Raw genomic sequence first — 144,179 nt, 5'->3', positions numbered from 1 at the left:
GGCCTAGTGCATAAAAGCCAAATTGCTCCTTTATTATTAGGTGAGCTCCCTCATGTGGTAGCAAAATGATGCCCCCCTCCATGCATACGATGACTCTCTCTGCTGAGAACTTGGGTTGATACATATAAACATTCCTGCTCATGGGGGTGGGGTGGGGTGGGGCAAAGGGGGTAGTTGCCCCAGGGCGTCAGCTACCACCACTGCTGCTTGGGCAGCAGCTGGAGCTCCAGGCTCCTTTGAGGTGCCATGGCAGCACTTCCTTACCACTTCTCCAGGGCCTGAGGGAGGGAAAGTGCCATGGCCTGAGAGGTGCTAAAGGCTAACTACCTTTGGCCCTGCCCCTTCTGCCCTTGGCCACACCCCTTCCAGGGCACAGAGCCAGGCCCCCTCCCATCTCATTCCAGGGCCCACAATGGCTGTTGGTTCCACTGCAAACAAACATGTATTTTTGTAAGAACAACATCCCCCTGCTTTCCTGTCCCTGGAACTGTATTGCAGCTGCAGGTGAAACTTGTTCAAGCTTGCTCACTTTCTGAAATTTTGTTTCTCCAATAAGTCAAGGGAAGATGATGTTCTCATTTCAGGTGGGAACAATTACACTTACTCAAACCAGAGAAAGTTTTTGGCTCTCTCTTTCCTGGATCTGGTGCCGGCCTGTAGCTTCTACCCACACCTTCGTGATTATCACGGATTTTATGTTGGCCTTTTAGTTTGATTGGCAAATGGATGTTGCTCATAGGCTGGGTCTACACTTGCCCCCAACTTTGAAGGGGGTATAGTAATCAGGGCAGAGAGAGATTACTAATGAAGTGCTGCGGTGAATACGCAGCACTTCATTAGGCTAATTCTCCACCACAGCAACTTCGAAGCATCAAACTTCGAAGTGCTGGCATGCATGTAGTAAAGGGACTTGGAAATAGTGCGGGCGATTCAAAATGCCTGTGGCCACACGCATGCTAGTGCTTCGAAGTTGCCGCAGGGGAGAATTAGCCTAATGAAGTGCTGCGTATTCACCTCAGCACTTCATTAGGAATCTCCCATCGCCCTGATTACCATGCCCCCTTTGAAGTTGGGGGCAAGTGTAGACAAGCCTATAGTGATTACAGTGTGTTCTGACATTCACAGAGTTCCTTTAGTTATCAGAGGATGCTCTGATTATTAATTGGAGGGTGAAGGAGTTGACAGCTGTAGATAGCTATTAACACGATAGCAGCGTCTCACTCCTGTCACCATTTTAGCAATACAGTACACCCTCGAGAAGTGTGATTTCAATCTGCCCTTAACTCACACATTAATGGGAGTTAAGGGCAAATCAAACCCTCCTTCCCCCCTGCAAGCCTATGGATGCCCCAGCTAGGAGAGCCCGACAGGCACAGACAAGAAACCTGCAAGAAAAATGCAAAAGAGGAAGACCTTGGACAATCTAGAGAAGATCTACTGAGATTGAAGGACAACAACTGGGGTACTCCTGGAGCCAGCTAGAAGTTTTGGCTTTAGGCTCATCTAGCTGCCTGCCGCTGTGAGCGGCTAGGGAGGCTAAAACCCTTCTCCCTACCTTCCTAGGACGGGGGCCACTGTCATCTTGACAGCAGTGCTGCTCTGGGAAGTGGGTTTTGGCCCGTCTGTCTGCCCACAGCGGCAGGTAGCTAGGTGAGCTAAAAGCCTTCCCCCTACCTTCCCAAAGAGGTGCCTAACATCATTCTGGGAAGGCAGGAGGATGGGGCTCTCAGCCTGCCTAGCTGCCTGCAGCTGCGGGAAGCTAGGCAGGCTGACAGGCATGCATCTTAAAAGTTGTGTGAAACTTGTGTTAAATCGAGTTTTGTGCAACCTGAAGACATGTACAGTGAGGGTTTACTGTACTGGGTTATACCATTAAGTGATAACTAGAAGAGAACTGGGGTGTTGTGCTGAATGGGATGGTGGGAGGTTCTGGGTGCTGGGAGGATGGCGTTCAGCTGAAGTGAACCTCAGTTTAGATCTTTGCTTTGGATTTGACAGAAACAAGCCATGCGTTAATTGTGATTTTGGCAAGACATCATTCTTAGTAACCCCCACTATCCCCCACCAGGAAAATGGGTAAACTTGAAAGTGAAAAAGGAGAAGCTTCAATCAGCCTGTCAGTGGCTGTTAAAAACTGAGGCTTATCTGAGACATTCTATGTGAACAGTAGTGTTGCTTTGTCCTTCTAGCGGAATTGCATCACTACCAGTCAGGCAACGTTCATTTCTAGTAAAGGAAGCAGTTTTACCTAGTGCAGAGGTCGGCAACCCCCTGACATGGGTGCCAAGAGTAGCACATAAGCTGATTTTAATTAGCACGCAAGGCAAGAGCTCAGCCCCACTCCTCCACTCCCATGCATTTTGGAGTGTCCTCAAAGCCATGCCGCCTGTGCATTAACAGAAGACCAGCTAATACTACCAACCACTACCTAAACGGTAAACTTCTGCATCTTAATTTATTAATGAAACTGTTGTAAGTAGGACTATGAATGACTTTAAAAGTATTGCCAGCACTTGGGCCATACATAGATATCAAAAGGTCAAATTTTGGCAGTCTGCCCTGGAAAGATTGCTGACCCTGGTGTAGTGCACCAGGCACAGGGTTAGAGCTCAGGAGATCTGGGTTCAGTTTCTGGCTCTGCCCCCATCCTGCTGAGCGACTTTGGGCAAGTTACTTTCCCTCTGCTTGCCTAACTTTCCACCATATTATTGTACAATAGGGATGGTGATGCTGATTCTTTTGAAAAAATAAGAGCTAGGTGTTACTTTTTATTATTAAAGCACCTCATCCAGAACAGTCAGAGTTTTCTTGCAGCTTGTGAGCTGCTGGCAGGGATAGATTGAAGAAAGAAAAAAAAAGTCTAGGCTGCTACAGCTCTATATATAGAACTGTCATGCTACTAGACTATCTTTCTACAGTCAAATGGCCACTTAGTATAGAATCAGTGACCTTAAGCTAAAGGTGGATCTAAACATTTTAGTGCAAAGTCAGAAGAGATTGATTTTACAAGCGTGTTTAAGGAAGGATTAAAAACTACAAGTCCATTGTTAGCACAATGTCCAAAATATGCAGAAATGTGAGAAATGTCCTCATTTTTAGCCTGAATTTCTCTAGCGTCATCTTCCAACCACTGGATTACATTGTATGTTTGTTTGAGGAAATATGGGATTTTTGACCGTAAGAGTAATTGACCACTGGAATAATTTGGCGAGGATTCTCTGTCACTAGAAATTTTAAAATCACAATTGGATTTTCTCTTCAAAATATCTGCTCTAGTTCAAACAGGAATAATTTTGGAGACTTTTTTTGGCCTGTGTTATACAGCAGGTCAGATGATATAATTGCTTGGTCCTTCCTGGCATTGGAAAAGCATGAGAAATGTTCAAACTCTTTATGTAACAATTACAAGGATAAACTGCAAAACAGAAGAAGAAAGGAAAGACAAGCAAGAACAGTAGTATATGGACAGAACAGTGGAGGGAAAACTTTATTTGATTGGGGCCAATGACCCAAAGAAAAAGCAGTCTGGGTGAGGGGCCACATGGAAGCAAAACAAAAACAAAAGCCCTCACTATTCACCTACTCCCAAATGACAAGTAAAAACAAAACAAACTACAACCAAAAAAAAACATTATATAAAAACCCTCCGTACTCACCTGCTGCCATGGTGGGAAGGAGAGAGGGGGAAAAAAATCACATACCTCATCTCGAACTTAACCAAGGCCTCAGGGCTTCCAGCCTGAAGCACAGATTTGTCATGGAATGGACCAAATTTAGCCAGGGCTAGATGCATTCAACAGGTTCCTCACCCTTGCCATAGAGAAACTTGTCGTTTGATCAGAAGTGGACGATAATTGGACTAATGGACATCAACCAATGTGTGAAAGCTCTGTGTGAGCCCTAGATGTAGCGTATGGAGTTTGTCTCTTTATACGTTTTGAACTTCTAGAGCTGTCACACCAGTGAAGTCTTGTGAACGTGTACAGTGCTTCAAAGCTGATGACTGCTCAGTGCTATTGTGACTCCCAGCAGAACAGGACACAGAGACATTATAAATATAATATTTTCTGTTTACATATTTTCAAATCAGGTGAAGTGGAATCCAAATTGTTCTTATCTGTTTTTATACAATGATTTATATTTATACTGATACCACCAGTTTGCCACTCAGTGTACCGTGTGTACCAGGAGGAGTCCGAAACAACCCAGATTTGGGAGCAAGTCATGCTATTCCTTTATTCTTCTCTAGATGGTGCACTCCGACCAAAAATTTAACGAAGGCTTATGTATTACAAAACATTAATTGGGTGTGTGTTTATAAGGAGAGAGGCTTTTATTTGTTACACACTGAGGAGTGGAAATGACATTATATTGCAAACTTCCTCATTAAAATGTGAGCTAGATTTTGTATCTTTTGAACCAACATTTCTTACAATGGAATGCACTACACCGCATTTAACCCTTTCATACCCATCAATCTCCTCTTGTGATTTATTTTTCCCTTCAAAAGTTTGAATGCTCAGAATCTCTCCCACAGTTTTAGAAACTATCTGGAGGACTGGTTGGAAAACATTACAAATATGAAGGATTTTTTTTTAAACAAAGCTGGATCTAGTTTCCAGGTAAAAATAGCTTTTGAACCAAATCAAGCACAGATTTCGATTTTCACCAGTTTTTCTTGTTAACCCCCCGCCCCCATTCTATCTTTACTTAGAAAAACGTTTATCAAGCTGCAAAATTACAAACGTGAAAAGTGACCAAACAGTCCACAGGAAGTCCTTATGAACTAAAACTTTTTTTTTTGCAAAATTCAAACCAGGATTTACATTTTGTTGTGAAAAGTAGGTTATGCAATTGCAGAGTGCATTAGGCAGTAGCCACAGATTGCTAGGTATATTCAGAGATCCCACTGGTCTGTCATACCAGAAATAATCAAGAGGTTGTTTCATCTCTGGACTAGTATATGCTGTTGCTCCAAACACAGTTGTTTGGGAATGAACATGAAGCAGACAACTAGGAGAAACTGGGGCTGATGGTATCACTGAGAATCAAAAACACAGACATCTCTGAAGAAATAAAGGGAGAGATAATGGCTGTGCCAATGGAGATAGGTTGGATAAATCAGAAATTTACTTCCAACTTGCTTATACAGTTTGAATTTAGATGCTACTAAACTCCGATCTGGCATATTTCTAATTCTCCTTTTAAATGCTAGATGTTGATATTTTTACTTTGACTCTGTGATGATCCACTAGGAGGAGTTAGAGGCTCATCATACGGTAGGGCATGTATTAAGTTTAATGATGAATTATTCAATGGAGGGTCATGAGAATTAGCCTACATCTACGCGACAGCCTGGCTCCACACACTGAGATCAAACCACTGGTGGCTGACTTAGCGGGTCTAGTTAAGACCTGCCAAATTGACTGAAGATTGCTCTCCTGTCAACCCTGCTACTCTAGTCCAAATGAGAGGAGTAAGGGAAGTCAATGGGAGAGTTTCTTGCATTGACCTCGTCCCCCTTCGTCTCTGCTTAACAGTGTAGACCCTGCAGTAACTTAACGTATGTTGACTCCAGCTACATTATTCACGTAGCTGGAGTAGCTTAGCCATAGCTGATTTACTGTTGTAACATAGATGTAGCCCAAGGTTCCATTACCAGGACTGCTGCAAAATTTCTGTTGTTTAACTTGTGCACCTTGGTTTCCCCGTTTATAGTATGTGCCTCATAAGGGCACTGTACAGCTGAAATAGATAACAGTGATTTGAGATCCATGGATGGAATGTGAGGTCTTAGCATGAATGAAAATGAAAATTAAGTGGAAGTAAAGTTCCAGATGTTTGGCTTCAACAGAATTAAGCCCATATATATCAGTTAACCAACTTACCCAATGGGAGTGCCTCAGAACACCTGGTGAGCTCTGTTGCTGAGGATATTCTTTGATTAAGCACCTAAAAATATTTTAACTCCTTGTAAATGTGATGCTATGCCAAGCAAAAAAAGTGTTCTTTTCTTGACCTTCCAGTGCCCTTAGCCTAGATCTCTTCCACCTATCTCCATCCTGGAAGGGACATGGTGAGAGGAGTTACTTTTCCAAAGTATCTGGGAGTCCCTTCAGGTCAGGAAATGCAGTAGCCAAGCATATGGTTGTACTTTTTCAATAGACCATAGACTTCAAATCCAGTGGATTTAGAAGTCTGCTATCAGAAGTGAAAGGCTGCTTTTAAAAATGGATAAGCAGAGGCACTCAGCTCTGTGTGCCATCATCCATAATTCACCTGTGCTCATTTTTGAAAGAAGATGTGATATTTTTACAAGGTAAATGTAGTTTAGGTCCGTTCTTCAGTTTGCAGAGAATATGCAATTCTCTGAGCTTCCCAGTAATAGAGGGTCGGCAGGGAGAGCTCCCTCAGACAGAAACTGAGGAGGTTTTTGTAGTTTAAACAAGGATGAGCAAAATTTACCATGTTTGGCCCCATAGTTTAGCTATATATTTTGTAGACCTATCAGTCAATTAAAAAAATCAATTGTGATTTATTGTGCAATTAAAAAATTAACCTGGATTAATTGTGCTTTTAAAATAATAGGAATACCATTTATTTAAATATTTGTGGATGTTTTCTACAATATCAAATATATTATTTTCAATTACAACACAGAATACAAAGTGAATACATTTTAAATTCCCCATTATCAGTACTGTAGTGCAATCTATTTATAATGGAAGATGAACTTACAAATGTAGAATTAGGTGCAAAAGCTGCATTTAAAAACTCAAAATAACGTAAAATTTCCACTGTACAAGTCCACTGAGTCCTACTTCTCACATAGCCAGTTGCTCAGACAAACAAATTTGTTTACATTTGCAGAAAAAAATGCTGCTAATTCTCATTTACAGCGCCATTTGAAAGTGAGAACAAGTGTTCACATGAAACTATTCTAGCAAGCATTGAAAGATATTTACATGCTAGATGATCTTAAGATTCATAGAGGTGTTCATGTTTCAACCACAATTCAGAGGATGTGTGTCCATGTTGATGGCAGGTTCTGCTCAATAAAAATCCAATGCAGTGCAGACAGATAAATGTTCATTTTCATCATCTGAGTCAGATGCCACCAACAGGAGGCTGATATCCTTTTCTGGATGTTCAGATGCTGTAGTTTGCATCAGACTGTTCTTCTAAAACTTCTCAAGGCATGCCCAACGCTTCCTCTCAGATTTTCGAAGGCAATTCTTAAACCTTGGGTGGAGTGCTGTACCTCTCTGTAGAGATCTCTCATTGGTACGTTCTTTGCATTTGTTAAATCTTCAGTGAAAGTGTTGTTAAAATGAACATGTGCTGCATCATCATCCAAGACTACTATAACATGAAATATATTGCAGACTTCAGTTAAAACACAATGGAAGATGAACACTTCTTCCCCAAGGAGTTCACTCCCATATTTAATTAATGACTATTTTTTTAAATGAGCATCAGCATAGAAGCATGTCACCTGGAATGGTGGCCAAAACATAAGTATTTACGTGCCAGATATAGTAAATATTCATATGAAGGGGCAGGGTCAATTCATAGGAAGGGGTATGTGAATATTTACCATACCTGGCACGTAAATACTTTGCAATGCTGGTTACAGAAATGCCATGCAAATGCCTGTACTCACTTTCAGGTAATACTGCAAATAAGAAGCAGACAAAATTATCTCCTGTAAATGTAAAAAAATATTATCTTAGTGGGTTGGCTGAACAAGACATGTGACTGAGTGGACTTGCAGGCTGTGAAGTTTTCCATTGTTTTGTTTTGGAATGCAGTTGTATAACATTTGTAAGTTACCCTTTCATGATAAAGAGTTTGCACCATTGCAGTTGTGTGAAGTATATTGAAAAATACTTTTTACACTGTAAAAATGATAAATATTTGTAATAAAAAACAAAGTAAACACTATACTTTGTATTTGGTGTTGTAACTGAAATCAATATAGCTGAACATGTATAAAAACATGTAATAACCAGTGCACCTAAAACTGCAATTGTGGCTTTTTTAAAATTGCAATTAATTTTTGAATTAATTAGCTAAGATAACAGTGATTAATAGGCAGCCCTAATATTTTGTACTCACATAACAATTTTCCTCCCAGGATCCAAGGGCGCATCAGGAAGTGGATGGGTGGGTGGGATTCTAAATCTCATTTTATAGGTTGACCGGGGAGGTGGCTTGTGGAGAGGGTGATGAGCAGGGGTATGACCAACATATGTTGGTGTCCTAGCCCAAAGTATGGCCAATCTGAATGTTGCTCTAACATGCACTAAGGGTCAAACTAGCCCCAGCAACTGACAACATAGTGGCAGCATGAAATACAGTACCCTTGGTCCCAGGGCTGGGCTCAGCTCTGAATTAACTCCCCCTCAGTCTCTGTGAATGCGTCTTCAGTCACTGCAGAGAGTTAACTTGGCCTTTTACATGGGTGTTGCCCCTTGACAGACTTTCACCCCTCTTCCACACACAAATCCCTCATCTGAGTTTACTCATGTTTTCAACCCACCTACTGGCCTGGATGAGGCTAAAATCCAAGTGAGCTTTCACTCATGTCAGTAACGTGCCTACATGGGCTACTTCACTGGGGTACAGATAGTCCACTGGTGTGTCCCTATAATTCCTCATGCACCAAGGATAGAAAAGTTTTCCCACAGATCACTGGGAAGGAATCATAGTTCATCTTACTGAAGAACAAAATATGTTCAGGATATCCTCCAAAATCCTAGTGACACACATGGGAATGCAGGACCAATAAGATGGCTATAATATGGGTAGAACATTGCAGGGGGCTGCTCACACTCAGGCTATGCCAACTTGGGTATCCAGACTGGGGCTGGTCACTTGAGTGAACTCAGCAGCGAAGACATACCCTGATTTACCCAAAGCCACCATCAGTAGCAGTCAGGAGCCATGACATGAGCCCCACTGGAAGTGTTCTAAACCTTGTCACATCACACCCACCTCGCAGACCATCTACCTTGGGAACGGCGTGTGAGTGGAAGTGTAGGGTCAATCATGTGGGCAAGTGGTCAATCCCTTTGCTGTCGCCCATGCCTTGGAGCTCAGCTCCCAGAATGCTAATTTCTTTCTTGGGCTGGGCATGAACCCTAATGTGATGTTTCAGTGCTGATGTCAGCACAGTTATGACTAGGTCTTCTGAACTCAGTCCTGTAATGTGAAGCCTGGCTGATAGTGAACACCATTCTATGTGCCTACATTCATAAAGGAACACTGCTGGAAAACGTGGAGCATTTCCTGTTCCTTGGAAGTCATTTTCCAACAAAGTCAACAATAGCATGGAAATGCACCATAATCTGAGCTGTGTAAGCTCTTCTTTTGCCCACCCAAGACAAAAGGTTTCCGAGAACCAGGACACCTATGCCAAGACAAAGCTCCTTATATACTGTGCAGTGGTTATTTTAATGCTACTGTATGGATGTGAAACCTGGATGGCATACAAGCATCATTTGAAGGCCCTTGGAACAATGTTAACACTGTCTCAGGAGAACCCTAAAAACCTCTTGGGAGGGTAGATGCATGAAAACAAGCATCCTGGAAGAGATGAACACGACCAGCACTGAAGCCATTATCGTTCACCAACAACTTTGTTGGACTGGTCACATAATCTGGATGTCTGAACAGTTCCTCCCAAAACAGATTGTTTTCCAAGCTCAAGGAAGGATGGAGGAGTATTGGGGGAGCCAGAGGAAGCGATATAAGGACATGCTGAAGGCACACATGGAAAGGTGCAGCGTTGGTATTGACACTTGGGAGAATCTTGCTTAGGACCGTCCCCAGCGAAGAACAGTAATCTGTGAGGGGGTGGCCCTTTTTGAGAGGTCCCGCCACAGCACAGACGAGGAGAGGTGGAGAAGGAGAAAAAAGTGGCAAAAACTGCTCTGCGCCCCTCCAACAGCTGCCAATACCTGCCCCTTCTGTGGTAAAACCTGTGGGCTGGTCAGCCATCAATGGGCTCACAAATAGGAGGGTGACAGGAAGATGTCCTACTGATTATCTAGTGATTGCCAAGAAAGGTTTACAGGGGTTATAAACTTAGGGAAATCTTCATCCGTCCATCCATGGAACGTTGCCACTGCTGTGGAGTTTGTATTCTGGTTTGGCTGAGTCCAGGAAAACAAGTGTGATTAATATGTCCAAGGACCCAGACTGTACATCCCTTTATTCAGATTGGTGCCTGAACTTAAGATGCCATGCTGGAAAGCCAAGAGAGAGTTCTCAGCCCCTCATACTCCCCTACTGAAACTTACAGTGCCAGCTACAATCAAAACCTCCTCTTTGTTTGGGAGGTGCTGATGGGTGTGAACACTTCTCAGTGCAAAGGAGGACAATTGGAGGCATCGCGTGTGAAAAAGCTGGTTCCAGTTAAACCTCCAAACCAGAAGCTGTTCTTTGTCAGTTCTGCTCATTTTTGCCCCATCCTTTAGATGTTGGCTAGAGCTTAATGACGAAAGCAAGCTTTGCTTCCCCACCGCCCCCCAAAGTATCAAATGCTTGTGGCCAGTTTTCAAGCTTGATTGATGTTTATATTTATTAATTGTTTTCCTGATTTCCTACTGATATCACAGAACGATCCAAAGAAAAAAGCCTTTGATGGAGAGCAGCATATTTCAAAGGATGATATACCACAGCAAAAGTCTGTGGATAAATAGAAGATCTAACGTATCTGGCTGGGGGATGGTGTTTGTTTTCCTTTCAGATATCAGAAAAGATAGGGGGTTTCTTTAACATGCATTTTAAAGTGTCTGAATACAAGCATGCCTCTCCTGTCTTTTGTTCTCAGGCTCTCTTCAAGTCTTGTGGGTGCTGCTGACCTTGGCTTTAATTAACTTCAATTTTCAGACTAGCCAACGTCACAATTCTTAACATTTCACATAGTGCTTTTCAGCTACAGTGCACTGCCCCAGCTTTAACTAATCATTTCTCCCCATTCCCTGGTATGCACGTATTGCAAGCATAATCCCCATTCCATCAATACGGAAACTGAGGTATAGCAGTTAAATGACAATGCTAGAGATGGTTTAGGTGAGAGTTCTGGCAACAGAACTCACAGATGCATAGATTCCAAGGCCAAAAGAGCATAGTGTGATCACCTAGTCCCACCTCTGAGTAGTACAAGCCATAGAATTCCCCCAAAATAATTTCTAGAGCATATTTTTAGACAAAATACCCAACCTTGATTTTAAAAAGGGATCAGTGATGGAGAATCCAACACACCCTGTAGTAAGTTATCCCAAAAGGCAATTGCTTTCACTTTTAGAAATGATAAGCCATCCTGTGGCATCTTAGAAATGAACAAATTTATTAGGTCATGAGCTTTCCTGAGTAAAACCAACTTACCCATCTGATGAAGTGGGGTTTTACCCACAGAAGCTTATGACCTAATAACTGCTTGTTGTTTTTGAAGTTACAGTCTAACACAGGTACCTCTGTGAGATACTTAAAATGTACCCTTAATTCTAGCCTGATTTTGTCTCACTTCAACTTGCAACCATTGTACCATGTTACACCTGCCTCAGCTGGACTGAAAAGTCCATTATCAAATATTGTTCTCCATGTACCTACTTAGACTACATGTTCCCGATGTACATACTACTACAGTCAAGTCATCCCTTAACCATCCCTTTCTTAAACTAAACTGATCAAGCTCCATGAGTCTCTAAATTTAAGGCAGGTTTTCTAATCATTTAATTATTCTTATGGCTCTTTTCTGAACCCACTCCAATTTATCAGCATCTCTTCAGAATTGTAGACACCAGAACTGGAGATGCTGTCTTCCAGCAGGAGTTGCACCAGTGTGAAACACAGAGGTAAAATAACCTTTCTACTGCTATCAGAGAGAGAGCCATACTAGTCTGCATCCCCAAAAACAACAAGGAGCACCTTGACGACCAAGAGATTTATTTGGGCATAAGCTTTTGTGGATGAAGACCCAGTTCATCACTTGACAAAGAGGGCCTTTACCCCGAAAGCTTATGCCTAATTAGATCTATTAGGCTACATCTACACTGGGACACTGCATCGAAATAGCTTATTTCGACATAGCGAAATCCAAATAAGCTATTTCAACGCGTAGCGTCCACACATCCTCCAGGGCTGGTGCCATTGACATTCGACGTCAACGTAGGAAAGCACTAAATCGAAATAGGCCCCACAGGGGAGCGTCTACATACAAAAGCAGCCCCAATCAGAATAAGAGGGCTAGAAAAGCCTGTGGATAGAGTCACAGGGCAGACTAGCCCTTCCGGGGCAACAGCAAGCCGCACCCTTAAAGGACCCCTCCCAGGCAGACTCTGCCTGCACAGCACAGGTCTGCAGAGCCCACAACCACTCGCAGACACCGTGCATGCAGCATGGACCCCCAGCAGCAGCAGCAGCCAGAAGCCCACACAGCCACCCCAGGAGCAGTGGTCACCTTGCTCGGTGCCAGGGAGGAGGCTGCCCAGCATCTCCTAGAAGGAGATAAGTTGTCCTCCTCGGGGGATGAAGAAGCCACCCCAGACCCTGTAGTCCTCCCGGCCTCCCCCCACTGGACGTGCTGCTGGCTGTGGAGGTACCCCACCAGCACAAAGTGGTGGGGGTGGCAGGTGCTTGGGGAGCGGGACAACGACCGCTGGCTCTGGAATTTCCGGATGAGCCAGCAGACGTTCCTCGAGCTCGGCCAGTGGCTCACCTCTGCCCTGCGGCACCAGGACACCCTCATGCGATGTGCCCTCACTGTCGAGAAACAGGTTGGCATCACTGTCTGGAAGCTGGCCACTCCAGACAGCTACCGATCCATAGGACAGCAGTTCAGTGTGGGCAAGGCCACCATCGGGGCTGTCGTCATGGAGGTAAGGGGACTCCAGGGCAAGGGGGGAGGGCCAGGTACACCCTGCACACACCTCATGGGTGCTCATGTCCTTCCCTCGCAGGTGGTCCACACACTGAACACCCTGCTGGCTCCACAGGCTCATGCAGCTTGGCGACCTGGATGTGGCCATTCTGGGGTTTGCCAGCATGGGGTTCCCTAATTGCTTCGGTGCACTGGATGGGAAGGGCTACCGTTTGGTGGTCCTCCAGGCCATGGTGGACAGCCGGGGCCACTCTTGGACATATATATTGGCTGGCCTGCAGCACCCATGACACCCAGGTGTTTAGGAACTCAGGCCTGTGCCACCGGCTGGAGGTGGGGACCTACATCCCCAGGGGGAGATCCCTCTGAGGGACACCACCATGCCCCTCTGCCTCGTCACAAATACGGCGTATCCCCTCCAGCCCTGGCTCATGCGCCCCTACACAGGCCCCCTCAGTGCCAGCCAGGAGCGGCTCAACACCCTCCCGAACCATGCACACCAGGTGGTCAAGAGGACTTTTGGCTGCCTCAAAGGCCACTGGAGGTGACTCCTCACCCGCCTGGACGCGGGGGCTCCCCAATATCCCCCAGGTTGTGGGTGCGTGCTGCATACTCCACAACCTGGTGGAAAGCAAGGGGCAGGCATTTGTGCAGAGCTGGGCTGTGGAGGCTGGCATGGCCTACCCCCAGCCACCTGCCACACCGAGTCGCCAAGCCAACCACAAGGGGATCCGGGTCTGGGAGGCCTGGAGGGCACATTTTGACCAGGCTGCAGGGTGAACGCTGGCAGGGCCAGCCTAGTGAGCTACACCCCCCCCACACTGCCCACAACACACTACCTGCCCCCACACCCACACCACTGCGCACTGAAGAGCACACACCACCGTACATTTGTTTTGTTTTAAATAAACCAAACCTTCTTGAAAAAAAACGATGAAGTTTTACATTAAAATGAGGAAATATGTACATCGGGTGGGGAAACTACTAAAGGCGGGTGGGACAAAGCAACTATGTACAATAATGGGGGGGAATATGTACAAAGGGGGGCCTGGGGGGCCCAGTCCTTGGCCTCCCTTCACCCCTACTGTCCAGTGCTCGGCGTAGGGGGGCGTGACCCACGTCTGGGCCAGAGGCCCCGTCGAGGCTGGGTGCGGGGACGGGAGAACTGGCAGGTTTGGCTGGGCTGGCTCCTGACCGCTGCGGTCCCCCTCCTCGGCAGGCTCCAGGGCAGGTGGAGGGCGGCTGAGAGGGACGGCGGCCGGAGCAGTGGGGAAGTGGGGGGGAGGGTGCCATCTGCTCGGCGATCCGCTTGAAAGTCCTCATGAAGAGCCCCCACGCCTCCTGGCACCAGGCCGGCGCTCTTTCCTGCAAGTGGAGCTGGTGCTCCTCCACTTGCAGGCGGTGCTCTGAAACCTCCACCTAACACTGGAGGGTGGCGAGGAGCTGGGGGTCAGCGGTCACCTGTGGCTGGCTCCGGCGGTGGTGGGCTCATCCCGGGGCAGTCCCTGCTCTGCTGCTGGGCTGCCCCAATGGGCTGTCCAGCACAACGGACACAGTGCCCGTGCTGTCGATGGCTTCAGATTGCGTGGCTGCGGAATAGAGAGGGAAAGAGCGGAGACAGCTGGTAGTCTGGGCCCTGACCCGTGGTCCATGTCCCGCCACCCCTCCACTGCTGTTCCCCATCCCCTGTCCCCCAGAGATGATGATGGGTGTGGTGTCCCCCACCGGGGTGACCCCCTTCTGGGGTTCTGCTCACCCCATCCCCAGGGGTGGGCCATGGCTCTGTCCTGGGGGGCAGGTGCTGACAGGCTCTGAGAGACATGCCACTGCTGTCCTCAGGGCCGTGGTCTGGCTGGGCCATGGTGGGCTGGGGTCAGCTGGGTGTGTGGAGGGCCTTGGTCATGTCCCTTGTCCCCGCCCCTTAACTCGGGGGTGTGCACCTGGGGTACATACCTGATGGTCTGCTCTCACAACTGGGGGACACCCGTCAGGCAGATTCCCTGCTGGAGCTGTAGGAGGGGAGGTCAATGAGGAGCCCCCCCATCACTGGAGCCCTCCTCCTCCTCCTCCGCTGTCCCAGGGGTGGGCTTCTCTGAGGGCCCCTGGGGTGCAAGGCTGGCCTCTGGGCCAGATCCCACCTCTGGGACCTGCTGGGACTCACTGGCAAAGGTGTCAAGGGTGGCCAGAGAGGAGGAGGTGTACCGGGGACCCAGGATCTCCCTGAGCTCCCTGTAAAAGTGGCAAGCAGCGGGGGTGGCCCCAGACTGGCTGGCCATGTCCCAGACCCAGGAGTAACCCTGCCACAGCTCCTTGACCTTACTCCTGACATGGTCAGGAGTGCGGACAGGGTGACCCTGGGCAGCCAGGCCCTCGGCCAGCTGGGAGAACGTATCTGCATTCCACCGCTTGCTCCCCATTGCCTGGAGCACCTCCTCCTCACCCCAAAGCCCCAGCAGGTCCCGGATCTCGGTGTCCGACCAGGAGGGGCCCCACCACCTCTTCCCCCTGGCTGGATGGTTGGGAGCCCTGGGTCCCCTTGAGGGGGTGCCCTGTGGGTGCTTGGGGGGGCTGGCTGGCTGCCATGGGCACTGGGTGGGGGATTGGGGCATCTGGAGGATGTGCAGGTTGTGCACGTGTCTGTGCTGCTGCCTGCACGCTCTCAGCTTCCTGCCACAGGAAATAAGGGGGTGTGGAGCTTTAAGGGGCTGCTGCACACAGCGACCATAGAGCTCAGGGGCTGGACAGAGTGTCTCTCAACCCCTCAGCTGATGGCCGCCATGGAGGACCCTGCTATTTCAATGTAGCGGGACGCAGATCGTCTACACATGCCCTACTTCAATGTTGGACGTTGAAGTAGGGCGCTATTCCCATCTTCTGATGGGGATAGCGATTTCAACATTTCTCCGCCTTACATCGGCTTCAACTTCGAAATAGTGCTCGGCACGTGTAGGTGCGACAGGCGCTATTTTGAGGTTGGCCCAGCTATTTTGAAATAGCCGGCTAGTGTAGACACGGCTTTAATGTTTAAGATGCTACAGCGTTTCTCATAGTTTTCACTGGAGATTCCCTGGCTTATGTGTCCCAGGATCATGATGACTATCTTGATTTCAAGTCAGCCTGGAAGTTCAGGTTCAGCCGGTATGCACCATGACCTTAAAAACTCAGGAGTTCCTGGCTCCCAGTCCAATGCTCAGAGATGCTCATTCCCAGTCAGTCTGGTTCCATTCAAGGTATCAGCAAGACAGTTTAGGAAACAAGAATTTTCAGTATTGTATAGGTTGGTATAAGCACCTGCATTTCCAACAAATAGTTACTTGCCACATCATGTATATCATTCAAGAGACCCACATAAGTGTTTGCATTTTCTTAAAAAAAAAATTTGGAGGTACTGATCACCATTGTGCTGATCACTGAAAAATTTCTTTTTCTTCCTTTGCTTTCCTGGCATGTCTGCCTTATTCTGAGGTCCCAGTGCCCACAAAATAGCATTTTCCAGTTAGTTTTATGTGCAGCAATTTAAGACATTTCTATTTCCTTTCTCTTGCCTCTCTTTCTTACTCCCTTCTGGCAACATTCTGTCCTACTTATGGATAAAGCTCTGTTTAACTCAGTTGGAGAGAGTGTCTCTCACACAGGCTATTTAAATGAAAACTTAGGTAGTCTTGCTTTTGTTCAAATTTATGCCACATTCTCCATTACCATCAGACTCCTGCTAAGTCAAGAAAAAGCAAATGAGAGATGCTCTCCTGTAATCTTAATTAGAAAAGTGATTTAAACTGCACTATCCTCTCCTCATGCCTTTGCTTAAAAAAGAAAAATCTTGTTCCAAACTCCTCCCCTTGTGACAAGCTCCACCCACACACGTATCCATGTGGAGAATATATCTGGACAAATGTCAGCAAGGGTGGAATTTCATCCGGCATATACCATAGGACTACATGTAAGATCTGGCCCAAACCTTTTAACATACTATTGGACAGAGTGGCTGCTTCTCTTCACAGACTTCTAGATCCAGTTATGTCTCTCAGCGGCCAGTTAGGGATGCACTAAATCGAACGTACAGGGCATCCTGTTGGTGTGGGTACTCCTGCCCCTTGTAAGGAGCAAGGGAAGTTGACAGGAGTGGACTGCAGTGGAGACAGCGCAGAAGCCCGAATTAACGCATGTCAACTCCAGCTATATCTTAGTTCAACTTTCCCTTTAATGTAGTCCTGGCCTATGATTTTCTTGACCTTAGTAAGACTCAAGTGTTACACTATATCCCCATCTAAAGCCAACTCTACACTAGACCTGAAAGTCAATCCTAGATACACAATTCCAACTACGATAGTTGCTTAACTGGAATTGATATATATAAGATCGACTTACTGGTCCATCCTCATAGGGAGAGGTCAATGGGAGAGCTTCTCCCATTGACCTCCTTTATGCCTCACAATAACGAGGAGTACTGGGGTCGATGGTCAAGCCCTGATAGGTTGATTTTGTGGGTCCCCACTTGGTGTACAAACTTGAACCCCTGAAGATCGCTCCTGACTTGGTCACTTTCCTAGTAAATATAGATGTTTGCTAAGCTATATGTCTTTTCAGCATCTGGAAGAAGACAATTTCAGTTTGGCCTTTGTTCATTGTAGCACCTAAGACCATTGTGATAAACAAAACTTTACTTGTTAAATATCAGGAAGCAGAAGGACCTTTCCTTTGACATTTCTGAGAGGATGAATGAGCTTGCAAATTTTGTGTGTATAGTAAGAAAAGTCTCACTTGAATAAAAGCACAGTTTACATTTTTCCTCTTTTTTGTACATAAGCTACTCCACTAAGCACTGCAGCTAGTATTCTGGTTAAGCACTTACATGATAAATACTGCTCTTCAGGCTTCTTTTACCCAGGTATCTCACCGGGTCTGAATACCTCGTGGCTCTCAGTTAGGCAGGCCTTTATCATGCACAGCACTGGTGAACACGTGAGGCCCATCAAGGCTCTACATGCGCTACCCCCTTGGCGCCTTCTCTGTGGGCCTCTCATGCATTGCAGTCCCCACACTTACCCAGTCATCCCCCTCTCTCCCAGCACTTCTAGAGCACTGTAAATCAGCTGACATGCACCTTATCCCAGCTCCTCCCGAAGGAGGCATTAACACGTGACAGGGTGTTGCACCTTATCCCCTTCCCTTCCAGGGCTCGCATGCAACAAAACAGCTCATTTTCAGCATTCAAGCTCTGGGAGAGAGGGGAGGAGCAGGGACAGGGTGCAAGTCAGTGGATGTGCTTGGGGAGGGGGCAGGGAAGAGTCCCATTGGGGGTTCGAGGGGAGGCCTAGGATGGGGGCAGGGCCTGGAGTGGACGGGAGGGTTGAGCTGCCCCTCAAAAATGAGAAGAGATGTGCATTTAAAGCAAGGGCTCACGTGAGGTGAACGCTGATTGCGCACAACACTGTGGGAGTCGTGCTCCCTCCACTTCTTTACATGTAACTTTTCCCAGCAATTTAAATCTGCCCCTAATAATGGATCACTATGTTGAAAAGGTCCAATAAAGAAGAAGAATCAAGTGCAATGTATTTCACCTTATTCTTCATGCCCATTTTCCCTCATGGCCCACTGAGATAGAGGACAGCCACTCATGCACCCCACTCACTACCCTGGGTTGCTGGTGTACAGTTGGTCATGCCAAATCTTGTTTTGTCTGCTTTTAGTTTGAATGAGTATTTGGTTTTCTTTTCACATTTATGTTTCAAAAAATGTCCAGGAATAAGGAATTATTGGACAATTTTTACTGAGGAAACTGCACTGTGAAGTTGTTTTCCATTGAGATCCTGACTTCTGGAGAGCTGGAGACAGGTCTTCAGCTGGTACATATTATCCTTGTGACACTGAAGACCAGGACTGACCACTCAGTTTCTCTGGCAAAATGAAACTTTCTAACACAAAGGTAGAGCTTGGCAGTATAGGAGACAGAGCCTTCTTGGGGGGTCAACCTATGGAATGAACTTGTATAGGTACTAAGGACGACTACTCCATGTCAGCTACCTGTTTGTGTCCCTGTCTTATCCAGTATAAATGCAGAGCAATGTGCATACTGCAAAAAGTCCCACATATCAAAATCTCACCAAAATAAAACATCCACTGCATCGATAATTCTCCCCCTGGGAAGAGGATAAGAGAATGAGCCACACAAGACAGATGTTACTCACACCACTTAACACTTTACCGGAAGGTGCTCAAGACACAGCGGTGATGAGGAAGTAGAAGAACCTGAAGAGAAGAGAAAAAAAAAAACTTGCTGAGCAGAACTAGATGAAATTTTCCATTTGAAGATATAAATTGTAACAACTTGGGGCACTTTATGAAACTAAAACATGTTTGTAAATCATCTTGATATTTTCTGTTTTTGATTAAAAACTTTCTTACTTCTTGTTGGCTATTTTGACTATTGATTTTCATTCTTCATTTTTATTTTGGAGTTATGCTTCTAGAGGTGGTTTGTTGCCAGACGAGTCGTTTAGTGACAGGACAGGATTGAGCAAAATCACGCCCCCCACCCCCCCGGCCACACACACTTTTTTTTTAAAAGATAAAAATAGATTTTAGAATTACAGGTGTTGGGAAGTCCATGTGTACCACTGAGCTCCCACTGCAAATCCTCCATGTATCTGCCACATCTTAAACAGGATGTGGAGACTTGGATTGTTTTCCATATACTTAACTGATCTTTCCAACATTCCCTCCTATCTACCCTGTTTCAATCCTATGTCTCCACCTGTTCTCCCAGCTCTATATTTTCCATACTGGAGCTCGGGTGAGAGGTGAATTAAAATTGCCAGTTAAAGAGGCAGTCAACAGCATAAGTCAAGGTCTTGCCCTCACAGCTGAGGGCGGGGGTTGCTGATACTGATTTGCACAGCTTTGGGGTCCATCATTTTTTCCATAAGAGTGTAAAACTGTGTATTTCCCCCGCCCATCTATAAACACTGCACAAATTACCACAGCAAGGCATGGGATGACTGTATCATGACCACCCTTATGTTCATCTTTGTTCATGCTGAAATTAAAATTGGCCTCTTTCTCCACAGTAGAATACTGATCTGATTTATTTCCATGTCTGAAAGGACCCAATTTGGAGCTCTAGGCACCAGTCATTATGAAGACATCCAATTATCAGTGCATCATTTTAGTCTTGATTAAATACTGGCAATGATGAATAGCCCTATTTATATTGTTTCCTAGACCTTTTTGTCATCTACTTTGAGGTCCTCAGATGGAAAGCGCTACAAAAAAGGTAAAATGTAACAGAAAAATCACAGCTAATGGTCACGAGAGCAGCAATAGGTTTTAGGGTTTGACCCAAAGCCTTGTGAAGCCAATGGGTTTTGGCTCAGTCTTCACATTTGAAGGGTCAAAGACTGCAGCTTTAATAGTTTGCTTTTCCAATCACAATGCTTGCAGATACAGTGAGCTCAAACACATACATATTCAAATCAGACGACACCATCAGGGGAGACAGAAAAATTATCATCATACCCAGTTTTGCTGTTGCATTTGTCCTTTAGGAGCTAAAACAAGATTTCTAATATATTTATTATGAATATTTGCATCTGCTTTGCCATTTTTGCATAACAAGCACAGTCCTGATACTTAAAAATTAGCTTGTTCGCTTCCTCGCCATGAGATAGACAAAACGAAGCATGCTGTTATTCATGTATTTATTTATTCATTCATTATTTTTGTACTTGGAACATACTGGGATATACATCTACTTCCTAGGAAAACCCCAAGGGACAAGAAAAGATTTGGCATTCAGTTGAAAACTCAATTACCACACTTCTTATCCCATAAATTAGAACACATTTTCAAAGCAAGGAGGAAATAGAACTCCCAGTTTCTTAAGGGTTATAAATTCTGCCTGAGAGAGAACAAAAAAACAACCTTAAGGATGGCAGCTTTGTGAAACACAACAGGGGGAATATAGGAAGAGCCCCCTTTATCATTGCTACATCAAGATGAGTTGCTGGCTAGGGGCAGTTCCAGACACGCTTTGCTCTGTCATGACTGGTTACATCAAGCTGAGATCAGCATGGCAGCAATAAGCTGGCTTGACATAGATCAACATCGGCACTAATATCTGGGGCACAAATACAATCCTAGCATGTTAGGAAAATAACTTGGCTCGCTCTTGAGAGATCACAAAGTTATCACCTTTATTTTTTTTCTAGTCAGCACAAAAACGTACCCCAAAGATGTCATTCTAACATGTAATTAAAATGATAAAATGCCGTGAGGAGAGGCCAAAGAGACTGGGACTTTTCAGTTTAGAAAAGAGGAGATTGAGGGGCGATGCGATAGAGGTATATAAAATTATGACAGGTGTGGAGAGGGTGAATAAGGAGAAGTTATTTACTTGTGCCCATAATACAAGAATGAGAATACTGTAATAAATATGTAGTAGCCTGTTAGTTGGTCCGTATTCTCTCTCCAGGCTACACAAAACTCGATGCCCTACTTTTCCTCTGACTTCTTGGCCTCATTGCTTGATGCCTATTTTATTTATTCTCACCTGTTGCAACCCTTTCAACCCTATACAAATAGCTCAAGGGTTATTCTTCTGCCTGTAACTATAGAAACACAAGAGCAAATAAAATACTGTCACAACCATTGACCCTTTTAATTTTCAATATGCTAGTTTGAAATGTGTCTTCTCAAGGCTCAGGCAAGAACTTCATCCTCACAGTCATTGAGGGCTGGATCCAAAGACCTCTGAAGTCAATGGGAAGTTTTCTATTAGCTTCAGTGGGCATTGAACTGTAGGATGGTCTCATCAGTGGTTGTGGAGATCCTGCTGGAGCTGAACTGGGACCATTCTGATTCACAAGTGCAGGGTAGCTCATGGTCATGCCAGGCCCCTGGGCAAGGTGGCGGGAGGGGCTCCATGGTCCCAAAATAGACATGGCCAAGGACAGCCAGCCCTCAGCACCTTCTCGTCCACGGCACTCTGGAGCCCTTTGTGGAGCACAATGTGGGTGATGCCCCTGCCTCCTCAGGCAGCCCTGAGAGCCACACAGAGTGCCGCAGTGGCATTCCAGCAGCGATTTCAAGGGCTTGGCGGGGCAGCAGCCAGACCCAGGTCCCCTTAAATCACTGGGCCCCAGGGCAATTGCCGCCTTTGGCATTCCCTGTCGGCAGGCCTGCACAAAAGGGGTGGTGGAATTTGGAAGGGCCATGGAGGCGAAGTTCACACCCTGTCTTTCATGGAAGTGTGCAGTGCCTCAGGGCGCAGTGGTCATTTGGGAGTGGGCCAAATAAGGACTTGTGAGAAACAGTCACCATACAGATCCCTCGGTCCCGTTTCCAACCGCTGCCCCATGCAGAATGAATTTAGGCTGCTGTTGGTCATCTCTAAGGCCTGTAGGTGATGGACTTTCCCTTTCACCATCTATGGGTAGCCTAAAGGTTGCATTAACTTATGCCACCCCTTAGTAATGTTACAAGATCCTTAAGGCAGATCAGACACATGCTACCCTCAACTCCTTTTTCCATGGCTGTCCTCCCACCTCCTGTGCTACACCCTGAGGAAAGAATGTGGCAGAGGAGTCTCTCTGGCAGCTTCACGTCACTCAATGATCTTTTGAGGCTGGAATAATCTTACTGAGGTGCACTGCAGCTTCAGGCCAGCTTTGCAGTTCAGCAGCCCAAAGCTTTGTGGTGGTTTCCTGTGGTCTGTCAGGATTGCCAGGCCAAAGGCACAAATTCATTCCAGTAGTGCTCACAGCCTCTGTATGATAGAGAAGACAGGCCCATTCCATGCTATTCTTAATGCAAACGGACATACTTTGCTGGCGATGTGGAACACATGGTAATGCTGTCATTCTTTCTGGGTCGTTAGGCTATTCTGTGTGGTGTCATAAATCCTGGCCTCATCATCATCATCATCAACCACCATGGGGTCAGCGCTTGTTGGTGTCTGATACCTCTCTCTCACTATTTCCTTTCCATCCTTCCCTGTCCAGTGCAGAGTGGCTTAGTTTCTGTAGATTAGCTCTGCACCAATCTACTATATCATCTGCCCATTCTCTGTGGGGTCTGCCTCTCCTATTCAAACCGTCCGTTATGCTGAATACCAGGGTCTTGTGTTTTTGTTTGTCATTCATTCTCTAAATATGCCCAAATAGCTGTAACTTGCTCTGTATAACCTTCTGCAGAAGGTTCTCTTTTGGCTGTATCTTCCTAGATAATTCCTCATTGGTGACCTTCTGCATCCATCCTATTCTCAGGATCTTCCTATAACTACTCCTCTTGAATGCCAATATTTTTCTCTTTGAATCTTTCCTTATCACCCATGTCTCACATCTGTACAACTTGCTGCTAAATACACACATTTTCAAGATGCTCGGCTTTGAAATTCTGGCCTGAATAAATCATTTATGGAATACACGGATCATTTGACCAGATACATTTCTGATGCACCCAGTGCTAATCAGACTTACCTAACCCCTGTGTTACGTGTAAGCTGAGTGCTTGAGTGGCTGCCCAGGAGAGAGAGAGGTGCTGCACAGCTAATTAACGGAGTGCCACAGCAATGGGCATCATTTGTTTCTATTGGTGGTGCATACCACACATGCCTTGGTGTGCATAACAAAATTTATTCAGCCCATGGATGAAAATAAGTAGAGGAAATATTGCCTACCCAGTGAGATTCTGAGAGGTTCACTCTATGAATGGCAAGTTCTTTGAGGATTCCTAACTAGAAGGTGGAAACATTATTATATATACACTTTCCCTCCTATATGGGAGATCTAATCAACTTGCCCGAGAGTGACTTCCTTTGCATAAAGAACCAAGATACAGAAATGTTATAATAAATTTCTCCTAATTGCAATTGGCATTCTTTACACAAAGCTGCAATTACAATGCCAGGGCCCTGGGTGCCTTGACTTATAAATAATAAATTTAGGAAAGCTTATTCAGACTAAAAAAAAAATCCTTCAGAAATGGCAATGGAAATGAAGCAAACAGGAGGATAAATATCCAAAGATACAGAAAAGAAGGAGAAAATCTTTAAGCATATAACTAAGAAGCCCACGATCATTCATCTGCAAAGGGGCAGTCAAGGAGGAAATTGAGCCTAATTTTCCTTCCATAAAATTGCCATTGAGTTTACTGATTAAGAAAAAGGGCCATCTATATGGCAATTGGTACAAACTTCGCTCTATGGCTGACTGCAATTATCCAAGTAGCAAAAGACTCTGGGGAGCAAGGATAAGACTTCAGCTAACCAACCCTTCACACTCAAGGAGGACTAAAGAAAACACTGCTCACAAGGAAGACTGTTCCCAGTTCTGGGAAGAATATTTCCTAAAGCAATCTCTGCCCAAAACCATATGTTTATTTTTTTGGATTTTGTGCAGTGGGGCTACAGCTAGAGAAACACGACCACAAAACTTAACACCTTGGTATTCCATATTTATTCTGCAGCAATGATTTGCCTATCAAATTTGCTCAATTCACAAGTCAAAACAAGATTCATTCCCAACTGCCTGGGCTCAGTGAGAGATCAGGACAGCAAGGTGTATTTCTGGTCCGGACATGAGCCTGTGATAAGGATTCTAGCATGAGCCTGTCGTACTAGTTTTCATAATCTGCACAAGTTTTCACTGATATAGCTCTTCTGTGGTGTCAACAGATATAGCATGCACTTTTTGACCACTATGGACTATTCATCCTTTCAACTGTGCTCATAAGCCTGAGAAGATGCTCACAGAGTGTAGGTAAGTGATACATAGGAGACTTTTTCAAACAACCAGGTGCTTCACAGAACTGTACCTGTGTAGAGAGCTTGCTCCACTTCAACAGATATGCAGCCATCTCTAGAAAGAGATGCAGCAACCATTAGAACAGCACCGGTTAGGGTGTTCTGAGCTTTTAAATTTCCTGGCTTATTTGTGGTAGCAGGTTACCTTGAATAGGACTACTGCTTCTCTGAATTTCTAAGCTACATTAAAGTTGTTAGGTACTTGGGGAGGCAACATTTTTAGCATTTCAATAAATCTAACCAAAGAACTCTCTTATCTAGCTAGACTGGAGGGGGACTTTAAGTACACCTAGTAGTTCTGTCTTCACTGGCGTGTGATGAAGACACCAACAGAAGTCAAACTCCCAGATCACAACAGTGATAGACTCAGAATCCTGGAGCTGGAAGAGACCTCAGGAGGTCAAAGTCCAGCCCTTTATCCAAAACAGAATCAATCCTAACAAAATCATCCCAGCCAGGACTTTGTCAAGCCAGGACTTAAAAACCTCTAGGGATGGAGATCCCACCACCTCAGGGGTTTTAAAATCAGATCAGATGCTCGAAAAATTTTCCCAGAGCATCAGTCCACTCCAATAGGAACCTGCATCCAGCCCTGAGGTTTTGAGTTTGGGTCTATCTGTAGCCAAGACCCCGCACTGGCTGTCAATTCTGTTCTTGTGCTCAGTGTAATTGGAACTTGGCTGCCCACAGCTCATCAAGGTTTAAGTAATAAGGCTTGGCTGAAAGACAGCCCTTCTAGCAGTCTGCTGATCTGTAAGCACAAATGTTCCCAAATGCTTTCCTAACTTGGAATACATTTGAATACAAATGCCGTCTTGTAAGTCCACCTTCCCCCCCAGTCACTAACATTCATGGAGCAAATAACATGAATGGAAAACAGGAAAATATTTAACATGTTAATGCCATTCAGCAATTGAAAATAAGGCAGAACCAGTAAAATACATGACCGCCCAGCTCTGAGGACAAGAGGCAGACCCCAGACCGGTTTCTCAAGCTGCTCCATTTGTTAAATATTGGAGGGAAGAGTGACAATGACTGAATCAACACCAGCAATTCCTGCTTACACATTGATTTTCCCAGGAGGCCTTCTAACCAAGTCCTGACCAGGTCTGACCCAGCTTAGTTCTTTAGGTCTTTTGACCTATCAGAACAAATTGCTTGTAATTTTGCCCCACAGTTCCCAGAGCACTGGATGGGTGTCTGAGAGAAATATAGAGACAAATAGTTAATTCAGTCTGACAAGTCCACAGCGTGAAGTACTATGGCTGCAGGCCATTCATGTGCCCCTCTTACAGGCACCTTTCTGTATGTAAAAATACTTCCAAGTAGATCTAGCAGCATCTAATAGGCATAACATGGAAGACCCTGATGCTAATGTGCTCTGCGCTGCTGAATTGTTTCAGTTTGCATTTGAAAACAAGTTTGTTTAGAGACTTTGTTTGGGTCTGGGTAGCAAGCAAGTGCACTGGCAGGAGAGTTCATGGACTGTGAAATTTAAGGTAACATTGGAAAAGTATCATGGGAAGTGTGTTAGTCCTGGAACGCAAATGCAAATAATTTCACTTATTCAGGCCCCAATTCAGCAAGTTCCTTAGCATGTGGCTAACTTCGACTCAAGTGAGGTATCCCAATATTATCAGATGAGGGCTCAACATACAAGGAAGACTCCAATCACAACAGCAAGAATGCTTATGGTTCTTTTTTGACACTCCTCTTTCTGTTCATCTCTTGCATGAGATGAGTCTGACTTGAGCTCAGCTCCTGGCTGTTCATCCAAGTGGAGATTGGGAAATCAATCTTCCAAGTTACCTCTCATTCCCAGAGTGTTTATTTCCTACAACATGAAACACTTTGTGCAGTTATTACAAGGTAAACGCCTCAAAGATCTTAGTTACCCCATGTGCTACTCAGTGCGGACCAGCTCGATGGGATGCAACAAAAAACTTTATTTGCTCTAGAACAATTTACTTCCCAATTTTCTTTGACATACCTCTCTCATAGAACTGGAAGTGACTGAGAGTCCAGTACCCTGCACTCACAGCAGGACCTATCACCATCCTGGACAGTTTTATTAATCTATTTGCCCAGATCCCTAAACTGCTCCCTCCAGGACTGAACTCAAAAGCCTGGGTTTAGCAGTCTCTGGTCATATCTTGATTACTCAAAAGGCAGCATCATTATTGCAGACTGTTGGGTAAATTTGCAATTAGGCAGTTTTAAAGCCATGTTATTTATCTGATCAATATTTACTGTGAATATCAAGTAAATTTTTGCTGATGATTCCCTGTTCTGTTTACTCCCTCTGGGGCATCTGGTCCTGACTACTGTTGGAAGGCAGGATAGTGGGCTAGATGGAGCTTTGGTTTGACTAGAAATGGTTGGTCTTATGTTCTTAACCTGTTATGTCCCTGATTGACTGTAGCAGCATCTACAGGTGCATTCTGCATACATCTTGTGACACAAACTACATACAATATTTGGAATAAAACTACATTCATGCACTTTTTCTGTAGTGGATATTTGGCCTGATAGCTATGTAGGATACCAGAAGATGTTCTGCTCTATCATGTTAATCCTCCTGAGTTTACAGATTATTGACCTAATCTATAATGACAGCCCCTTCAGTGCTATTGCATTAATCTGGCTGCCACACACATTGGTAAGGTGAACAGCCTCCATACAGCGAGCGAGTGAGAGAGAGAGAGAAACGTCATCAGCATTAACAGCAGGTACACAAGGCCTCCTGGAATGAAACCCATCCTGTGCAAAAGAACAGCACAAGGCCTGTGTGCCAGTTATGTCCCCAAAATAGACTTTAAATAGGATTTAAGTAGTTCATAGACCTTATGCTGGCTCTCTGCATGTGGGCAGATTTCACCGCAACACAGCAAATCCCTTTGTCTGAATGGGGAAAAAAATCCTTTTGTATTTTCAGTGTTGAGAGACAGACCCTGAATCTAGGCTCATCTGCTTTGTACCACCAGAAAAGAAGCAGAGTTGTCTAACAGGCTGTTCTCTGCTACCTGAGGGACTGCGTTGGGGCCTCAGTATCAGGGAAACACCTCCCTCTCCCAGGTGCAGATACCATAAATTAAGTTAAAACAAGGCAAGTTAATAATTTGAAGGTTTTCCTCATAGATACCTAGAAGAAGCAAAATGAGAATTAACACAGGCTAAAATTCTAGTTCCTAGCCTGAGCACATGGACTTGAGCTTCTTGTAAGGCATGAGCTGAAGAACTCAGCAGAAGCCCATTACAATTAATTAGCAAGTGTCTTGCCACTGATTTCAATGTGCTTTAGCTCAAGACATGAGGGCCCTCAATTCCTATTGAAACAAGCTGAGGGTGCTCAGCAACTTGCTGGATTCTAGCTGAGGTATTTATCTGTCCTCTGATACCAGAGTATTTGAATATCACAATTTTTAATGTAATTAGCCTCACAAGGCCCTTAGCAGGCAGGAGAACACTGCTACACCCATTTGATACAGAGATAAGGCATAAATTGATTAAATGACTGGCCAAAAAGCAGAAAATCGGTAGGGAACTGAATTGTGGTCTCTCAAGTCTCAGCCAACCCACCTGCCTGTTAGCTAACATTTCTTTCAATTACCTGATTGACATATGTATCCTAAAGAAGTAATATTATGTTGAAGCAGAAGGGAAGTACTTCTGGCTTTAGTAAATGCAATAGCTTTGGAAATGAAGCCCTCCTCATCCACACCCTCTTACTGTTTTGTTTTTAAATTACAGGAAGGCTAAAAATCACAGAACTATAGCATTGGCCCCCTATGATCATAGCCTAGGGTCAAAATGGAGGGAGGGAAATAGACTAATAAGTGGGAAGCCCACTGAAATATAGCAGAGAAAGATGGGCTAGTCTATATACTATCAAAACAAAAGAGCAATAAAGTAGCACTTTAAAGACTAACAATCTAATTTATTAGGTGAGCTTTCATGGGACAGACCCACTTCTTCAGACCATAGCCATACCAGAACAGACTCAATATTTAAGTAATAGAGAACCAAAAATAGTTATCAGGGTTGACAAATCAGAAAAAAAAATGATCAAGGTGAGAAAATCAGAGGACAAATCAGAAAAAAGTTACTAAGGTGAGTAAATCAGAGTTATTTAAATTTGACACTAACATGTGGCTTGAACTGGGATACAAGTTTTCTGGGTCATTCTAGCTCTTTTGCAAACTTAGCTTAATCTAATTCTTGACTCTCCCCCCACACCCCTCTGCTCTGATCTGCTCACCCTGATAATTTTTTTTTCTGATTTATCAACCTTAATTACTATTTTTGGTTCTCTATACTTTAAACATGGAGTGTGTTCTGGTATGGCTATGGTCTGAAAAAGGGGGTTTGTCCCACAAAAGCTCACCTAAAGTTATTTTGTTAGTCTTTAAAGTGCTACCTTACTGCTTTTTTTGTTTTGAAATATAGCAGTGAGTGTTGGCTTAAGATAGGACAGGATGTAAGAGAGGAAAGCTGTTTAACTAATAGACCCCTACCTGCTTCTTAAGATGATAAAACCTGCCTGTATAGATCCCCCCCTGCTTTTTGATTAAAAAAACTTTTACTTGAAGCCCTTAACTAGACTCTACCAGCTTACAGAACTACAGTGAGCTCTTAGTTACAGCATGTTTTCAGAAAGAAGAGACCTCAGTTATGCTAATTTCCTAGGATTAACTAATTCTGGAGACATACTAATCTCAACAAGCTAAAAATCATCTTTTGCAGGAGCAGCATAGACTTCTAAGCCACCTGAACTCCTAGTCTAGAGAAACCCATCTAAGCTAGAACAGTACCCTAACCAGTACACTGTCATTCAAACCACTAATGTCCCTGTAGAGCAAGCTTTATAGTCTGTCAGCCCCTGGTTCCAGCCAATGGGATTTCTTCCTCTCACTCAAAATGGACTCCTCTAGCTAACAACAAGCCCTGAAGTTTTCTACCAGGAAAAGGCTATCAGTGCATTGTCTAAATTTGTTGTTTCAGCATAGAGACAATAAAGAAAAGGGCAATAATAAAATAACAATCATAAGTACTGCAGGGTGCACTGTATGGCTGTACCCATTCAAAGATTTGAATATACAAAGGCATATTCCAGCTTCAAGGAGAGGAGGTAGGAAGCTTTCTTTAGCTTGCCCATTTTGAAGATATTGGTACTTTGCTTGGGAAGAACAAGGACTGCTTTCTGTATGCACTCCTGGGCTTGCTCCAAAGGGCACGCAAGGAAGGGGTGGGGCTATGGTTCTGTTACAACTTCTGCATCAGTCTATGAAGCTAGCCTAGCACACAAGAGAAAGTAGTAGCATTGTGTAAGGGGAACTGGGGAATCAAAGAAGCATAGTGGTTCTGGGACCCACATTACCTCCCAGAGCTTTCCTCAGGGCAGTAACCAGCTACCTACCCCTACATTCAGAACTGTGGCTAAATATTACCATTGCTCCACTGCAGCAAAGTTGCTGCATAATTTCAACATGCATTACCCATCCGTTGCCTGCTCTAACACAACCCTCTCTATAGACCTTCAAAATGTGATCACAGATTATGCATCTACTTCCTGGATATTTAGTTAGTGCATATTTGTCCTTTGAAATAAATTTGCCCTTAAAATGAATCCATTGAGACGCTCTGGCTACACATTTGCCATATCTTTATTGCACTTTTACCACATTGCAAACGATTCCACAAAAAATGCTGCAAAAGTAAGCCTAGAAGCTGCTGAAAGCAGCTTTACCCATATATGTATATATTTACACAAAACTATCAAAAGCAAAGTTGGAAAAGTAACAGCCCTACTACGACAGTCTAGAAAGATCAGAGCTGCTACTTTCTTATGGATAAATAGTACAACTTGTCATTTTACATCACTCTGTAAAACCAACATTCAAGTATTCTTGTCAATGCACAATTATCAAAATCCCCTGCCAGCTAATCACTGTACTTATTGTTGTTGCTGTTATTTTTGCTTTTAAAGGTTCAACGTGTCTTAACCCTTTAAATGCTGAGTAGCTGAAAAATGAAGCATTCAGTTTAAATTAGGTACAGTGGAAGAGAGCACTTAAAGGGTTAACACAAAAAACCAAGTGGACTGTCACCAAGACTAAATTGTGAGTCCCAAAACGATGCTGCCCCTCTTTCATTACATTTGGTAGGTAGGTCTGTGGTTTTCATAGATATATCATATATAAATACAAAATATTAAATAAAGGCCTCCTGTCTATACAAAAAGAGCAGGAAGTGTTTTGCCACCAAACGAGATTCGCCTGTCAGTGAGATCTCAATATATTCCAAACCTTTTCATATTCTGATTTAAGAACTATTTAAAAGCATCACATTAGACATATTTTTCTTAATGAACTATTCCTTCACAGATTCTACACTTTACCTACTTTGGGAACAATTATATCTCATTTTTGAATTCACTGAATTCACAAAGTTGCATACACAGTCTTCTGCAAGACTTTTTATCTTCTTTACTTAGCTAGTAAAAATACAGTCATGTGATTTCACTACCTCTTGGTTGTAACAGTGTTAACATCAGTGTCAAAGTCATTTTCAACCACATTATCATAACCATCTTTTTCTATACAGTCACTAACAGCTTTGAGAACAATCCGCAACCTTCGGTCCATTGCTTCTAGGTGTAGCTGGTAAAGGATGGGTGCAACTTTATCTTTTAGTAACGATTCCTCCATTAAGTGACTTAGTTTGTATTCTTCCTTGGCTAATAACTGTAATCGCAGATAGCTAGACTTCCTTATTCTGGGAATGAAGAAAAAAGAGGAAATCAGTATTGATGTGGCATTTTATTACATGGGGCATAAAAGACAGAATTGGATTAGTCCTTCTCAGGATAATGTGGAAGACACTGATATAAGACAGCATGGTACGCGTGTATTATGTCAGGCCGATATTCTTAATGAATGAGCAATGTTTTAAAAACCATTAGTGGTGTTAGATGGGTCAATTTTTAAATGTCATCCAAAGATATATTAAAAAGGCCTGATTTTCAGAAAGTGCTAAGCACTCACCATCAGCAAATTAGTTCCCTTTGAAGCTTCTCAGGTTGGGCACATAAAAATGAAGGCATCAGATACCACTAGTCACATCTGAAATTCCTGGCAATTGACATTGAGGATAAAAATTTCAACAATGTCTAAGCAAGTTAGGAACCTATGTCCCATTTTTCAAAAGTTAATTAGGTTGATGTTTTGTGATTGTCAAGTTTCTCTGAAGAAATCAGAAGTTTTCTCTGGAAATAGCTGAAATAGTTTTGCTGAAAGTCTCCTTTAAAAGTGCAAATTAAGCGTGTACATGAAAGTCTTTAAGTAGCATGTATAAGCGCTTAAATGACTTAAGAGCCAAGTCTCATTTTCGAAATGGACTTAGGTGCTGAACTCTCTCTAAGATCAGGGGGATTTATGTTCCCAAGTGCCCAAAGTGCATCAGTGCAGAACTGTTTAAACAAGAATATACTGTCAATAGTTTGTTAGTGAAATTACATGGAAGACAAAAAAACAATATTTAGAAATGATTTCTGTGTCCAATCAGCAAGAATGCAAACTACAACAGACACAGCATTTCAGCTGGAGAGTTCACCATGGGGCACATCTAGACTGGAAATACGTGTATTAAAAAAGCTCTGTTGCATCTGTTTTACTACATTGGACTGTTGTCACCTCCTCAGTTTTGCAAGCACCAATTAAACTGGGGTGGGCAATAATATTTGATGGGGAGCCACTCCAAGAATTTGGTAAGTGGTCAAGGATTACACTCTTCTATGACATTAATGGAGGAGGTGCAGGGTCTGAGATGGAGGCTGGGTGCATAAGGGACTGGGGTGTAAGAAGGGATGTGGAGTCTGGCAAGGAATTTGGGTGAAGGAAGGGATGTATGGTCCAGGTTGAAGTATGGGTGCAGGAGAGGATTCTGACCTTGGGGAAGAAGGTAGGAGAAGGTGCAGGGTCTGAGAGAGAGAGAGTTGTGACTATAGGCAGGGATGCTGGAGGGGGTACAGAGGATTTAGGTTGAGACCTGGGGCAGAGTTGTACGACAGAACTGTGACCAAAGGCAGAGGTGCAGAGGTTTTGGGTTGTGACCTGGAGTAGGGGTGCAGGATGTTGTTGTGATGAGGGACAGAGGTGCAGGAGAGATGCAGAGGAATTGTGGGGGAGACCTCAGACAGGGAGTTGGGGTGTGGGAGGTAATGGGGTGCTAGGTGCAGGCTCTGGCTAGGAGGTGCTTTCCTCGGCAGCTCATGGCCAGCAGCCTCACGGGACTCTCAAGCAGGTTCCTAGCCTGCTGCACCCCCATGTGCCACTCAAAGCCACATACCCTTTGTGAGGGAGGGGGCTTGGTATGCTGCAGGCATTGCAAGCATGGCCCAGGCAGCTCCCATTGGTTGGTTTCTGGCCAATGGGAGCTGTGAGGAGTGTGCGGGGGACAGTACATGGAGAGCCTCCCCCCAAGGCACACATGCTGGAGAGATGCACATGGCCTCAGCACTCAGCCACTCTGAGCCGTGCGTGGGGTGTGGCAAACAGCGAGCCTGTCCAAGGTGTCTCAGACATTGGCATCCCAAAGGATCATGGCCAGCCAGATCAGAAGCAGGCTTAATCTAGCCTGCTGACCATATTTAGCTCACACCTAATTTAAACATACAGAGTGTGTTGGCCAACAATACATGACCAACAATATACGGGACACTTTAAATGAGTGGCTTATGCAGCACATGCCTCATTCTTAAGGATGTCAGTCCTGTCATCTGAAAAAAGAAGAAAAAACAGGGCTCATTACAGATTAGGAATAAATATCAAAATAAGACACACCTGCAGCACTGGTTTAAAGGCACCAATATGGAGAGCTCATCGTGGGAATATTTTCCAAACCTATTGAAAAACAAAGGAGAAAACCACAAAGGATATCTTAGTGTATAATTCACACCAACAACTTTTCATTCTAGAAAATCAAAAAGCTGTTTAAGAACCTGGGGCCTCATCAGTTAAGAAAATGGGAGCTTTACCTTTGGGTGTGTGATCAAGCCCAAGGCTAACGAGAAGGAGAAAAGGGATGCCAAGCGGACCAAGTCCCTGAGCTTAGCTCCCCACCCACTGTAACTGAAGGGAAATGCCAGAGTAAGTGGTGGGGGGCGGGGGCTGTGAAAATTATGTTCCAGGGCCTCAAATTTCTCTCAGGAGGCCTTTTCAAGCCAAAGAACAAAACAAAGACTTTGTCTTAAATTAATGGGGCTTTGTTATGTTGAGTGAAAAATGAATGTAGGTAAATTATATCACCAGAGGCCAAGAATGGTTTCATGCTTAATGAACAGGACTAAGGCTCAGGACCTCCAGGTTCAGTCCCAGTCCCACCTTTACTGCAGCTTTTGCTAGTCAGCTCAGGTAATTCACATAAACACTCTTGGTTTTAGTTCCCCATCTGTGAAAGGGAAATAATAATACTTCCTTTCTCACACTCCAGCTGTGGCCACACTAGCCCCTTCTTTTGGAGGGGGCACAGTAATGAGCCAGTTCAGCAGATCCTAATACGCGCTGCTATGCATATGCAGTGCCTCATTAGCATAATAGTGGGTGCACATGCTTTGAAAGTGCTGGTTTCGAAACGCATGCCGCCCGTGTAGTCAGGGGCCTTTTGACATGACCCCCTGATTTCAAAAGCCCCTTCTTCCCGAAACCAAAAGGGAAAAAGGGGTTTTCAAAATCAGGGGGTCGTTTCGAAAGGCCCCCAACTACACAGGCTGCGTGCATTTTGGAACCAGCACTTTTGAAGCACACGCAGCTGCCATTATGCTAATGAGGCACTGCATATTCACAGCAGTGCTTATTAGCATCTGCTGAACTGGCTCATTACTGTGCCCCCTCCGAAAGGAGGGGCTAGTGCGGCCACAGCCTCTTTCTTAGTCTTATCTATTTATAGCAAAAGCTTTCAAGCTGGAGCAGTTTCATATCTATGTTTATACATCATCTAATTAGGGCCTCTAGACATGGCTCTAATACTAATAAATACTAGTAATTAATCATGTGTATATTGATATGTATAAAGTATCTCCATAGCTGTGATGTCAAGAAGTTTGTCTGGCAAAAATTATTCCACTGATGCATAAAATTATTGATATATTTACCCTCTTCCATTATCTAAGTGGATAATAAATGTTTCGTTTCCAAATTTTTCGAAGGTTTCATAGTGATGTCGATCCATGTTTCCTAGAGAATAATAATAATAATGAATATAATGATGATAGACCAAAACAATACAAAAAAAAATCTACATTCTTATTTCTAAAGTTTTCTTGCTGGGAATGCAAATAGGAAAACATCCAGAAGCTGTTTATTTCACCCATGATCAGAATATTTCATGTTCTCCTAGTTATTGATGAAAAAGTTAACCATTATTTGCTATGAAAAATGCTAAAGATGTGGCAATTACAGAAATATATTTGTGTTCAATACTTGTTAGCTTGAGTTTATAACATCTTCCAACTGATCACTTTGCACATTAATTGGGAACATTTTAATATAACTAGCTTTCACATGGTAGCTTGTATAGAATTTACAATATACATTCTCATATAAAGATAATATAATAACAGACAACATATGTCTCATACCATTTTATGGACTAAATTATGGTTTGCTCTCTGTAAGTATCAGCCCATAGTTACTCTAAGAATCATGATTTGGTTCCTAGGCCTCTCCCTCCTGACAGCCCTATCTCTAGTACAGGTAATTTTGCTTAGTATTCTGGCTGACTGGCACATTGAGGCTTGTCTCTGTGCACTCCCACCCCTGTCTATCCATTCCCTGTCCATGTGTGTGGGCACAGAAAATAGCAGCTCTAAAGTCCTCTCTCATCTGCATGCAGGAACTCCCCAGGCATGTACCCCAAAGGGATAAGAGTTTTTTGTGCTCCCTTATTATTCGCTTTGCAAGTATATTGAGCAAGCTACAATCTTGCCCTAAATATTAACCTCCCAGCAAATTCTATGACATCCCTAGTATCCCCCTCATAATTCCTTGTCTTCAAAAGGCTCAGGCTGCATCTAGACTGCTGTTTAGCACAGTGCTGCTGCTGGCAATGCTATGCTAGTGACAGGTCACAAAAGTGCAAATTTTTTCAGGCATAAGGCACTGGTGACAGAGGGGGGCTTAGCCACCAGATGCACGTCCACCCGGCCTCTGTACTGCAGGCACACCCCCTGCCAACAGTAAAATCTCATGTGGCTACGCTAAATAGCTGCATGAGTTTGCAAATGGTTCTCTATTTGCAATTTCATGACCTGTCATTAGTATAGTGCTGCCAGCAGCAGCAGTGTGCTAAAAGGCAGTCTAGACACAGACTCAGAGAAAAGGCTTTTCTACCCCTTTTTGATTAACATACCCTCACTGAGAATGCCTGGACAGCTGCCCTGACACCCACCCTACCTCAGTTAAAATGAGGGGCTCAACAGTTTCACAAGGAGACAGACCATCTCTGCAGTGCCCAGATCCTAAACCAGTAAGAGTTTTTACAGTCAAAATCAACACTGAAGCCTTCTCTACAAAAACACGGGCATTGACCTGAACTATGCAACTTCAGCTGTGTGAACAACCTAGCCAAAGTTTGAAGTATGGTGCCTTCACAGCTAGAAGTCAACAGCTGACACTCTCTCATCAACTCTGATTACTCCTCTCATTTTGATGGAGTATGGGAGTCAACAGCAGATTGCTTGATGGTCAATTTATTGCATCCATACTAGATGCGATAAATTGACACCTGATGGACTGATCGCTGTCTGTCAATCCAGTCCATAGTGAAGACATGCCCTGACCCTCCACCTGTAAGTAGCCAGTCAGTTCACAAAGCACCAATATCATATTCTTTTGGTGTGAATTGTGTGAAGCTCTACTGAAGTAGCCTGTGTTTACACTTGGCAAAATGTAGACTGTTAAACAAGTCATTAACTACCATGACTTAACTAACATGATGCTAAACATGTCTTAGTGTTCAGGATTATAATTTAAAATGATCTGGACAAACTGGAGAAATGGTCTGAGGTAAAAAGGATGAAATTCAACAAGGACAGAGGCAAAGCACTCCACTTAGGAAGAAGCAATCAGTTTCACACGTACAAAATGGTAAATGACTGTCTAGGAAGGAGTTCTGTGGAAAGAGATCTCAGGGTCATAGTGGATGAAAAAAAAAGCAAACATCATTCTGGGATGTAATAACAGGGGTGTTGTAAGCTAGACATAAGAAGTAATTCTTCTGCTCTATTCCACTCTGATTGGGCCTCTACTGGAGTACTGTGTCCACTTCTGGGCACCACATTTCAAGAAAGATGGGGACAAATGGGAGAAGATCCAGAGAAGAGCAACAAAAATGATTAAGAGTGTAGAAAACATGACCTATGAGGGACAATTGAAAGAACTGGGTTTGTTTAGTCTAGAAGAGAAAAGACTGATAGGGCTATGACAATAGCTTTCAAGTGTATAAAAGATTGTCACAAAGAAGAGGGAGAAAAATTATTCTCCTTAACCTCTGAGGGTAGAACAAGAAGCAATGGGCTTAAATTGCTGTAAGGGAGGTGGAGGCTGGACAAAAGGAAAAACTTTCTAACAATCAGACTGGTTAAATACTGGAATAAATTGCCTCAAGACATTACTCAATGGAGATTTTTAAGAGCAGGCTAGACAAACACCTGTCGGGAATGGTCTAGAGATGTTGCTTGGTTCTGTCATGATTGCAAGGGGCTGGACTAGATGAACTTTCCAGGTTCTCTCTAGTTCTTGTATTCTATGATTCTATGATTAACCATTGCCACCTACCCTGAGTGCCCTTATCTAGTGTAAGAATGAAATAATATTTAATAGCATGCTAGTTAAATGTTACTCAGCACGTTTCCTAACATATTGCTCTCAGTGGGCGGCTGCAGTTTTACACTTGCTTCAGTTTCCATGTGGTCTCAAGCTACAGCATCATGTTACTTTGGTCTTGAGTCTATAGCTTCTTATTTTAGTTCTACATGGGTTGCACATAAAAATATCATTTGCGGTGAGTTCTGCATCTTTCCTGATTACTATCCAATAGCCCCCTTTTTATGTGCCATACCTTATGGGCAAGCACATGAGTGTACACAGCTGACCCCAGGGCCACCCAATCAGCTGTTGCTGGGACCAGCTGCAGTGATTGCTGCACAGACATTCTTGGGCAAGCAATGGCCAGTGTAACTGGACCTGGGAACTGCCTGAGCGGTGGCCTGGGGTGGCTAGAGCATCACAGTGCAGGGTTGGCTAGGGCAGCCACTGTTGGTTGAGCCTCTCAGTGGACCCTTGACAGTTGCTCCCACTGGCTTTTGACTCTCCCCTAACAGCAGTGCTCCCTATGGGGTATCCCTACTCAGAAACAACCCGACCTTAAGATTTAGTTGGCGTATTTATAGTGTAAGTCATACACAGGCCTTGAATTTTTGTTTACTGCCCTTGACCATGACTTTTGCTATAAATGCCCATGACTAAATCGTAGTTTTACTAATAATGTATAATCTGGACATGTACACTAGAAAACATCCAATTACAATGGAGGGACATTCACTGTAAACTACACTGTAGAGACTCTGAATTCCCATGAAGAACATTCCAAGAACATAACAAGAAGAGCATTTATTGCTAAGCTTATTTACCATACAGTTCTATAAATCTTTATTCTTCTAATCTGCACTGACACGAATATATGTCCAAATAAGTGTGTAATTTTCAGCTACCCAAACTGCATACACAGTGCTTGCAATTTTAATTGTGAATCAGAAAAGTGCTGAATGACATAACACACTGTATACAGAACTGATTCTTATGACAATTAAACATTGCATGTAATCTTAAAAGACCACAAACATACCCATTAGAAAATCAAAAATTGTCATATCCATTATATCCAAAATTCTGGTCCCAGTGTCATAAGGTGGTGTTTGTTTAACTTCCTCACAATAATCTGGATCAACTTCCCATCTGGAAAAGATATATTGTAGATAGCTTACATTAGCTGAGATTTAGTTGTCCTGCAGTGGGTTATGTTTAGCACATGTACAATCAACTTAACAGGCTGTTTCAAGCAATACAAATTCTGGTAAAGATTGCCTCTGATTAATTAATTTTCTAGAAGTTCTGGAAGGATCATGAGTTTAAGGAGAATATGTGGCTCCCAGCTCCAAAAACTAAGAGATCAGGTGTGCGTTGAAGTAATTACATGATCAGATATCAAAACTATTCAACATTTGTTTAAGACTGACTGCATCTCTACTGGACAAAGGTATCAGCCAGTTCTGTTGTACCCAAAACCTGCTACAGGCCTTGATCCTGACAAGACTTATGCAAGTACTTATCTTTAGACACAGGCTACATGTGCACGCTACATCGAAATAGCTTATTTCGATGTAGCGACATTGAAATAGTCTATTTCGATGAATAACATCTACACATCCTCCAGGGCTGGCAATGTCGACGTTCAACTTCGACGTTGGGTAGCACCACATCGAAATAGGCACTGCGAGGGAACGTCTACACGCCATAGTAGCACACATCGAAATAAGGGTGCCAGGAACAGCTGCAGACAGGGTCACAGGGTGGACTCAACAGCAAGCCGCTCCCTTAAAGGGCCCCTCCCAGACACAGTTGCACTAAACAACACAAGATCCACAGAGCCGACAACTGGTTGCAGACCCTGTGCATGCAGCATGGATCCCCAGCTGCCGCAGCAGCAGGCAGAAGCCCTGGGCTAAGGGCTGCTGCCCACGGTGACCATAGAGCCCCGCAGGGGCTGAAGAGAGAGCGTCTCTCAACCCCTGAGCTGATGGCCGCCATGGCGGACCCTGCTATTTCGATGTTGCGGGACGCGGATCGTCTACATGTGCCCTATTTCGACGTTCAACTAATGAGGGGTTAGCGACTTCGACGTCTCGCTGCCTAACGTCGATTTCAACTTCGAAATAGCGCCCAACACGTGTAGCCGTGACGGGCGCTATTTCGAAGTTAGTGCCGCTACTTCGAAGTAGCGTGCACGTGTAGACGCGGCCATAGTGGCATAATTCCTTGAAAGTCCCATCAAGGATCAGGTGTTTCTTCCAGATTCTAAGTATTTATATTGTTCCAAGTACACCACTGTCTAGGGGCCTGATTTAATGCCCACTGAAGGCAATAAAATGCCCCCTACTGACTTCCATGGACTTTTTTAGACCCCTGCATAATTTGTGGGGTATTTTTACATTAATCACTGCTCATATTTGACCAGCAATACATCAGCTCTGCTGCCGGAAAGCCTTTTGGTCTCAAGTACTCACTCTGCTTTCTTGCGTTTATGGTAAGAGCGCCGCCACGGATTTCTCCAGGTTTTCCTTTTGGCTAAAGACAGGTCAGGTAGGAAAGCTGCAAGGGAACCTTCAATCTGATCTGGTTTCCCACAAAGAGCGTGCTCGGTTGAGCAGTAGTAGGAGCACTCGCCATAGAAACAGATGTTGTTTGCTGTCAAAGAAAGTGAAACATTTGAAAACTTTCTCTTTTATTCGTGTTTTAGAACATGTAAAATGAATAAAAATATGCAAACACCTATGGACAAATATATGATCCTGCCTCAAAGCCCACAGAGGCCTGTGATAGTCTTTCCATCACCTGCAAGGAGCTGTTTATGAGTTTGATCTCATGTCTACTGAAGTAAATGGAAAAGTTGCTATTGATTTCAGGGGGGTTGTGAATATTTCCAGTGTACGTATTCTCAAATAAAATGTAAAAGAACTCGCTCTACACTTTTCCATCTTCAGTGTATCTTTTTTAAGCTATAATAGCTATTTTCTACAGACACTAAGGTTAAGCTCTAGAGTTAACATAGCCCCCCCGCCCGTCAAATGCAATACTTGAACACTAGACAATGCCCAATATCATGAAGCATTTGCACAGAATTTTCTGTAAATTGGGCCCTGTGATATGTCTCAGGTTGGGAACCCAAAAATTAAAGTACACAAAATCAAGTCATTTTTTAGAATTTTGTTGCTCTTTTTTTTTTTTTTTGAGCTCTGACAGGATTTTCTGGGTATAAGGTATTTTAATTTTTACAAGGGAGAATTGTTTATGATACAGACTGAATTATCCAGGGAATCATAGAGCTAGCTCTGGCAGTAGATATCTTACAAACAAATTTCCTCTCCGAATGCTGTATTATTCCATCAGCCAACAAACACAAAGCCTCAACAGCCACTTATCATATTTTATAGGGTCTAGTATTTTAAAATCTTGCAACTATCCTAATATATTTGAGTGGTAATAGCAATGCTAGGCTGTTTTACTGGCCATAATCCACTGCCCAAGTGAATACACTAAAAGGCTGAAGGATGAATATTTTATCCCAGTAAAGAAATCAGGTTATTAACACGAAATGGAGAATGATGTTCCTGTTATTGTGGTTTTGCAACAGGGCTTTAAATATTTGCTTCGCACCAATGTGTAAAATATAAGTTGTGCAAGATCATGTCCTCTCCTTATGCTACTGTGCCAGAGGGATACAGCGTAAAAAGCTGCACTGCAAAGGAACAGATTTCCTGTTCCTAGGTAACAACTCACAGAAAATGTAGCAAGAGGGGGTGAAGCATGTTTAAAGAGGACACTTTGGCCATGTCTACATGGCCCCGGAACATAGCTAATGAGGTTTCTAGAAATTGCAAATGGGCAAGTTCCCATTTGCATAGTCATTCAGCTAATTAGCATAGCTGCATGAAACTTTACCCTCGGCAGAGAGAGCTGCCAGCAGTAAAGAGGCTGTGTGGACATACCTCTCCTGGCTAAACCAGCCCCCTCTCCCCCGTCGCCAGTCTCTTATCCCTCCAGGGCCATGTAGACATGGCCTTCCACAGATGGATGCAGAAACTACAGTAGGTGCTGATATGGCCTTTTGTAAAGTGAGATTGAACATTTAAAATGCAGGAGAATATGAAAGTGCAGTAAGCTACGATGATGCTTTTGCTGATTGGAATTGCTCAGGTCTATTATTTAAAGAAAAAAACTGATTACCATGAAATTGTCTCAAACAATCAGAGGGCAGGTTTGATGGATTATCACTCAAGAGTTTTTCCTAGTTATTCATTTCCATGCACTTTGGTAGTAGGCATCTGATTTGTGCATTATCCCTATGGTTATTATTCAGTGGCCACATATTATGCCAATCCCTGTGCTCTGAAAGGCTAGCAGCCATTATTAGCTAATAAGGGTACAAGAACAACTGCCATTCTAATTGTCACATATTAGCATCCACAATGCTTACTTATACTAAGTCCATTTTTGATTTAGTTCCCAAATACAATATAAACAAATATATATATTTGTTTATGTTGTATTTTGCATATATATATTTTGCATATATATATATATATGCTTTTATCCTGAGGGCAAGTGCCCTTTTGACTAGCAGAGAGAATGACCAACAAACAACCTATCAACAAAAGAAAAATATGAAGAGGAGAATAATAACGGGGGGAAGAAGCACCAAAAATATTTTTTGAACTTTAAACTTTAAATAAAAAAAAAAACTTATGGTATTTGAGCATGTGCTTTTTTTTAAAAAAAGTTTCCTTTAACTTAAAATGTGAGCATTGCTTTAATTTCAGGATAATAATAATAATATCAGGAGATTTCCCGTAACACAGAAATAGCCACATCCTTGGCCAATAAATGGCTTGGGTTGATCATTTCCTAAATTTTCTTCAGCCTTCAATCTTGCTGTGTGTTCAACGAAAGATATGATTATTCGGTTTTAAACAGGAAACACACATGATTTATCTTTTAAATAACTCGAAACATTCCTGTAACTCTTACATATATACTAGCACCTTTGGAAAATATCTTTCAAATTGCATAGAAAAGTAGCTTTATCTATGTATCTGCAATTTAGCTTAACAATAAATTACACTTTAACCTCCTTAATCCAGGAATCTGTGATTCAGCAACACTCATGGTTCAGACCCCTGCATAGCTGGGGCACCATAATGATAATAAATACAAATTAAATTTAAATTAAATGCAACAAAACAAAAAGTATATCTACATATACATACTGTATTGTCTAGCATAAATTTAACTTGTAAACATGAGAAATGTCAGAGCACTATACTGTACAATTAGTGATTTTCTGATTAATTATTTTCATCTACTCTACATTTTCTAGAGTTTGTCTGTTTATCTGTCTGTTTGATCAAGAACTCCTCCTAAATATTAAGAGCTACGGCCATCAAATTCGGGATACAGCATCCTCTTTTCCTAACTTAAAGCAACATAAGGGTTTGGTGGTGCCAGGTAAGTGGGATATGCCTGGAAAGAGACTGCTTCTCATAAAACCAAACAGAAAAGAGACAGAATCAGCAAATCAAGTACAGTCCTGAAAACTGATAAAACTGAGCAAATATTGAAAGAGACTGAACCATCATGAGCCATAAAAATAGGATAAACTTGGAATACAATTGCCTCTGAATAAGCCTTACAGAAAAGATTTAAAACAGATACATTTGGGAGTAGTGTGTTTTGGCACAGCAAAATCAATGCTTAAAGTTTGAAAACTAGAAGAAAATGTTATTGGAAGCCAAATTGACAAAAAGCCCATTTTATTAAAACATAGTGAATGATGAGCATTTATAGGGATGAAAAGAAATACGCTCGATGGAACTTCCATTTAAAAAATCAGTAAAAAAATTAAATGGACAAATTTTAGCAATCCTTTCTTATGAAACACAAAATAAAAGTTAGCTTAATAAAAATAGCAGTGTATTTTTGGAAAATACAGTCGCTTAAATTAAGCATGTACCTTTTCCTTTTATTTTCCAAAAAGACCCCCAACAACCTTAGTTGAGTGAAAGACTCAAGCAACACTAAGTAAATCTGGTAGTACGATAATAAAAACAAAATAACAGTATAAATATAGTGCATTGAAGATTTATATTATGACATCATGTACAGTCCTCTATAATGGCTTGTACATAACAAAAGCTTTAATGACAGACTTTAATCCTTCATTCTAGCAAACACTCCTGCTCTGGAAAAGTTCATAATCCAACATAATCTATTTCTAAGATTGCCAGAGTAAAGAGGTTCAAGTGTACTAGAGTCCATAAAACCAGGACTCCCCAGTCTAAGGCCAGGTTGACACTAGAGGGAAAAAAATAGATTTAAGATACACAACTCCAGGTCTAAGAATGACATAAATGGAGTCGACATAGCTTACGTCGATTTTTCCCATTATCTCCAAAGCAAGAGGTCAGTTAAGACCAGGAAAAACTCTCCATAGACTTCCCTCACTCCTCACAACTGCAAGGAGTACTGGGGTCAATGACGGTGCTCTGATCATTTGATTTAGCGTGGCCCCACTAGGGCTGTTTCTACACAGGCCGCTTCCTTCAGAAGTGGCATGCTAATACACAGAGCAAAAGATGCTAATGAGGGGCGGATGCAAATTCCATGTGCCTCATTAGCATAACGTCACGTGATTTGGAGTCCAGAAGACTCCAAAATGCTGTGTAGAAGCACAGCCCTGGGGGGGACTTCCAGAAGGAAGTCCTCCTTCTGGACGATCCTTCTTCCCAAAAATTTTCCACCTGTGTAGCAACGGCCTAGGTGTGCTAAATCAAACTCCAGAAGACCAACTGCCAGAAGATATGTGCCCTAAAACATTTAGGAACTTTTATCCCCTCTCTTAAGGTTCTCCTCCAATCTGATTCTATAGCCCTAGCATGGCTGCCATTTCCCATAAGCCCATACATGAACTGAAGCTTTTGAGCTCTGCCTTTGATATGACTGTTAACTCAGGAGGGTTTCATGCCTCCATCTGAACTTTTGTCACAGTCCATAATGAAAAGGGGACGTGGGCTGCACTTTGGCTGAATGCTGTCGCAAGCTGCAGTTTATCATGAAATTGGATCATTGCATTGTACTAGGCAGTGATACTATTAGCAAACAACTCCCAGGGAGAAAACATTTGACACTATGCCTTTGAAAAAAATAAAGCTAGACAAAATATCACAATAAATTCCAGGCTGAACACAAAGGAACACTTCTACAGAATGACATGCAGGATCAGATTGCAATCCTTGCTGGGGATGTAAAACAAGGGAGGGAAGAAAAAGAGAGGGAGCAGTGGAGTGGAAAGAGCAGACTCTTCTAGCAAATTCTCCCCATCCTGTACAGGTGGGCATGGAGCGGTCAGAGGCAGAGCCTTGGCACAGCTGACTTCCCCTGGGGAAGTCAGAACTGGGCCTGTGCTGGGCATAACTGCACTAAGCGGTTGCTTAGGGCCCCAAGCAGATTAAGGGGGCCCTGCTATAATATTAACCCCCCCACCACCAATAGCTTTCATTTAATGTGGACTTTTTAACAAGCATATTTGTATATGTTGTGATGATATATTTAGTGGTTTGTGGAAATAATACAATTATTCTTATGGTGGATAAGGCCCCCCCTTCCAAAAATTCCTGCTTAGCACGGTGCTGTGCTCCTGGGTCAGCATAGTATGCGTGGCCCCACATTTGGGGCAGATTGTAAGACTGCCACCTAGCCCATATTTTCACTGAGGCCAGGTCTACACTAGACCTAAAGCCACGTGTAAGTATGCAATTCCAGCTGCGGCAATAGCGTGGCTGGAATCACCTGACCTACAATTGACTTATCTGGACGTCCTCACTGAAGGAGGTCAACAGGAGAAACTCTCCTGTCGATCTCCCTTAGTCCTCATGATAATGAGTAGAGGGGTCAACTGTAGACTCCTGATAGTTTGATTTCACACGTCCCCACTAGGTGTGGGAAATTGAACCCCAAAAGATCGACCTTGACCAGATCAATTTTCCAGGTAGTGAAGACATACCCTGAGTCAAGTACAGTTATTGCCTGCTCATTTGTGGAGGCGGGTGAGCCACTGCTATTTGTCGTGACAGTTCAAGACACTTTGTCTTTGAAGTCTATGAATCTACTTTCACCCGGTGGGAGGACATTATCCTGATCTAGAACTGTTCTGTAAAGAGCAAAAGGCACAATGGCATTTTCCTTCTTTCTCATCCATGGTACATTTGACCTTTTTTGAGAAAGGAATTACATTAAATACAGCATTTTGTGCTGCAGGATGAGGGAGAGCATTAGTTTGCTTCTGTCCTGGAATCAACAGAACACTGTCAGTGGCTTTCCATATTATTAATGAAAACAACTGGAGGTCATAATTTGGCATTCATCACATAGTATCTAAATAAATCCAAAGCAAAGTTTATGGCATATCGCTACAATCACATCAACTGCTGCATGTGACAGCAGAGCTAACATGATGTGCTGGCTGCCCTGTGCTTTCCATTGTTCTTATTGGGACCTATCCAGCTATTGATTTTTACACAGCACTCCCATTGACTTCAGTAGTCACCCCACGCTTTGAAGGATGGTCGGATATGTCCTGTTGTTAGGACAACAAATCTGAAGCAAACCCACAAGAGTATTTCTTGGTGATACATTAGTCAATAATAAGGCCTTTAGTGTTGCCAACTGCATGGTCTGTTGGCCTAGGCTTGTGGCCCGTGGTCTCACTGGCTTCAAGAAGATACCACAGGAGATAGCATGAGTCAGGCTCCATAGCTCATTGTAGCACCATTGAAATGAGAGACATGCATTGTGCAAATATTTTATTAATGAGTGCTTGGCCATTAAAAATATTGCTACCTTTTCCTGCATGTACAGATTGATTTGAGATTGTATTAGTGTGGGGGTAGATCTCTCTGCATAGCATTCTCCAAAGGGATTTCTTAGCCAAAATTCACAACCACCAATGCCTCATATTTGCAATAATCCAGAAACCCAGGTAAAATAAATTCAGTTTCCAAAAGTCCCTTTTAAATGAAAGTATATCTTCTGCCTTTCCCCAATGCATAAGAATGGATGCATCTCACCTCCATAGACTTATACAGAGCATGAACAAGAGCCTCAGGTGGGGGCCCAGGGTGGTAATTGGTGGTTTAATATATTACTTCCCCTTTTTATACACAAAGGGCCAATTCTTTATGTGGGGATGCAGGCACATGAGAGCACAACACATGTGCAAAGGAAGCAACCCTGGTTTAAGCTATTTGCACTCTCCTCGTGCAATTGGTGGTAAGGCACATTGGCACTATTGGCAGCATTGGCACAGGAATGTTTTGGATGGGCAGATGCACTTGTGCTGTGTCATGTATCAATGTGGAAACTTCCATTTCATAAAGAAAAAACACGAGCAGTGATGTTTAGAATGTCCTGTGATACTGCAGACATTTGCCCTATATTAAAGGCATTTGAATATGAATTGACAAGATTTGTGGGTTTTGACAAAATGTCTTGCAATTATAATCAAGTGACAGAAAAATAGGAATATTAAATTCCGACCTGATTATTTTAATTAAAATACAAAATGCATCTGGATCTATCCATTTCTCTCTGTGGCTTCACAATGCTAGCAGAATAATAATTCAGCTCAGGTAGAAAAGGGACATTTCAAGATGCTTTAAAATCAAATTACTTTGCAGTATCGCTAGCTCACTGAAAGTAGTGTTACTTTTAATACTCTACTTTTAGCTACCCTTTTGCAATCACAAGTTTAGAGAGAGGATATAATCCTGAATGCTTACACAATCAGCACAGAAAAAGATCATTAGTCTACCTGCTCAGAATAATAGCAGACTCAGATTTGTTATTGTTTGCTGGGGAAAAAATCCACAATCTCCTGGAATTGGTTACTCTGAATGAAAACGCTAGTGCTTAATAGCAGTGCAACATGGATTTCTTTAATCTTCTGCCTCAATTACTCCTAAACCTACTGCTGATATCATTAATATATCTCTTTTTGCTTCCTGAAGAGCTCTTTATAAGCTTGAAAGTTTGCATGTCTCACCAGCAGACAAGGTCCAATCAAAGATATTACCTCAGTCAGCCTCACTCTTTCTGCTAGTAAATTACTATTCATTTGTAAGAGCACTAGTTTCCACAGCCTCCCCTACTGCAAAGGATGTAAAATTAATTCAAAGGAGTACTCGCCTATTTGCATGGCTCATGTTCAGTCCAAACTGCCCACAAGTGCACTCTTTTGCAGTGTGGTTTCTCTCGGAATGAAGCACACCATATTGACTAGCCCTATCGCTGTCCAGTTTCAGGGTTTTACACTGCTCAGCATAAGAATGAATGCTCCTCTGATGTTTAGTTCTGCACAAGAGGAGCCTGACAGTTCTTGGAGGATGAAGACAGCATTCTCTGTAAGCTGAGTGCTTGGGCAGCCACCCAGGTGATTTCAGGTGCCACCCAAATGATTAGCAGAGCACCCACAGCCTCCCGTTGCGGGCAGCATATGTTTCTACTGGTGGCACACCTCGGCACATACCCTGGTGCACATAACATTTTCTTTGAAGAATAAAAATATTCTGCCTGTGGATGGAAAAAATTAGAGGGAACCCTGTACGAGGACCAGACAGCCCTGTCCCCTGGGACAACACTCACATATAGAAGCTCTGGGAGGTTTTTTCCCCAAATTATGCCATTGGAGGGATTAAGGCGTGCACACACCACACATCATACAAGATGAGGATTTAGCCCAAACACCTCTTGCAGTGCTCATTAGATGCACAAGGCCATTTGAGGCTATGTGGCTTCCTCCACATCCTTACAGCTGGCTTCAAGTGTGGGTCCTTTGGATCCATGCAGCCTGGGAATCCCCTTTTAAGGGTTAGTTTCCTGGTCTGGTGGGAGCTCTGTGCAAAACTAATACCATTTGCTGCCATTTGCTAATGCCATTTGCTGCTGTATTGCCTTTAAGGGCTGTGTGTGTGGAGTTAGGTTTGTGCAGGAGACAGTATGTTTCTCCACAGCCCATGCCCTGGGATGGAGCTGCAGAAGCGACATATTCTCTCCAACATTCAGCTACAGGGGGAATCCCATGGAGATCCTGAAGGCTCAATGTGACCCAGAGATGTGAAGTATTCTCTGGTTCCTTATTATTCTGGTTTCTATATATTGAATCTAGTCAGTTTAGCAAAAATGTGGCAGGGGAGAATCTTCTAGAAGTAAATCAAGCTTCCCTCTTGCTTCTGTAGCAGTTAACACCTGATAGCAGAGTAGAGGAATTTCTAATTGGGTAAACTGAAGGCTGGCTGGGGTTTACCACATCATGCATCTTGCAGAAGGAGCATATCAGAGCGACAGAGACTCCGGCCGCTACCGCCTTGGCTGATATCTGGGGATTTCCAGTTGTGAAGACAGCACTTAAAACTGTCATATTAAACAGGAACCCTTTAATCAGCTATTTGGACTGGGTGTTAGGTCCCTGGATTTATCCAATGGTGGTTGATTTAGGACCATTATTACTTCTGGACTCCATACTAATTAATTAATGCCTTTTAAGGTCAGTATGAGTTACAAGATGCAGGCTGTTCTTAAAGTAATGTGAGTCTGGCTAATTAAACAAGGAATCTGCAGGGAATGGCTTTGCATTTCACCAACAACTTATAAGAACAGTATATTGATTTAGAAAGTCTATAATGTAAAAGCACAGAGGTTAAGCATTTTATTCTCCAGCAAAGCCTGATTCAAAGTTAATCAAATATTTTAATTGGATTTATCTGAATCACATAACAGATGTGGATAAAGGATTATGCTTGCACCTTCCTTTGAATGTCTAACATTGTATCGTGATGAGATAAAGATCTTTATTTTAACTCACAGTCATATCTCTGAATTTCATTGCTTCCATTGCTTTAAATTGCTCAGATACTTTAGTGTTGTTTTATGATTCTACTTCCAGAAATGATTAAAAGTTTCCCTTAAAACCTTGATATGTATATTGGAAAATCCAAAAAAAAAAAGGACGATACTCTTCCAAACTTGTTCAAAAACATGGGAATACAGTGTTTAACACATCAACAAAGCAATGCAAACTACATTAACTTACATTAATCCACTAGATTTTTCAGTCTGGGTCTTGTCTTTAAATTTTGCCCACAGTATTTGAACCCATCATTTCTTACAGTGATTGTGCACATATTTTGCTCACAAAAAATCGCATTTGTCACTCAAGTGCTTGTCTAGAGTCCTATTTGCATGCATGAAATGGCGCCATACATTGTTTTGTGAGCACAGTTGTTTAGTTGTATATCTAAAATTGGACACTCAAACCCTTGAGGGCAGATTTAACTTCTTGTAGTTAAGCAATTTATTTTACAAGTAAACTTACCGCTATAAATAACAGCATGTGAAAAATGTGCATATGACAATGTGGAAAATATACATGCTCTCCAAAAGTAGACATCACAAATGACTCTATTGGTGATTTTATGTGTAGAAGTGTGACACATACTAAACAGCTATTTTTGTAATGAAAGCCCAAAATGGAAAATTAAGTTTTCCATCTGATGCAGATATGTAATAACTTTATGTTCATGGAAATCAAGAGGAAGGATTGTTTCGTGATTTGGAACTGGGACTCAAGGGCTACGTCTACACGTGCAGCCAACATCGAAATAGTGTATTTCGATGAATAACGTCTACACGTCCTCCAGGGCCAGCAACGTCGATGTTCAACTTCAACGTTGCTCAGCCCAACATCGAAATAGGCGCAGCGAGGGAACGTCTACACGTCAAAGTAGCACACATCGAAATAGGGATGCCAGGCACAGCTGCAGACAGGGTCACAGGGCGGACTCAACAGCAAGCCGCTCCCTTAAAGGGCCCCTCCCAGACACAGTTGCACTAAACAACACAAGATACACAGAGCTGACAACTGGTTGCAGACCCTGTGCCTGCAGCATAGATCCCCAGCTGCCGCAGAAGCAGCCAGAAGCCCCGGGCTAAGGGCTGCTGCCCACGGTGACCATAGAGCCCCGCAGGGGCTGGAGAGAGAGCATCTCTCAACCCCCCAGCTGATGGCCGCCATGGAGGACCCAGCAATTTCGACGTTGCGGGACGCGGATCGTCTACACAGTCCCTACTTCGACGTTGAACGTCGAAGTAGGGCGCTATTCCTATCTCCTCATGAGGTTAGCGACTTCGACGTCTCGCCGCCTAACGTCGAAGTTGGTGCCGCTACTTCGAAGTAGCGTGCACGTGTAGACGCAGCTAAGAAATCTAGGTTCATTTCTCGTCTCCTTCACAGAGTTCCTAAATGACCATAGGCAGTCCACATAGACCCAGTTCAGGAAAACTCTTGATCACACCAAAGATCATGTAATATAACCAGGCGAATCAACAGCCTTGCTGGGCCTTTGGGCAAGGTCAGGGGGATTGGGAGTTCTGGCTCTGGACTCCAAGAAGAGGACAGGGGAGTCCGCACTCAGCAGCACTCCCTGGACCATGCCGCTTCCCCTCTCCCTGCACTATAAGGAACACGCTGCTCAGGTCTCCTGCCACTGCCACATTAGCAGTGGTCGGGAGCCTTAGGCCTCTTTGAATCATTAATTGCCCCCTTGCCCCTCCCACCCTTGTCAGTGGGCCTGAAAATAACTTAATGATAAAGTCAGTTGGAATTAATCACATGCTTTTTTACTAGGTGTTTGCACAGAGAGCTGCCTTAGGAGGTGTGTGGATTATGAAGTGCTTAAGCATGAACCTTTGAAAATTCAAACAGTACATTTTATGAGGAAACTACAGCTGGGCAAATCTTGAACAGACTCATACTTTGAATAACACCCACGGATTCATTGCAATGGTATTCACAACCCCTGGGACTGGGACTAGCTATTCTGAACACGCAATTTTATTATCTATAAAAATATTTATGGAGGTTAATATTCGTTGTGGTCCTGAGGGCCAGAACAAGGGCTGTGCATCAGCTATGTCACAAATAAACCCTATCCTGAGGGTATAAATGGGACTTAAGTGCTTGCATAGGCCTTGTGTTAGCATCTGGAAGGTGTATACTTCATACATATTTGCTCAAGCATCACACTGCCTTGTTATGGATACTGATGTAAGTGTGTGTCCATGAGAACAGTTGGGACTGAGATGATTCATCTAGTTTCCCTCCCATTTATAAGAGATTCAGTCATCCCATCTGGGAGCAGAAACAATAGCAAAACCTGTAGGATTGATCAGTCAGATAGCTCCAGTCGCCAAGCATAAGGAGTGACGTGCTAAGTGATGGCTGTTTTGAATGATCTGCAAGTACTAATGAAACTGCTTCACAGAAAACACTTGGGCAGTGCCTACGCTAGCCCTCTCCTTTCAGAAGGGGCATAATAATGAGCAAGTTGGGAAGATGCTAATGAGGCACGGCCATGAATATGCAATGCCTCATTAGTATAATGGCAGCCACATGTGACTCGAAAGCACCGCTTTCAAATTGTGCACCGCCCATATAGATGGGGGCCTTTTGAAAGGACCCTCCGGACTTCAAAAGCCCCTTCTTCCTTAAACCAAATAGGAATAAAGGGCTTTAGATGTCTTGTGGGGGTCCTTTCAAAAGGCCCCCGTCTATATGGATGGCACGCGATTTGAAAGTGGTGCTTTTGAATCACATGTGGCCGCCATTATGCTAATGAGGCACTGCGTATTCATGGCAGTGCCTCATTAGCATCTTCCCAACTCACTCATTACCATGGCCTTTTCGAAAGGAAGGGGCTATTGTAGACATAGCCTTGTTGAATAATTCACATTAAAAACACACAGAATAACTTGTGAATGGCAAAAGGGACAGGGTGGGTGAAGTCATATCCTTTACTGGGCAGCTTCTATTGTTAGAAGGCACAAGCTTTCAGGGTCAGCATGAAGAGACGCATGTGCGCCCTCAGAGCTGTTGAGGGAGGGGCAAGGGGCCAGCAGCTGGTGGATAGAGAGGTCCCATCCTTTGTGGGGTGCTGTGAAGACCAGGGGAGTTGCTCCCCTACAATATCCACTGGTGGGGGGAAGCAGAGTGGCCCATCTGCAGCCTGCTCTACTCCCCGGTCTCCTAGCTGCATTGCTGGGGGAGGGGAGCTCAGGGGGAGGGGTGGAACCACCCCCCCCAGGCACCGGCAGGGGGAAGCCGAGCAACGCAGCAAGGGGAGCAGAGTGGAGTGGGGCCAGGGTTAGGTGACTCTGTCTTCCGCTGCCGGTGAGTGCGACCATGGGCCTGACCTCTTCTGCTGGTACCAGATTCCCCACTATGCCTCTTGGCTGCACCATTGGGGGAAGGGAACTTGGAGGAAGAGGTGAAGTGGAGGCAGGGCAGGGGAGGAGCAGATGGGAAGAGGCAGGGATGGAGACAGGGAAGCAGGTTGGTGTTCCCCTTATGTCCCTCTCCAGCAGTCACCACTCTGCCATAAGGCCATTGGGCCCAGAGTATTTATTGATGAAAATAACTTCTATAGCATATGTTTCATGAATACTGGAGGCATATTCCCTGCCAAAAGGAGTTTATAATGAACAAAAGATAGAGCATGGAACAATGGGGAGAATAAAAAGTAGAACCAATTGTTGGGAAAAGTGGAGTTTAAGGAAGGACTTTTAAGAAAGGAGAAAGAAGCAGAGCAGAGATCCCAGTGTGAGTAACATTACACATATGACCCTGGAAGGTGTGCTTTGCTCTTTGAACAGAAAGTGGTATGGTTTATGTTGGTTCCTAGATCCATCAGGAGCTTGTTCCACAGTCTTTGACTGGCTCCTGACAAACCATTCCCTCCTTCTCAAGTGGGGAAGGAAGCCAAGGCCCAAAGAAGAGCTCTTTATAGTTTGAAAGATTGTACCTTCCACCTACAGAAGCTGGTCCAATAACAGATATTACCTCACCCGCCTGGTGTCTTTCATATCCTGGGACCAACTTGGCTACAACAACACTGAACAAAGGAACTCGTTTCAAAACAGTAAATTATTTGCTGTCCATAGAGCATGACCTGGTCCAGCAACTCCGTGGAAAGACCACATTGGTTTTTACGTAAAAGTATATATTGTTGAGAGTTCATATTACAATTAAACAGCAGGTGTCTTTCTTGTCACCTAGGAAGAGGGCAATGTAATGCATAAAACTACCTGGTGAAATGAAAAATGTCCTCCACAGTTTCTTGTCACGAGTAACATCCCTAATTTCTCTGGTCATATTAACCAATCTACCAGCAACAGGAGGAACACGACGAAAATCTAGGATCCTGGAAATGAAATAAAATGGGTAGTATACTTTTAAGTTTCTTTAAACAACAACAGCAGCAGCAGCAGCAAAACCTCTGATACTTCCTATTCCTAAAAACATAATTGTGATGCAAACAAAAGAAGTACATTATATCTGGAAAGCAGCAACTAAATTTATCTGTGACCTTTATATTTCAAAGAGCCTGATCGAGTTTAAACCAGATAATTTATGCTAAATACATAATTTTCAAATGCAAGTCCCAACTTAGCTTTGTTGTATAAAGCAGAATCAGTACATGATAAAAACATGGGCATACAATGTTTGATGAACAAAATTAAGCAGTGTAAAATTCCAGAAATCTGAGACACAAGAGACCTGCTTCTTAATCCAGTTCAACTCCTCAGCCATGCAGGGTTTTTCCTTAAAGGCTGTGTCTGCACTGGCTCAAATCTTTGAAATAGCCATGCTAATGGCCATTTCGAAGATTACTAATGAGGCGCTGAACTGAATATTCAGCGCCTCATTAGCATTAGGACGTTTCCAGCTGTGGCGCTTCAAAAGCACCACTTTCGAAAGCGCGCGGCTCGGCGTGGCTACACGGGGGTCTTTTCAAAAGGACTCCACACATTTTGAAATCCCCTTATTCCATTCAGCTGAGCGGAATAAGGGGATTTTGAAATGTGTGGGGTCCTTTCGAAAAGGACCCCCATGTAGCCACGCTGAGCCAAAGGTGTTTGAAAGCGTCGCTTTCGAAGCGCTGTGGCCGGAAGCATCTTAACGCTAATAAGGCACTGAATATTCAATTCAGTGCCTCATTAGTAATCTTCGAAATGGCCATTAGTATGGCTATTTAGAAGATTTGTGCCAGTGTAGACACAGGCAAAGTGTGCTAGGCATTGCTTTTTCCTTCCTAGGACATGGGGTTTCAATGTCCTCTATTGCTAACCTATTAACCCCATCCCAGGATACCCAGAGAAACCAACCCGTATCCCGAGCATGGGAGCAAAGTCTCCACCTATGCCTTGAAGCCATGTTGGACATAAAAATACCTCTAGCCTAAGAGTCCCCAAAGTTCTCAACCCTAACTGCTGGCTGGGTATTTCTAAGGGCTCCAAACCTAACCCTAAGCAAGGAGCCCTACAGGCTCCGTGCTTTACACTACCCTGGGGATCCCTAAGTGCCCCCAACTTAACATTAAAAGAAGAGTCTCATGGGCACCAATCCAAATACTAAATTAACTAGTCTTATGTAGGTCTACACTACAGCTTGAAGCAAGCTTCTCAGCTCTTGTAGACAGACTTGTGTTAGCAGGGCTCTTGCTAGTGCACTAAAAATAACTGTGTGGTTCCTGCAGCGCTGTTGAAGGCTCAGGTTAGCCACCTGTGCTCAGATCCAGGGTTCAAGGTGAGCTTGAGCTTGGGTGAACAACGCAAGCCAGTCTTAGGGATACATCATTCCCACTGTTACTTTTAGCTTGCTGTTGTGAGCACTGCTAGTGCATATTTCTTGATTGGATTGAGATTTGCTCCCAGATGCAGGATAGACACATGCCTTTGGCATAGGCGGTGGGTGAAGCTGCTGTTTGGGGAGGCAACCTCCCCAACGCGTGGCCCCATCCATACTCCACCCCTGCACTGTCCCCTGACTCCACCTGCTCTTTCCCCTGTGTCTCCCTCTTCTCTATGATCACTCAGGCCTCAACTAGATTATTGTGTCCAGTTTGTGGTTCTACATTTCAAAAAAGATGTGGAGAAACTGGAGAAGGTCCAGAGAAGAGCAACAAAAATGACCAAAGGACTAGAAAGCATGATCTATGGTGGATGATTGAAAAAATTAATTTTGTTTAGTTTAGGAGAACAGAAGACTGAAAGGAGACATGAAAACAGCTTTCAAATACCGAAAAGGGTGTCACAAAGAAGGAGAAAAATTATTCTCCTTAACATCTGAGGGTAGAACAAGGGGCTTAAATGGCAGCAAGGGAGGTTTGGGTTGGATATTAGAAATAATTTCGCAACTGTCAGGATAGTTAAGCACTGGTATAAATTGTCTAGGGAGCCTGTGGAATCTCTTTCACTGGAAATATTTAAAAGCAGGGCAGATAAACATCTGTCAGGGATGATCTCGCTGGTGGTTGGTCCTGACATGAGTGCAGGGGACTGTCTCTTCCAGTTCTTGTATTTTCTGAGTCTGTGATTCCAGACAAATCTCAGAACCCAAGGGCTTGTCTACACTTGCCCCCAACTACTACTTCGAAGTGCCTATGGCTACATGCATGCTGGCACTTCAAAGTTTGACACTTTGAAGTTGTCGTGGGGGAGAATTAGTCTACTGAAGGGCTGCACATTCACCACAACACTACATTAATAATCTCCCATCACCCTGATTACCATGCCCCCTTTGAAGTTGGGGGCAACTGTAGACAAGCCCCAAATGTAGCACGAGTTACATTTGGGAAAAAACCCTCACTCTTTTAATTCCCTTTTAAAGAAAATGGGGAAAAAACCCTCACTCTTTTAATTCTCTTTTAAAGAAAATAGAGTATGTTTTCCACTGTATGCTGGCTTGTGAAGACTGGATGTGAAAAAGTCACTTAACAAAAATCCTAAATTTGACAATAAAAAATGTCAATTGTTGTTTTTTTGATGTACTTTGAATTTTGTACGATATCTATTTCCAAAACTTCATAGTAAGGACAAGTCAGTTGTCCAGCTGAATGTAAGATTAAATATTATGGAAAACGTGATGAAGTATTTCATGGTCTTAAATTTTCTACAACACTATTTCTAAGCTGATTTTATATCTTAAATATACTCTTAAGCATTCATAAAGTAATCATTCCAGATTATTACATATTTAAACTCACAGAAATAAAGACATTATTTTCAAAGTAATCAGAGCAGTTTAGTGAATTCACAACAAAGTTCATTTCTTTTACAAAAAGGGAATGCTATTTTGTGTAATTTTTCTAACAATACATGGTTATAAAATGTCATTATATATTTATATTAAAATATATTTCCAAAGATTTTAAGCATATCAAAAGATTTTCTCCTAAAACTAGTTCGCCAAATAGCCAGAAGTAAAAGGCAAACATTTGTCCAGCTATGTGGAAAAGAAAGAATATTGTGTCTTTAAGCATTCTCTTTAATGGTGGGGGGTGGGTGGGTGAAAGGAGAGTACGGATGGATACAAAGGACAGGAAGATTTTGGAAACAAGTTTTTGTACTATAGTAATTAAAATTAAAATGTGTATTTCAGAAAAGGGTAGTCTTTTGAAAAATTTATTTAAAACACTATGGTTGTGTCTGGACAGCATTCCCCTTCTGGAAGAGGAATGCAAATAAGCGAGAGCGAAAATTCAAATGAAGCACGGATTTACACATCTTGTGCCTCATTTGCATATTCTTATGCGATCACTTTTCCGGAAGCAAGTTTTCTGGAAACAAAAGCAGCTGTGTACACAGGGTTCCCTCAGAAGAACAACCCATTTCCAGAAGAACCCTTATTCCTAATTTTTTTCAGGAATAAGGGTTCTTCTGGAAATGGGGTGCTCTTCCAAGGGAACCCTGTCTACACAACTATTTTTGTTTCCTGAAAAGTCTCTTTCGGAAACGCGACCATGCAAGAATATGCAAATGAGGTCTCAGATACATCAATTCATGCTGTATTTGAATTTTTGCTCTCGTTCATTTGTATTCCTCCTTCAGAAGGAGAATGCTGTCTACATGCGGCCTACAGCTGAAGATCTAAGCATTTAGGCTAAAATAGAATACTGAGATTGTGGATCTAAATATCTATGCAAGGATTTTTTAAGATATGTGATTTTAAAGAAAATTTTAAACTAAGGTCCTGTAGACAGATTAATACACAGCTGATTTTGTCAGTAAATTCCGGATTAGTTAAATGGTTTCATTACCATTTAATGGCTCCTTCACAGGTTCAAAGTTATGCTAATAGGGCTGGTAAGCTGGAATGCTTTTCACTTTGAAGTTAACAGATCCACTTGGTGGTGAGGTGAGGAAGAGTCACCAGTCTGTAAACTGCAGCAGCCCTCAGAAATGGTCAGAACAGGGATAGGACGAGGGGAGAGTTTGACTGCTAAGACTCAGGGGAGTCATTAACTCCCTTTGCCTTTTATACCCACCAGCCATGACCTTGTGGCCCCAACCTAATCTTAGCTAGGGTGCCAAATGGATCTCAATTCTGTCCTCACTGCATGGAGTCCTAGGGACTCCAACTCTAATTTTAGGCTGGGAAGCCCTGGGGTCCCAATGCATACCCAAGGTTGGGAAGCAAAATGAGCCCCAACCTTTATGATAGGTCAGGGAGCTGTATCAGCTCCAACCATTACTGAGGCTGGGTAGTCCAGCAGATCCAACCCAAGACCTAGGTCTCAGAGCCCTATGGATTCCAACCCTGTTCCTTTTTGGAGAAGCTGTAGAACCCTAACTGTAGGCCTGGAAGCCTAATTGCAACCCTAACTCGAGGATGGACAGCCTTGCCAGCCCCAGCTCTAATACTCTACTAGTCCTGACCCAAACCCTCGGTCGGGAAGCCCTACAGGTCCTGGTCCTGACTCCAGGGTGGGTGCCATACGGTCTTCAACTGTAGCCGTAACTCTAGAATTTTGGAACTCTAGAATGGGCCCTAATCCAACTCTGTATGAGGCTGGAAGCTCAAGAGAACTCTTAACATTAATCTAGAAGTCCAATTGCTGCCCTAATTTGGGATGTCTGATGACTCTCCACCTCCCCCCCAAACCAACGTAAAATCACAATATCCAATGGTCTCAAAAGGTCATCTTATTATGATTGTCACACAGACCTGAACTTTAACTCTAGTCTGGTGTGTCTCATTTGATCCAACTGTAACCCCTTCTTAAGATTTCCTATGGATCTCTACTCTAACACTATCATGAATTACCAAGTGCCTCCAACTCTACCCCTAGCCAAGGATGTTTCATTAACTTCAGCTCTGGCCCGAACCCAGAATGTGCAATAAACTGGAACATTAACCCAGAAAAATTCCACAGTCCCTAATTTTACTCCTAGATTCCCAGTAAACCTACCCATAATCTCTGCACTGGAGGGTAAATGGACTCCATTCCAAAGGCTATGCTGGACACACAGGGCCTATCAGGCTCCAGATCTAAGCGTGTCCTCTCCCAACCGACGGGCCCCATTCCTCGTGGTAACTGTGAGCCTACCTCTAAACATTGTGCACAGTGGCTTTCGCCCCACAGTCCCAACACCACCCCTATGAAACCTCTATCTCTTCTCCCCTCTCTATTATTTTTATTTTACTCTTCTCTGAGTGTTTTCCTGTGTATCAATATCTAACTCATATTCCTGTGCCCAGAAATAATTATAGCAGGACAGGTTCAGCCAGACCAATACCCTATGGGATCTATGGCAGCAGATCTTCCCATATGCAGCTCAAGATCACATTGTCATGCATAGCTTTAGAAACTTGATCGTTTGGTTCTTCAGCCCTTGTATACATTACATCTATCATGTTGAATAGTAACAGAGAGATAGCGTGCTACTCTACGTATGATGAAAGCAAAAAAGCAGTCCAGTAGCACTTTAAAGACTAACAAAATAATTTATTAGGTGATGAGCTTTCGTGGGACAGACCCACTTCTTCAGATCACAGCCATACCAGAACAGACTCAACATTTAAGGCACAGAGAGCCAAAAATAGTAATCATGGTTGACAAATCAGAAATATTATCAAGGTAAGCAAATCAGAGAGCAGAGGGGCAGAAGTGGGGTGGGGAGTCAAGAATTAGATAAAGCAAAGTGTGTAAAAGAGTTCCTATAACGGGCTAGAAAATTGTCATCCCGGTTCAAACCATGTGTTAATGTGTCGAATTTGAATATAAAAAAGAGTTCAGCAGCCTCTCTTTCTAAATGGCTATGAAAATTCCTTTTCAGTAAAACACAGACCTTAATGACCTGAAAGTCTGTGTTTTACTGAAAAGGAATTTTCACAGCCGTTTAGAAAGAGAGGCTGCTGAACTCTCTTTTATATTCAAATTCAGTACATTACCACGTGGTTTGAACCGTGATGACAATTTTCTAGCTCGTTATAGGGCCTCTTTTACATGCTTTACTTTATCTAATTCTTGACTCTCCCCCCAACTTCTGCCACTCTGCTCTCTGATTTGCTCACCTTGATAATATTTTATTGATTTGTCAACCTTGATTACTATTTTTGGTTCTCTGTGCCTTAAATATTGAGTCTGTTCTGGTATGGCTATGGTCTGAAAAAGTGGGCATATTCCATGAAAGCTCATCACCTAATAAATTATTTTGTTAGTCTTTGAAGTGCTACTGGACTGCTTTTTTGTTTGCATATATCACTACATCTCCTATTCTTTTATCCTGCCCTTTCTTCTCCCTGTGCCCTTATTCTCTCTAATTCCTTTTGACTGTTACTTCCTTTCAGGTAGATCTTCCTCCCAAAATAAACCTTTGTTTCTAATTGTTAGTCTCCAGTTTCATTCTGCTGCATTCATTTGTTCATGTAGATTGCTCCCCGTTTGATAATATTTTCTATTTTTAAAGTAACTCACTATTTGCAGGGGAGTTGGGTTTAGAATAAAATCCACACAACTTTTATTTTTTTAATTTTAAATATCATTTCATTTTACCTACCTGTCCAAATGAAACGCGGCTATTTCAGCATTATGCCTTTCATAGTCTGAGAAATAAAAGAAGTCAGGTGGGGTTTCCTGTTCTCTGGTTTGCCTGTGAAGAAAAACAGACATGACAAGTAAAGCTTTGTATTTATAAGGAGCAATGCTCAAAAATCAAGACCCTTATTAGTTCAGCATTGGCTGCTTAATCAAAGGGCCTTATAATACTGTGTGTGAATTATTCACCATGCATTAATTTTATCTTTCTTATTTTTGTAATAAAATTCTGAATTTTAAGCCCATCCTCAAGCATGAAGGAGCTGTCTCAAGTGCAGTTCCATTCAAGATGCTCGCTCTGTTTAATAAGATCTGTGTTATCACTCAAACATTTCATAAGTTATAGCAGTGAAGAAAATGTCATTTCATTAAATTACCATTAACTGTAATTATAAAATATTCAAATGTAATAAAATTTCTCTTTCCTCTTTGGCAATTGTGGAGCACCTATTTAGAAAAATGACTCTTCTTTTGTATTACTTGGCTCTAAAAATGACATGTTTTCTTCATTTCAGAAGAAATGGAACCATTGCAGTCTGACTGCAATGACATATGTCACATATCAAAGAACATTAACAAGACTGTGCTCCAGAGAAGTGTCAATAATTTGTTGTTCCTACTTTTTAAGCACACATAAAACTGGGGTTTCTAAATAGAAAGCTAAAGCTCAAACATTACACTCTGCTAAAAATGGAAAGATTTTACATGTAACATAGGGGCAATCTATGTAAAGATAATGGGAGTTTTGCATTAACTTCAGTGTGCCCAGGAATTGACCTTGGGAAGAAATTTGCACTGTGCAGTTGCTGAGCACAAGACCCAAGCCTCACTTAAGTTCCATGCATATCCTTTCCTGAGGACTTACGTGTTGTATAGATTTTCTGTTGGTCATAAGTTTGGGTTGAATCTCATTCCGAGAAAACTTCCCTGTTTCTAGGTGCTGCTTTTCATTCTACACTATTTGCAGAGTACAAAGTGGTCCAGGCCTTAAATGAAGTATAGCTGCAGATAGAGACTATCAACATTATTTATTTTCTTGTCACATGCACTTCAAATTGTGGCTATTTGGAGGCCCTCAGCAAACCTACTGAGGGTACAATACTTAGCACGGCAATTGTAATTTTCACACATGCAGTCCCCTGCTCAGTGGAAGTGTTGTGGTGTAGCAATCAAATAAGCAATCACTGCTCTCCATTTGCTCCTGTTGTTGCTAAAAGGCTACAGATATAGGATAGAAGCTAGACGTGAAATTAGGACAAAATGAAACACATGTTTTTCCAGGCAGTAACAAGGGACAATGTGGATTAGTCACAGTGATGGACAAAGTTGTGTCAGCTTATGGAATAGTAAGCAATAAAGAGAAAACAGCTCAGTTAGCTGCCTCATTCTACAGTTTCAGGAGAAATGAGTGGTGTAACGTCAGAACTAGAGAAAGGAGTTTTGACTGTAAGTTCCAGGAGAAAGAAATTAACATTTCTATTGGACAGACGAGGACTTCCTTCCACCCCAGATTTTAATAAATTTCGGTAACTAATTCCAAGAGAAAAATATGTCCTGTATTTTGCACCATTCACTGAATGCAGCTCACAAGTGTCAGAAAATATTATTAATTAGCTAATCAGTGCCATCTGCTTTTTATGTTCTAGAGAGTTTAAACATATTATGGTTGTTCTTGCCAAAAAAAAAGAGCATCTAGATAAGAGAAAATAAATCCTGTACAAGAGGTAGATCTTGAAAATGCAATGATTCATAGAGTGTAGTCATAGTTTCTTACTACAGGTTGAACCTCTCTGATCCAGCACCCTCGGGACCAGGCTGGTGCTGAACAAGAGAATTTGCCAGACAACGGGAGGTCAATACTGTCTAGCACATTGCCAACATTTCCACTGCTTCTTGGGCTTTTAGAAGACATTGGCTACATCTACACTAGCCCCAAATTTCGAAATGGCCACGCAAATGGCCATTTTGAAGTTTACTAATGAAGCGCTGAAATACATATTCGGGCTTATATATGAAATACATATGCGGGCGGCTGCGGCACTTTGAAATTGACGCGCCTCGCGGCTTGTCCCAACGGGCCTCCTTTTCGAAAGGACCCCGCCTACTTCGAAGTCCCTTTATTCCCATCTGCTCATGGGAATAAGGGGACTTCGAAGTAGGCAGGGTCCTTTCGAAAAGCAGCCCCGTCGAGACGAGCAGCGCGGTGATGAGGCGCGTCAATTTCGAAGAGTGGCCGCCTGCATGCTAATGAAGTGCTGAATATGTATTTCAGCACTTCATTAGTAAACTTTGAAATGGCCATTTGCGTGGCCATTTTCAAGTTTGGGGCTAGTGCAGACACAGCCATTTGTGGGGTAAATTACAGCTAAATAACAGCAAAGAACACAGAGAGCCAGGACTGATGGCTGGAATCAAACTTTAAGGGACTAGGAAACACGAATGACAAGTGGTCATCCAGTTAACTATAATCATGTTGGATTACAGATGTTGTCGGACAAGAAAGTTCTGGATTAGAGAGATTCAAGCTTTACTGCATACCTGACATATGGGGAAATCAATTCAGTACATAGCTTTAGGTACTGTATATTCTCAACAATTTCATCCTTTTTATAAGTTCCCTGAAGGTCCAAGAAAAGGTCAGGGAGCCTATTAATTGTAGAATCATTCCTTTTTTTTCCTGAAGGCTTAACCTTGTTTCTATGGTTTGCTGTCCTGTTACGATGTATTTTCACATGGCAAAGCACCATGATCTTGATTATGCAGAAAAAGGAAGACACTCTCAGAAATGCTCAAAAGAATAACAGTTAAATCTTGACTTGATGGGAAAAATAAACTACAGATGCCAATTATTTGAAGTCTCATTGATAGTCCAGCTCACCCACTCTGCTCCAGAAAGAAACATCTCATCAGTACAAGTCATCATATTCTCTTCCTGTATTTCCACAGATGTAAACATTGGATGATTTTGAATTGTGTCCTGACTCAATATAAACCCCAGAATTTCTGCTGAGCTAGCCAGAGCCAGGGTTGAGGGCAAATTAGGGATGTTAATGGTTAGCTGGTTAATAGGGTGAGGCTTACTGGGTTCCAGTTAACAGGTAGGGGCTGAAGCAGCCCCTCAGGGCCACCATGGGTGGGGGGGCACTCCAGTGCAGCTGATGCAGCCCCTGTCTGCAGCAGCCCAGGTGGGAAGACTAGAGAGGTCTCTTGAGCCCAGCCAGGCTGGAGTGGCCACCCTGCCATGGACAGGGACTACTCCAGCTGGTTTGGAGCAGCCCCCCCGCCCTCCAACCCTTGTGGTGCTGGGGACCAAGTCTGCTCCAGCCCAGCCGGAGCATCCTTGCCTGTGGATGGCGGCTGCTCCAGCCCAGCAGGGGGCATCCCCACCCCCCAACCCACAGTGCGCCCAGGCTCTGGGAACTGGGGCTGCTCCAGCCACTCTGGAGTGCCCCACCCCAGCAGCAACCCAGTGAGCAGGGAAGCTCCAGCTAACTGAAGTGCTCTCTAGCGACTAAAAGATTTGTTGACAACTCCTCAGCCAGCAGTGAGCTGAATGCCACTCTAGAAGCTTGTCTACACTTACTGTCGATGTTCCAGAGTTTGATCTTCTGGGGTTCAATTTAGTGGGTCTAGTAAGGACTTTCTAACTCAAATGCTGACGGTATCCCCAGTCAGCCTGGTATTCCTCACAGTCAACAGGGGAAACTCTCTCGTTGACCTTCTGCTGTGGGAATGGTGCAGAAAATCAATGTAAAGTATATTGACTCCAGCTATGCAATACACATAGCTGGAGTTGTGTATCTTACATTGCGCTTCTCTCCTCATGTAGGCCTAGCCTATATCTCCAGAGGAACGTGTAAGAGATCATGATATGCATGACACTAGATAAACTACAATTTAAAAACCACCTGGAACTGGTAGTTTTCTGACAAAAATAAACAAGAGACCACAAATTTCAATATTTTCTTTATCCAAGTTTTTATTTATTTCGATTTGAATTTATTTTACCAACAACTCAAACTCAAAACAGTGTGACTAGTATCTGGTGCGTGGAGTCCAACTGCTTGCCACCCTGGTTAGATAAGAACTCTCTGGGCCAAATTCTATTTGGATTATACAAGTGTAGAATCAAAGGATCAAATTCACGTTTCAGTTGCACTGATGAGACCCCATTTAGCTCCATGGATTGACTGTGGCTTTAGATAATTATAAACAAGAATGTAATTTGTTGCCCAATCTCTATCTGAAGTATTGGGAAAGGAGCCCTGATTTCTGAATCCATTCCAGAACAATTACAATATTACATGAAACCACACTTGACTTAATCCCTCCTGTAGCACATCTGAAAGCAGAGTTGTGTTTTAAAAAAAGCCTATTATTTCTGGTTGATTAAGTTATAGTTATTAAACAAAGACCAGCTAGCTAATAAAATGCCTAAAACAATTAGATATTTGAGCAATCAGACCAATAAGGAAAAAGCTCTGCAGAAATTTAGATCTCTGGCTGATAATAAATTAAGAAAAATGCTAGAAGGTGGCCAGTGCCAGCAACAAAATCACACGCCATCCATTTTTTTCAGGATCTGCTGGTTGCAGAAAGTGGGAGAGAATTTCCAGCTGGTTTTCCTCTTTTGCAAACAGTTGGAATTCAGTATTCCTCTCTTTGGAGGAAGATCTGGCAGATTTCTATAATGACAGAATGGGAAGCTATGGAGGGGAGACAGATGGAGTTCTGCTCATACCACATATAGTAACAATTTGTTTAATGGCAATACAGCAGACAAATTACAACACAAGTAGAAGACATATCAGAACCAGCAACATCTGTAATGGAGAAACAAGAACTATCTTGAAAAACCAAGCCACTAAAAATCCTGAACATAACTGGGAAAAAAATTAGAGCAAGCTAAGAGTGGAATTTTAAATTAATAGAAATGCATATGGGTTTATGTAAGATGAGTTCTATCCAAGGTCTGACTTTCTGATATAAAAGCAATTCACACTGAAGAAAGGAATGACTAAAACTACTCAAACTAATGAATGCTTTCTGGGATAATCATGGAGAGCTGACTCCTTTTTTTATTATTACCACACCATTTGCTGTTCAAGAATATTTTGACATTAGACTTGATAATTTATGTTTAAAATATTTGCTAATCCCCCCCAAATTTCTAAAACATGAGCATGCTCCTTTTTGGTCCATAATTTTGTACCTTAACTGCAGTATTCATTGTTTCCTGTTCATTCCTGGCAACTAATGAATCTCGTCCACACATTAAGATCATAAAGCTATCTCCAGCTAGTTGGCATAGAACTTAGAGCAGTGGAGTCCAATAATAATTCCAGGATCACCACATTTGTGGTTATGATCCTTGCAAATTTGCCACATCCCGCCCCCAAATGAAAGCCCTCCCCTCAACTGTATATTCCGGTGACTCACCTGAACTGCCACCACTGTGGCTGGGGCCATGGGGGTCACAGGAGTTGCACTGCGACTGCCCGCGGCTGCGCCAGGGCAGGAGAAGTTGTACAAGCCTGAAACAGGAGAAACCAGGCCAGCCCATGGCCACGCCATGGCAGCAGAAGCCACAGGAGCCATGCCAGGGCCAAAGGAGCTGGGTGACTCCAAGCAGGGGTAGCACAGCTGTACCATGGCAGAAAGAGCTGTGCCAGGGAATCTGCTGAGGGGTTGCCTCCACCACGGCCGCCATGTACACGTCCCACCAAACTGCATTGGTGCCCCAATGAGCTGCATTCCCTCATACCCTGGTGCCCCATTTCGCCACATGTGGCAAATGAGGAGCATATGGGACACCGCGGACTTAGAGTAGTTCAGAGAATCCTGCTACAGAAACCAAGCCTTTAGCCAGCAAAGTAAGGGCCTAGTGGGGCTGTGCTAAATTGAACCACCAGGGCTCTACCATTGCCCTGGTACTTTTCACAGTTGCAAGGAGTAAGGGAAGTCGATGGGAGAGTTTCTCCCATCAACCTCTCACCGAGGGAATGGCAGGAAAAATCAATTTATTAAGATACACCAACTCCAGCTATGCAATCCACGTAGGTGAAGTTGCGTATCTTAAACTGAATTTTTCCCATAGTATACACCTGACCTAAGGTTACCTTCCAGAACCATTTCCAACATTTGCCTGTTGCCAGTAGAACTAAAATGTAGCATGCCATAGGGTCCCACTTGTTATTCAATAGACTTCTATCTAGATATCATACTTCTTCATTACAGACTGCTGTAAGTTTCAGATCATATGCTTAGCAGTCCATAAGTAAAAACAAAACAGTAGAAATATAGCACTTTAACAAAATGATTTTTTTTTAGTCTTTAAAGTGCTACATTTCTACTGTTTTGTTTTGACTGAATACAGACTAACACAGCTACCTCTCTGTTACTAGTCCACAATAAGTTAGACATGGATAGGCGGACATGTAATGCTGACAGACCCAGGTTGCTGACCCCAGCGATAGAACCTGCAAGCATAGGGTCTAAAGCCCTGCACTTTACCACATGAGCTAAAGGCCAGCTGGCTCTCAGCCATGGCTGTTGAACAGAGACTTCACTCACCCCAGATGAGGTCTCAGTACCTCTGGGTCCTACCTGTTTCCCTAGGCTGAGGAAGCATGTCCTGAGCTTCTGAGACAACAGTTCTTCCCAGGCAACACACCAGTTGTAACACTGACCAACCCAGGTTTGCCAGCCCCAGGTATAGAACCTGTGAGCATAAGGGCTACAAGCCCTATGCTCTGTCACATGAGCTAAAGGCCAGCTGGCTATCAGCCAAGGCTGCAGAGTAGAGACTTCACTCACCCCGCATGAGGTCTCAATGCCTCTGGGTACTACAGATAGACAGATAGATGCGGTTTGCTGGTAACCCAGAGACATTCCAGAACCCAAGCAACTGTACTTTAACTAGTCAAATGGCTCACAGGACTTGCCATTGGCTTATTACTGTGGATTCAGAGGGTATTTCTTTTTTAAGTAGGCCATGCTTCCTACTTTTTTGATTTTAAGGAATAGTCAGATGGAATCAGCAGAACCAACTAAAAGGATTACAGGGATGGGTGGATTACAACGGTGTGCATCCACAGCGTTTCAGTATGGCTGAGTGGATGTGTACACCAAACAGGTGGCAATCTCCTTTTGTGTGTCCCATTCTGGTTTCAGAGGAGAAGCTGAATCCAGGGCAGTGTCTACGTCTAGCTGTTGTACATCATCTAACACAATGAGGCGTTGGTCCTGATTGGTCATTATCACAATACAAATGCCAACAGTAAGTATTTTGGGAGCACAGAATAGGATTGTTTGGTGTGGAGAAGTTGTATTAATTCTATACCAGCAGGACCTGTGAGAGATTTTATAGGCCAATGAACTTTAACAAGAAAGTAGTTTGGTCTTTCTCACAGATAACTGGAGATTATCAGGGTACTTGTTATTTTTCTCAGTTTAAAAAGCAATATTCCTCTATATCTATTCTCAACCTCTGGGAGACATTTACGGTGCTTAAATCTTGTTCCCTCTTGGCTACACTTTGGCATAACATAAATACAGTTAATAAAATACTAAAATGAGCCACTGAGTGCTATCTTATTCAGCTGAAGAAGTGGGTCTGTCCCACGAAAGCTCATCACCGAATAAATTATATTTTTAGTCTTTAAAGTGCTACAGGACTGCTTTTTTGCTTTTTATTAAATTTTATACTCCTTTCTGATTGCAAGGAGATGAGGTTTGCTCTTCCTATTTGCCACCTAAAGCCCAGAGAGCCTTACAACCCATGGATGTATGTGAAATATTATTTTTCGTGAACTTACTCTTCTTACTAGCTGAAGAAACAGAATGGAAGTTCAGTTATGGCTTGCAATTTATTTGCAGGGGGGGTTATATCAAATTGGATTGTATAGTGCTGTAATCTAAAGTGCCCCGAGATAATCTAAAGCTTACTATTTTAAGTGAAGTAGGCAGCCGACAGAAAAAACGAATGTCTCTGAGGCAGCTGAAGTCCTTAGCAGAGCACTTACATTTTGCATGAAGAGTCATATCACTAGGGATATCAGCATTCAACATCAGCTGAAGCAGGTGGGAAAAAATGCCATTTAATTTTATAAAACATTTTTAGGGGCTTAGCATGTCTTTAGGAAGATAAATGATGTTGCTAATGCATTGACATCTACAGTAGCAAAGATATCTGGCGCCTATTTCCAGCTCCTTATGGAATCTTGGCAGCTGATAGTTCTGGCTTTATCAAAGCATTCCGTTACATAGAGCACTCCTAGGGACTATCTGAGCTGTTTACAAGAACAGAATATGGTCCAGAAAATGAGCTGCCAATCCAGGAATGCACAGACATGCAATTTAACGTGGTACAGAAAGAATGTTAGGTCCATTCCGTTGCTCTCATCCCAATGACAATATGGAATTTGGCAAGACATTTGGGACTATCTCTTCTCACTACAACTTTATGATAAGATAATGGAAGAATATCTACCATGGCAGAAAGGCAGCAATTCACGCAGGTATGCAACAATACAGGAGTAAATAACAAACTGCTAAAAGGATAAATACCAAGACCATGCTCCTGCATACTGGGCCTCTTTCTTTTTCTTTTAAGGCACACAGAAAAAGAAGTTTGACCACAGCACATACTCAAAGACTAGCTAACTTAACATGATAGTAGAATAACGATCAGATGAATTGTGTCCAGCTAAGGTGAAAAGAGAAAATTATATACAGAGTTCTTTCTTATCCACATCCACCCTGACTGAATGAGGTCTGATGTAACACTTCCATCTCGGTATCCTTACTGTCCATTTTTTTTTGTTTCCCTTAATGCATCTGATCAAGTAAATTGCAACTCAGGAAAGCTTATCCCGTAATAAAATTGTTAGTCTTTAAGGTGCCACTGAACTCCTTGTTGTTTTCCTGAAAACAGACTAGCATGGCTCTGAAAGCAGAATTCCTATTGTTATAGGCAGAAGAAAAACTTCCAAAAGAAGGTCTTTAAACAGCCTAGTACATGAAGCGTTCTAGTTAAGGCCCAGGTGTTGTCTTCTTGTGTATTGTGCTCCACAATATTTGCACTTGATCTTTCAAGTTGCAGGAAGTAGGAAAATAAGAAGTGCTGCAGGACCGCCCAGATTTTGCACCCCATGCCACGATCCTGTGCTCCAACCCACAGCTGATGGCCCTGGTGCTGCCTGGAGTTCCAGCCACCAGCCCCGTGGGCTCTGCTGTCAGTCCAGGGGTCTCAGCTGCTGGGGATTCCACTGCTGCCTGGGGTCCCAGCAGCTCTGCCTTGGGGCCCTGACTGTCAGCCCTACACCTGGGGTTCTACGGCTGCCTCCAGCCTGTGTCAGAGAGGGAAGCAGGTGAGGTAACTGGGGCAGGGGACACAGCACACCACCTCAGCCCTAGAAATTGCTCTAGCGCTACTATGCTGAGCAACATCAGCTCAACACCTTGCAGACTGCAAACATTTCAGACCAGGAGCCCCATCACAATGACTCTGCTATTGTGGAGATCTGTGCAGCCTGGGTGGCCTCTATACATACTAGCCCATGAGGTGCTTTGCTCATTATGACATTACAAAATATATTAGAAATGGGGCAAAGCCAGGACTATTTCTTTTAACCCTTCCTTCTCTCAGAACTTTAGTGGTTTGGATAATGTGGAATCCAGCCGGAAGCAAACCCTGACTTGGGTTTACCAGACCAAAACTCATCCCAGGAGATTTTGAAATAGCTATACCTTCTTGGGCACAAGCACTGAGTCTGTGCTCAGCAGCCCCCAACAGCCCCATTGATCAGCTCCTCCCCCTTCTCCTCAGTGGCTCCTGCCTCCTGGTGGGTCCCAGTCAGCTCCTCCTTCTCCCCTCCCCTCCAGTGCTTTCTGCCCACTGGTGATCAGCTGATTATCAGTGCACAGGAGGTGCTAGGGTGGAAGGGGAGAAGTGGGGGCAGGACACACAAAGGGGAGAGGACAGAATGAGATGGAAAGAGGTGGGGCCGAGGCAAGAAGAAGCAGGATGGGGTAGGAGCTTGGGGAAAGGGGAGGAGTAGGTCCTAGGACAGAGCGGGAGATAAGCATCTCCCCCCAGGAAATCACAGTCAGTCCGAGGCCGCGTCTACACGTGCACGCTACTTCGAAGTAGCGGCACTAACTTCGAAATAGAGCCCGTCACGGCTACACGTGTTGGGCGCTATTTCAAAGTTGAAATCGATGTTAGGCGGCGAGATGTCGAAGTCGTTAACCCCATGAGGGGATGGGAATAGCGCCCTACTTCGAAGTTGAACATCGAAGTAGGGCACGTGTAGACGATCCACGTCCCGCAACATCAAAATAGCGGGGTCCGCCATGGTGGCCATCAGCTGAGGGGTTGAGACACGCTCTCTCTCCAGCCCCTGCGGGGCTCTATGGTCACCATGTGCAGCAGCCCTTAGCCCAGGGCATGCACAGGGTCTGCAACCAGTTGTCGGCTCTGTGGATCTTGTGTTGTTTAGTTCAACTGTGTCTGGGAGGGGCCCTTTAAGGGAGCGGCTTGCTGTTGAGCCCACCCTGTGACCCTGTCTGCAGCTGTTCCTGGCACCCTTATTTCGATGTGTGCTACTTTGGCGTGTAGACATTCCCTTGCAGTGCCTATTTCAATGTGGTGCTGCCCAACGTCGAAGTTGAACGTCGATGTTGCCAGCCCTGGAGGACGTGTAGACGTTATTCATCGAAATAGACTATTTTGATGTCGCTATTTTGATGTCGAAATAAGCTATTTCGATGTAGCGTGCACGTGTAGACGTAGCCCTTGTGTCCTCAGGCCAATGGTAGTAAAATGTTACTCAAATCTTACCCAACAGGGCTGCAAAGAGCGAAAAAAGAATGCAAATACTGTTAACCAGCACTTGGGACAGTTGTCAGAGGGCTGGCTTCCCAGTTGGGGCCAGCTGCCACAGGGCAGCCCCCCAGTCAGCACCGGCAGAGCGGGGTGGCTCCTCCGGCCAAGGCTGGCAGAGCCAGGCTGGTTTCCTGGCCAAGACCAGCTGCAGCTGGAGTAGCAGAGAGGGGGCCACATGAACTTCTGGGGTTGTCAGCAATGGGGCACCCCATCCCCAGCAGCACTGCTCAGCTAACTGGCCAATTTGATTATGCAGCAACTCCTGTTCCCCAGAGGTGCTGGATATTCAACCTTCTACGGTATCATGCTGAACAGAACTCTGATTGTAAAACCCCATAAAATGTAACGGCAGGTACAGTCAGAGTTTTAAACATTTTCAATGTTAGAAAAACAATGCAATGTTACATACGTATCTCCAATAAATCATTGAAAAAATGAAGATGAACATTTTCCAGCCAAGAGAGTCTTATTTTTTCATGCAATGGTCTCAGTCAGGCACCCAATCTTTCCTTAATTTATATCCCGGGCATTCCATCGACTTTATGAGATTGTGCAGGGTATAAAATCAGAGCCCAAATATGGCATACCATCTTTAGCGTAAAACTCTCTATAATTTATCAACAACAAAAAAAGGTCATTAGAGCAGACAATAATTCTGTGAGACTGGGCAGTTTTTCCAGTCAATCTGCACTGCTTTCAAATACACTGGCCAAGAAAGGAATTTTGGATCAGATTAAGAAGTGTGATGTTTGACCAGTTTTGAAAACGCACTTTTATTTCAAGATCTGCCAAACAAATAGCTGCACTTCCTCCTGGAAAAAGCAATGACAAAATATTACAGGTTGAACCTCTCTAGTCCGGCACCCTCAGGACCTGACTGGTGCTGAACCAGAGAATTTGCTGGACCAGAGGAGGTCAATATTTCTAGCAGCATTATCAACATATCCTCTGCTTATTGGACTCTTAAAAGACATTTGGGGTAAATTACAGCTAAGTAACAGCACAGAATACTGAGAGTCAGGACCGGTGGCTGTCAACAACTTTATGGGACTGCAGTAAACTTAGTATGCAGAAAAGAGTGTGCTCTTGTTTGCATGCGAGACCTGGCATACTAAAAAGTCTGCAAATCACATGTTACAGACATTCATAAATATATGCCTGAGGCACATCCTACACAACAAATGGCAAGATTTGGTCACAAACAAGGAGCTCTGGAACAGAGCAGGACAAGAACCACTTGACTTTCAAATCAAGAGAAGAAAGTGGGGATGGCCAGGCCACCTGAGGTGGAGGAGACTTGTAGATGATCTATGCGCCACATGGAGTACAAGGGTTTAATAATGAAATAATAATAATAATGAGTAAACTTAGTTGGATGTCCACTTATCTTGGGGGTTGTGAACTGAAATCGTCGTGGACCAGAGAATGCCAAACTAGAGAGGTTAAACTTGTAGTATTAGTCTATATTCATTAATAAAGATGTTTAACATACACTTTTTGGCATGAATTTGCCAATAGCCCACTCCTATTCTTTCTGGAATCCATCTGATACACCAATGCCACACCAGCAAGATCCAAAACTAAAAGTTGAGTTGATGGAAAATATGATAGGCTAGTGAGATTTTAAATTCATGGGTTTTTTTTCTTTTCTTTTCTTTTTTTTTTTAAGATTGAGAAACTAACTAAAAAGGATACAAAATGAAATGTGGATGCAAACCACCTTGACCATACTAAGGGTATTTCAACAATAATGGCTGCTATTTCGAGTGTCTATACAACACAACCGCTGATAAGCAGATGACTTATTTTGAAACCTCATGCCACAAAGAATAGCACAAGGAAGCCCTGTTTAGATAGGGAATAGGGGCTATTTAGAAATAAGCTATAGTGTGTTCAATGGCTCTGTTTCAAAATGGTCTCTGTTGAATGTGGATGCTCTACTTTGAAATAGCTGAGTGCTATTTCTACATGCATTTTTTGTGTAGATGCTTTATTTCTGCATAAGCTATTCCAGAATATTTCTTCAGCTGTGGCCACACTACCCTTCCCTTTTGGAAGGGGCATGTAAATTACATCTGTTTGAAAACGCAAATGAGGCACTACCATGCATATGCAGTGTCTCATTACAATAATGGTCGCCACGTGAATTTCAAAGCTGCTAACTTTGAAGTGCTGACTGCCGGTCTAGCTGCGGTTGCTTCCAAATATGTGCTCAACTTCGAAATGTCCTTACTCCCAAAACAAATTGGGAGTAAGGGAATTTTGAAGTTGGATGCATATTTGGAAGCACCTGTAGCTAGACTGCAGGTCTGCGCTTCAAAGTTAGCAGCTTTGAAATTCACGCGTGGTAAATCTGAGGCACTATCCCAAACTGAGGTGTCAATGTAAGAGGTGTTGGAATAAATTAAGCAGTAATAAATAATCAGGACAGACTATATTCAGCCATGAATTCTGCAGGAACTCAAATGTGAAATTGCAGAACTACTAACTGTGGTAAAAAGTCTCAGACTTAATTCAGCTTCCATAACAGATAATCTGAGGATAGCTAATGTGATGCCAATTTTTTAAAAAGGTTCCAGAGGGGATTCTGTCTATTACAGACTGGTAAACTTTAGTAGCTGAAAAATGGTTGAAACTATAGTAAAAAACAGACTTATCAGACATGTGCATTAACATGATTTGTTGGGTAAGGGTCAACAGAGCTTTCGTAAAGGAAAATCATGTCTCACCAGTTTATTACAATTCTTTGAGAGGGTCAACAAGCATGTAGACAACAGAGATCCAATGGATATAGTGTACTTGGCTTTACAGAATGATGAGGTCCCTCACAAAAGCCCTTAAGCAAAGTAAGCCGGCCTGGGATAAGAGGGAGGGTCCTCTCATGGATCAGTAATTGGTTAAAAGACAGGAAATACTGGGTGGAAATAAGTGGCCATTTAACGCTAAAGAAAGAGATGAATAGCAATGTCCCCCAGGGATCTGTCCAAGAATCAGTGCTGTTGAACATATTCATATATAATCTGGAAAAAAGGGGTAAACAGTGAGGTGGTAAAGTTTGCCGATGATATAAAACTATATAAGAAGGTTAACTCCAAAGCAAACTGCAAAGAGTTACAAAGAGATCTCACAAGATTGGGTGACAGGGCATCAAAATGGCTGATAAAATTCAATGTTGACAAAAATAATGCAATGCATAATAGAAAATATAATCCAAACATACAAAATGACAGTGTCTAAATTAGCTGTTCCTACTCAAGAAAGAGATCTTGGAGTTATTGTGGATAGTTCTCTAAAAACATCTGCTCAATGAGCAGCAGCAGTCATAAAAGCTAATAGAATGTTATGAACCATTAGGAAGGAGATAGATAATAAGACAATAAACATCATAATGCCACTATATATATTTACAATGTACCCACAATTTGAATACTAATTGAAGATTTGGTCACCCATCTAAAAAACATATATTAGGAATGGAAAAGGTACAGAGAAGGCCAACAAAAATTAGTAAAGGTACGGAACAGCTATTGTATGAGGAGAGATTAAAAGCATTGAGACTGTTCATCTTGGAAAGGAAATAATTAAGTGGGACTATGATAAAGGTCTATAAAATCATGAATAGTGTGGAGAAAATGTATAAAGAGGTACTATTTGTCCTGTCACATAATACAGGAACCTGTGGTCAACCAACGATGTTAATTGGCAGCAGGTTTAAAAGAAAACAAAAGGAAATACTTCTTCACACCGTTCAAAAAAGAATTAGGATACATCTACACCTACCAGGAGATCGACCCAGTCAGGATAGATCTTCTGGGGTTCAATTGTGTGTGCTTAGTGGGGGCTGTATGAAATCAAACTATCAGTACTCAACAGTTGATCCCTGTACTCCTCATTATCATGAGGAGTAACGGAGGTCAACAGGAGAAAATCTCCATTGCTGGAGATATTTAAGAGCTGGTTAGCTAGACACCTATCGGGGATGGTCTAGATGGTGTTTGGTTCTGCCAAGAGGGCAGGGAACTGGACTCAATGACCTCTTGAGGTCCCTTCCAGTTCTAGTGTTCTATGATTCTACGAGTCTATGACTTCTCTCATTGAGGATGGCCAGATAAGTTGATCCTAGATAAGTTGATTTCAGCTACGCAATTGTTGTAGCTGGAATGACATATTTAGGATTGACTTTCAGGTCTAGTGTAGACCTGCCCTTAGTTAAGGTCATGGAGGATAGGTCCATCAATGGTTATTAGAAAGATGATCAGGGATGAAACCCCATTTGCTGTGTTTTCTTATGCCTCTGACTACCAGAAGCTGGGACTGGACAACAAGGGTTGAATAAGTTGCCCTGTTTTTCCCTTTGAAGTAACTGACATTGACTACTGTTGGAAGACAGAATACTGGGCTGGATGGACCATTGACCTATCTCAGTCCAACTGTTCTTATGTTCTTAATTGCTACTATTTATAATTCACACCCATACGAACACACAGCCACACTTCCTCTATATTCATTCATATTTTATTTTTTTTTTATTATATGCAATGGCCACTTCTTGGTCAACACCGAGGACCAACAGAGCTAAAAGCATGAGACTCTAGAGTGGGGCGGGGAACTTTTTTTTGGATCGTGTGCCACTGACGCACAGAAAGATCAATCAGTGGATACACGCAAATAACAAGCAAAGAAAAAAACACTCATAGATGTGACTCCCAACCGATAAGCAGGAAAAAAAAGTGGGAGACACTCACCTCACTCATGAAATATGGGATGCTGGAGTTGTCTTGTACTCCATCTCTGGGGCTAGTCAATTTTGTAGGCCCACGTAGGCTCTGGGCGGGGTGAAAATGAGGGCTTCGGTGTGTGGGAGGGGGCTGCCAGGAAACAGGTGTGCTGGGTATTGGTAGATGGTAGAGAGTGGGAATGGGGAGGGGGTGTGGGGCTTGTGCAGGAGATAGGATGCAGGGGCAGTCTGGGAGTGTGGATGGGGGTCTGGGCTAGGGTTAGGAAGCGAGAGGCAGGGGTGCTGGAACCATTTTTCTTGTGGGGGTGCTGAGAACCACTGAAGCAAGCTGTAACCCCTGTATATAATGGAAACCACTTCAAGTTGGGGGTGCAGCAGCACCCCCAGTTCCAACAGTTATGGTGGGAGGGGCAAGGGACTGGGACACCCCCTTGGCACAGGTCCTGGGAGAGAGGGGCACTGGTGGCTCTGTGCTGCCCTCAGCTTGGATGTACAGCCCCCCACACTCCCCGTGGTCATGATTCTTGGCCCATAAGAGGAATGGGGACAGAGCCTGCAAGCCAGTGCAGGGGCAGAGCTTCCCTGTGCTGCTGTTCCCCCAGCTGGGGGTGGGGCAACTGCAGTGCACGAGCCACTTCCTCGCCCTCTGCCAAGCAGAGCCAGCAGGCTGGATGTGGTCAGCAGCATGACTTGATCTGGCCTCTAAGGTTTGGTGCTCCCTGCCCCCTGCAGGGGGGAGCTGGTGCTATTGCTCCAGCCACATGGGGGGAGGTGCAGCGCTGCCTTGTCCTGCTGCTGGGCCGGGGAGAGCACTGAGTCTTGCAGCCCAGATCAAGGCACGCCGCCGCCCGCATCTGACTTGTGGGCCAGAGGTTACCCATCCCCGTTCTAGAGCTTGAAGTAAACTCTCATGATGAGAGCTGTAACACAACCATATCCTCCTTGCATCAGGGCAGAGGGTGATGCATACCACAGTTACCAGCTGGTTACATATACGCACTTACATGGTGTCTGTCATTACATACAATAGGATGTACACACAGTGATTTACTGCAAATTCTTTCATCTTCCTTTTTTAGATGGATTGGGTAGGGGAAGAGGATCAAGTGGGTTTCAAAGTCACACAGGCTAATTGATGATGCATGCTGGAGATGAAGGATTCTCCAACATCAGCCAAAAACTGCAGGGCTCATATGGAAAATGAAAGACTCATGGTATGAAAAGACAAGCACAGGGAAGCTCCTGTCACTAATTTACTTCGTGGATAAGAAAAGCCTTAACTCAGAAATAACATTTGGTGAATCTCTGAGATAGAAACCTAGCTTCATGCGCAGGAGTAGGAAGATTAAGAGGCACTTGACAGCACTACAAAACAGTTCTCTGTAACCACATTAATATGGTCAATGTTGTTGCCACAGCAGGGAGAAAAGAGTCTCGCAGCAATTAAATAATCAGGAGAGATCATTAACAAGGGGCTGCAAATAGTATGTTGTACACCTATTCACTGCATTTGCATTAGGACATTGTAACGTATACAAATACTTTTTGCCTATATGATTGACTTTCTGTTTTAGATTATTTTGTTTTAAGAAGATGATGGTCCATGCATTTTTGCCATAACTAGCCCAGGAAATCTGTCATTTCTACTCTCCTTCCCCATGATCGATCCCTCGGAGGCCCTAGTTATATATTGTCTGCTCACCATGAACAGCAAACATGAAAAATGGTACAGCTGCAAAAAAAAAATATCTTGGTAAAGAATTGCCAATGCAAACATACAAACATAAGCTTAATTTGTGCTCATGCAGTCTCAGACTTCCTTCAGAGAAGGAAATATAGAATATTTTATACAAAGAAGGTGTTCTGAATATTTAATGTTTGTGTTCCCTGGCACAGTAGGAAGAAAATTACTTAGAAAATCAGAGGCTTAAAGCCAGCCTTCAGTACAGTGAATGTTGTATAATATGTACTATGTCTGAGGTCACTCAGGGGTAAAGAGATTTAAAGGAACAATAATATGAAGTGAATCTGAAACACCAAACAGCTCAAGTTTCCTCAGACAAAAAGGGGGAGGTGTTTTTAGTTTTGCAGGATAACATATGTGGCATGGTAACAGAGAGTAAGCCGTGCTAGTCTATACACTATCAAAACAAAAAGCAGTCAAGTAGCACTTTAAAGACTAGCAAAATAGTTTATTAGGTGAGCTTTCGTGGGACAGACCCACTTCTTCAGACCATATCCAGACCAGAACAGACTCAATATTTAAGGCACAGAGAACCAAAAACAGTAAACAAGGAGGACAAATCAGAAAAAGATAATCAAGGTGAGCAAATCAGAGAGTGGAGGTGTGGGGGGGAAGATCAAGAATTAGACTGAGTTAAGTATGCAGACGAGCCCCTATAGTGACTCAGAAAGTTCACATCACGATTTAAACCATGTGTTAATGTTCCGAATTTGAATATAAATGTCAATTCGTCCACTTCCCTTTCTACAAAGGAGCGATAATTCCTTTTCAGTAACACACATACCTTGAGGTCATTGACAGAATGTCCCATTCCATTAAAATGTTGACTAACTGGTTTGTGGATCTGGAGTGTTTTGATGTCTGTTTTGTGCCCGTTGACCCTTTGTCTAAGGGAGTTAGAAGTCTGTCCAATATACAAAGCATCTGGGCATTGTTGGCACATGATGGCATATATGATGTTAGTAGAGGAGCATGAGAAAGTGCCCGTGATTCTGTGAGTAACCTGGTTAGGTCCAGTGATGGTATTTCCGGAGAAGATATGTGGACAAAGCTGGCAGCGGGCTTTGTTGCAGGGAAAGGTTCCAGGACTGGTGTTCCTGGGGTATAGACTGTGGCTGTTAGTAAGGATCCTCATGAGGTTGGGAGTTTGTCTGTAGGAGAGAACAGGCATGTCACCCAGGGCCTTCTGGAGTGTAGCATCCTGATTAAGAATAGGTTGTAGGTCTTTAATAATTCATTGCAGTGGTCTGAGTTGGGGGCTGTAAGTGATGACCAGTGGTGTTAGCCCAAAAAAGCCAAGAACAGAACACCACTGAAATATTGAGTCTGTTCTGGTCTGGATATGGTCTGAAGAAGTGGGTCTGTCCCACGAAAGCTCACCTAATAAACCATTTTGCTAGTCTTTAAAGTGCTACTTGACTGCTTTTTGTTTTGATATGTGGCATGGGTATTCAAGGGCTGAGGACAACCATTTCTTTTATTTCTACACATATTGCAAAAAAACACATCCTTTTGAATGTGTTATGAACACGATGAGTGGAATTTCTGTCAACCTATTTATCAAGCTCCTAATGCAGCCCCATCACATTTTACAGCCTCACAGATATTAATGAATTCATCCTCAGTACACTTTTGTGAGACAGAAAAGTGTTATTCTTATTTTACAGGTGATGAACTGAAGCACAGGGATATTAAGAACTCAGTTCTTCCATGAAGCTGCATCTACATTACATTCCCCTTTTGGAGGAGGAAAGCAAATGAGGGAAGTCGAAAATGCAAATGAAACACTGATTTATTAATCTTGTGCCTCATTTGCATAATCCCAGATGATCACATTTCCGGAACAGACTTTTCTGAAAGCAAAAATAGCCTGTGTGAACGGGGATCCTTCAGAAAAAAGAAAACAAAGCATTTACGAAAGAACCCTTCTTCCAATTTTGCTTCAGGAAGAAGGGTTCTTTAGAAATTTTTTTTTCCAAAGGAACCCCATCTACATGGCGGTTTTTGCTTTTAGAAGTCTCTTCCAGAAACATGATCATGTGAGATTATGCAAATGAGACGTGAGATTTGTAAATCAACATGGCTACAACACTCAGTACTTTGCTACAAGAAGCCACGGGTGACTTGACTAAGGCCACCCAAGCAGATTTTAGGAGAGCGACAGATCTCCTAACACAGTGCATGGCCTTCAAGGTCATTATGCCTTCTTCTGTTATTTGTGATACCAAATATTTTGGGTGAAATCCTGTAAACACATGAAAGGATGTGCCACAAAGATATTGACAATAGGCCTAACCAGTAAGGTCAAGAAAACCACTCTGTTGCCTAACAAATAGAAATTCCATGAAACAAGTGTTGGATGAAGTGGAAGAGTACTGCTCCTATTGGCCAAAGCCATAGGCACCAACTTCCTCTCCAGCTGGAGGATGCTTGACCCCTTGCTCTGGCCCATGCCACCCCCTGCCGTAAGCCCCGCCCCTTTTCTGTCCTCATTTCACTCTTTCCCCCCCAAAGCGCCCTGCCTCACCCTTCCTCCTCCTATTCTGACTCCTCCCCTGAATGTGCCTCCTCCATACACCTCCCCCGCCGTCCTGCAGCTTCCTAAATGCCACAAGTCAACTGTTTGCTGCGCTCTGGAAATGGTAGGAGGGCAGGGGAGGAGTAATCAGCAGGCCAGACGTGCTGGGGTGGAGGGGAGGGTCAGAGGAGGGCCACCAGCAGGTGAGAGGCATAGTGGGGGGATGGCAGATGGGGGGAGCTTTGCACCAGTGGGTGCTCTGTACCCACTAATTTTTCCCCATGGGTGCTCCAGCCTGGAATACACAGAATCAGTGCCTATAGCCATAACTTTTGGGGTGTGTTTCAAAATGTAGCTCAAAGTCAGAATTTCTACTTCACTCCATCTCTCGCAGTATAGGTATTAGATGAAGTGACTGTAATTCTCAGTGCTTGTATCTTTTGGATAAGATCTAGTAAGAACTGATTTCTGTCTCTAATACCTGTAACATGCAATAAGAATTCCAGAGTTATCTTTTATAGTATCACCGCAAAATCAGCCAATCAAAATAAAAGACCCTCAGATCAGGCAGGTGAAATGGTTTAGTAGCAAAATATCCATCTCTCCTACTACACAGTACCTTCATCATTGGCCAACCACATAACCACAGTTGTGCCAGGAATGCTCCCATTCCCAGGGAGTTCCAAGCAGCTGAGCATTCTGCAAAACGGAATTATGTTGAGCCTCTATGTGAGTGCAGTGCTCTGTATTTATAGCTGGTAATTGTGTTGCATTGCAGGGCTAGCTGGTAAATGTGTCGCATTGAGCTATGACATTTACTTTGATAAAAGCCTAGTGCCTAAGATTTTGCAAATATCCCTGTTATGAATCATTATCAGTTGTGAAACTAAATGTCCTGTTTGTCCAGTTCTGTCCTATACTGACTACACACTGGATTTGACTGATACAAAATTCTTCTTTCTGCAGAACGCATACCCAAGATTTATTTACCACTTACTAGTAATATCTACCTCTTACATAGTGCTTTTTAGGTATAGAGTTTGAAGTACTCTACAAAGGTTGGTAGTATAGTTGGTCCCATTTTACAGATAGGGAAACTGAGGCATGAAGCTTTCCCCTCCGCTCCCTCCAAGGTTACTCAATAAGCTAGGTCAAGAAATGAAAAAGTAGATCTTTGGAATCCCACTCCACTATTTCATCCACTAAGCCACGCTGGCACTTGCCTAAGTTCTCTTCAAATCTTCAAATAAGGCTGAAGTGGGGCTTAAGGAGCACAGAGTCTGAATGCTTGTAATTTGCCCTGGGGAAAATTTCACCCTTGAAGAACAAACAGGGCTTCTCCCCCTCCCCCCGAGATTGTCTTTGTATAAAATCCAGAAAAAATCTTCAATAATTATGCCAAAGATAAGAGCATGCCTGCAGCTCCTGCAAGATAATCGCTCCCTCGGGCTAAGTGTTTCTAATTCTTCTGAGGTGTGATTGCGCAATAAAGCACACACCCCCTTGAACTTGCTTTATTAACATGCTTTAATGTGTGGCAAAGGGTGATGTGCCTCTTTGAGCTGGAAAGAAGATGTAATTGCCTGTTTCAGACTCCCTTGCGGTTACAAAAGAAACGGGAATTGCTTTGATATGATATTTCATTACTCTAATAAAACAAACTCTTCTACTGCCTGCTTTTTTATTGTGACTTTACATCTGCTGTATCACTGCCGCTCTTCTTCCTGGTAGCAGATGTGATCTCTCTGAAGGGTATCTACCCTGTCCTGTACTTTCAACTCACTCTGTGACTCAGGGAAAACTTCCATTTCTTCCACTGCATTTTGCCTAAATGAGGACTGTAGATCAGTGCCCCATTTACTTCATTGCTTCTCCTCTCTTTGTGAGGGCTGGTTTGCAGTCAGGCTGTATTTCAGCAGAAAGATTTAACATCCACAGAGCTTTAAACACTTGTATGTGCATGGGCAGGGGTCAGCCACCAAAAGAACAAGAAAAGCCTTTTTTTTTTTAATTCGATAAAAAACTCAGTAATTCAAGGGCCGTGATGCATGTGCGTATGAGACAGTCCTTAATAAATAATGTTAGACCATACTTTTTTTGTTACCCCTGTTTTAAGGGCAGTGCATACACATATCCTACAATGCACTGCACATATTAAAGGGGGAGTTATCCAGCGTTTTGAGATCATATATTGTTTGCTATTTAGATATGAGTTTTTCATTGTTGCACTTTTAGATGTTCACTGATATATCAAAGATAATCAGGAGGTTTTTTTTTTTTTTTTAACTTTTCAATTAGAGTGTTGGGAGCCACAAAGAAGTCCCTAAAGAGTTGTATGTGGCTCTGGAGCCACAGGTTGCAGACCCCTGTGCCTGGGTCATCTCCTGCTATTAAAAGCACTATTGATCTGTTAATCTGCTGGGTTTTGTTGAATGGATGGTAACATACAGCATTCACCAGGCTAAGCATTCTGTTCCAAGTGTTACATCTTCAGGAATGTTATGACATCACTCATTTGTCATTCTGAACATTAACACAGAACCATAGACTACTAGAACTACAAGGAACCTTGAGACGTCATCAAGTCCAGTCCCCTGTACCAATGGCAGGACCAAACACCATTTAGACCATCCCTGACAGATGTTCATCTAACCTGTTCTTAAATATTTCCAGTGATGGAGATTCCACAACATCCCTAGGCAATTTATTTCAGTGCTTACCCAGCCTGATAGTTCAGAAGTTTTTATTGATGTGCTTGACAAAGAAATCAATGCCAGAATCTGCCAGGCCAGCTGGGCACTAGGACGTCTGAGAGCGCGAGTGTTGAATCAGCACAATATCCGACAGTCTACTAAACTGAAAGTGTACAAGGCTGTAGTCCTGACCAGTCTCCTGTACGGCTGTGAAACCTGGACCTTGTACAGAAAACATATAAAACTGCTGGAGTACTTCCACACATGCAGACTGAGGTCAATACTGCACATTCAATGGCAGGACAGAGTTACAAACTTGGAAGTCCTGGACAGAGCAGGAACCATGAGCATCGAAGCCATGATTCTGAAAGCCCAGCTTCGCTGGACAGGGCATGTCATACAAATGGAGGAGTCAAGAATCCCTAAGCAACTCCTCTATGGTGAACTCTCCCAGGGCAAAAGGAAACAAGGTAGGCCTCGCAAGAGGTATAAAGACTGCGTAAAGGCCAACATTGCTCATGCTGGTTTAAAACCAGAGCAGCATGCAAAAGACCGAACAGGCTAGTGTGCTCTCGTACGACACGCGTATGACAACTTTGAAGAGCAGTGACGCATACGCCTCATTGATGCTCATGAGAGGAAGAAAGCAACAGCAGCAGCCGGAGCAACACAGCCAGGACAATCCCCTTGGCCCCACTGTGAACGACCATGCTGTTCAAAGCTTGGACTCCTCAGCCACATCCAAGTCCACAACCGATAAGCCTGTGCAAGCTCAAGACGTCATAGTCAGACATGATGGACTACCTACACTAATGCGCTATCTAAACCTCACATGCTGCAATTTAAGCCTATTGCCTCCTGTTCTATTATCAGAGGTTATGAAGAATATTATTCCTCCTTCTCCTTGTAGCAACCTTTTAGGTACTTGAAATTTGGTATCATGTCCCCTCTCAGTCTTTTCTTTCACAAACTAAACAAAGCCAATTCTCTCAGTCTGCCCTAGGAGGTCATGTTTTCTAGACTTTGAATCATTCTTGTTGATCTTCTCCAACTTCTTCACTGAGGTAGGAACACAGATCTGATTGATTTCCAAAAGCCTTGCACTCCTAAAGCATTTAAGCCCCCTCAGAGGTATTTAAGTGCCTACTTTTAAGGATCTGTGCATAAGTTGATGTTGAAAATCTCTCTCTACATCCTATCTGTTCCAGGCTATCCCAAAACTCCAATGCCAGCTTGTACTGTAAGTCAAGCACACATTACTCACAAACTAGACTAGAAACTGTACTAAAAATGCTTTCAGTTCCATATTCTCTGATAATAGGCTGGAACACCCTCTGCTGGTCTTCACCCCTCCCTATACCTACAAGGCCCCTCATCTTATGGGGAAGCACTATTCTGAGAAATCCAGGCAGGATTGGCATCACTGTCTCTTTGCATTTCCACTAGAATACTGTGACTTCTCAGAGGCAGACCTGATGATGGGCCAGGGCAATGGTAGCAGTTGCCCCAGGGTTTGGCCTTTCAAGAGGGCCTAGAGGTCCAGTCCCCTTTGAAATGCTGGTGGGGCTGTTCTGCTGCCCTGCATGGCTGTGAGAAGCCAGCCAACGTGGTCCTGGTGGTGCTAACGGTGACTGCCCCTGGCCCTGCCCCTTCCAGGGACATGGAACCATGCCCTCCTCCCACTTTGCCTGGGGCCTGCTGTTGATTCCATTGCTCTGAAGGCTGTAGCAGAGGTGGGGTGAATTAGCACTTTCTTAGTTCACCAAACAAAACGGCTTCCCAAGGGTCACTGGAGAATTTTTAAATTAAGATTGGAGGTTTCTCTAAAAGATACTGTAGGAATTACTTGGTGGAAGTTTCGTGGCATGTATAAAGCAGGAGGTCAGAGTAGATGATGACAGTGGGCCTTCTAGCCTGGGAATCTATGAAGCTGTACATTTAATCCTAGGTAGTAGATATTGCCTTCATTAGTCAATTGAATGTGAAAGTGGAGAAGAATTTAGGGAGCTACTATACTTTTCTTACTAGAAGGACCCTTGGGGTTGGCTCTTGAAGAAGTGCTTATTGTTAGCTTATTTTTGCCCCCATTGAAGTCAGTGGTAAAACTATCAAAACCCTTAAAAATCTCACCCTATAAAGAACAAAGAGCAGTAAGATTCTAGACTAACAGCTGAGCAGTGCTAGGTAGAAAGAAATAATCTCTTTCTTTCAATGTTTCAGCAGGCACTCTTGAGGTGACTCCTATTCCATATAAATATCTGCCAGCAAGTTAGAATGGGACCAGTGAACTGCCATTCTCAAAGTGCACAGTTGAATATTTATTCATGCTCCAGGGATCTCAAAATGTTTCCACACCTAGACCTCAAGCAAGGCTTAAGAAGCATGGTGGAGGGGAGATACTTACACTGAAGTGATAAATGAAAAACGTGACACAGGTGTGCTGATGTTAATGAGTTCAGCTCAATTTAAAATTAAAGTGCTATCATGTAGATTGTTTTGTCAAATAAGGATAAGTGCATATTAAGTACAACTGATGCAGCTAATGAAACTAGGATATGAAAGAAAAAAAAGTTTAGGAAAATTGTGCAGTAGAACACTTGTAGGTAAAATACCTGATACACTATTGTTTCCAGAATTTTTTATTGAGCTGATTTAGCTGCATGTGTCTGTCCTTTTCTACAATTTTTTAAGTTTTTTAATGTCTCTAAAATATGCAGCTCATCTGTAGTACAGTGTCACACATATGTATCACTCACAAGTTCTTCATCACTGATATCCATATGTGGTGACTTGTCTTCCTATTGTTATAATTTATTTAATGGACCTACCAAAATATGTCCCTAACAAAACTGAATGATCATCTGATTTTAAGATTTTAATCTCTAACCAACCTTGTTCCTCTCCCCTGATATTTATTATTTTCCCTGGGTCTGATCCAACACCCCTTGAAAGCAGTGGACGCCTCTCTTTGAGTTCAAGCAGCAACGGATCAGACCTTTCAGAGCCACGTGTTAAATTAGGACCTGATCCTCAGCACATTAACTCTACATCTTAACTAATGCCAATCGAAGTCAATGTAAAGATGCCTATTGACTTCAGCAGGCTTTAGATCAGGCAATAGGGGTTGCCAGCCATGCAGTTTTCAACCTAAATGCCTAATTGACAAGGCACCATAGCAGCTCCAGTGTTGTTAAAAATCCAGTTGGTGGTGCAGCAAAGCTAAGGCAGGTTCCCTACCTGCTGTGGCCCCATATGACTCCCAGAAGCCGTGGCACGCCCCATCCACAGCTCCTACATGGCAGGGCAGCCAAGAGGCTCCACATGCAGCTCTGCCCTTGTGCCAGTTCTGCAGCTCTCATTGGCTGGGAACCCTAGCCAATGGGTGCTGAGCAGCAGTGCATGTGGTAGGGGCAGTGCACAGAGCAACCTGGCCATGACTGGGTCTTGGAACAGGAAGTGACATGCTGCTGCTTCTAGGAGCTGCTTCAGGTAAACACCAACCCCCTCATCCCACACCAGAGTCCACACCCCCAGTTGGATCCCTCAGCCCCTGCCACCAGACCTTTTCCCACAGCCAGGTGAAAATGAGGAAGTGAGTGAGTGATGGTGGCAAAAGCAAATGATGTGGGAAGGGATGAAATGAATGATGAGTGGGGCCTTGGGGAAGAGGTGAGAAAGAGGCAGACACTCTGAGGAAGGGCATGGTTGGGTGGGGGTAAGGATGTTCAGTTTTGTGTGTGTAGAAAGTTGGCAACCCTATCGGGTCTTTGCTTAAGTCAATGAAACTACTAATCACAAAGCCATGAATATGTGAAAAAAGAAATAACCAAGCTCACAAAACAAAACTCTACCCGAACAAGCCTGTGAGCTGCATTTACAGTTCTTCTTCTGTGGAGAGGATGAGAAAGAGAGACTGAACCATACATGCCAGATGTTAATCACATTGCTTACAGAACTATTGGATGGTGTTCAGGTACTACAGTGATGAGGGTGGTGCAAGAACCTACAGAGAATGGAAAAGAACAGAACTGCACATTGCATGACTGGGAGCCAAGACTCCCTACTGTTATGCACTAATTCAAACCCCTTTATAATTTAACAGCAAGAGTTCCACAGTGATGGTATCAGAGGGTCAATCTTTAGAAACTCCCTTTCAATAAAGCTATTTCTTAAACTGCAGTCCAACGTGAATTAGTGTATCTGAACAAAATGCTGCCTATTGATTTCTATTCCTTTTCATCTACTGTGAAGATCTTTTGAGGTAACATTTCCAGACATAACCTTTCTATCCCAGCTTCTGGTGAATCTTGAAACTGTTTCTAAAATCAAATTCCCTTTGTTACAGCATGATAAGCTGCTAAGTCAAGTCATTGGACAAATTACACATCTATTTTTAATGTAGGCCTATGGGCTAATTTCTGGCCTTAGATATACAAAAAGAGCTTTTATTGACTAAAATGAGAGTTGCCTCTATGAATAAAGCAAAATTTTTTCTCTAATGATTGATGTGATATAGCTTCATCAAGTTTAATTAAAATATTGTTCCAAATTATTGAAAAGGCAGATGGTGCTTGCAAAACAAGTTACTTGCTAGAGGGATGGAGACTCCCTGCTGAAACAAATGATTATTGCTGTATATTATGCAGTTCCAAAGACTTGGTCATACTAAATTATTTACCTTTGCCTTTTAATTTTATGCTTCTGATTGTTGTTTTGCCTTTGTGCCTTTCCAGTTGAAAGCAGAAGTTAGCTACAATGCACGATTAATGGAAATGATGACATATGACATCTGCATTTGTATTGTTTTAGAAACCTTGTTCTGCAAAAGGCATCAAAGTAATTGATTTGAACATAAAAATAAATATGAAAAATCAGAGAGACTTTTTTTTTTTCAAAGGAGCAAGATCCAGAAGAAAGTTTTGAAACAACAGTGAAATTTAAGGAGGTAGATGACGCTTCCTTTCGTCGGCCCTGAGCAAAAGATTCACATAGGACTGGTCAAGTTCCAACTCACACTATAAAAATGAGTCTGTTACAAAACCATCTTGCAAAAATGTACATCCAGCACAGACAGACAAAGAAAAAGTAACATGCAAAAGGTGGGTGTTGTCCACAGACAACCAGAGTAAATTCATTCAGGTTGGCAAAACTGGATAAAGTGCTTTTCACACAGCACCCAAGTACACTGCTCCACCTTGGTGATGTAATAAGTAAGGCATGTGTATTTTTTTCAGCTTTGTGTGGGTTTTAAGTGGATCACTGAACTTCAGCTGCCTTGAACTAAAATAAATACGTAGCCAAATGATAGTCAGGATACATGTGCTCACAGGAAACAGAATGTGACCCTGGATTTTGAAAATGGTAACACCCAAGATATCTCAAAGAATTGTTTTGTCTGAGGGTGCCATAAAGGAAGAGCATTGCTTCTTCATCAGTGCAGCTACTTCTTTTGCAAGATTGTGTCCACACAAAAAAGCGGATCAAGAAAGCGATCTGCTCTTTCAATAGAGTGCACCTACACAGTCCCCGCTCTTTGAAAGAATGGGCCAGGGATTGAAACATCTTGCACCATGAGGACTGCTCTTCCGAGAAAAGGGCCCGCGGAGCATCTACATATGCTTTCTTTTGAAAGCAGCTTTTGAAAGAAGGTGCTCTTCCTGATCTGCAAGCAGAAGAGGGCTTCCAGAAGAATGAAATAAAGCATTTTGTGTGTAAATCTTCTACGCGTTCTTTCAAAGAAAGGATGGATTTTCTGAAAGAAATTGCTAATGTAGATGCAGCCTATGTGTCCAGACATGTTATTTCAAAATAGCTGGGTGCTATATTGAAATACATTCTTGTGTACACCTGTGTTATTTCAAAATAAGATGTTTTGGATTATTTCGGAATGACACTGCTATGTAGATGTAGCCTAACTGACTATACTTTGAGGGTCAACATTAAGAATGTCCAAGAGACTCAGTACAGTAAACCCTCGATTTTATGGACCCCGATTTAGCGTACATTAGGAACAATAAACAACCCCATTATTCCCACAGTTTGCTGGGGTCTGTAAAATCCTAAATCCATCCCCTCCCCCAAAAACGTTAGGGGAGCCTCTGGTGGGAAGAGTGCATGGCAGCTCTGGCAATGGCTCCTCCCAGGCAGTGCGGTGGCCCCTTCAGCCGCATGTGGTGAGGCTCCTGCAGACACACAATGAGGCTCCTCCAGCTATGTGTGGCAAGGTTCCCACCATCATCTGGCAGCTCCAGCCGGACAGTAAGCTCTGGCAGTTCTGGCTCCGGCAGCTTCAGTCTGGTGAGTCTCCTGTTTTTGGGGTTTTTTTTGAGGGAGGGGGACTGGAGCTGGGGGAGCCTGGTGGGGGTGGGTGGGTAGTAAACCCTCATATATAACAGACATTTTGGTTGAATAGACACCTTTCCCCCCATTAGTCCATTAAATCGAGGGTTTAGTGTACCAAGCTCAGCCAAGTGTATTGTCTAAAGAGAAAGCAATGGTTCAGGAGAGAAAAAGTTCCCATCCTTTCCAGGAAGAGAAGTCTTGCAGCATGTTCAGTTTATCTTATAGAGAAGACGTGCTTCCCAACTGCTCCCTTAAACTAGCTATCTTTGATAGCATGGCCCATTCCAACTTACACTGTTCGCGTCACTTAAAGTTCCCGTTGAACGAGCCAGCTTTGTCTTTGGTGCCTCCCTGTACTCCCCCACCTATTGCTGGAGTATTAAATGGCAAACATTAAGGGGCATGACATTCCCTATTATCAAGCCTTCAGACAACTTACTTTATTTCCTGGTACCACATTGTACCTTTGTTTCATAAGATTCATCCATTTAGCTTTTGACATTTTTTGTATTTGCTTAAGCCAAGTGCTGAGTTGTATTTAACCCAGGGCACTGGGGGATATATGCCTTAGTGTACGTGAGCAATAATAAGCATGGTAACAGAGAGATAGCTGTCTTAGGCTATATTCTATCAAAACAAACCAGCAGTCATGTAGCACTTTGAAGACTAACAAAATAATTCATTAGGTGATGATCTTTTGTTGGACAGAGCCACTTAAGATCTATAGCCCTAGCAGAACAGACTCAGTATATAAAGCACAGAGGTCCAAAAATTGTTTATTAAGGCTGACAAATCAGAAAAATTGTTATCTTTGTTGGCAAATCAGATAGAAGAGCAAGTAAGAGTTACGTCAAATATCAAAGTATGTAAAAGAGTCCTTATGATGGGTCAGGTAATTGCTGTCCCTGTTCAAATCATGTGTTAATGTGTCCATAATGTGTTTGTGTTCTGCAGAAAGAAGACTTTAACAACCATCTACAGAGAGAATGTTCTGTGGTAACATTCATATTCAAGTTTGACACATTAAAGCCGCGTCTACACGTGCACGCTACTTCGGAGTAGCGGTGCCAACTTCGAAATAGCGCCCGTCACGGCTACATGTGTTGGGCGCTATTTCAAAGTTGAAATCGACGTTAGGCGGCGAGACGTCAAAGTCGCTAACCCCATGAGGGGATGGGAATAGCGCCCTACTTCGAAGTTGAACGTCGAAGTAGGGCACGTGTAGACGATCCGCGTCCCGCAACATCGAAATTGCTGGGTCCGCCATGGCGGCCATCAGCTGAGGGGTTGAGAGACGCTCTCTCTCCAGCCCCTGCAGGGCTCTATGGTCACCGTATGCAGCAGCCCTTAGCCCAGGGCTTCTGGCTGCTGCTGCGGCAGCTGGGGATCCATGCTGCATGCACAGGGTCTGCAACCAGTTGTCGGCTCTGTGGAGCTTGTGTTGTTTAGTGCAACTGTGTCTGGGAGGGGCCCTTTAAGGGAGCGGCTTGCTGTTGAGTCCGCCCTGTGACCCTGTCTGCAGCTGTTCCTGGCACCCTTATTTCGATGTGTGCTACTTTGGCGTGTAGACGTTCCCTCGCAGCGCCTATTTCGATGTGGTGCTGCCCAATGTCGAAGTTGAACGTCGACGGCACCAACCCTGGAGGACGTGTAGATGTTATTCATCGAAATAGACTATTTCGATGTAGCGTGCACATGTAGACGTAGCCTAAAGGACTCTTTTACATACTTTGATGGTTGACCTAACTCTTACTTCCCCACTCCCCACCTCCCTCTTTTGCTCTTCTATCTGATTTGCCAACAATGATAAGAATTTTTCTGATCTGTTAACCTTGATAACAATTTTTGGACCTCTGTGCTTTATATACTGAGTCTGGGGTATATATATATATATATACCTATATATATATATACCTGTATATACTTTATATTCTGGTAGGGATGTAGATCTGAAGAAATGGGTCTGTCCCACAAAAGCTCATCACCTGAAAAAATTATTTTATTAATCTTTAAAGTGCTACATGACAGCTTTTTTGTTTTAATAATAAGCACAGCACAATTTCTATACCTTAGCACACATGAGTGAGAATATTCATAGTACCATTTAGCAAGGACACATACACAAACAACAATCTGATGAAGTGGGTCTTGCCCATGAAAGCTCATTACCAAATAAATAGTTTTGTTAGTCTTTCAGGTGCTATAGAACTGCTTGTTTTTACACAAACAACATATGCATTTTAATACTTATTAATGTGCTGTGTGTGTATAACCCAGGACTGCACAAAGTAGGGTGTGGGTTTCTTTGAGAGGGCATGAAATCGACTGCTGGTTCTTAGGCTCATCCATTTCATTTAAATGTTGAAATATGTTTGTTTTTATGTATTTATATTCACCTTTATATACTGATCAATATAGTTTTTAAATTGTACATACTTATTTTATTACACATGCTGAAAAATTTTTTTGTCCATATGAACACAACCGAAATTTCCATCAGTTTTGATTACATTAGACAGGTTGGGGGAACCCTGCTAAGTGCAGGGATGAAAAGGGGCCCAACATAAAAATGTGCTCACCCCTGATATATCCTACATGCACAGGCTAACTTGGCTATCAGCTATATGTACTTGAAATGCTGTAAGGGGAGCAGAGAGCATGATTGGCTTAGGATATAAATAAACATGTCTGCTTATTTTACCACTCCAAATCCCTATACAGGGTTTATAAATTTAATGCCTGCATTGATAGATCACAATTTATATTCAAACTACCATGTATTAAGCTAAGTGCCAGTCTTGTCCCTAGCTATAATTACTGCAAACAATTTCATTGTATTTCATTGAATTGTAGTTTTATGTATTAGCTGCTGCTGCTGCTGCTGTCACTGTTCATCACATGAACGTTCTTTTTTACCTGCTGTGTATGTGTAGCAGAAGGAACCCTGGGATTTTTAATAGCATAATATCCCAGGAAGAGCCGAAAAACAGCACAGCATGCTTTGCATTATTTATAGATGGAGTTCTACGAATGGCTAAAAAATATTGCAGAAGATAAATATATTCATTACACTGGAGCCTTTCATGTAATGTACTGCATGCCACTGAAATAATTTAATTGTGATCAAGAAAATATCTTAATTTCACTAGATTTATAACAAAAGTGGTGCTAAGACCTTTTGTAATTCATGTGCACAAGAATCCTTGCCCATCTAGAACAGAAAAATAACCCATGCTGATAGATTGAGCAGTTTGTCCCACTGGTGTTGCTAATCAGTAGAACATTCTCAGCATTTTTACAGCTTGGAATAAATTGTTGGCCTCACCAATTGGGAATACTAATGACAAGAACCATAAACTATTTTGCAATACCAATTAAAGCTGAAGGGAAAAGAGAGTTTTATTATAGATCAATATTCTGGTCCTGTGCTTGACTTAAAAGCAGGGGACCAGCTATGACCTGGAAGCAGATTAGCAGAGAATGCCCACAAACTTATAATCAGCAGTACTTAATGGTGATGATCCCATAATCCATTTGGGAGATATATGGTTAGCTAGGATTTGTGGTGCAAGCTCCATCTGGGCCCTCCTCTGGCTGAGACTGGTGATTTGTTAGAACAAGCATCGGGTGAACTTCCAGAAGCCTCCACTGAAACCAACAGACAGATTTATAGTGACTTCAGTTGGCTTTGAATTCTGAGCCAGTCTGTGACATGCAGTCTGGCTGTAAAAAGGGGGAAGATATTTGGGAGAATATCTTTCTCCTGTGTGTCGAATACATCAGCTTTCCAACCATTCCCAGGCCTTGACTAGAGCAGCCATACTGACACCGCCAAACAGCCCAACCCATAATAATCAGCAATAGTGCCTTCTTACCTCACACATTATATTTTAGAGCATTCATTGGAAGAAGCAGCCATTTTCTAGCTTTCACAGCCAAATGTAAACTAGTGAATTTCAGTGTAATGATGCCATTTTTGTCAGCCTGTTTTACAACCCATCCCTTAGGTGTTCTTGTTAATAACCTATCCTGAACAGCATCTTTTTAAAAATTTAGAGGCCAAATGATAAACTGAGAGTGTAAAGAAACGGCACTGTAAGTCTATGTCTCTACGGCGCCCTAACCTTGAAATAGGCTATTTCGGCATGTGATGCTGTCTGAATGGATCCACATGGCAAAATAAAGCGTTATTTCAAGGCATCCCTGTACTCCTCCTGTCGGAATAGCATATACAATATCTCAAAAACTGTTTTGAGGCAACAGGCACATTGCATAGATGTGAAGACAATAGCCTAAGTTACCACAGGAAAAAAAGACAGACCCCTTCCCCCAAAAGTAAGGGTCAAATTACTCTTGCCTTTCTCACAAAAATAATGACATTGACTTAATGGGACTAGTCACGAAAGAAGACATCAGCATTGCCAGCTGCTGAGTTCCCCGATATTTGTACAGTTCTTACTGGCTAGAAAGAAGAGATTATGTGAGAATCGCAGTTTTCTTTCTCTTTTTTTAAGTTTCTAGTCTTCATGGCTGCAGAGAAAAGCTTAAGTACACAAAGGTAATGCACACTAAAGCCTTAGAGCCAAAAGGCAAACAGAATGAAAAATGAATATTTTTTAAAAAATCATGATTTTTAAAACAATTTAATGAATTTTGATGGAGAGAGGGCTGACCCATGATATTTGCAAGCTGAAGGTTGGCAACTTTGGGTGAAATTCACCACTGTATAGATCGTTAGCAGAAGACCTTTGCCAGCCTGAAATCCCACGCAAATTGTCAGAGTAGGCCATAAGCAAGACATAAGGAACTCACCTCAGGCAAACAACATTTTCTCCTAAGTTGGTTAAAATAACTCTTTCTCTGCACAACAGAGAAAAGTTATCAGCGTTCAGCTGACAGGGTTCCAACTAAATAGCGCTTTGCTAATGATGTCTGCATTTAGATGACAAATCACACACTTTAAATTGCTTCAGCATACACATACTTTACCATCAGGGTAGCTAGGTAACCATTCTAATACTGCTTCTAGGTGGGAGGGAGAAAGGAATAGCTAATTTCTTCAGCTAGGTGGAAAATTATTTCTGAAGAGATTCATCTAGCTTGTTATGGTCAATTTAAAGAAAATCAATTTAAAAATAATTATTTAAGATGTATTTAAAAATTGTGGTTATGCAAGAAGGAGCCCAATAATCATTTAAAATACTTTTATGTTCAGGCTCACATGTGCAACTTTTTTTTAAAATCCATTTTTCTCAGCATAAAGCCTTTTGTATTTTAAAACACTCCAGTATTACACACTGAATGGTTAAGGACATGACTGAAATATTTTTATGTAGAAAACAGGACATTCAGGAACATGAATGTTGACTTTAAGGCACATTTAATGATTTTGTATTTAGTTTTACTACTCAATTAAATCTTTTAAAAATACAGATTGAACCTCTCTATTCTGGCACCCCCAAGACCTGACTGGTGCTGACCCAGAGAATTTGCCGAACCCCAGGAGGTCAGTATTGTCTAGCAGCATTACCAACACAACCATTGCTTATTGGGCTCTTGGAAGATATTTAGGGGTAAATTAGAGCTAAATAACAGCACAGTACACTGAGAGCCAGGACTGGTGGCTGTAAACAAACTTTGTGGGACTGTGGGAAACTTAAGTGAAATTGCCTGCCTTAGACAAAATTATACAAAGACAGTTCGCACAAGGACTGTGAATTCCTTATGCCTCATTTAGGACCTAGTTGAGGACTTGGATTGGATTCCAGGCTGGCAAAGGTCTGCTAGCGATCCATACAGCGGTGCCAAACTTCAGTATACAAAAATCATGGTTCAGCCCTCTCTCCATCAAAATTCATTAAATGGTTTTAAAAATCATGAGTTTCTTTTTAAATATTCATTTGTCATTCTTTGGGTTTGCCTTTTGGCTCTGAGCCTTCACGTACATTAACTTTGTGTATTTAAGCTTCTCTCTGCAGCCATGAAGACCAGAAACTTACTTGGAAACTGACGAAGCGGGTCTTTGCCCACGAAAGCTTATGCTCCAAATTATGCTAATCTATAAAGTGCCACAGGACTTCTGGTTGTTTTTGAAGATACATACTAACGCGGCTACTTCTCTGATACTCATCACCCCTGATAAGTGCACATCTGGCTAATTAAAATCATGCCAGACCAGATATTGCTGGGCCAGAAAGTGTTAAACTAGAGAGGTTCAACCTGTGCCAGCAATTACTTTTTCTCTTCTCCAATGACAGTAAGATGAAAGTGTTAATACATGGCTAAAGATGTGTTTGCATTGATTAGCTAAAAACAAGCTATTTGGTTCCAATTAGAGCATCATTTGGAATTCTGAGTTACACTTGTTAATATTACTGTCAGACAAATCTTCCAGAAAGCTGTACCTAAATATGGTGATTTTTACCTGGGTGGGGGGCAGCTGGCTCTCTATAATACTTAAACCCTGTATAGGGCCTGTCCGTGTTTCAATTTATTAAAAGATCAGACAGATATTCCCACACACCCTTTACGTACTGAAGAATAGGTCTTTCCACTAGTCATTTGTAGGCCACTGTGGCAAGCCACAATGGGCATCAAAGAAGGGAAGAGGAGTTGTACACTAGACCCAAATCCTCATCCTGGGTTTGAACAGGTGGATTTCTTTTGCTCTCCACTCCATCTACAGAGTCCAACAACTTGGACTTTATGCAGGTGGCATGGAATTTTGCTGGATTGGGGCCAATCTTACAAGGTTGTCCATGAGCACCTGTAACAGCAGTTATCAGCTTGGTTTTCCATGCAGCTCCTGTTGAAATGCAAGAGAATCCTCCCACATTTTCAAAAAGAACTGGGTCAGCTTCTACATCCCTGATTGTCACAGCCAGGACCATCGACGGGGAGGTAAGAGGGGCAATTGCATAGGAGCCTGGACTTTCAAAAGAGCTTAGAGTTTCTGGCTGCTGCTGCTGCTACTACTAAGAGCTGGAGTGGGGCCCAGCACTGTGCTCAGGGTGATGCTAAGAGTTCACTGTCCTTGGCCCTGCCCCTTCCATCTGAGGCTCTGGGTCTCCACCACACCCACACACACTTTGCCTGAAGTGGTTGTTGGCCTAACTGGTCACAGCCTTTGTACTGAGCCATGCTGGTGAATGAAAGGGGAGTAAGGCCCCTGCTCACATTGCAATATTGGCCATGATAGAGAGACAGGGCTTGCTCCTCTTACTCTCCCTGCTACCCAGCACTGCTCTCAAGCACGTCAGTAGGGACGGGGTGGAGATGCCTAAAGTGGGAGAACTCCTGAATCCACTGACCTCCTCTTCCTCCAGCTCATCTGCTTGAGTACCTCCCTGGCAGTGTCCCTGTAAGCTGAGTGCTTAGGTGGCCACCCAGGAGAGATTCAATGCTGCCCAGCTGATAAGTAGCGCACCCACATTCAGCAGCATGTGCTTCTACTGGTGGTGCACATCGGTACATGCCTCGGTGCTCATAAGAAATTTTATTCCAGACATAGATGGAAAAATGTAGGTGGAATATTACTGTCTGGGTATGCAGCGGGGGGAAAAAACTTTATGAGAAACATCTAAAGTGATCTTCTCCTGCTGCAAATTACGGTTGGTCTACACTAGGGAGGTAAGTCGACTGCAGATACAAAATTCTAGCTATGGCAATTGCATAGCTAGAATCGACTTATCTGCAATCAACTTACCTGGATGTCTATACAGAAACTGTCCCGTTGACCTCCCTTACTCCTCAGGATATTAAGGAGTACAGGGGTGAACTGCTGACCCCAGATTGTTCACTTTTGCACTTCTCTACCAGGCACACAAAACTAAACTCTGGAGGATCAACCCTGACTGGGCCAATCTGCGTGACAGTGTAGACATACTCTTAAAGTGTGTGTGGAGGAAGCTGAGGAGGAGTTGTCAATTTCCCAGTCACGGTTTGCACCACTGTCTGGCCCTGGACTGGTGCTTTTATTCAGGGCAGACTCTGAAGATATCACATAGCTCTAAATGTTCATCCCCCCGCCAGAGCAAAGATAATGTTTAGAGTCTTTCTTGTTGCTCTGCTCTGACTCCCTTTTGTAATGCTGTAAAATTTTAAAATACACATGAGATCGACTGTAATATCAGCCACACAATACAAACAACTTCTGATATCCCTTTCCTTGAAAACAATTTCAGAAAAAGTGACTCATTTACTTCTCTCCTAAACAAGAGAAGTAATATCTTCTGGTCTTCCCTGAGGATACATTTAACCAACAGCTAAGCCAGATGTAGAAACGCCTGCAAAGCTTTTGATTTTTCTCCATAAAAATGCTCCTGAGCAAGGGAATAGGGATTATGATGTTTTAAAGCACTGTTAGCCTTTTGGTCAGACTTAAAATCAGATCATATCACAAAGAAAATAGCATACAACCAACCAGAGAAGGTCACATTGAAAAGGAATTCAGAGGGTCTCCTTTTTAACAGCTAGCTTAACAGAAGCACAAATTCCAGTCACCACCCGGTTCATCAATTGCCATGTATAATGCGTGATGAACTGAAACATCTCACTGCTCTGGGATCAACGCCCAGCAGGCGATGGCTGAAGGAACAGTCACAGTTAGGGGGAATCTTACCTGATTATGGCAGCCGCTTACTTTATTCACCAGAATTAAAATCTCTTCACAGATAAAACTAGAGGCTTCTTTTCACCTGACAAAGTAATTTTAGATGTCTACAGAATCTTTCAAAAGCCAGCTAATTAAAACCCTGCTCCTGTTGCTGGAGTCCTATTCCTCGCAGAGAGTGTAGTGTTTGAAATTTAGGGCTATTATATTTAGTTCTTTAGGGCTCAAAGCACCAGAAAATTCCTACCAGACATTCACAGGTATTAAAATGGATCTGGTAATGCCAAAATACTCTAGAGGCCAACCAGTAGCCACATGTAACTACCCATTCCTAGGAAGAACCAGTGTAACAAATTTTTTTCTTTTAACAGGTGATTATTTTTTTCAGGGTAGAGAAGCTAATAAATACAGGTTGAACCTCTCTAGTCTGGCACCCTCGGGACCTGACTGGTGCCAGATGAGAGAATTTGCCAGATGACAGGAGGTCAATATTTTCTAGCACATTACCAACACTTTCACCGCTTACTGGGCTCTTAGAAGACACTTAGGGTTAAATTACAGGTAACTAATGTTATAGAACACTGACAGCCAGGACTGGTGGCTGTAAACAAACTTTATGGGACAATGGGAAGCTTGACCACACCCATGATAAGTGGACATCATGCTCGATTATGGATGTTGCCAGATGAGAGAGTTCTGGATTAGAGAGGTTCAACGTGTATAATAGCAATACACTTAGATAAGAGGGGTCAATGTGTCCACCCTACTAAACTCAGGTTATAGTTATGCTGGATGACCTCTCTGTGCCTCAACTCCCTCAGGTGTATAATGGGGATAATAGTATTTAGCTCCTATGTCAAACACACTGGAAGCTGCTGAGTTCAAAGCACTTGGAACTGTTATTAGTATTAACTAGTCTCATTCAGAACCAGTTTTATAGTGTTGCTGGAACACTTACTGCTCATGGAGCTAAACCCTACTTCTCAAGGGATAAAAGAGTTTTTCAATATGTCATCCCCACCAATCCTAGGATCATGAGTATGTAAAAGGGCCATTTACAGCAAGAGACAGGGCAAAAGGGGCAGTTTCCACAGGTTCCAGTGATTTTAGAGTGCCTGGGGCGCCTGGCCACCGCTACTGTGGGAGCAGAAATGGCTGGAGGTCCTTTACATTGGTGTCAGAACCCCCTAGGACATGGTGCTAGCCCCAAACCCCACCCCTTCCTTCTGAAGCCCTGAGCTAAGCCCCCACCAACACAGTTGCTGAAGGCTCCGGAAGTTTGTCACCAGCCATGGATATATATAAATAAATTTGCATGGGCACAAAATCATCTGTATGTTTGTGTAGAGATGACTGCTCATGGGAATAAAGGGACTTTGAAGCAGCTGGGGTCCTTTCGAAAAGGAGCCCCATCTGGACGAGCCACGTCAATTTCGAAGTGCCATGGCCGCCCACATGCTAATTAGGTGCTGAATATGTATTTCAGCGCTTCATTAGTAAACTTCAAAATGGCCATTTGCATGGCGATTTCAAAGTTTTTGGCTAGTGTAGACGTAGCCTATGTGTGAGAGTAACTAACTGAGCCAAAGAAGCTGTTTTGATGGTTGTCTTTGGCAGGTCCCACTCAGAGCATTTCCCTCACTTTACCTACCTTACTGGCAGGCACTGAGGCAGTGACGCAGGTTGTGGGAGGGAGTTGTCTGGCTGTATGAAGTCAAACACATGCACCGCTGTCCTCCAAGCAATCCAGATGGTGAGGCAGGAGGGCGTCAACTGTTTGCTGCGTCTCTGAGCCCCCTGGATGGTCTCCACTCCACTGGGCATCAACACAGAAGGCAGCCAGGTCTCTGATGGAAAGCGGGTGTGGGGCTGGTCCAGACTAGTGCATGCCGGCAGAATCATCTAATCCTACAGCAATGAGCCCCGAGAACTAATAATTTTTAGAGCAAAGCCCCTTGGGAAAAATAAAGGGAAACTCATTTCTATGGGGAGGGAATTTCTCCTCTGAGGCTCTCCCCAGAGATAGGACCCTACCAAATTCACAGCCATGCAAAATGTGTCACAGACTTTGAAAAATAGCGTCTTCCTGTGAAATCTCTCCTTTGGCATGCTTCTACCCTATACTATGCAGATTTCATGGGGGAGACCAGCATGTCTCAAATTAGGATCCTGACCCAAAAGGGAGATGCAGGGGAATCACTATATTGCCACCCTTAGTTCTGCACTGCCTTCACAGCCAGGCAGCTGGAGATTAGTCATTATAATACTGGTTGGGTGCGTAGCTCAGAAGGCAACTTCCCACCTGTAGCAGCGCACAAGTCAGGGTGTTAATACCATACCCGTGTTGCCATTGCTTCTATATTGCTACTTTCAGAGCTGGCTGGCCAGAGAGTGGCAGCTGCTGACAAAAGGCCCAGCTCAGTAAACGGCAGCACAGCAGTAAAGGTGGCAATACCAAACCAGGCCATCCTTACTACTGTGCTGCTGCTGGTAGCTCTGCCTTCAGAGCTCAGTTCATGGCCAGGAATCACTGCTCTCCGGCTGTCCAGCTGTGAAGCAACACTGCTGCCAGCTGCAGTGAAGAAGTAAGCCCCCACTCAATAACATTATGACCCCCAAACAACTCCTATTGCAGGACCCCTACAATTATAACACCATGACATTTCAGATTTATGTATCTGAAATCAGGAAATCTGCCATTTTTGAAATCCTTGGACTGTGAAATTGACCAAGATGGACTGTGAATTTGGCAGGGCCTTATCCATAGAGCATGAAAGAGGAAAAATCAGCTTTCCTCAGTGGAGAGGGAGGGGCAGACAGTTTAGAAGGCGTGCCCAAAGGAAGGTGGGGATGGAAGAAAGGTGTTCTTTCTGTAACACCTCTGGTGTGATCTCTGGGGCTGCCAACTTTCCCCACTGGATGGACCAGATGCTATACATCGCAATGGTGTCCAGTTCACCCACATGGAAAAGTTAGCAGCCCTATATAATTAGGTTTCGACACAGCTATCACAGACACAGAACTCAGGAGATTCCTTACTCAGAGATCACTTTGCATGTGCTACACACAGATCCAGCCAGTTTCACTACCTTGCGTGGGCAATCACTCGACCTCTAAAAGGACAGTGCTGTACTCTCTTTCTAGTTGGATTAACTCAGGGGTCAGCAACCAAAATAGCAAGAAGAGTTTGGTTTTTTTTAAATTCAGTAGCAAACTCAATAATTCAAGAGCCACGATGCACATGAATACTAGCCGGTCCTTAATAAATAACATCAAACCATACTTTTTGTAACCCCTATTTTAAGAACAGTGCATGCACAGTGATTTGTAATTAGATACATGTTTACTGCAGGCTGTTCACCATTCATCAAAAATAATCAGGAGGATTATTTTTTTTAACTTTGCAATTATAGTGTCTGTTCTGTTCTCGTCTGGCTATGGTCTGAAGAAGTGGGTCTGTCCCACGAAAGCTCACCTAATAAACTATTTTGCTAGTCTTTAAAGTGCTACTTGACTGCTTTTTGTTTTGATAGTGTATAGACTAGCATGGCTTACTCTCTGTTACTATTTTGTAAGCATGAATGTTAAAATGTTCTCCCTGAATAAAGAGCCAAGGGATTAAGGATAACCCCTGAACCTCTTCTTTTATTTAGTTTACAAATCATTCTGATTGGTCATACGACCTGTTTCGCTGATGTTTGTGAAATGTTACTATTGCGCCTGAAAGTAAATGCTTAGCACTACAGTGCCATCTATGCTGCCAAAGGGAAAACCAAAATAAATAAGCCTGTGTCCAAAGTGGATTTAAGGTGTCCTTATTTCCTTCTGTTCCTCCTTCTGTGTAACGAAAGGCACATAACCTCAACATGGTCAGCCGTTTGGACAGTCACAGCTAGAAATTCTGCCCTCGTTACCCACACCAGATGAGCATGAATGCTCTCTTGGCAGCCAATACATCCATACCCATCTGTTTGAATGGCACTGTGCCTGCTCTCAAGTTGTCAGGCACTTTAATGGGAGCCAGAAGAGCATGGATTTGACTAGGTAGCCAGAATACATTGCAAGAGCCATCTCTTCTGCACAGAGCCCTGCATGATTAACAATATAGAAACATGGGTTGTAAACACACCTCTTTATGCTTACAGAGTTACTTCCGCTTTGGCTGGAATAAGAGGGAAATCAGTCCCAGAGTTCTGGAGCCGTAAATGAAGAGAATTTGCAACTTCTTCCACCTGCCAAAGAAGCAAGGCTCTCCTGCAGAGTGCCACAGTAGTTGATAAGGAGCAGCTAATTGTTAGATTATTCCTCTCTGTTACTAATTGTTAAAATGTAAGATAGGGCAGGAAATAACAGCTCATCATGAAATCCAGTCAACACCACTAGGGAGACTGACCCAGCCAGGGTCAATCTTCCGGGGTTTGATTTTGCGTATCTAGTGGGGATGTGTGAAATCAAACTATCGGAGCTTGACAGTCAACCCCTGTACTCCTCATTCTCATGAGGAGTAAAAAAGACCCCATCAACCTCCCTCAGTGAGGACAGCCAGATAAATCGATCGTAGATATGTCAATTCTAGATACGCAATTGCCATAGCTGGAATAATGTATCTTCGTTTGACTTTAAGGTCTAATACAGACCTGCACTCTGACACAACGTGAGCAGAATTACTGAGAATTACCTAGTCAGTGAAGGCTATGCCAGATAGAGCAACTAGGGCACATTTGGGGCCAGGTTTTCAGTTATGACATTCCCATGCATGGGACAGGGAGGCTGGAAGGACTAGAAGTAAAAATACTTTGAAGACATCTTTGTGCTGCCTGAATTCTGGAGCTGCCCGAATTCTGGAGCTGCCCAGCACCCTGCTCAGCACTCCTCCCACTGGATAGATCATTTTGGAAAGGCATTTATATTCATGGGACCAGAGATGGTTTTGCCAGCTCTGCGCCATCTGCAGCCCTCCGTGCTGCAGGAGTTCTAGGCAGGAGGGCAGGGGTGGATTAAGAACAGGTGGGGCCTTGGAATAACACAGTCACAGGGTCCCCCCCCACTATATTAAAATATTAATGTAACATAATTTTTATGCTTTAAAATCTATTCATATGTTTTATTATTCATGAGGCATAATAAAATTACATTTAAATTTAGTTTAAAATAAGAATGGGAGGATGTATTTCTTTTGTCCCATTAAAGCAAATTGTTCAAACAAAATGGAGTTGTGGAGCCTTGGGGCCTCGCAGGCCCTGGGGCAACTGCCCCTTTTTGTCCTTATGTTAATCTGCCATTGGGGGAGGGGCTACTTCTGCCCTGCGCTTTATACTGACAGAGTCCCATAAAGTGCTTTTGGCATAACAGAGAATTGGGTCCCTTGATTCCAGAGAAAAAACATCCCAGATGGTGGAATGCACAGCAAAAGGTCAGAACAGAAAACTGACAGGCCTGTTCTCCCTCTGCTGAAACTCCATGATGGCACCAGGTGGGTCTTCCTTTTATAATTGGGTCTTGGAGAAAGTGTGGCCTCCTTTTCAGTGGAGAGTCTAAAACTTAAAAGTTCACTTAGTGAGAGTTGTACTGAAACACATTTGGCCCCTACGCATAATTTGGGCTTCAAGTCTGAACATCTGTGCAAACTCTGTGGCTTAAAACACAGGAATCAGATTTGCTGATGAATAAAACTCTAAAGAATCAGATGAAAAAGAATCCTTATTTGAAAATCTTGGCCAGTGGTCTGCAACCAAAGCAGCGAGAAGAGACATTTTTTTCAAATTTGGTTACAAAATCAAGAGACATGGTGAATGTTTTAAACTCATTTTAGGATGAAGTCTGCTCCCATGACACCTGAATAAGATATTTCTGTACAGAGGATCTATGGCCCCATCTATGTGCTTTTGAAGACATTTGTAGAACTAGGATTCTAAACATAATTGTGTCTATAACCATGCTTACCACTCATGTAAATATGTGGTAGGCAAATAGCGTTTCCCAAACAGTACAAGATTCAGTTAGCTAGCAGAACTTATTTTCTTGGAGCTGATTTAAATCATTAAGAGCTGTTCAGTGGCAGGGTTATGGCTGCATAACCATAAGGCTAGTTCTCCTATCTAAGCCTTTTTATTGACACCAGGGACTAGCTTGCTGCCTTCTTAAATTGTCTCAGGGAGATTTCAGTGATCAATACCGGTCTGTTGACTGGTCACTAAGATACAATGTCCTATAAAACAAGACAACACAGAGTGCATTGCCTTATGCACTAACAGTGATGCTCTGCATGCACATCCTGCAGGCACTCCCAGGATGAAGGTCTCCGCTCTGTGCCCTCCCCCTGCTAGGCAGCACCAGCAAGAGGCCCAGCAAGCAATCACTGCTTTGATGAACCAGCATTCACAGTGCTCAGAGCGGAGTGGAGACAGAATGCTGAGAGCCCAGGACTAAAGCGGATTGGCAAAGATGCTACTAGCCTGGCTTGCATGGAGGCATGTGGGGTCAACACACCGCTGCTGGGGACAGAGCAGTATGGCTAATGGGGGGGGATTCAGGAACAGCCCAGCTTCTGGGCCAGGAAAAGAAACCAAGGGGTGAAGGGAAGAGACACCCAAACTGCTCCGTCCCTGGTACCTGTTTGGAGCAGGTTCACTGTAACCCATGCAGCACACTCCGCTCAAGCCCAGATGGCACAGCAATAGAGCCAGCCCTTTCCCTCCTTACGCCCTGCCCAGTCCAGCACTGACCAGCTCCACCCACTGCTAACTCCTGACCTGGCCACATGTGAGAGGAGGAGGAGGAGTGCTGGCCAGGCTGGAGATAGCTGCTATTGTTTCATCAGCCACAGGTCAGGGTCATTACAGTGTCCGGAGTCGCAGAGGAGTCAGTGTCAGGAGCTGCAAATGGCTCCTTAAAGATCTGCATACGGCTCCGGAGCTGTAGGTTGCCAACTCCTGGGCTTGGCTAAGTCATATGGTGCTGCTTACAGCAATGTAACTGGCAACATTTGCAGTTGGACATGTGAGAGTAATATGACAAAAATAAGCTGGATGTGAAATTTTCTTACCTTGCATCACATCACAGTATTACAACAAAACCAAAACTACAAACCAAAGAAAATGCAATAATTATTACATTTGCCTGTAAATAAGAGAACTGACATAGCATTTTCATTTCCCTTCTTGTTTTTGCTGCAGCATATCAAATAGATCCAAAATACAAGCTACAGGTATGTTAACAACCTCACTTATTTCTGAAATCAGTACTTCTGCCAACTTTAATGTATGTCCTCTCTGACTCATCTTCTTAGTATTCCACTGACCAGATGACTATGACGTCAGTTTTAAATTAGACCCGAGATTAGGAAGAGTTACACAAATTTTTATAATGCTGACGGGATCATCTTGGGTTATACTTCTGTGAGTACTATTTTGATTAAATGCCAGCGTGAGATATTTTATCATTTATGTGGCATAATACACCCATGTACATTGCATTTATGTACAACTGTTCATGTGCACACCCAGAAAATTTACTTAGGCCTTTTTTTCTTTTTCTTTTGGGCTTTCTGAGTTTTACTCACTTACAGGCAGACAATTATCGCAGCCTGGTAAATTGTAAGTAAATATGTACTATCGTTATTGAGATAGACACTTAACATGACAGCAGTGTCCAGAAAGTCTGAAAGATATATTTTAATCCATTACTTAGGAGGATTATTAAATGAACTTTTTGCGTATGTGAGTCGCTGACAGCATAATTTGGGCAGACACTGTGCAAGCTCTCCTAAGCTTCTCAGCTCTCCCAAAGCTCTTCTGTTGTGCATCACCCTCTCATTTCAGATCTGGGTCTCTCCTGAGCAGAAGCTACTGCTCATGCCACAACGTTAGGTTGTTTTCTGTGTCACCAGCCACTGTGGGACTGCATCAAGTAAATCCATCTGGCTTTTTTTTTTCTGCACGTTTATTAAAAGATCCAACCTTTAGCAGCTTGTCTAAAGATCTGACCTTTTGAACCCAGCTCTCCCAAAACTATAGATGCTGTCTTACCATCCTTGCTTCACCAACTGCTATTTATTTCCTTTTCCTCTTTTGCAAAGCCACAGGCAGGGTGCTGACTGCTACTAAATAAATATGCAGAAGTGGAAAATGAGTGATGGAATATGGAACTTTAAGGAACAAACATGAAGCTAAAATAAGCAGTTCAAAGAGCCAGCTCCCCAGCCACCCCTTTCCACAGCAGAGGAAGGTCTCCAATGTAGTAGAGTCCATGCAGTTCGGTTGCTTGAAGGGACAGGATACAGAAAGGGATAGCAGGTCGTAGACCCCAAGCATGGGTGTCTGCACCACCAAGCACTGCTCAATAAGGATTTCCTGCACATCAGTAGGATTTGTGGATGCAGTGTGGCCTATTAGATGCAGCACAAGCTCTCCATTCATGGAGTAGGGTTACTGATTTTGGCTGGACATATTCTTGGGGATTTAATCATACGACATAACCCTCAATTAATGATTAATCTTTAATTCCTGGTGACTATTAACAACATGGAACTAATTAGTTAGGATCTAATCCCTTACAGTGAACTGTCATTCAAAGCAGCAACCAAAGCCAGTATCATACACCATTACCTCTTCACTCCCAAAGACTAATTAATTAGATTCTGTAAACATTTACGATGAACAGGCCAATCAATAGAGTCCTAAGAAAGCCAAAGGCACACTACCGGTGTGAAGTAATGCTCCCGTTTTTGTTACATGTCAGAAGGCAAGCAGGTAATGCCAGTTCCTACATACTGTGGTGATTGGTGCTATACAGATGCCTTAGTTAAACAATAGCAAGGAACAGATGACGTGTTCCTCAACCAGTATTCCCTCTAATTTTTTCTATCTAAGGACAGAATAAATTTTGTTATGTGCACCAAGGCACATACAGATGTGCACCACCATAGAAATACATTCTGGCAGCTATGGGCAGTGGTGGTCACTCTGTCCACGGCCATTAACAAATCTTTCCAAGCCTACTGGAGAAGGAAGGGGGCAGACCTCAGATTTGCTGTAAGCATAAGGTCCATTTCAGGACAGATCATTTTGGAAAGATACTTTTATCCGGGGAGCACCAGACCAGTGCTCCCTGTCAGCTGTGCACTTGTACAATCACTCAAAAGAAATTCAAACTCTCCAAGCTAGCTTTTGTGGTTTTGTTGGTGGTGTACATTTGCACGTATTGGTGCACATAAAATTTCTTCCACACACTTATGGAAAAAATCCACACATGGATGGAAAAGGTTGGAGGGAACATTGGACAAGACCGTCAGTTTGGGCACACATACACATTCTAATCCTGCCTCCAATAGATCCTTGTGAAGTTGCAGGGAGGAGAGTCCGAAAACAAAGTGCTTATCAAGGGAAAATACGTATTTGTAATCCCAGAACATCCCACTCAAATGCAAGGGAACCTGGCCCATGTGTAGAGTTCCTAAAGGCTACGATAATACAAAGAATAAATAATTACCAATTAATCAGGAAAGCCTTGCACGCAGGCACGCTCATCACAGAGGCACATTCCAGCCCTGACTCTGCAGATGCTTTGAACTCCCCTGCCACCTACACAGGTTGCAAAGATGCACAAGGCCAACTTTTCACTTCTACCTCATGCCATCTGCCATTACGCCCACCTTTGTCAAGCAGTCCTCATTATACACAAAGCAGTGCTAGAAGGAAACAAGATGAAAGAGAAAGGAATTGCCAGCACCCAACAGAAAACAATCCACCTGCTGAAAAAAAATATACCATGACTGATTATCACAGCTGTCAGCTGGAATGACCCAGGCTATGTTCACACTACAGAGATCTTTTGAAAGAAGCCCTTCCAAAAGATCTCTTCCAAAACAACTTCTTTCGAATGAGTGTGTCCACACACAAAAATGCGGATCAAAAGAGTGATCTGCTCTTTCGAAAGAGAGCATCCACACAGCCCCTGTTCATTCGAAAGAGCAGGCCTGGGATTGAAAAATCAAGTCCCATGAGGACTGTGCTCTCAAAGAAAAGGATCTGCAGAGTGTCTACATGCATTTTGTTTCAAAAGAAGTTGTTGAAAGGGGGCGCTCTTCCTGAAATGGGAAAGGAAGAGCAATTTTGAGAGGAGCACTGCATTCTTTGGATTTATTTTCGAAAGAATGCTTTTTGTGTGTCGATGCTCCACAAGATCTTTTGAAAGAGCCCCCTTCTTTCAAAAGATCTTGTTAGTGTAGATGCAGCCCCATAGGATAATCCCGAATAATGCCAGCATAGGTTGAGCACAATACTGGATATGTGGACAGCCAAGAAGAGGTGTCCCTTATTTTTGTTATTTTCCTTTTCATGGGCACCAAGTGAAATGGTCCAGTTCTGATTTTGCCAAGTGGATATTAACCAACAGGGCTCCAATAGCCATTAGGCCAATGCTTCCCAAACTCTGTGCCGTGTCACACTGGCGTGCCACACAGGAGGCTTACATGTGCCATGGACATTTTGCCATCATGAAGAGAATTTTTATTTCATAAAGTAAATCTTTTATCAAATAATTAGATTCTTTCAATTCCTTTTCTTTCTGTATATTTTCCTCGCTACATTAGTGATTTCTGACTTTTTCAGTCAATGTGCTGTCATACTGAGTCTCACCTTTGACCAGTTAAAATTTGCACCATGCAGTCATTTTGATGACATAGTTGCACATGATTGACGCTGGCTTGACTTGGTTGCACAGCTCTTGGCTTGATAAGAAAAGCTGATTTCACAGCATTTGGTTCAAAAAATTTATTTCACAGCAAGAGCGGAGGCTCACTTTTCATCTTCAAAGAAAGGTATTTTAGTAACATGGGAAACGAGCTACAAGCTATATATTCTTGGTTGTGTATATATAATTTGGTGTGCCATGAAAAGTCTGGGATCTTAAAAGTGTGCGGCGGATGAAGAAGTTTGGGAAGCACTGCCATAGACCTTGAGTACTACAGTGCTGCAACTACGACTCCTAACAGAAGATATATGTGCTGTGATATCATTCCCCCAACAGGAGAACATTACAGTGAAAACCCCTTGTAAAAATGATCACAAAGAACGGATGGATCTTGGCATTATACCCTGCTGACATGACAGTATAAAGTAAATATCAGGGATATTCTCTTGACACTCATCTCACCACAATGAATAACCCTGCTCTAAAGCTATGTCTAGACTAGTGGGTTTTGTCAGTAAAATGGCCGTTTTGTTGAAAAAATTCATGGCGTGTCCAGACTCCCACGGGCGTTCTGTCAATAGTAAGTCAACAGAACACAACAGCTGTACCCCACTTGCCACAAGGAAGAACACCTCTGTCGACAAATATCTCTTGACACAAAGCTGGTCTGGATAGTCCAGGAGGCCTTCTGTTGACAGAAAGGGCTTCCAGGACACTGAGCAGCCCTTCTGCTGTGCTTCCAGTTGGCTGTTTTGCTAACAGAGCAGTCAGGTGGTCTGGCCTCACTCAGTCGACAGAGTGGATCGCTCTTTCGATCCGCCCTGCAGTCTGGCCATGATCTGTCAACAGAAGTTTTGTTGGAAGATACCTTCCAACAAAATCTTTTGCCAACAAATCCCTCAAGTCTAGACACAGCCTAGGGAAATGTTTCTATGGGAGGAAATATCTAATAAGATTTCTAAAAAATCTTAGACCAAGCTGAACAGTTAATGAATGGGTCTTAGACACCAACCAAGATTTTCATTTCCAGAGGTGAATACACTGCATGGGCTATATGGAGGCAATTGTATTTCTGTTGGCACTGCTATGCTATGAATGAGAAGAATTTACTCTGCACGGGACTGTCAACTTAAGTCCTCTTCAAAATCCCACAGAAAACGTCGTAAATTCTCCAGTTCCACTGAAAACATTGGAAATTTCCCCATTGATCTTAATGATTCTTGGACTGGGCTCCCTCATGATTGTTAAATCCATTTAAAATTTTATTGAGATGATGTTTTATATGAAGCAAGTATAGTCAGATGAAGATCTGATAGGGAGAGAGCCTGGGCAGGACCTTATTTTCTCTCTCCCCTCCTCATCCCAATTCATCCACCTCATCCTCCATCACCTCTGTCCCCTGCCTGCCCACCCCTTTGCACCCCCGTAAGAGTAGGTTTATATAGAATGCAGGCCAGCAGAAACGCAAAAGGTTTGCAACGCATATTTCCTCAAACCAGCAATACGTGCAAAGTAATAAGTCAAATCAGCCATACTGTGTGTATAAACAATTGGCCCTAATTCTGAGGCTCACATATGTCAGTGTAAATCAGAAGTAATGTCAGTGAAGTCAATGGAGTAACAACAGTGTAAATGAAATCATAATCAAGCCTAGAGGCTGTATTTCACAGGTAAGTAGTCACAAGGCAACTTCAAAAACTGGACATAATTGAAGAAAATTAAAGCAATAAACAGTTGTTTCTATTAGAGCGGTTTTATGTCCCTTATAATGCCTCTCTCATATAAAGCAGTATTTGTATAATGCTCTCAAAGGGCAAATCAAAGAGAAATATAAGGAATGTTGCTAATTGTTTATTGCTAAAAGTAAAAGCCAGTAAGATAGCTGTCCTCTGCCAACTAGACCAAAAATAATCACTTCCCTATTACCTTGGTCTGTAATAGCCTATATTTAGTGACCTTCAGACAATGGTGAAAAGTCCCTCTGCTTGAAGAGAACAGAGAGAAGGTCTGACAGATAATCTTTATAAAGAATATGAGATAGGAGTTTAGTTTAGTTTATTTAATTTCATTTTATCTACCTAGCCATTTTTTCATTCTGTGGGAACTGCTGTCTTTTTATTTCATCTGTCCTTATAAAACGTTTCTTTAATGACTATAAGGTTATTGAGCCGCTTGTCTACGACAAGAAAATGCATGATGTTAAAGTGCCAGTTAAAATATCCTATTTGACAAGTCTCTAGCAGGGCACATTTTTCCAGTAAGGAAACAAACCCTTTGGCTGTGTCTACTGCCCCCTCTTTTTGGAGGGGCAAGTTAATGAGGACATTGGGAAGATGTTAATGAAGCGCTGACATGAATATGCAGTGACTCATTAGCTTAATGGCATCTGCATGCAATTCAAAAGCGCCATTTTCTGAATGCATGCCGCCTGTATAGATGGGGGCCTTTCGAAAGGATTCCCCTGACTTCTAAAGCCCCTTCTTCCTAAAACCAAATGGGAAGAAAAGTCTTTGGAAGTCAGGGGGCCCTTTTGACAGGCCCCCATCTACGTGGGTGGCATGTGTTCAGAAAGCAGCAATTTCAAACCGCACATTGCCACAATTATGCTAATGAGGCACTACATATTCATGTCAGTGCCTCATTAGCATCTTCCAAACTGCCTGATTAACATGCCCCTTCTGAAAGGAGGGGGCATGGGTAGACACAGCCTTCATGTCCAGAACTGCCATGTTTAAGGTGTTGAATTGGAATAAGTAAATAACTAACCATAATAAAATTCTTGCACTTGAAAAGAAATTGAGTAATAGACTCTGATTTGCTACAGTCTTTTATAGATGACTATAAGGTATGGGTACTTACAAAATTACTGTACCTTTTATCAATCCTGTATTGGTACTTATGGAAATAATACACATAAGAAACATGTGGAAAAAGCATACAAGGCTTGATTTCAGAAGCCTTACCAAACTGTAAATCTGGAATAAGATTCTGGTTTCATCCCTGTTTAAGTCCAGAGTGACTTCACCCATATCAAGGGCATTTCTCTTGTTGAAACCAAAGGATAGGGTTCTACTGATATTATTCTAAACTTCATTGACTTCATCATGAATCAAAGCAGCCAACAGGGTAGTTGTGGGGCGGCAGCGGTGAGGGCTAAGGATAGGGTAACCATATCTCCCTGTCCCAGGGAGAGCCGGGAAGGAGCTGGGATGGAGGCGGCAACCGCTGGCCCTCCCTGGGAGCCCTGGGGAAGCGGCAGCCACCAGCACTCTTGTAGACCCCTGGGGAAGTGGCAGGGACACGGCAGCTGCCCATATTCCCCCGCTTTCCTGAGGCTCGTGGAAGTGACTCCCTCCACCAGCTGTGCCTGTGTTGCTGTTGGATGAAAAGGTCAGTGGGCAAGGGCCCAAATATGGGACAATTCATAGAATCATAGAAGAATAGGACTGGAAGGGACCTCGAGAGGCCATCGAGTCCAGCCCCCTGCCCTCATGGCAGGACCAAGCACTTTCTAGACCATCCCTGAAAGCCATCTATCTAACCTCTTCTTAAACATCTCCAGTGATGGAGATTCTACCACTTCCCTTGGCAATTCGTTCCAGTGTTTGATCACCCTGGCAGTTAGGAACTTTTTCCTAATGTTCAACCTGAACTTCCCCTGCTGCAATTTAAGTCCATTGCCTCTTGTTCTATCCTCAGAGGCAAGGAAGAACAAGTTCCCTCCCTCTGCCTTATGACACCCTTTTAGATACCTGAAAACTGCTAGCATGTCCCCCCTCAATCTTCTCTTTTCCAAACTAAACAAGACCAATTCTTTCAGCCTTTCTTCATAGGTCATGTTCTCTAGACCTTTGATCATTCTCGTTGCTCTCTTCTGGACCCTCTCCAATTTCTCCACATTCTTCCTGAACTGCGGTGCCCAGAACTGGACACAATACTTCAGCTGAGGCCTAACCAGCGCAGAGTAGAGCGGGAAAATGACTTCTCGTGTTTTGTTCACAACACACCTGTCAATTAGCTCCTCTTAAAAAATAAGTCAGGATGCCTTTCTGGCATCTCAAATATGGGACTGTCCTGCCTAATACAAGATGGATGGTCACCTTAGGTAAGGGGGCAGTTGTCCAAGGACCCAGAGATTTAAAAGGCCTGGGCTCTGGGCCCTTTAAATTGCTGCTGGAGCCCTACATGGTGCAGTCCTGGCAGTACTGCAGGCTGGCTGCCATAGACCCACCCCTTCCACCCAAGGCTCTGCTTCTTCAGTGGGGGCCAAGAGCCAAACCTCTCCCTACAATGTTTAGGGCCCAGTGAAGTCTGTCACCAGTCCTTCAATGAATGCAGTGCATTGTATAGTTATTTTAGAAACAGCTTGTAAAATTGCATAGGAAAGATATAATTCTATAGTATGGCTCCAAAAAAATTATAGAAAAGTTATTCCGTGTTCAATTCTATCTAAAAATTTTGCCACCGACTTCAACTGAACAGGATTTCACCCTTCAAAAACCTTGCCCTTTTATTGCCAATCCAGCTATTTCATTCTCCCACTCCTCCCCCATTAACAACAGCAAAAAGAAAATAAATAAAAACATAAAAACCAGGATCCTTTTAGCCAGGTAAGCTAAAAGCCTTTTCAATGTACGACTGCTCCCTCTCTCTGCCTGAATAAATTATATAAGGAATCTAGAAATGAGACATTGCTGGGCATCTCAATATATTTTGTTGACAAAGCTAATATCATTACAGAAACTAGCATTAGGGTTGGTGCAGTCTGGGGGCTTTGTGATGATGGCTGCAGTATAGTACAACAGAGTTGTTAGAGGTTGAACAAAGTTACATATTAATGGTTAGCCACATTGCAAGTATATTCACACTTCCCTTAAGGTTTGGCAGGAAATATGACTCATTTTTATGACTTCTCTGATTTATTTGGAATTAGCTATGGAATTTATATGGGGGCATGGGATTTATAAGGAGAATTGGCTCACCCCTACAACTTTATGTGCAAGTATTGCCCAGTGGAAGATACAGAGCTCCAAAGGAATAAAATAATTGCACATGATCAGGCTTTATTTAGCCCAGTAACAATCTCTTGCTCTGCTTTTCTGAATAAATGGTACGAGATTTGTGAGGCAATGTCACGCACCTATCACGGGGGACAGCCAAGAAGAGATTCTGGTTTCTCCATTTCCAAATACTGAGTGTGCTGAAGGATTCTATCATGAGTTGGCTCACTTTATAAAGGTAAACTACAAAAAATTCTGCATTTGTCAAATGCAAACTAGCTAAGGCCTGCTCGTGCATTCTCCAGGAGTTGGAACTACTTGCTCGAGAATACATTTCACTGTGGTGCTGCTGCAGAAGCCAACTCTGAAGTGCTATGGAATAGTCATTGAGTTCATAGGTATCTGTTTGCATTAATAAAGAATTAGCATGTTCTTCTCATTCCACCCCATTTGCACAAATATAATTGCAACTCCAAATAATGAGCAGGTCTACATGTGTCAAAAAGGGTTTACTGATATTACAGAAGGAATCAAGTGCAGGAATGGAGCGGTTCTCTTGCACACTACCTGAATTTGAGCCCTACAGAAATAAAGGATTTCGTTTTAAATCAACTAGAAAAATGAACCGGTTGGGATGCTTTTGATCATGAATTTTCTCCAACCCCCTCTGGCATGTTAAACAGTAGCTCAGTTCAGACTTCAGATACAGAGTTGCAACTCACACTGACTTTATCCCTTTATTTGACAGTTGAATTGGGACCATAGTTAAGTATTCTCAGGCAAGAAATGCTGCATTATTTAACTGTGGTTCACACTGGGGTAGAAACATGGTTTTTCATAGGCAAAGACATATCTACCCAGACAGAGACAAAGATGTCACAAGTCCTTCCTAGGTTCCATTTCTGCTTTGGAAATGCATATCCCATAGGGTTTCCTAAAGGCTAGAAAAACTCCAGAAACAGAGGAAGAAATAGTTCTGGATGACTTCATGTGTAGTCTAGTGCATACATCCCCTTTGTGTGGATCCGTGGCATGCTATCCTGGGGCTGGTATCACAACCATGAAAGAAGAATGCCTTTAAAGGTCTTCCCTAGCTGTGACAAAGATAGAGAGGAACCTGCCCACTGCATTGGTCTTGGGATGCCCTAAAAACACGTTGCACATCCACTGAGTATTGCTGCTATATGATCTCCTTTCCCGGGAAAGAGTCAGGAGTGGATTCCTACATAAAGCTTGAACCGAAAGTGATATCCCCTCAACAGTGTGGCCAACAGCCACCATGGGCCCTGAGGCAAGGTGGGAAGGGGGTCTGGTTTTGTGCCTGCAGAAGGGGCAGCACCAAGGATGGAAGGAGCAGGACCTAGGCACACAGCCTGGAATGCTGCACTGACCCTTCCCCTTACCTCCACCTGCCCTTTCACAACTGCACACAGCTGTTGAAAGAGGCCTGGAGCTCAGGCCACTGCCACTGCCACATTAACAGCAGTCGGGGCTGGAGCTCTGAGCCCCTTTGCGATGCCAGGCCCCTATGCAACAGACCCTCTTGCTTCCCTGCACTCCTGTCGGAGGGCCTGCCCCTCAAATAAGGCACAGCTAAAATCTTTCTGCTGGATAAGGCCCTGCCATGGGAAGTCCAGTAGATTTAACAGCTTGTACTTTTACTATTTTAGAATGTTGAATTCCTTGGAAAGAAATCACTCTGCATGTCTCACCAAACAATTCCCAGGTAATAGATCATAAATTGGAAAAAAAAAATAGTCCCGTTGAACTCAATAGAGCTACACTGGTTTGTGCCAATTCCCCGGCTCCCTGTTCAGAATGAAAACAAATACTGGCAAATGTTTGTAATAAAAACACTAATGAATTCTCCAGCAATCATCTGAAATAGAGAAGTGTTTCCCTGGTAAGAAGTTGTATTTGGGAACACAGTTGTGGAATGCTGTAGTGGTTCTTTTTCTAGACATGTATTTAATGTAAAATTGGTTGGAAAATAGCAATTTAACACCCTCAGAATCAAGCTGAAGAGGTGATTAAGACACAGGCATTTTCAACGATTGTCCCTGTGGATGGCAGTAATTGCTTTTGTATAGGAAACTGGTTATATATCCATGGTCATCCATCATCTTGCCACTGGTGTATATAAAGCAGTACACGTGGTGAACTTTTGATTTAACCTCATTAGCATTCCCAGAACTACAATGTTGCAGCAATAATAATGATTTAAAATATTTGCATCTTGGTGAATGGAGACAAGGGGGCTGACAGAATTGCTTGGCCCATGGGCAGGGCAGCTCCGTGCTCCAGAAGGGGTGAGGCTAGTGGTTATCCTTCCCTCACCAGTCCTTCAGAACCACTCTGCGTTATCTGCCTTGGGCTCTGGAGGTGATTTAATGGGCCTAGGCCTCCAGCTGCCATGACTAGCACAGTAGTGGCAGTTGCCATTGGGAGCCCTGAGTCATTGTGAATCACCAGGCACTGGGGTAGTTGCCCCCTTTGCTCTCTCCCATTGGTGGGCCTGAATGGAAGCAAAAGGAATAGCATACATTGTGGAAAACTGCCAAGCCATCTCTCTGTTACCTAATAATTAAAGACAGCTAAGCCCCGTCACAGTCTCAGAAATCACACAGGGAGGATCAGAAATGACTTGGAATAGTGATTAAATGGGGGGAAAATAAAATATACAGGGAAGACAGTGGGAGGAGGAGTTGAGCTTCTGTAGTATCACCCAAACTTGGGATCACTGCTTGTATAGTTCCAGTGCTTTGGGGATGGTCTATTTAGGACATTTGTTGCGAACATCGCCCTCCAGATTTGTCTACACAATCTTACACGGATTCCCCTTCAGAGACCTGGGCCTCCCAGCCCCTCAAGGAGAACCAAGGAGAATGTGAATCCAGAGGAAGCCAACCTGAATGGGAGGAATTTGGTAATAACATGGGACCACTGGACCTATGTGCCTTGGAGTTCTGTGGCTGCTCTGAGATCCATGGGATTTCCTCCTAGATCTCAGTACACATATGAGCAAAGCAGCTGACGTGAAGTTGATGTTCCTTCTAAAGGCCAATGCCTGATCTGTTAGGCACTTATCTGGCCTCTGTTACTGTTGTATCTGAGCATTTCACAAGTCTCTAATGCATTTAATTCTCACAATATCCCTGTGAGGTAAGGCACCTTCCTTTATTATCCCTAAGGGAAATAGAGGCACAGAGATATCAACTGATGTGACCAAGGTCACATAGGAAGTCTGTAGCAGAGGTGGAAATTGAACCCAAATATCAAGCTAATTCCCTGCCCACTGGACCCTCCTTCCTGTTCGCATGTTCGACTACAGCTCTGCAATTCTCACAGCTGGAGTTGTGTATCTTAAGTCAAATTTATTTTGTAGTGTAGACCTGGGCTCAGTGAACTTCTTTATGGGGGAACGAAGGAAGGAAATGAGTTTATTATTCCACTGATATCCTGACATAGTAAGCAAGTAGCTTCATTAAACATTATACAGTCTCAAGGGATTTTACTAACCCTGGTACACTAAGCACGCAATGATTTTCACTATTTATAGTGTCAACATATAGGTTCTGATTCAGAGCTCACTTACACTAGTTTTAAATCTGTGTAACTCCACTGATCCCAATGGCTTAACTCCTGATTTACACATGTGTAAGTTAGAGAAAAATCATTCCTGTTCCATCAAAGTCTTTTCTCCTCACTTTTCCTTCATTTCCTGAAATAATCTTCTCAAAGGAATTCATTTCCATAGCTACAATACAGCCTTAGCAAAGAGACAGAAGGATGCACCTCTAAAACTAGTAGCAATAAATCAAAGGACAAAAGTATAATTCATCAGACACTATTAATGTCTTCCACTCTAAGAAACCTATTCTGAAAATGTGGCCAGAACTCTCACACTTCTTTGGTAGTGTTTCCAAAACAAGGGATGTGACACAAAATGCGAACTACTAGAGCAAGTTTGTTTTGCGTAAAGATTGCATAAGAAAGGAATGTTGAGCACATCCTGTATATTTGTGGGTCAAAGAATTCAAAAGGAATAGTTTGCATGACCTTTCCTATGAAACTATGATATATGTGTGGTCATCTAAGGATTTAATCCACGCTCCACTGTAGCCAATGCAAAGACTCCCATTGAGTTCATGTGGAAAAGGCTCTAATAATAGGGCTTAAAATCTTCATGCTTTAACATGCCTCTTCTTCATAACATGTCTACAATTTACATTCACTAGGAAGCTCAGATAAATAAGCACAACAAACTTAGAAGACATTATAGGTAATTTTTAATTGCTGTCAAGAAGGTAACGTCAAAACTGTGTAATTCATCTGTACAATGTACCAAAACATTTCTTACTTACTTCATTGGTTTAAACAGTGCTTGTCCATAATTTTGGAATGTCATGATCAGTTTTAGCTGGGTGCCTCCCGATTTCATTGCTGTGGGAGAAAAATAAAACAATCTGAAATCACCATGTATATTTCTTTATAGATTTGGCCAGCTTAAACTGAAATAGCATATCTATCTCCTTCTCTCTGTATCTAACCATATTGCACTCAGCATTGCAGGGTCTGAGAACCTACATGTATGTGTGCAGGGCACTCCGAAACAGTGATAAAGAATTAATTAGTGAATGTGTAAGGGAAATGAAGTCTGCTCAAATTGACTGAACTGAAGTAGAAAGGGTCTCCTGCATCCTGTATCAGCTTTTGAACAATTGGACCAATCCCACACTCCCAGAACTGGCATCAGCAGGAGATCTGAATGCTAAGCATGTGTTTGTACAGGTCCCCATAATTCTCACTTTCCCTGTAACCTGTGTTCTTCCAACTTGATTCCACAAAAAGAGTGCATGCATGATGGACGAAGAGATTGGGTGTGGCTTGGAGAACACCAAATCTTGGCTGTGCAAATAGGTGAGCTGTAGCCAGCCTTTAATTAAAGGCACAAACAAATTCAAATGCAACTCCTATACTATGTTGTGATTAGTTTAAGTATTTATTACTCTACAGCAATATCTATATATAGATTTTTTATATTCTCCATGGGCAGGAGCCAAAGCCACAGAAGTCACTGGATGTCTATGCATTGACTTCAGTGGGCTCTAGATCAGGCCCTGAATTAGGTGATGGATATAAAAGCAAGAGCTGACTTCAATGGAAGTTTTGAGAAAGGACTGAAGTTTGGCTTATGCTGTACATCACAGACCATTTTTGCTTGATTTCCAAATACTAGCTGAGGGGGAATTACTGTAAAACTGACACGTATTCCTAGCAAATGGCATCATTTGTATGCCATCACTTTAACACTTAGATGATGGTGTTTTTAAACCTGGACTGATATATTTTTTGTATAAGTGGAAAAATATGTCACTTAAAAAACAAGCATTAATGATAAGTAGAGGAATTCTCAAAGAGCGCATCTTATCTGATGATAGGGTTAGTCAAGGGAGGTAAATATATGCTTCAGCAAACCATCTGTTCACTTCCACCAGCCAAAACCACTTTGAGTAAATGAAATGACCTACACTCAAGCTCTTTAATTCACTTCTGCATTGTGTAGTGATGGTCATGTCACTCATGGCAGTATGTTCAATTTAGGCTTTTTTAATGCTTCCTCTGACTGATCAGATAATCCCCTTCCTTAGAAATCAGACAAAAAAAGGTATAAATTTAAGAACTATGGAAAACGCCATGTTTTCTCTTTCATAAATTTTGCCTTGGAGCTAGCCTCATTTGACCTGTCCAATCTCTACATTTGCTTTCCCTAACCACTAGCATTAGCTACAAGTCCTATTAATTACTCCTCTCTGTGCCTTATTATGGATGGGTCACCAGCTCTCTTTCAGTGCTTGTAATCCGTGTATTTTTGCAACAAAATGCTATGCAAATCTGGTCAGTTTAATTACTTGTCCTGCAGAAGAAAATCCCTCCTGCATTGCTATTTTGCTGACCCCTGCTTTCTATTTCATTACATGGCTGTCCCAACGGAAAAAATAAATAATTCGAAATGAAGGATATTGAACAACTCACATTGAACAAGTATACAGAAACATGCAGTTTTCACAGATTAGGCTCATTCCACTGCACAGAGTTGGTTAGAGCCTCATGTATACCTGAAGGGACAGTTTTCCACCCACAAACACCCTGAATCCTGGGGACAGCTATAGCCATTCAGCCCCTAGCATAAATTAGAGCAGCCTCAGGCTGCTATAGTATGTGCATTCAGTAACATCTCAGAATCACTGGAGCACAGCTTGCTCTATTAACAGCTCTGCTATGTGCCTAGGTTGTTATCTCTCCTGATTGGTCAAGAACAGGTAGTATATAATTAACTACCTCACCCTTACACCACCCGGGTTCACCTAACACCAGGCTGTTTGAGCTACGCCTCCATCGCATTTTCTTTGTCAGAAGAGTGTAACTGATACAGAATTGGATCGCAGTTGTGACTCTCATTGATCAAGTTTTATTTTCACATAGGTTGGCTTAAATCCAGAATCACAGAATCATAGGACTCGAAGGGACCTCAAGAGGTCATCTAGTCCAGTCCCTTGCACTTACGGCTCGACCAAGTATTAATGTCATTGAGTACCTTCACTGAGGCCAATATCAGAGAGGTAGCCGTGTTAGTCTGTGTCTTCAAAAACAACAAGAAGTCCTGTGGCACCTTATAGACGAAAAGAATTTGGAGCATAAGCTTTCGTGGGCAAAGATCCACTTTGTCAGATGCATCTGACGAAGCGGGTCTTTGCCCACAAAAGTTTATGCTCCAAAATATCTGTTAATCTATAAGGTGCCACAAGACTTCTTGTTATTTAGACCAATAGTGTCACTGGTAACAGAGATCAGAATTGCTTCCTTAAGCTTAGATCCTCCACTGATGTAAATATATGTCTGCTTTGCCATTAGTGAAGCTACCTGGACTTACACCGGCTGATCTTTTTACTACACCTACAAATGTGGGGCCAGTTCCTGCACCCCTTATTTCCATTATAATCAGAGAGTGTTTTGCCTTAGTAATTCCTGAATGATTTAGATTTTCATTCAGGGAGCAGTGTTTAGACATCAATTGTGGATCGGAACTCCCTGTGGATTTTAATGAGGATTTCTGTTTATAAATCAATGGCACCACATAGCCATGTATTTGCAAACAAATAGTATTTATTCCAAACTTTATCTCTTTAAAAAATAATATTTAATTAACTAAATCTAATACCAGACATATAAATAGTCCCCAGGAGGCTGTGAAAAAGGCATCAAATACACGATGGAAAGATATGCCCAAAGCAGAATCAGAGTTTGAAAAGCAGTCTCCAGTTTCATATCCCTCCACAGAAAGCTGATTTTGCCCCATTTCAACAGAACACTCCAATTACAAAACTCTGGGGTCCTACATCTGGCATGACCTGGACCTGATACAACCATTAATTTCACTGAGAGCTATGTAGCCACAGCATCAATTGGAAAAGGGAGATTATTTAAGACCAAAAGGATGCAGAGATGGCAGAAAAAGAGGCGGTTTCCTCACACCAGTTTCTAAGCTCACAGCTTGAAAGACCCTTTGATATAAGAACATAAGAACGGCCATATCGGGTCAGGCCAAAGGTCCATCTAGCCCAGTATCCTGTCTGCTGACAGGATTTAATGTCAGGTGTCCCAGAGGAATGAACAGAACAGTGATCCCTTCCCTGTCATCTATTTCCAGCTTGTGACAAACAGGCTAGGGGCACCACAACTGCCCACACTAGCTAATAGCCATCGATGGATCTAATCTCCATGAATTTATCTAGCTCTTTGTTTTAACCCTGTTAAAGTCCTGGTCTTCACAATATCCGCTGGTAAGTTTACTAGGAGTCCCAGCATGTGAAAGAAGAACAACAGATTGTTTTTTGGCTAGCAGCCTCAGTGGGCAATGACTTTAGCAAGTAAAATGGGTAAAACTTAATGAAAGGTTCATGGAAAATGGCTCTAACTTGTCACGTGTACATGACCTGCTGGTCATGGCATCCTCAGATTATTGCCTGTACAACCTGAATTGATTGCAGTAGCAACTCTGGTGCACAAGGGCAGCTGGAGTTTTGTGCCATTGTTGGGTTTACATGGGAGGACTTCCTGACTCACAGCACAGCCAGTTAGATGGACATATGATACACACTCAGTGAGGGTGATACACCAACCACACACTTCTCTTGCTTCTGGGGGATTGTGCTATGCACACTACACTGCCCCTTACTCTGGCTCCCAACAACTGTAACCCAAAGGCTAGACATCTCGGTGCCTACTTACATATGCAAAAGTGAGGCTCATGAACACTAATTATAAAGCTATACAGTAGTGCATGGCATGTCACAGATAAGAATGAGGAATGGTTTGAATCCATTGTACTTTCAGGCTAAGGTCTTGACCCAGCAGAAAGTGACATGTGTTCATAATTCTGGGACCGGGTGCATGCAAAAACCTTCATTTGCATGTGTGTGAGTGGCACTGTGTGTCTACGACAGGGCTCACAAATGCATGGAGACTCTGTCTGAACATTAGGCCTAGAGGTTTTTTCTCCTCCCTTTCATATCTAGCTTGCTTGCTGGCTTCTTTTCTGTTTCTCACATACATGAATCAGACAAGGAGAATTCTACTTTCCACTTATGTTTCTCAGTTCAAACGTGTTTCTTTGTCTATTATACCAAATAATAAGAGTCCCATCATGTTAAAGCTTTGTTTGCTTGTTTGGAAATGCCCTTGAGACTTCAGCTGCTGCCCAAATAAAAATGTCGTAAGGATTTAAAATACATGGGATTAGACACTACAGTATTCAGAATAAAAGCACATAATGACACTAAGCCATTACAGCCTGTCACAGCTATGATGAGCATACTAAGACGTTCCTAAGAAGGCCTTAAAATGTAAGACTGCTCTGACTCCAAAGGTGTCTTCCAGCTAGTGTCATAAATCCGCGTTTTTAAAAGTGTCTGAATATGTCTTTAAGTTACAGACTATGAGCTGCACTGGAAAAGTTTTTAAAAACTTGCTGACGCTACATAATATGTCTTAAGTGAAACTCTTGTCCAACAATTCTTGGACATATTTATCTAACAATAAAAGGAAATTCCAAGACAAAGATTATATTTAATCTTCAAGCAATTCAAATTGCCAAAGAAACTGAAAGCTAAAGGTTAATATACCCCAGCCTTAACATTGTCTCTCAACAAAGTGGTGAGCAAACTTTTTGGCACAAGGGTCACAGCTGAATAGGGAAATTATAAGGCAGGCAATGGAAGTACGGCTCAGGCAAAGGCTTGGGATGTGGAAGCAGGCTTGGGGTGTGGGAGGAAGTTCAGGGCAGGTGGCTGGGTGTGGGAAGGGGTTCAGGGCAGGGGGTTGGAGTGGGAGAGGGATCAGGGCAGGGGTTTGGGTGCAGGAGGGATTTGGGCTGTGGGCTCAATTCAGGCACTACTTGTCTCAGGCAGTTTCCAGTCAGTAGCACAGTGGGACTAGTGCAGCTTCCCCGCCTGCCCTGGTCCCATGTTGCTTCTGTCCGGCACATCCAGCAGCAGCTCTCAGGAGGGGTGGACGTAGGCAACTCCATGCACTGCCCTTGCCTGCAGGCATTGCCCCAGCAGCACCCACTTGACTGTGGTTCTTCATTCCCGGCCAATGGGAGGTATGGGGATGGCGCCTGTTGGTGAGGGCAGCATGTAGAGCCCTCTACTTTCCCATCTCAGCGGCCTCTAAACCTACCCCTTTCCCACTAGCATTCACTATGTTGGGCATTCCTTCTTCAGACTTCTCAGTGAAGACCAAAACAAAGAAGTCATTAAGCATCTCTGCCATTTCCAAGTTTCCCGTTACTGTTTCTCCCTCCTCACTGAGCAATGGGCCTACCCTATCCTTGGTCTTCTTCTTGCTTTTAATGTATTTATAAAAAGTCTTCTTGCTTCCCTTTATGCCTGTAGCTAATTTGAGCTCATTTTGTGCCTTTGCCTTTCTAATCTTGCCCCTGCATTCCTGTGTTGTTTGCCTATATTCATCCTTCGTAATTTGTCCTTGTTTCCATTTTTTATATGATTCCTTTTTTATTTTGAGATCCCGCAAGACCTCCTGGTTAAGCCAAGGTGGTCTTTTGCAATATTTTCTATCTGTCCTAAGGAGAGGAATAGCTTGCTTTTGGGCCCTTAATAATGTCCCTTTGAAAAACTGCCAACTCTCCTCCGTTGCTTTTCCCCTCGGTCTTGCTTCCCACCTGGTAGACCCAACATGCCAGCTGAGTTTACCAAAATTCGCCTTCCTGAAATCCATTGTCTCTATTTTGCTGTTCTCCCTTCTACCCTTCCTTAAAATTGTGAACTCTATGATTTCATGATCACTTTCACCCAAGCTGCCTTCCACCTTCAGATTCTCAATCAGTTCTTCCCTATTTGTTAAAATAAAATCTAGGACAGCTTCCCCCGCCAGTAAGTTTTTCAACCTTCTGAAATAAAAAGTCTCCAATGCAGTCCAAGAACTTATCGGACAGTCTATGTGTCGCTGTGTTAGTTTCCCAACATATATCTGGATAATTGAAGTCCCCATCACCACCGAATCCTGGGCCTTGGATGACTTTGTTGGTTGTTCAAAAAAAGCCTCATCCACCTCTTCCATCTGGGTAGGTGGCCTGTAGTAGAGTCCTAGCAGGACATCACCCTTGATTTTTACCCCTTTTAGCTTAATCCAGAGGCTCGCAACACATCCTTTTCCTATGTCCATCTCCACCTCAGTCCAAGTGTGTACATTTTTAATATACAAGGCAACACCTCCTCCCTTTCCCCCGTCTATCCTTGCTGAGCAAGCTGTACCCTTCCATACCAACATTCCAATCACGTGTATTATCCCACCAAGTTTCTGTGATGCCAACAATGTCAGAGTTGTATTTATTTATTAGCACTGCCAGTTCTTCCTGCTTATTACCCATACTTCTTGCATGTGTATATAGGCATCTAAGATATTGGTTTGATCTTGCCTCCCAGTTTTGCCCTGACCCTCCTTTTTCTCTGCCATTATAGCCTGTGCTCCCTCCCATTTCTGACCCATCTCCTAGGTCTCCATCTTCTCCACTTACCTGTGGGCTTTGCTCCCCTGTCCCCATTGAACCTAGGTTAAAGCCCTCCAGGCTTTAGTGTCCAGTCCAGGGGAGTTGTCAACCTTACATGTGACGGTGGGGGACTCAAACAGGTGTAGAGGCAGATTCAACTCAGTAACCCCATCCTAAAAATAGCTCTAGTGTCACTGATTCCATGTATTTTTGTGCTGCAGACATATGAGAGAGGCGGGACTGAGGGAAAATTTGTGAAGTGACAATACCGAAATTGGGGAAATTTCAAATCAACATCTAAATCCACCTAGATTCCAACTCTGTAAATCAGACCTAAGTCTAACTTAAACAGGTCAACCTCACGAGCAGACAGCAGTCAGCACCACCTAGATGCTTGTATTCATACCAGCTGTCATAAGCAACAAATTTCAAAACAAATTCAAGCCCCAATCGCTTATTAACTTGTTGTTGCTCAGCCACTGCTGTTAAATAATTTTTAAAGGTTTTCAAGATGATAAAGGCAGATTTAAAAGACAGAAAGATCTGGTAAAAATTCCAGAGTCTTCGTCATACATTTTTAAGGTCTTCGCCCCCACGCATCCCCAGTCGGGCCTGTAAATTTAATCAGTCTGCTGATTCTCGGTGGATGCATTGGTTTTTTTCATACAATAAATCAGTGATGCTAAATTTCATCATGTTTTCTCAATGTTCTTTTCTTGCCTTTTAACAAGATATTTATCATTTTATTGAGAACCAGGATCTTGGTTCAGTATTCAGAACACTGTCTTTTATTTTGCTGTTTAGCTAGTGTCTACCTTCGTTAATTGTACCGTTTATCTACCACATCAGTAATTTTGTGCTCTAGCTTTCTAATTATTGCCTGCACAAATTGAATGCATCATAGACTTTAGAAATGAACTGAATCAGGTAATGTTCCCAAGGCCTTTCAACCAGGGAATTAAAAAAAAAAAAATCCTCAACAGAAGTTGATTTGCTCACATGCAAGCCAGTGGCAAAACTCATGTTGATTTTAATGGGAGCAAGATCAGGCCCTCAGCTACTGAAGGGATGCATCAAGCTGCTCTATGCCAGTGTTTCTCAATGAGGAGCACATGTACCCCTGAGGGTACACAGAGCTTTTCCAGAGGATGCATTAACTCAATGTTTCTCAACCTTTTTATATTCATAAAAATTGGACTTATTTATGTTCATCTAATTTTTTTTATTTATCCTTTTTGTATGATCATGGCTGTGTCTACACGTGCACGCTACTTCGAAGTAGCGGCGCCAACTTCGAAATAGCGCCTGTCACGGCTACACGTGTTGGGCGCTATTTCGAAGTTGAAATCGACGTTAGGTGGCGAGACGTCGAAGTTGCTAACCCCATGAGTGGATGGGAATAGCGCCCTACTTCAAAGTTGAACGTCGACGTTGCCAGCCCTGGAGGACGTGTAGACGTTATTCATTGAAATAGACTATTTTGATGTCGCTACATCGAAATAAGCTATTTCGATGTAGCGTGCACGTGTAGACGTAGCCCATAAGTATGATGGAAATTTCTTCCAACCAATCAATTACGATTAAGTTGGGTGTTGCAACAGTAGAAATAAAAATTGTGTGTCTGCAAATCGTAGCTACCGTGGGTATTTATGATGTTTTTTTTAAAGGGGTGCTTCATAAAAAAAGATTGAGACACATTGATGTATGCCATACTGCACTTCTAGTTAAACTGCTCATGCTGCTGCTGTGATGCTACACATGCAAGTGGGCAAGAGAAAGGCAAATTACAGTCATTTGTGTGGGCAATAAGGGTAGTTCTGAATGCAAAGGAGGTGTGCAGTTGTGCCTGCATATATGCATCCACCTTTTTGGATATCTGGGTTTCAATATTCAACAGATTATATTAATGTTTAGGCACAAGTCCTGTTCCTTTTAAGTCACCAGAAGTTTTGCGTTGGATTAAATGAGAGCACTCTTTGGCCTTTTGCACTGAACAGAATACTGATATGTAGGACTTTGAATATATATTTGTCTTTAAGGTAGCTTTAACCCTGTGCTTTTCAAGGCCACCTCTGGATGTCACTGTGGGAGCTATTTGAAATGTCCGTGTTCCATTTTCCATAGTGCCACCATCAATGGATTTGTTCCATTTAAACTTTAACCCCCTGGAAATGTCATCTTAATGCTCTGTGCTCTTGTGAACTATGCAGTAATTGCTTCTCTCGCCATTTTCATTTTATGTATGGGTGACAGAATCTTGCAAGCAATTTTGATTGATCCAGTGGTCTATTTGGACATGTAACAAACAGATAGCCATGTTAGTCTGTATTCTAACAAAACAAACAAGCAGTCATATAACAATTTAAAGACTAACAAAATAATTTATCCATCACCTAATAAATTATTTTGTTAGTCTTTAAAGTGCTCTATAACTGCTTGTTTGTTTCATTTGGACATGCCACTTCTTAGTTAATAAAATTAAGCAGATACTTTTGACTTGCCTAAGATGGCAGTTTAGCAACAATTCAGGTTGCAAACAATATCAACACCACATAAGCCCAGTAAAACCTATACAGAGCATACCCAAATATTAGAAAACCTGCTGAAGACAATATTTCTTGTACGAAAAAGACTGAATATGCTAATAGGACTTTTGCATTTAACTTCTAGGATTCTATCCATCTAATTGCACTGAACGTCAAAAGAAAATGGTGATTCTCAGGCAGTATTCTCAGATACTTTTAGCCTAGTAGTCATCTTCTTAGCTCTCTTTCAAAACTAAACCACCGAAGGAAGCATACAAATTAACCTGGAATATGGGCAGGATCATGAAAGGCAACCTAGTGATCATTCGTGTTCTTTGATAACACAAGTCAGACTTTATTCGTCCATTCAAAAGTTCTATGCACTAAATGTGAAAAATGAGATGTTTATACATGTATATTAAAAAGCCTTAAGAATTTGCAATGAAAAGCAAAACATACTGCACTCTTCAACAAAAATATTAAAACTATAAAGAAGTTTTTTTTTTTTCCTTCAAGCCTTGCTATAACCCTTTCACTGAGCAACACACATGACTTGTGCTGGTAGCGATTTGGGCATCTTGATTCTACCATCCTGATGCAGGCAGCCCTCTAACCAGAATTAGGCCCCTGATTTTATCAGCTCATTTTGAAGGGTTACCTTAAATCTATTTTTACGGCCTCTTGATATTTTCCTATTTTTCCATTCACTTCTGTGATTAAGGAGCACTATCCAATGACGTGCATTGTTTAGTATGTTTTTATGTCCAAAGTGCCACATGTAAATTACTCTTATTTAGAATTTTACTGAAGCCACATCTTGAGGCCACAACCCTATCGTGCAAAACACTGTACAAATATGTAACAAAATATCCCATACAAAACACCTAGTACAATAAATATGATTTTGGGCATATGTAGCACTTTACCCTGAGGATCTCAAAGCCCTAACAAATCCTTAATTAATTAATTAAGGCTTTACAAGACATGTGGGCGGGAGCTGACAAAGAGGACAGTTGCCCCAGGGCCAGCCTTCCAAAATGGCCCAGAGCTCTGGCCACTGCAGCTGAGGGCACGTGAGATGGGGGCAGGGCTGATTGCCCTAGGCCCTGCCCCTTCCACCCTTCCAAGAGTGGGGAGCCTGGCCCCGCTCCCACCTTGTTCCCAGGCCCATGGTGGCTGTTAGTGCCACTACCTACAAGAAATATGGGGGGGGGCGGAAATCAAGACCCCAGTGAAGTCAATGGCAAACTTTCCACTGGCACCATCAGGGCTGGAATTTTTCACTTGTAATTTTTTATAAACATTTTGCTTATAGGAGCTGAGGCAAAGGGAGATTAAGCAACATGTCCAAGAGCACAGAGAGAGTCAGTTGACAGGACAGAAGTAAGCTCTCCTCCTTCATTCACAAGCCAAATTACTATCTATGAAGTAAATAAGGTTATATTTTATCATCTATGGATAAGCATTACATAATGTTCACATCTGAGCATGCTGCAAGCCATGGTATTCCTCTGTACAAGCAACATACTCTGTATTTATAACTTGGAGAAATAACTATATTTCAGTACATTTCGAAGCTTGGCTATTCATCAGTGCAATATGAAAGGCCACTATAGTCCAGATGCACGTGGAGAGATAAATGATACTCTTAGGCTATGTCTAGATTACACCAATCTGTCAACAGAAGTTTCTGTAGGAGGATATTTCTGACCAAACTTCTGTCGACAGATCTTGTCCAAATTGTGAAGCAGATTGTAAGAGAAATCTGCTCCGTCGACAGAGAGCGGCTGGACTGTCTGGCCACTCTCTCAACAAAACGGTCAACTGAAAGCACAGCAGACAGGGCTGCCCAGTGTCCCAGAAGCCGTCTGTCGACAGAGGGCCCCTCGGAATGTCCAGACTGGCATTATGCCCTGTGGGGAATGGGATAAGACCATCAACAGACATGCTGCATTCTGGTGATATGCTGTTGACAGAATGCCTTGGGAATCTGGATGCTCCCAGAACTCCAGTTTTGTCAACAAAACCCTCTAGTGTAGACATGGCCTTAGAGCAAATCAAAATCCAGCTGGCCAAGTGTTTCACGTGCAAAGTCTTCAAGCACCTGGGGGTAAGCAAAATTGTTGCCCTGAAGTTCTGCAAGGTGATATCACCATTCTCAGGAGTATGGGAGGACTAAGAGGTGGCACAGTTTTACATCGCTTTCTCTACTTTCTCCCGGTAGTTAAATGAGAAATGCCTAAAAGCAACTTAATAAGGAGCTCTCCTCATCCTGCAGTCCAAATGCAAGATGAATATTCTGTACATCATTCCTGACTGAGTGAGCGGATCAGGGAAAGGGACTTACATTCCCCACAACAAGCCAGTAAAAGTGACCTAGAATGTATTCCACTGACTGTAGACAATGACCACTATTTTCATTACGTTAGATGTTATCTAAAGAGGGCGCATACAGTGCACGGTTCTCTAACCTGAGCTCCTTAACACACTCACGTTCTAGAGGTGGAGCAGAAGACCAGCACACAGGCTCATGCCACTGGCAATTGTTTATGCATCTGTCAATTTGATCGTTCAGTACATTGAATCTGGACATCCTGTTAAGGCCTCATGGTTGGAAAGCTGCTCTCTTTGGGTGAAATTCCCCACTAAGCAGAGCACAAGGTCTACACACTATTAAATTCCACTTATGTCTCTCTGCATAGGATTGAATTCCATCCACGTGGCCTTCCCCAAATCGTCGCTCCTGCTATCATGACTAGGTAAATCAATCTCTCCTTTGGATCAAGGATTCACCTTTCTTATAGCACTGTTTGGAGAAAAACTATGGTTCGTGAGATGGAAAACATAAGCATTTGGCCTAGCGGTGCTGATTTACCCGGGCAAAATTCACATGGAAGCCAATGAGGCTCTTTACTGAATAAAGCTGCGGAGTGAAAGCCCAGTGACCTTATCTGGTAGCTGAGATATTGATTAGCAGCAGTTTTGTACAGCTTCTACAATTTCATCCTTTTGAAAAGGTGAGGAGTGCTTCAGGAGTTGGTATTTAATAGAAATTGCTTAATTCTGTATGTGCCTTGAAGCACATAAAAACGACTAGACAAATTACAATTGTCAACCACCAGAAATAAAATTACATTGCCTGGTTCAGAATGCCAAGGCCCCCTTTTGTTTTGTTTTGTTTTAACTATAAAGCTGAATTCAAGAGCACCTAAAACTAACATTAATCGATTCCCTAGCAAATATTTCCATGTGTTCCGGGCCATTAAATATCCAGAATGGTCAGCGTAGTAGTATCTGAGACATGGGTTTATAAACAGAATAAACAGAGTTGAACTAAAGACGCCATCCAGTTATCCTGATGCTTGTTTCAGTCTCTTTGAAATCAGTGATAGATCTGGATGCACAAAAACTGCAGCTCTGGAGCTTAAATCTACAGCAATACTGGAGCACAAGGCAGACTGACAATGCTCCTCTACTATGGATATGGGACAAACAGGGCAAACACTTTGCCAAAGAATGAATGGGCACAGACCAGACATTAGGAATCTTAATAACCATAAACCTGTCAGTGAGCATTTCAATGGAGTGAGCCATTCTGTTCAAGATCTGAAAATATGCGTCCTACAACAAAGAGACTTTAACAGCAGATTACAAAGGGAGATGTGTGAACAGGAGTTCCTTCTCAAATTTAATACATTACCACTCGGTCTCAGTAAAGATAGCAATTATCTCATACATTACCAGGACTGTTTCCCTTCCTTTGGTATTCGTAATGATCTCAGCCAAGACACTCACTATCTCCCCCTACTTCCCCCCCAACTTCAGCTCCATGCATCTGATTTGTTGGTTTTTATTTCACTTTTTTGGACCTCAGTACTATATAACTGTCAGTCCGTACCGGAAATGCTGTTGATCTGAAGAAGTGGGTCTGTCCCACAAAAGCTCATCCCTAATAAATTATTTTGTTAGTCTTTAAAGCACTACATGACTGCTGGTATGTTTTGTTAGAATACAGACAAACAAACTAACTCTGTTATTAAGATTTATAGAGACACTGCTTCATTCGTCAAATGACTTCTTTAGGTGAAGATGTTGCGCAGCATTCTCCCCTCCCTGCCCACTTCCCACCCCAATTATTTTAACACCAAATTCTTTGTTGAGAAATGTCATATACAAAAAATCAGACTTTTGAAAAACTCAACCTGTTTCTTACAGTTTAATGAGCAACTTTCAACCGTGTTGTAACTGTAAACTCTCAGAAGTCAACAGGATTAACTCAGGGATGAATCTGACCTAATACGCTTTGTAGCTACAATCTTGCTAGCATCCACAGCAGAACAATCAGCTTCTCAAATATTCATGGCACATGGAACTGGCAATATATCTTTCTAAAGCCTTTGTAATTTCTACTCCAACCTGCCTGATGAAGTGGGTTTCTACCCACAAAAGCCCATGAGGTAATAAATTTGTTAATCTCTAAGGTGCCACAGGATTCGCTGTTGTTTTTGAAGAAAAATAAGTGCAGGCTTTAATGTTGCTAGGAGGCAAGATTTTATGAACATCAAATATAAGTGATGGAAAATAGTCATTAATGTAAGACAGAAACAAGGTCTTGAATAAGTAAACAGTCATAAAACTATGTATCTGAACCTACCAACACTGGTTATCTTCTGGGAGACCAGGTCGTGCAGCAAAGCCTCAATTGCAGGATTGTGTCTGGAATACAACTCATATCGATTAATACCAACGTGGAATTTTAACCAGTTTGGATAGGAATCTACAGAAGTTTCTCCAGTGGGTAAAAATTCTTCATCTTCATTACCTTCATTTTGCCTACCACAAAAAAGCAGAGAGAGAGAGAAGTATTAGTATTTTTTATCTCCCAGTTCTCCATTGAGTAACTTAAAAGAAGGCTCTGAAACGCAATGATGCGAAAAGCAAACAACATAGATGTGAGAGAAGGGTTTCAATTTGTCCCTGCTGTGGATTACAGGCCTGCTTCCACTTTCAGTGAAGCTATGGGGAGCTTTGTCCTTGACCTCAGTGGGAACAGAGTTATGACCTAAATTATTAGTGTTTGATCCAAAGACCATTGAAGTCAGTGGCATAGATCCCATTGACTCCAATAGACATTGGATCAGATCCTTATAAAATTTTTTAACTCAGTGTTATATTGCATATAGCTATTCTAAAGCTCTAAAAGGTTGTTGATTGAATTTGAGGTGGTTGTAGTATATTTTATTTTTTCATCGAGGGTGCTATGTAAAAAAAATCCATTTTTAAATTTATTTTAGACCTGTCAAAAACAACATGGACACATTTGAGACAAAAATATAAATGTTATCCCACATCTTTATTTAACAATGACTATGTCCTGAAATTATTTGATAATTGTGATGTTACATTCAGATATTGTACTTTCATATTTTTCTTTGCATTATTATTCCTATGGGCTCAAAGGAAGTGAAATGACTTTTGACTACGTCCTACATCCAAATTCTATAGCCCATGTTTGCAAGAAAGCTTGCTTAGCTTTAAGCAATTGTTATAACAAACAACTTTATGAATTAATATTAAATTTGATTTTAATTGTTTAAATCTTGGGAGCAATAACTAATAGGAACAAGTAGAGCAGCAGTTGTATTGGAGATTACATTGCTATCACATGCTTTGATTGCAGGGGTCAATTATATCTTTAGTCATCATTAAAATACATGTCACACATTGTTGTCATATGCTAATGACAGAGATTTTGCAGAGAATCTGGAAGCTATCTTAAACTACTGAACTTTAAATTTGGTTTTAATTGTGATACATTACTGTAAGCTTGGTGTCAAAAATGAAAACATTTGCATATATCATTAAAGATTCAAATCCAGGCTGGTTGCTCCACATCGCTTGACAGAGCTTTTGCATGGCACAATGAAGCTGTTTAAACATTACTGTGTCACTGGGTTTGAAAGAGGGTGCTGTTGTATTAAAGACAGACCTTTTGATTTTTCATCCATTCAAGTTTCTAAGCAGTGGGCAGTCAATTCATAGATGAAACCCAATGCATTAAAAGTTAAAGACAGAAGCACTGGGATTTGGAATGTCAAAAATAATTCAGCAGAAAAAATGTTGTGTCAAAAGTCAGACCCTGAAGGTTGAAATCCAGTTTATACCTGGATATTATGGACTATGTTATGACCTTTGAAGTCCATCTCTCTGCTTCTGAGAGAAGTTAATATTTTACTGCTCTGTCTTGTGTTCTATATTTGTTGGCTTGGGGGAAAATAACAAGCCTAGTTCCAACGTGTTATTTTCTTATCGCTTTGGTGACACCTGAATTATATCACGGAAGCTTTCATTCTATCTGACATAGCTGTTGCCCCAGACTTGTAAATGACTTGTTAGAACCCACATTTGTTTACCGACACAAAACATATTACTTTTATTTCCAGCTACCAGTTTTGACATATTTGGAAGCCTACAAAATGCCACCACCACAAATAGTCTCTGTTTTCTACTGAACATATTTATTTGCTCGCTGGGGTGTTAATAAGAAACAAAAGTGCTTCTTAAATGATATGTGGTTCTATTTTAAAATAAATTCAGTACAGCTATTACACAGCAGCTGCTTTTCTTACTTACAATTCCGCATTCAGGGAAGAGCTGTAATTTTCTTTTTTGAACAGTAAAATGTAAGGGAGCTGCACTGCCCTTTGAAACCCTGAGTGCAAGCAGTGTGCGTATGTATATTTTAATTTACTGCCATTGAGAAGAGGAGCACGGATCCATTCGCCACCCCAGTGGCTATCGCATCCATTAATTTTACCGTGAGCAAACTGAGAAGTTACCTCTCACCAGATCATTATCCTACCTAGTCTCAGGGTAATGCCACATGGACATAACCCAAATACCCTGCAGCTGCTGCTGGGTGGTGGGGAGAGAAGTCTGCTCTCCTGCCCTGCGCTGACTAGCCGCGGGGGCTGAGCCTCCTGCCGACGGCATGACCCCCCTTGGAGTCCAGTGACAGCCCGCTGGGGACCCCAGCCTGGCGGAGCAGCGCGCCAGCCTGGTTCCTACTCACCAGTCCTGGTTCTCGGCCGCTTTCGGGTTAAATCGGATGTCGCTGTTGACATTAAACAAGACGTCCTCCTCGGCCAGCTCCGGGGTGGCAATTTGGTAGAGGGGCTGCTCGAAAAGCGCCGCCAGCTTGGAGTAGCCCTTCCCCACGGGCTGCGAGCCCAGGCTCCCCTCCGGCATGAGCGGCTTATGAGCCACCTCCTGGCTCCGGGCATGTTGCTCCAGTCTCTTGAAAGCTTCGGCTTTCTCCGAGGCGCCGCTGAGCTTCTCCAGCGAGTGGGAGCTGAGGTTGGAGCTGGGGTCGCTGCTGAAGTCCTGCAGGATGCGCAGCGTGTGCTTGTTAGGCCAGCCGGCTTCCGAGGCGCTCTTGGCCCGCGGCTTCCCCCAGCCCGGCGCCTCCTCGCTCGGGGGGTGAGCGCAGGAGCAGCCCGCCTGGCCCTCCGGCCTGGCCGCTCGCTTCTCCAGCTTGGGCAGCAAATCGATCATGATGTGCATGGTGCAGGCGACCAAAAACACCATCAGGATCAGCACCCTGAATTTCCGGACTAAGATCGTCTTCATGGTCAAGGGTACGGCTAATAAATTATAAAGGGGGGGAGGCGAGGGGGTAATTTAAATATTTAAAGGAGCCTTTTCAGGGGAAAAGCTCGAGTCTCGCTGCGGTCTGTGTGGCTGCTTTTTTTTTTCTTCTTCCTTCTCTCCTGTCTCTTGGTGAACAAATCAAAGCAGCGAGCGTAGAAAGTTATCTCCATAGAGGGATCCGAAAACAATAAACAGCTCCTCGATCCTCTCGGCCGAGTCTCATCCAGGAGTTGGCAATTAAAAAAAAAAACAAAAAACAAAAACCCAAACAAAACTCCCACCCCCACCGGAGCGCGGGCTCCACGTCTCCACGGCTCACGAGGCAAACAAAGCCAGGCGAGGGTCAGCGGCTGAGCCCATCTGTCCCCAATTTCATTTTCTTTATGATTTATTAGTGGGCAACAGGAAAGACAAGGGATGAATGGAGAGAAGTCAACATCTGAAGCTCCGATTGGGTAAGGGGAAAAGAGGTGAATAATAATAATAATAATAATAATAATAATAATAATTCATAAAAACCCGCTTAAAAATAAAAGGCTTTCAGCCGGAGCCAGAATCATCCATAGTATTCAGTCGTGCTGCAAACGCTGCCTCCCATGCTTTGAAACTGACCCGCGATGCAGCCCGCGGGACACACACTTCCCTCTCCTCCGCCAGACTGTTTAGAAACACGGGCTGGGAAATGGAGTTCTTCTCCTGCTTCCAGAGTCTTCATCCATCGCATCCAGGCGTTGGCAGAGATGACTATTCAGCGAGGATCCAGGCGTGGGGGGGGGGGGGGCTGCCTCCAAACTGGGATTCCGGGCGGGTTTGGGTTGGAAAACTGTCTGATGACACAGCCGCAACGTGAGGCTTAAATATGGCACAGAACCGGGAGCGAGATAGAAGAAAACCAGCCAGTGCAAAACAGGAGCGCTTCTCAGCAAGGCAGGCGCCGTCTTTGATGTCTGCTGGGTGGTACAGATCTGCCTTGAGAAGAGAGAGAGAGGGAGAGACAGAGAAACAGACAGAGATCTTTGGCAGGTGCAGATTGAAAACCCCTTTCAGCTATCCTGACTGCTATAGACTGGTTGGACTAGTAGCGCTGCAGCTCCAGCCTTTAGTGGGTGTGTTAAATATTCTGAGCAAGCCATGGATCCAGACGTCATAGTTAGGAGATTGGCTAAATAAACGTTACAATGATAGTAACACAGGAAAACCTCAACCACAGGCTTTTTCTTTCTCCCCCTCCTTCCCTCCCATTGTACTGCAGCTCCAACTGGGGCAAGGAGAGGGCGTCTGTTTCTCAAAGGTTTGGGGAAAGGACGGGGGGAGGGGAATCTATGCTAATAGCATGGAAAAGTATTAGTACAGTCTGGCTGTCTAGGCTCAGGGACATGAATTCTGCTATGTCATTGTCTGGAGGGGAGAGAGCATTTTCTAAAGCAAATCTCCTTTTTTCCCCCTTCCCTGCCCCACCTCACCCGGGCATAACAAGGTCAGAACATTAAAGCTCTGTTTTTGCCTCTCCTAAGAAACAGCTGAATAATCTAAATTTTGAATCTGGATCCTGTGGGCTATAATAGGCTTTAAAGGGACTTCAGTGTAATAATTCATCCCTCTAGTTACATTAGCACCACATGCTTACAGCTGTAGCCTAATGAAAAAAGCCAGCCTTCTCCTCCATCCAGGAGAGAGTCTGAAAACTGACCAGGAGTTGTTCATCAGATAAATTAGAGGGGAAAGATAGTGGTTCTGCCACAGATTCAGGAATGTCCCAGGGCACTTTGGCACAGATCCCCCAAGCCATTTAGGCTCCTGGATCCCACTGAAATTAGGAATTAGTTTAAAGGTGTTGGAGGATCTGCATCTTTAATCCCTCCTTACCTCAATTCTCCATCTGTAAAATGGGGGTAATCATCTTCCCCTTGTCTTGGGGGCAGGGTCTGTTTTTTAATAGGCATTGTGGAACAGGGCCTGGGTATGGGCTGAAGACTCCTTGTGATACTGAAAAGTAATGAACATGAATAATAAACTATAATACATCCGCCCTTTTCTTTCTTTACAGAGGAACTCATAAAAGCAGTACCTATTTTGACAAACTACATGTGCTGCAATGCATCACACGATGAACCCTCATTTTGAGACTGTTAATCTCTCACATAGTATTACATTTTGTACTTGCATTCAATTTATACCTCTGGTTTTACAATACCACCACGATGGAAACCTTTGTTTCAAAGATCATAAATGTCCCTGAAAAGTTCAAGGGTATGTAGGCCCTGATCCTGCAAGACGTTCAATATAGATTTGCTGCTGCAACGCCTTTGGTGTGGTCCTCATGGACCATTTTGCAGAATTGGAATCGTCGTTCGCACAGAATGTTTTTAGTGCTCTGCTGCCAATATGGCAATCTGTACCCCGACAAATTCTCTGTGTGTTGAGTGGGAAGCATCATCTTTGGTGGACAATGCACTATATATGTATAAAATGTGGGCAAAAGTAGACAGATCTTCCAGTCAATCTCATTGAAGTAAAGTGAATTGAACTCATGTTGCAAACTAGGCTTTATCAGTTTGCAAAGACAAATACATAAAGCCATACTCTGTGTGTGTATGTGTTGATGCAGCAAGTAGAATATGAACAGGATATACATTCTGGGGTACATCCTGCTGTTCCTAAAAGTCCCATTGAGAATTGGACTTCGTGACCTCTTGCCACTGATCCGTTAGAGATGTTGGGCAAAGCACTGAGCTCTCTACATGCTGCATTTAGCCATCCATCAAATGGGAAGAAATAGTACATATCTTCCTCACAGGCTACGTCTACACGTGAAGCCAACATCGAAATAGCTTATTTCGATGTAGCAACATCGAAATAGGCTATTTCGATGAATAACGTCTACACGTCCTCAGGGCTGGCAACGTCGATGTTCAACTTCGACGTTGCGCGGCACCACATCGAAATAGGCGCTGTGAGGGTACATCTACACGCCAAAGTAGCACACATCGAAATAAGGGTGCCAGGCACAGCTGCAGACAGGGTCACAGGGCGGACTCAACAGCAAGCCGCTCCCTTAAAGGGCCCCTCCCAGACACAGTTGCACTAAACAACACAAGATACACAGAGCCGACAACTGGTTGCAGACCCTGTGCCTGCAGCATGGATCCCCAGCTGCCGCAGCAGCAGCCAGAAGCCCTGGGCTAAGGGCTGCTGCCCACGGTGACCATAGAGCCCGGCAGGGGCTGGAGAGAGAGCATCTCTCAACCCCTCAGCTGATGGCCGCCATGGAGGACCCGGCAATTTCGACGTTGCGGGACGCGGATCGTCTTCACGGTCCCTACTTCGACGTTGAACGTCGAAGTAGGGCTTTATTCCGATCCCCTCATGAGGTTAGCGACTTCAACGTCTCGCCGCCTAACGTCGAAGTTAACTTCGAAATAGCGCCCGACACGTGTAGCCACGGCGGGCGCTATTTCGAAGTTAGTGCCGCTACTTTGAAGTAGCGTGCACGTGTAGACACAGCTACAGAGATGTAATTGAGTTTAACTAACTGAGTCCAGTTTATGTCCGCAGGGACTTTCTTTTACATCTGCTTAGTCATAATTCCACTTGCCTTGCTCCCCACTCCATCCTCATAGGTTGTCCTCTTCAAGCACAGCTGGCTAACGTTATCTCAATGAAAATCTTAAACATGTCTGTGGCATCTCAGACCATACAGTAGACCCTGGATTTATGCGGGAGTTGTGTTCTCGCAACCCCCGCATAAATCAAATTTCCCGTGCAACTCCAGGGAGCCAGGAAACTGATGAGGGCACCAGCCCTGGTCAGTTTTTTGGCTCGAGTGAGTGGAGGGGAGCTGGGGACCCAGCAGCAGCCTGGCTTCCCACTCCCCTAGGTTTGCAGAGCTGGGAAACTGATCAGAGCTGGGGCCCTTATCAGTTTCCCTGCTACTGTCGGTGGCAGCAGCTAAGAGCCTGACTCTCATTTGCCGCCCCTGACAGGAGTAGGGAAGCCTCCCTTTTCAGGGGTGGGAGTCGCGTTAACCCAAGAGACATGCAATTCAGTTGTGCATATCTCAGGGGTTTACTGTAGTGGCAAACCATGTTCTGAAATGGATATCGGGTCATCTGTAGCCCATGGTATAACTAAAGGGTTGGGAGGGGCAAGGGAAAGATGGCAGGAGAGTTAGAGTAACTGAGCTATCTCACCATCTGAATATGAATGGCCAGACTTTTAAACAGGGGTAGCCATGTTAGTCGGTTTCAGCAAAAACCAAGCAGGAATGTTATGGCGCCTTAAAGACTAACAGATTTATTAGGGCATAAGCTGCAACCCACAGAAACTTATGTCCTAATAAACATGTTAAGTTTTTAAGGTGCCACAGGACTCCTGAAAGATTTGGGTTTCTTGTGAGTGCCACCATGCAGACAGTTGTGGGGAGCGAAGATCTCTCTCCTCCCTTCATAGAGTCATAGAACACTAGAACTGGTAGGGACCTCAAGAGGTCATTGGACTTGTCTACAGTGCCTCCCTACTTCGAAGGGAGGATGGTAGGTAGGGTTTGGGGAGTTTATTAATGACATGCCGTGGTGCATATGCAGCACTTCATTAAGCAAATTCCCCCCCGCAGCAACTCCAAAATGCCAGCTCGCATGTAGATGTGGCTCACCCGCCGGTACTTCAAAGTGCCTGGGGTACTTCGAAGTGCCTGGGGTACTTCAAAGTCCCTTACTTCTCAAAATTTTGAGGCGTAAAAGGACTTCAAAGTTGCTCAGGCACTTCAAAGTACCGGTGGGTGAGCTGTGGCTACACATGAGCCATCACTTCGAAGTTTAACCCTTTAGAGTTGCCATGGGGGGGGGACAGGGATTTGTTTAATGAAGTGCTGCATATGCACCGCATCACTTCATTAATAAACTCCTAACACCCAACTTACCATCCTCCCTTTGAAGTAGGGAGGTAGTGCAGACACAGCCATTGAGTCCAGTTCTGTGCCCCCACACCAGGACCAAGCACCATCTAGGCCATCCCTAATAGATGTCTTTCTAATGTGCTCTTAAATATCTCCAGTGATGGAGATTCTACAACCTCCCTAAGCAATTTATTCCAGATTTTTTAATAATGTGTTTTTTAATCTGCCCTAGACAAGCCCCCTGAAGTATTGAACTCACCACACTGGGTTTACAAGGCTGATGAACTGACCACAAAGATCACCTCTCATCCACCACCACAAATTGCAATAGACCCTTCAGTGCTCTGATGTCTTTATCTGCTGCCGTCCATAGGTGTATGAATGCTCATCAAGGCCCCAGTATGCTACGTATAGACTTCCCGTTGGGCTCCACTTTTGCATTAGCCTTAGGTGGCTCATCATCCGCCCTCATGGTTGTTTTGCTCTTTAGTGGACAAGATTTCCAAGCAGTCCATTGCCATTTTCAGGTTTGAGCTGCAGGGAAAAGGGCTAGAACTCATTTAAAAAAAATGAACACAGAGGTCTCCAGCAGTTCTTTGATTTCAGTTGAATCTTGACAGGCCCAAAGTTCCCTGGAGTCATTAATAAACTAAAGTTGTTTTAATTCTTTCATCACCTTTCACTTACAGGCCCCATTTCTAGAATGATTTATGTGAGATTCCACATGCTTGACATTACACCCACGTGTGTTGGATTAGATCCAATATCGTCACCTACCTAAGCAATCTCTACTTTGAAGCTTTTGTTGCAACTTGTAACAGAGTTGTAGCTTATTAAGTCCATTGCTCATTGCTGTCAGAGGTTTCCCATAATGGACAACAGTCTCTTCATCATAGACTCCTCATTAAAAATGTGTGCCTTTAATAAGAACAGAGATGTGGGATTCTTCAACTCTGTTCATCACTTCCCTTATGGTTGTACCTTATCCTCTTCTACTGCTAGTGCTGATGTAGGGTAAAGGACAACAGGGTATCCTGCTCTCTGGAACAAGGAAATGCTAATTGCTGCTGTTTATCTCACTCACTTCTGTAGCTGTGTCTACACGTGCACGCTACTTCGAAGTAGCGGCACTAACTTCGAAATAGCGCCCGTCACGGCTACACGCGTTGGGTGCTATTTCGAAGTTAACTTCGATGTTAGGCAGCGAGACGTCGAAGTCGCTATCCTCATCAGGAGATGGGGATAGCGCCCTACTTCGACGTTCAACGTCGAAGTAGGGACCGTGTAGTCATTGTGCGTCCCGCAACTTCGAAATAGTGGGGTCCGCCATGGCGGCCATCAGCTGAGGGGTTGAGAGACGCTCTCTCTCCAGCCCCTGCGGGGCTCTATGGTCACTGTGGGCAGCAGCCCTTAGCCCAGGGCTTCTGGCTGCTGCTGCTGCAGCTGGGGATCCATGCTGCATGCACAGGGTCTGCAACCAGTTGTCGGCTCTGTGGATCTTGTGTTGTTTAGTGCAACTGTGTCTGGGAGGGGCCCTTTAAGGGAGCGGCTTGCTGTTGAGTCCGCCCTGTGACCCTGTCTGCAGCTGTGCCTGGCACCCTTATTTCGATGTGTGCTACTTTGGCATGTAGACGTTCCCTCGCAGCGCCTATTTCGATGTGGTGCTGCTCAACGTTGAAGTTGAACATCGACGTTGCCAGCCCTGGAGGACGTGTAGATGTTATTCATCGAAATAGCCTATTTTGATGTTGCTACATCGAAATAAGCTACTTCGATGTAGGCGTCACGTGTAGACGTAGCCTGTATGTCCTGGTCTATTCTTATGTGAGAAGATGGATATCCACATTCCCTGACATCATACCCTTCCGAGCCTCATCTGACATTTAGGGAATAGACTACTCCCTCTTGCTGTCCTTCACCTTCATTTTGTATAGTCTTATGCTGTCCCTCACCTTCATTTTGTGCATGCATTTTCCCATTGTGCCTCTCATGGTCAGGTCCTTCAGTATTTGGGGTGATGAGGCAGTGCTGTCCAAAAGAGATCGTTAATTGGTATCTTTATTCCAGATAATAAAATGTACAAAAAGTCAAGGAATTTCTCTCTGTTTACAAGCTTTGGTATTTACAACCTTGTATATCCAGAGAGGAACCCTTTTGGTACTCACAAGTCATTTGCCCATGGCATTCTCAAAGGACAGCAGTGTGGCATCTGTGCTGGTGGATCAACTACTCGAACAGCATTAAGGCAACTGCCAGAAAAGTGTCAAGAACAAATAAACCCCCTCTACATGGCTTTTATAAATCAGACACCCCCTCCCCGCCCCCGGTCAACAGAAATGGCTTCTCGCAATTGCTAGAGAGTTGACCCCAATTCCTTCTCAGTCTGATTCAGTCCTTCCATGGGGACATGAAGCTGACAGTCCAGGACAGAGGTCGTCAGCCAAAATAGCAAGAAGAGCCATTTTCTTCAAACTCGATACAGAACTCAATGATTCAAGAGCTGCAATGCATGTGAATAAGACTTTATTAGCCACATGATCAAAACACACATACAGTATTATATCCCACAGTACACTGCACATATTAAAGGGGGAGTTGTCCAACATTTTGAGATCACGTATTGTTTGCTATTTAGATATGAGTTATTCGTTTTTGGTTTTTGGACGTTCACCATTTATTGAAAATTATCAGGCTTTTTTCTTTTTTAAAAAAAACTTTGCAGTTATATGGTTGGAAGCTACAAAGAAGTCTTTAAAAAGTCAGATGTGGCTCCAGAGCCATAGGTTGCAGACCTCTCATCCAGGACGATGGTGAGCAATGCGACAGCTTTGAAATACACAGCGTTATCCATCAGTTATCTATTTTGCCACCAATGGTCTTTGGGATATTGTTCTCTCTCCTAGTTTATCATGCTATTCATCTAGGCTATGTCTACACTAGCCAAAAACTTCGAAATGGCCATGCAAATGGCCATTTTGAAGTTTACTAATGAAGCGCTGAAATACACATTCAGTGCCTCATTAGCATGCAGGCGGCCGTGGCACTTTGAAATTGACGTGACTTGCCGCCGCGCAGCTCGTCCAGATGGGGCTCCTTTTCGAAAGGACCCTGCCTACTTTGAAGTCCCCTTATTCCTGTGAGCAGATGGGAATAAGGGGACTTTGAAGTAGGCGGGGTCCTTTCAAAAAGGAGCCCCATCTGGACGAGCTGTGCAGCGGCGAGCCGTGTCAATTTCGAAGTGCCGCGGCCGCCCACATGCTAATGAGGCACTGAATGTGTATTTCAGCGCTTCATTAGTAAACTTCGAAATGGCCATTTGCATGGCCATTTCGAAGTTTTTGGCTAGTGTAGACACGGCCCTAGTGTCAAGGGTGCACTTCTCCATATAAGAACAGTTGGAAAACTCTTAAATACTGTACATCTAAAAGCAAAAAAGCAAAGTTAAGCCCCTGATGCTAAGAGAACTTCTTGCCAATCATGCTGTGATAATTTATTTCATATAACTTGCCTCTAGGATGCTGAACTTCATTCTTGGATGGGAAAGGCAGCCTTCCATATTTGTATCGCTGACCAAAGATGTGGAATGACAGGAAACTAACACTGAACACAAAGCTACAGGTCTGCCACACATGTATTCTGAGCAAGCTGTACTATGATGGCAAGACTTGGGCAACTTATGACATGCACAAGAGAAGTCTAAGCACCTTCCAGACCCTCTTCCTTCACCATATTCTAAATATCATATGGGCAACCAAAGCTCCTGAAACCAACGTGTTAGAGAAAGCAAAATTGCCACCTTTAACCACTATTCATAAACACTGGCCTCTCCATTGGCTGAGTCACTGCTCTGGATAGATGGTGGATGCCTTCCAAAGGATTTCTTATGCAGAGAACATCAGGACGTTCCAAGGTCAATAAGCCAAGCTAGGCTCCAGTTCAAGAACATTTGCAATAAGTACTTAAAAAACTGGTTATCATAATCTGGGAAGGCGCATCTACCAATAGGCCACACTGAAAGGCTATGTTGCACTAGGGAGTGAAACAGCTGAAGAGAGGCAGTTGAGAGGGAGAAAAGCAAAGAGGAAGGCACTGCAGGTCTCATACATTTGTCATGAGCTGGCTGCATCCTATGGCTCTGTGCCTTATGCCCATAGTATCTGTGGTAAGGTCTGTTGTTTGGGAATTGATGTTTTAGCCACTCAGGATACTGCAGCATGGCACACTATCGCTGAACTCCTTTGGTGCTTACACCTACATCTTTCAAGGTGGATGGCTGCTGTTGATTGATAATTTAGTAGGTAACCAA

General features: G+C 43.1%; 1 protein-coding gene across 1 annotated transcript; it reads right to left on the bottom strand.

The window, feature by feature from the left end:
* Positions 1–30,334: 30,334 nt before the first annotated feature.
* On the bottom strand, positions 30,335–136,192 carry FAM20C (FAM20C golgi associated secretory pathway kinase). Its single transcript, XM_075010929.1, has 10 exons — positions 134,402–136,192; positions 131,984–132,162; positions 118,098–118,176; positions 60,470–60,562; positions 53,714–53,829; positions 40,030–40,210; positions 38,592–38,701; positions 34,840–34,921; positions 33,530–33,589; positions 30,335–31,463 (listed from the first exon to the last, which is right to left on the bottom strand). The coding sequence occupies exons 1-10, from the start codon at positions 134,956–134,958 to the stop codon at positions 31,211–31,213; spliced, it is 1,710 nt and encodes a 569-aa protein (XP_074867030.1). The 5' UTR covers positions 134,959–136,192; the 3' UTR covers positions 30,335–31,210.
* Positions 136,193–144,179: the final 7,987 nt, after the last annotated feature.

The sequence above is a fragment of the Carettochelys insculpta genome, chromosome 16 (genome assembly GCF_033958435.1).
Source record: "Carettochelys insculpta isolate YL-2023 chromosome 16, ASM3395843v1, whole genome shotgun sequence".
Classification (NCBI taxonomy): domain Eukaryota; kingdom Metazoa; phylum Chordata; order Testudines; family Carettochelyidae; genus Carettochelys; species Carettochelys insculpta.
The sequence above is the reverse complement of the archived record's forward strand: the minus strand, read 5'-3'. Positions and strand labels throughout refer to the sequence as shown.

What these genes read in the sequence shown, in the direction of transcription:
- FAM20C (XM_075010929.1), bottom strand. Translation starts at nt 134,958, where the DNA reads ATGAAGACGATCTTAGTCCGGAAATTCAGGGTGCTGATCCTGATGGTG. An exon ending in CATAAACGCAAGAAAGCAGA is followed by an intron (nt 38,702 to 40,029) that starts GTGAGTACTTGA and finishes TATCTTTTCCAG; the next exon opens with ATGGGAAGTTGATCCAGATT. An exon ending in AATTTTTGATTTTCTAATGG is followed by an intron (nt 34,922 to 38,591) that starts GTATGTTTGTGG and finishes ATTATTCTCTAG; the next exon opens with GAAACATGGATCGACATCAC.